General features: G+C 51.1%; 5 protein-coding genes across 24 annotated transcripts; 4 read left to right on the forward strand and 1 right to left on the reverse strand.

Moving 5' to 3' along the window:
- Positions 1–11,569: 11,569 nt before the first annotated feature.
- On the forward strand, positions 11,570–30,856 carry ADAMTS10 (ADAM metallopeptidase with thrombospondin type 1 motif 10). 4 transcript variants are annotated; one of them, XM_088792322.1, is made up of 26 exons: positions 11,577–11,843; positions 14,056–14,135; positions 15,414–15,600; positions 15,846–16,192; positions 16,546–16,702; positions 17,683–17,900; positions 19,557–19,640; positions 19,734–19,879; positions 20,300–20,343; positions 20,492–20,597; positions 20,685–20,831; positions 21,019–21,160; positions 23,988–24,095; positions 24,458–24,603; positions 24,695–24,758; positions 25,806–25,908; positions 26,100–26,284; positions 26,373–26,496; positions 27,263–27,343; positions 27,416–27,579; positions 27,667–27,793; positions 27,884–28,013; positions 28,401–28,605; positions 28,858–29,034; positions 29,138–29,297; positions 30,092–30,856. In XM_088792322.1, exons 3-26 carry the CDS (start codon positions 15,513–15,515, stop codon positions 30,199–30,201), a joined length of 3,363 nt encoding a protein of 1,120 aa, XP_088648448.1. In that variant the 5' UTR covers positions 11,577–11,843; positions 14,056–14,135; positions 15,414–15,512; the 3' UTR covers positions 30,202–30,856. The 4 variants fall into 4 exon arrangements, 3 of the variants coding, with proteins under 3 accessions (XP_088648448.1, XP_019567511.2, XP_088648449.1); XM_019711952.3 differs by having other exon boundaries at positions 11,578–11,843; positions 26,151–26,284; XM_088792323.1 differs by lacking the exon at positions 11,577–11,843 and adding an exon at positions 11,878–12,007.
- A 1,256-nt stretch (positions 30,857–32,112) lies between these two features.
- Positions 32,113–62,130, forward strand: MYO1F (myosin IF). 2 transcript variants are annotated; one of them, XM_019711932.3, is made up of 28 exons: positions 32,126–32,293; positions 40,631–40,768; positions 41,245–41,334; positions 41,427–41,521; positions 41,903–41,990; positions 42,101–42,190; positions 43,996–44,127; positions 44,272–44,406; positions 44,604–44,736; positions 44,930–45,126; positions 45,839–45,919; positions 46,042–46,128; positions 46,861–46,947; positions 47,345–47,512; positions 48,666–48,751; positions 50,906–50,987; positions 52,189–52,295; positions 52,738–52,836; positions 52,923–53,067; positions 57,282–57,396; positions 57,494–57,663; positions 58,363–58,508; positions 58,900–59,046; positions 59,253–59,401; positions 59,876–59,959; positions 60,528–60,723; positions 60,820–60,989; positions 61,680–62,130. In XM_019711932.3, exons 1-28 carry the CDS (start codon positions 32,291–32,293, stop codon positions 61,754–61,756), a joined length of 3,297 nt encoding a protein of 1,098 aa, XP_019567491.1. In that variant the 5' UTR covers positions 32,126–32,290; the 3' UTR covers positions 61,757–62,130. The 2 variants fall into 2 exon arrangements, with proteins under 2 accessions (XP_074193795.1, XP_019567491.1); XM_074337694.2 differs by lacking the exon at positions 60,528–60,723 and having other exon boundaries at positions 32,113–32,293.
- Positions 62,131–64,663: 2,533 nt separating this feature from the next.
- Positions 64,664–71,886, forward strand: ZNF414 (zinc finger protein 414). 3 transcript variants are annotated; one of them, XM_074337697.2, is made up of 8 exons: positions 64,667–64,903; positions 65,607–65,916; positions 66,227–66,334; positions 66,448–66,553; positions 67,038–67,381; positions 67,462–67,512; positions 67,926–68,105; positions 71,754–71,886. In XM_074337697.2, exons 1-8 carry the CDS (start codon positions 64,901–64,903, stop codon positions 71,840–71,842), a joined length of 1,191 nt encoding a protein of 396 aa, XP_074193798.2. In that variant the 5' UTR covers positions 64,667–64,900; the 3' UTR covers positions 71,843–71,886. The 3 variants fall into 3 exon arrangements, with proteins under 3 accessions (XP_019567493.3, XP_074193798.2, XP_019567494.3); XM_019711935.3 differs by lacking the exon at positions 71,754–71,886 and adding an exon at positions 68,199–68,378 and having other exon boundaries at positions 64,671–64,903; XM_019711934.3 differs by lacking the exon at positions 71,754–71,886 and having other exon boundaries at positions 64,664–64,903; positions 67,926–68,378.
- Positions 71,887–72,267: 381 nt separating this feature from the next.
- Positions 72,268–79,303, forward strand: PRAM1 (PML-RARA regulated adaptor molecule 1). Of its 2 annotated transcripts, none has more exons than XM_088792324.1 (11): positions 72,268–72,400; positions 72,778–72,875; positions 74,524–75,943; positions 76,028–76,094; positions 76,161–76,249; positions 78,163–78,217; positions 78,335–78,440; positions 78,590–78,752; positions 78,828–78,861; positions 78,947–78,981; positions 79,118–79,303. In XM_088792324.1, coding segments are annotated over exons 1-11 (2,106 nt in total). In that variant the 5' UTR covers positions 72,268–72,399; the 3' UTR covers positions 79,156–79,303. The 2 variants fall into 2 exon arrangements, with proteins under 2 accessions (XP_088648450.1, XP_088648451.1); XM_088792325.1 differs by having other exon boundaries at positions 76,173–76,249.
- Positions 79,304–80,416: 1,113 nt separating this feature from the next.
- HNRNPM (heterogeneous nuclear ribonucleoprotein M) lies at positions 80,417–117,577 on the reverse strand. 13 transcript variants are annotated; one of them, XM_019711922.3, is made up of 17 exons: positions 117,452–117,577; positions 110,087–110,256; positions 102,416–102,468; positions 101,488–101,495; positions 101,309–101,402; positions 100,198–100,236; positions 100,045–100,080; positions 99,183–99,336; positions 97,974–98,023; positions 97,082–97,142; positions 94,697–94,798; positions 93,350–93,394; positions 92,789–92,866; positions 85,953–86,006; positions 83,287–84,086; positions 82,549–82,600; positions 80,570–80,839 (listed from the first exon to the last, which is right to left on the reverse strand). In XM_019711922.3, the coding sequence occupies exons 1-17, from the start codon at positions 117,562–117,564 to the stop codon at positions 80,676–80,678; spliced, it is 2,073 nt and encodes a 690-aa protein (XP_019567481.1). In that variant the 5' UTR covers positions 117,565–117,577; the 3' UTR covers positions 80,570–80,675. The 13 variants fall into 13 exon arrangements, with proteins under 13 accessions (XP_074193802.1, XP_074193805.1, XP_074193800.1 ...); XM_088792332.1 differs by adding an exon at positions 89,618–89,716 and having other exon boundaries at positions 100,045–100,236; XM_019711917.3 differs by having other exon boundaries at positions 100,045–100,236.
- Between the last annotated feature and the right edge of the window lie 3,287 nt (positions 117,578–120,864).

Raw genomic sequence — 120,864 nt, forward strand, 5'->3', positions numbered from 1 at the left:
GAGTGTTTAACGGGGACAGAGTGTCAGTTTAGGAAGATGAGAAAGTTCTGGAGATGAATGTTGGGAATGGTTGCACAACATTGTAAATGTGCTTAATGCTACTGATCTGTATATGTAAAAACGGATTTTAATGATAAACTGTATGTTACATATTTTTACCACAAGAACCTGCCGTGGCTCCCTCCTGTCTGCCCCATTGAATGTGAGCTCCAGCCAGCTCGGCTCTCACCTTCCTTCCACACACCCCCACACGTTTATCCATGCTGGGCCCTCCACCCTTCTCCATCCCCCCACATCCACCATCCCTGCCTGCGGACTCACAGAGCTGCTCCCCTACAGAGAATTACGGCCAGACAGTGAGCTGGGGGCTTGTTCAGGGACAAGAGAAGAGGTAGAAGTTGCTAAGCTGGTCCGGGCCAGAAGCTGAGGCAGGAAACCATGCTCAGTGTAGTTCAAGAAGCTCTGCCCCATGGTGGCCACAGGTGCAGCTCTAGCAGCAAGAGGTGGGTGAGGCAGAGAGAGGGGCAGGGGCTGACCCTCGGAGTCCTGTCAAGAGCCCAAGGTCAAGGTGCCCCAGAGACATGTGTTTCCTCTGCAGTTCTCAGCTTTGCCCCAGCTTCCCTGTCTCGCTGTCAATAACAACAACAACAGTAATCATATTACCCACCCTGCAGAGCAGGCAGGCCCAGGGGCAGCCAGCCCTGCGTCTGCCCCCACTTCCTTGTGCCTTTCTAGACTGTGTCCGTCAGGGAACACAGGGATGAGGCTTGGAGTGAAATGTCCCCAGGGTTCCCACAGAGATGCTGGGAGAGGCCAGAGCGGGTGAACAGAAGGAGATGGAGGATAAAAGGCCAGGGGAAGGGGGGGCGCTGACATGCTGGAGGCAAAGCCCTGGCAGCTGGACGAGGGGAAGCCAGGCCAGCATTGCGTGTTTACTTTCAGAAGAGCAGGGCCAGTCTGCGGCCTCCCACTGTGACCCTGGACTCGGCCCTAGGGAGGATCAGATGTTTCTCTCCTGAGCTAATCTCTGGGCTGGGTCCCAGGGGACTCCACAGCCTTCCCAGAAGACACGCCCCTCTCTCCCCTCAGAACCCTCACAGATGAAGGGACACTATGGGTTCAGGAATCCTGCCTCCCGTCCCTTCTTATCCCCACAAGCCCAGCCCCCAGCTCTGCCTGGGCTGACCCTAAACAACCTCGTCCTGAGCTCCTAATTTTGCTGCCCAGAGTTTGCAACCCCACTGGGCCACCCCAGAGAGCAAGCCGTGGGACAGACGCCAGCCTTGTGGTCAGTGCCCAGGTCCTGGGAAGAAGAGGAAGAAAGCTTTGATGCTGGGCCTGGAGTCTGTGCCTGAAATTCCACCACTCAAGTTTCCCCTTTGGGTAAAGGCAGTGTTTCCTTTATCTGTTCCAGAAACCCCTAATACCCCACAAATGCTTCAGAAGGGAAAAATGTCAAGGGGGCAGATAAGTTCTGGAAAGCTGCACAAAGCACGTGCGCGTATGAAAGGTTCTGAGAAGACCTGCACTAACAACGCCATTCATCTTTGTTTAACCCCCACCCTTGGCCACAATCCCAGGGAACATACTCTGCACATCCAAGGCCCCAGTTAAATGCTCACTGTCAGAGCTCAGAGGGCAATGGGGGCAGTCAAGGTGCAGAGGGAGTGAATCCACTCAACTGGATCTGGAGGGAGAGGACGAGGGGGACACAAGCCAGGCCTGGGGGCCCTGCATGCCACCCTCAGTCAGGCACCAGAATGTCCCCAAGGCACTGGAAGGGGACTTGGCTCCTACAGATACCACCTTGCTCCTCACTCCAGCTCCTGACTCTCCAACCAAACTCCAGCCCTCAAATTCCCCCAGAACTATGATTGCTGCTCCTCAGCCCCCGCCGTGGCAGGGGCCACTGTGCCCATCACGGAGGCATCACAGGCATTGTCAGCCCACAAAATGCCATATGGTTATTTTACAAAGACAATGACAGGAGTTAGCCTTTCATATATATTCCTGACACCAGGACGGCAGACTGGTGTGGATTCGAATCACGGATCGCCAGTCAGCAGTGGCGTGGTCCTGGAGCAGCAAGTTCAACTCTCCAGGTCTCATCCAGAAAAGAGGGCCAGTGATGGCGTCCGTTGCTGGGTAATTGTGGGGATTCCATGAGATATAGAACCCGGGCCTGGCCTGCTTTGTGCCTCCTCTGCCCACAGACCTCCAGGGCTCCCACCTCCCTCAGGGTAAAAACCTAAGTCCTCCCCAGTGCCCACAAGGCCCTGCACGAACTGCCCCTGTCCCTTCCCAGCCCTCACCTCCCTCTTTCTCCCCCTACTCACTCTGCTCCAACTACACGGACCTCCTCACTGTTCCTTCAACAAACCACGCACAGTCAACCTCAGGGCCTTTGCAGTTGCTGTTCCCTCTGCCTGGACCTCTTTTTCCCCAGATCCCCTCACTTCAATCAAGTCTCTGTTCAAATGTCACCTCCTCCAAGAGGCCTTCCATGACCTCCCTCTTTAAAATAATCCCCTGGACTGGGTTGAATAGGTCTCCCCCAAAATTCCTGTCCACTGGAACCTGTGAATGGGACCTTATTTGGAAACAGGGTCCTTGCAGATGTAACCAAGTTCAGATCAGGTCCTAGTGGATTAAAGTGGGCACCAAGTAGAAGAGGGAAATTGGGCACAGGGAAACAGACACACAGGAAGAAAGACCTGTAACTATGGAGGCAGAGATTAAAGCGATGCATCTATAAGCCAAGGAGAGCCAAGGACTGCCGGCCACCACCAGAAGCTAGAAAGAGGCAGGCATGGAAGGATTTTTTCCCTGGAGCTTTCAGAGGGAGCGCAGCCCTGCTGATACCTCGATTTTGGACTTCTGGCCTCCTGCACTGTGATGGACTCATTTCTGTTGCTTTAAGTCACGCAGTTTGTGGTATTTTGTTGCAGCAGCCCTAGGAACTAATACACCCCCATCTTGTCTCTATCCCCCACCCAGCTTCTTTGTTTCGTCTCAGCACTTGTTACCACTTGAGGTACGGAGAGTGCCCAAAAAATGTATGCACATTTGAAGAAAGGAAAAAACTGTATTAAAATTTTAATACTCAATATATACCAAAAATAAAAGGTGAATACAAGTCACGTGTGACTTCTGCAATGACAAGAGGTGCTGAAAGTGGTTACCATCAGCGTCCAGACACTTCTGATTACAGCAAACTACTGCTTGAGCAACGCTGACCCAAGTGTCCACTTGTATCGCCGAGCATGCCATTTCAATTTCTTCGCACAGTACCGTGCGCCTCAAACTTATCACGAATGCGTGCAATTGTTAGGCGTGTTGCAGGTTCTGTTGCACACTCGTGCCTCCATTGTTGTTGTACTTCCACAGTGTTCTCAAATTTCAAATATCACTTCCAAATTGTCTTGCACTCCTGGAACGGCACCCTTGCTTCTGCCATTTTCTTTGTCCTGCCTGTCGCATGGTGACACTAGCATTCATTTGATTAACTGCCATCTTTTGAGTGAACGTCATACTACACATTGCTACCATGATTCAATTCAACTTTGAAAACTAATACATAGATAACGTCTCCTAAAATGTGTATACATTTTTTTGGCACCCCCGGTGTATACCGTTGATGCTCATTATTTGTGGATTCCGTAACTGCCAATTCACCTACTCACTAAAATGTATCTGTAATCCCAAAATCAATAGTGGTGGGACTTTCACGGTCACTCATGGCCGTGCACAGAGTGCCCCAGGCCACAGTCCCAGCTGAGGTCACCAAGGCACTGCTCTGCCTTCTGGCTTCAGCTCATGTACTGTAAGCCTCTGTCTCATTGGTTCAGTCTACAGTGCCACGCTTTTCACCTTTTTGTCCTTTTTGTTGGTGACTTGGCTGTTTAAAATGTCCCCCCCACCCCACCCCGCGTCCAGGGTGCCCAAGCACAAGAAGGCTGGGATGCACCTTACAGAGAAAATACATGTGACAGATGAGCTTTGCTCAGGCCTCAGGTATCATGATGTTGGCCGTGAGTTCAGTGCTAATGAATCGACAATGTATATGAAAAAAGGCGTCTTTCAACAGAAACACTCGTAACCCAAGGTTGTGTATCGATCAGTTGATAAAACTGTTGTGACCAGAGGCTGCCAGGAACCTAACCCTGGATCTCTCCTGGGAGGAGCGATTCACTAATTCAGTGTCCCAGCGACTTTATAGAACATAAGGACCTCGAATAACAAGCAGCAATGGTGTGTGTATTAAAAACAAATAGGGGGACATTTCTAGCCCGGAAGTCAAAGGAACCAGAGGGTCCACCCGGCTCAGGGAGGAGGCCAGACCACAAGGAGGTGGCAGGCTGGCCAGGCTGGGGGACTTCAGGCCGAGGGCTGGTTAAACACATGGTTCTGGGGGTCTGTCCAGCTAGGCTGCTCAGACACTTACAGTGTCACAGGCTACGTGTGATAGGACAGCGCACTAGCCTACATGAGCCTCTGAGTCCCCATCTGATAACGACTGTCAGTGGGGTGGGATTTAAAATATTCGCTCATGCTTGTCTTACCTGGGGGTTATCCAGTTATCAAGCCCCTTCTTTCATTAAAGCAAGAGCCGGTGCATGAGCTTCCACTGTCTTAGAGAGAAGCTGGACTGGCGTAAAGAAAAAAAAAAAGTCAGGATGATGACAGATTAACACTGTGGGCTGGGAGGGACGCAGCTCATCCAATGAACATGCCAGCACAGACAGAAGGTAACCTGGGATAAACCAGTGGTTCTCATCCAGCCGGTTCTGCCTTCATCCCAGGGGACACTGGACAGTGTCTGGAGATGTTTTTGGCTGTCAGGATTGGGGGGTGCTACTGGCATCTGGTGGGTAAAGGAGAGGGATTCTGCTCAAAACCCCGTAATGCACAGGACAGCCCCTCACAACCAAGGATTATCCGGCCCAAAATGTCAGTAGCACTAAGGTCAGAAGCCCTGAACCAGTCACCCACCACGCTGGAAATCCTGTCGACCATGGGCAGCACCATCACCACCATCACCATCATCATTTATTGTGCGCTTACTGTGCACCGGGTCCTAAATGCTTGATACACATTGGCCATTTTATCCTCGTAATGACCCCTTTGTAAGGAGGTTGCAATTATTGTCCCCATTTTCAGAGAGTTTAAGTAACTGGCCCAAGGTCACACCTGGTAGATGGCAAAGCCAGATTCCAACCCAAGCTGTCTGGCTTTTGATCCTTCTCTCTTCTCTTAACTCACCTCCTCAGGGAGTTAGGGAGGCATCCTGAATCCATTGCAATTTTGGTTTTTCCCTCCACCACTGAATGAGAGCTCAGAATAGAGGGTAAAATGGATTATAAACTACCAAATTCTGTTTCTCCCATGATCTATGGACCTCCCTGAGGGAGCATCGAGCCCCAGCATAGTGCTTACGGGACATTCTCCAGCTGTGGGTAAGCTGAGTGCTGCCATTCTGGTGTCAGAAGTGATCCTGTTTGGGTGTGGGGCGGCTGTGGTCTGGGTGGAGGTCAAACATGGGCTGGTTATTCCAAGGGAGAGTTCTGAAATCAGGGGACAAGGCAGCAGGAGACACATACTACCACCATCATCACTGTCACTGATAACAATGACAACAGTTCACACTAATTGAGCACTCACTCCCAAGAGCCTTGTGTCATCAATACTACCTGACATTCCCATTTTGCAGATGAGGAAACCGAGGCTCAGTGAGGCCAACTTATCTTCCTGGGCTGGGGCATTGTAACAACCAAAGATGTCTCCAGACATTGCCTAAGGTCCCATGGGGACCCTTAACCCGACAATTTGGGATGGAACAAGAAGTGATCAGGATGGAGAGGTCTGGCTGCTGCAGCCCCCAGAAGAGTCTGGAGCCTGAAACATGAGCCAGTAATAATAATCAGTGGTATGCAGTATGACTATGCACCAGGCACCCTAAGTCTATTCCTTCATTTCATCCTCACAAGGAACCTGTCACGAGCAGAACTGGAAGCACAGAGAAGTGGAGTGACTTGCCCAAGGTCACGCAGCTGGTAAGTGGCAGAGTCAGGATTTGAATCCAGGCTGCTACACACCAGAGTCTACACTTAAGGAACCATGTGTGCCCTCTCTGCCCAGTGGCCCTGCCAGGGCTGCATGAGTGAGGCTGTCAGTCAGGTGCAAAGTGGAGAAAGAAGCTCGAGATTGGTCACCAAAGAGCCTCCATGGATGGCACCTAAGGACCTTCCATCCCAGGAGTCTTGGATCCTAATGTCTTGGCCAGATTTTATTAGGCACCTGTTGTGTGCTTGATGTCCTGGCTGAGAAGAGAGTAACGAAGCTGGTGTGGCACTGTCTGCCTTCCTGCCGAGACTCTCTATGCCTGAGACACCATTGCAAGCCTCTCATCCAACAGCCAGGAGCTGAACACCTTATAAATGCCAATACTGGCATTTGCGTTTCACACCTGCACAAAATGAGGCTCAGAGAGGCCAAACAACTTGCCAGGGACACACAGCTGTTAAGCAGGAATCAGGAGGTTCCCCCTCCACCTCTCTCCAGGTGCCCCCCATCCTGGCCTCTCCTGGAGATCACCAGTATTTTGTTTCCAGATTCACAGCCCCGTTAAACCATCTCTATATGCAGGGTCTAGGACTAGAGTATGCATTGGCTTTCTCTAGAAGCTTCTCTGCTCCTTGGGGTCCAGGATACAGTCCAGATGGAGCCCAGCAGAAGACCAGGGACTGGGTGCCCATTGGGGTGTTGGTGTCCCCTAGACGGTGCCCCTCAGCTGATCCTCTGGAGCGGAAGCTGCACCTCTGAGGGTGTCCATCACATCTGCTTCCTTCTCTAGCTGTACCCCCCATCCCAGGCCCTTCGTGCCTCCTGGTCCTCTCCAAAAGCTCCCTGGCTCCCAGTTACCACTCTGGCCCCCTTGGCGGGACCCGGGCCACCCTGGAGAAGGCATCCAGATGGGTGCTCTCTCCAGGCATGACTTCCTGGGGAGTGGGGAGATGGCTGTTCAAGAAAACAAGCCACCTGGGGGTCTCTGGTTAAGGATGAAGAATCAGAACCCAAGAAGCCAACTTGGTCTCGCTGAAGTCAGACCCAGCCTCAGAGACCCTGCTCGCTCATTCCGACACACACACAGGCAAGATGTAAGGAGGTCACACTACACTAGGGTCTCTCATTCAGGGGTGAGGGGTATTTTATTCACTCTGCCAAATGCCTGGACACCTCTGGGGTGGCCATGGGATGGGATAAGAGCAGAAGGCCAGAGAGCAGCAGCCACTTACCTGGACGTGCTGGGAGCAGTGTGGAGGTCCAGGCAGAGAGGACAAGAAAGGCAGCCATGTTTGAAGTTTGTTTGTTTGTTTGTTTGTTTGTTTGTTTTGAAGTTTATGTCAAGATCACAAAGTGCTGGGCTCCGGGGTAATCGCCAGCCATGTGTGCTGGGAGTGGCAGAGGGGGCCGGCTGAACCGTGTCTGCCCTAGCAGCAGAGGGGAAACTGAGGCCAGCCTCAGCTCATCACTCTGAGGTTGAGTGATGTTCCCAACAGCAGCCCCAAAGCTGAAAAGGGGAGGGGAGGCCTGTGGGAGCCAGAATTGGGGGTGGGGGTGGGAGAGGGAATACAGGGTTCATCGAAAACTGAGGGGGAAGGTGGGAGGGTTGTGTTGCATTTGCCAGGTGGTATTTGGGGGTGATGTTTTTTCCTTTTCCCCATCTTTATTGAGATATGATTGGTATTTAACATTGTGCATGTTTAAGGTGTAGAAAATAGTGATTTGATACATGTATATACCGGGGGTGCCAAAAAAGCGTATACAAATGGACCCTGGTCAACGTTGCTCAAGCAGTAGTTCACCATCATCAGAAGTGTCTGCACGCTGATGGTAACCACTTTGAGCACCTCTTGTCATTGCAGAAGTCACATGTGACTTGTATTCATCTTTGGTATCAGTATATATTGAGAATTACAATTTAATACAGTTTTCCTTTCTTAAAATATATATACATTTTTTGGCACCCTCTGTATTGGGAAATGATCACCACAGTAGAGTCAGCTAATACCTCCACACCTCCCATAATTACCATCTCTTTTTTTGTGGTGAGAACACTTAAGATCTACTCTCTTAGCAACTTTCAAGTACACAATACAGAATTATTAACTATAATCACCGTGCTGTCCATTAGATCCCCAGGACTTACTCATCTTCTAACTGGAAGCTCACTCCCTTTGACCAATGTCTCCCCATTTCCCCTGCCCCCAGCCCCTAATAAACACCATTCTACTTAGATTCCACATATAAGTAAGATCATACAGTATTTGTTTTTCTTTGTCTGACTTGCCAGGCAGAGTTGGAGTAAATATTCGCTCCAGACACAAGAGGAATCCCAGAGGAAACTGACCACATACCCTTCACTCTCTTGCCTCTGCCTCTGCTGTGTCCTCAGCCTGACACTCCCTCCCTCACCTCTTCAACTGCCCAACTCCTATGCATCCCTCAGATCCCGTTAAATGTGGCTTCCTCTGGGAAGCCTTCCAGGACCCCTAAATTGGGATAGCTGGGGCTTTTGTCAGTTTCACCTGACCTTGGGCAGGTGCAGTTTATCTCAACGTTTAAGAGGACACCAACCCCATGGCTGGGGAAAGTATCTGACAGGTGGGCTGGAGATGGGGTCTCCAGCTCCTGGGAAAGTCCCCCAGCGCAATGATCCCAGGGCCCCAAGAGGATTCCCTCCCACCCTGAGGGATCTTCAGCCTCCAAACTCACCTGCCTTCCCCCATGGGTGGTCAGATAACGTGACCTTTACCTTGGTCGTTCTTTTCTAATTCTGCACTCCTAGCTGAGAAACCTTCAGTAAGTGATTCAGCGTCCCGTGCCTCGGTTTTCTCATTTGGGAAATGGCTATGATAATAGTGCCTATTTCATAGAGCTGATATAAATTTAAAACAGGATTCTAAGGGCTCCATCGTCCTCGTGGTTGTTCTTTACCCCCACCCCTACAGTCCAAGGACAACATAGGATTGCAGTGCGCCCTCCTGTGGCAGCGCCTAGTACTGCATCCTTCCAGGTGCATTTATTAATCACATCACTCCGATCTAAAGGTTTCAAGTTATCCCCCCACCCCCGCCAATTTTTTTTTTAATTCAATCCAAGCTGGTTTAAGTCAAAAGAGAACGCATTGGCCATAGGAGACTTTGAACTTGCTGTGCCCTCCTCCTAGATGCCCTCACCCTCTCTGCCTCCTTCTTGACATTCAAATCGCAAAGTAAATGCCACCTCTACAGGGAGCCTTTCGCTGGCTCCCGATGTATTCAATACCCAGCACCAACTGTGCGCCAGACCCTGTCCTAGGCACTAGACATACTGCTGTGGACCACGCAGGTGAAGACCTCTTCTCTCAGAGCTGACATTCTGGTGAGGCAGAGAACCTACAAAAATAAGTATTCCACAGAGTATGTCAGGTGATGACTTGTGCTGAGTAAAATAAACCAGGGAATGGGAGAGAAGGTGTGTGGGGTGTAATCTTGAAGGGGGGTGATGTTTGCGCTGAGACTTGAAGAACAAGATGGAGTCAGCCGTGGGGATATCAGAGGGAAGAGCATTCCAGGCAGAGGGAACAGCAAGGGCAAAGGCCCTGAGGCAGGACAGTGACCTCCAGCAGGACAGTAACCTCCGGAAGTTGGAGAATGTTGCTCCTGGCTGTGTCCCCAGTACCTGGATCAACACCTAGCACAAAATAGTGTTTAATAAAGATCGAATGAATGGAAGCCCAGCTATGGGCTTCAGGAACAGCATGCTGAAATGAAGGCCCTGGAGCCATTACCCTCCTCCACCTGGTGGCTTCATTCTTACAGGAGGCCAGTGTCTGCTGGCTAAGATGGGGACTCAGATTCAAGTGCTACTCAAGATGAAAACATCCATTTCCCAGGATTCCATGCAAAAGCCCCAACATGCCCATCCCCCAATCAATGGTGAGACCAGGAGATGGAAGGTGGGAGTGGCTCAGGGCCAAGTCTCATTCCCCACCCAGACTACACCAAGAGGGAAGAGGAGAACCCCAAAGGATATAGGGGCTATGGTATGGCAAGGAAGGGAAATGGATGCAAAGGGCCAGTTTCACAGAATAATTATAAGAGGTTTACAGCTAGTAAGGGGCAGAGTCTGGTGGCCACCCACTCAGACTAAGGACTGGTGGCTAGACCAGCCACTGGGCTGAAAGGTAGGCACTTCTATCATTAGTGCAGACAAAGAATGGAAGGACAGCCAACTCTTGGATAGAGAAAGAGGTCAATGCAAGCAGGTCAGATCAGGCTCCTAGTAAACCATCCATAATGGAGGACTGACTTGCAAAGGCCATAGACAGCTTATTGAGCCTGTTCCTCTTGGGGGCTCAAGAGGCCCTGGGGGCGGTGGGTAAGGAACATCCTGCCCCTCTGATCTGGCCTGGGGTGAGGATGGGGTGAAGGTGGAACTGCAAGCATGGGGGCTCCGGGAGGAGGATGGTATTACATGGAGTACCTGCTGTATGCATGAGTTCTGACCAGTCATTCCAAGTTCAGAACAAAGCAAATTTTTGCTGTTGAATGAACCCCTCTTCCAGTGGCCCTGTAATGGCTGTTATTACCCCCTTCTCCCCTTCCTCTCCACCCGTAGGGATGAGGAATCCAAGACTCAGAGAAGGCCAAAGGTAAGGTCTGGCCACGCTCTGCCTAGCTCCCTAGGGACCAGGCCTGGCAAATGTCTGAAATTGTGAGGTCCCTCCTCCTGGAGACCCAGTCCCTTTCCAGGCACCAGGGGGCCTGTGCAGCAGCTGCCCATGGGGGTTCCAATCTCACCTCTACCCTGACTGTCCAGGTCACCCCCATTCATGCCTTAGCTCCACATCTTTTGAACACTGACCCAAGGGTTTCCGTTTCCCCCCCAAAGGCCACCACCACTCCCACCCTTCCTCCCTCCCTGGAGCTTTCACTCTCCCCCTCTGTCCTCAGTTTCCTCTTCATTGAAATGGGACCAGACAGGCCCAGGGCAGGTTGAACCCCCAGAGGGGAGATCTGGGAGGGCAGGGCCAGTAGAGATTGATTCAGGCGGCAGGGGCACTGTGCCTGGCACACAGGAGGCGCCCAACAAACGCTTGTTTGAGGGAGGACTGGTTCTCAATAAATAACAGCTGTTGTCGAAGCTGTTGATGCTGGCGAGGGAGCAGGCTCTCCCCTCCCCCACCCCTTCACCCCTCCTCCGATTTCCCTGGAGCCCCATTCCTTCCCCTGACCCCCCCACCCAATTTGCCTCTTCCTCCAAAACCCCCTCCCCACCTTCTCCCCACTTTCCATTCGATCTTCTCCCTTCCCCAACCACCCGGTTCACCTCTTCCTCCAGGTCCCCTTACCCCCACCCAATTCTTCCTCCCTCCCATCCCCCATCTAGTCTTTCTCCCCTTCCCCACCCTCCCACCTTCTCCTCCCCCCAACCCCCGCCCATCATCCCCGCCCATTTCACTCCTCCTGTGCTATTCTCTCCCTCCCCCATCCTCACCCCCATTCTCCCCACCCCCACGGCGGGGCGCCAGGCCAGGCGGGGCGCCGGAGCTCCCGGGTCCCTGGCTCGGGTCCAGCCCGCGGCCCAGGCCGGGCGGCGGCAGCGGCGGGCGGGGTTCTGGCGGCGCGCGGTTTGGGGGTTTTTTTATAACCCTGGCCGGCGGCTCAGGAAGTGCCGTCCCCGCGCCCCCTCCCCCGGCCACGCCGCCGCGCTAGCTCCCTCCCTCCCTTCCTGCGCTGGCCGGCGAGACGGCGGCAGAGACGGGACTGAGGCCCGGGCGGGCTGGCGGCCGGCCGCGGGTAAAGGCGCCGGGGCTCGCGGGCCGGGCGGGGATGCGTGACTTCGGGGGATTTTGTGTGTCTGTTTTGGACGGGACGGCCGTGGCCATCGGATGTTGGACTGTCCCCCTGTGGGTGTTGTGTTGGTGTCCGATGTCCCAAAGCGTGTGCGACACTGAGTTCAAGTGAGTGCCTGGTGTGTGTGTGATGTGTGTGTGTGTGTGTGTGTGTGTGTGTGTGTGATGTGTGAGAGTGGACATCCACGTATGTGTAAATGCGTGTGCGTCTGCTTGTGTGAGTACGCATGAAAATGCCTATGAGTGTCTGGGTGTGTTTGAATGTGTGTGTGATTATGTGGGGGTGCTGTGTGCCTGCTTAAGTGTGAGTGTAAACCAGCATGTGTGCATAAAGTGTCTGCTGTGTGTGTCAATGTCTAGATGAGTGTGTGTCTCCAAACATCTGTGTGTTTGTCTTCGGGTGTGTCTGAGTGTAAAAAGTGTGTAAATGCCTGTGTGTCTGCGGTGTGTGTCAGGTTTGTGGGACTGAGTGACTGTCCCAGGTCTGGTGTGAGTGTGTGAATGAGTCTGTGTGTGTAGGCCTGGGTGTGTTTGTGTGTCTGTCTCTGGGTTGTCTGTGTATGTGTGTGAGTATGTGTGCACACAGGTCTGTATTGTGTGTAGTTGTGTGTCTCTGGGTACTGAGGGTAGGGGGGTCCTTTGTGGGTCTGCGTATCCAACTGTTGGTCCCCAGCTGCGCAGGTGTGGTCGCCCTGTTGCCAGTGTGTGTTTGTGTGTCTGGGTGTAGAAGTGGCACCGCCCACTTCCCCGGAGCTGGTCACAGAGGCCACAGCCCTCTTTCTCAGGGTGTCTCCAGCCCTGCTCAGCTCCCAGCCTTTAATTAGTGGCTGGTAGGGGGAGACCAGCAGGGCGGTAGGCCTGGCCTTTGTCTGCTGGCCAGGCAGGGTCTGCCTCCCGCCTGCCCGGCCAGATGTGCAGCGCCCGGAGCCGGTTGGCGGCCTGGGCTGGCGGGGCCTCTGCCTGGGCAGCCGCCGTCTTGGCCTCCACAGGGAGGCCCAGAGGCCCTGTCCCCCCAGCAGGCCCGGGAGGTCTGGGTGTGGAGCCACGGGTCCCTCCAGGATCCCTGGGAGGGGATGGAGCCTCTGTTTCCGGGCCTTTTCCTCTTGCATTTCCTCCTCCAGCTGCTGGCACCCTCCCCCAGGCTGGCCACCACCCTCGTGCCTTCTGGAAGGAGGGGCTGGGGGATTGGCCAGGCCTGGGTACACATACACAGCCACACAGGCACACACAGAGCCTCACGCAGGGTCACATGGACACACACATCACACACAGTCACATATACAGTTACACCCGTACACAGTCACATGCAGTCACACACATCACACACAGTAGATCCCCTGCTGACATCTGTTGCCCTGAGCCCGGCTCAGGCCCTGGAATCCGCTATCTCCCTCCAGCCTTATCTTTCCAGCCCCATGCCTACTGACCCTTTAGTGTCCCCCCAGGGCCCTGGGCATGTCACACCTCCCAGCTACCCCCACGGGCTGGGCCGCTGCCCCAGAATCTTTCCCTTGCCTTGCCCCAGCAGACACTTGTGTGTCCTCAGCCTCCAGACTGCCTCCTCCCATCCACATTCCCCTGCCCCCATCCACCTATGCTTGCTCCTTCAACACTGTCCCCCACACCCCACCAGATCTAGAAGCACAAGAGGGTTGCTGGGAGGAAGGGCCCAGCCTCAGAGGAAAGTGGTGAGGTTTGGAGGGGAGCAGGAGGAGAGACCCAAAGACGACATCCAGGACAAGAGCCACAGAGATACTTAGAGTGGAAGATTCTGCTCCAATGGGGAAAGGACAAGAGGGACAGGAGTGGGGGAGGGGACTTGCAGCCTGACTTGCAGTGAGAATGCTGCCACCTTGGCATGGGGGAGGGTGCACTGAGGCAGAAGGGGGGCCCAGGGGAGCCCACCCAGGAAGGACTTTGATCCCAGAGCTGGTCAAGTCCTCTGAGGATGGAATAGGGGAGAGGAGACAATAGGAGATGGGGGGGAAGCAGAAGAGGGCAGGGGGAGCTTCTGTTTTAGAGGGCGATCCTGGGAACAGAGAAAGGATGAAATCCAAGAGGAGGTTCACCAGGGCCAGAGAGAAGGGCAGTTTTCTCAGTGACCCCTGAACCCCAGATACAGCCCAGCTCCTCCTCACTGCCCTCTCCCTGTCCAGGCTCTGAAGAAGAGGCAGAGACCCAGAGAGGCTCACACACAGGGGTCCAACACTGCTCCACTAACGGAAGATCCCAAAAGGTAAAACAAAAAGTCCCAAGGGGTAAACATCAGCCCAGCTGAAGGGAGCAGTGGGGTCACAGACTGCCAGAAAGTGAGCTCCCCATCACTGGAGGGGTCCAAGCAGAAGCGGGAAACGTTGGCTTCTAAGTCAGTATCTTAGAGAAAACCTGGCTCCATCCCTCTGGAGCTGAACTGCCCTGTTTGGGGATCAACTCTCAGACTTGGCCAGGCTGCAAAGAAAACAAGACAGTGTGTGATTAAGGGGGAAATTGCACAGAGAAGGAGGGTGGAGACGGGAGGGGGGAGGAGGGTTTGGCACAGGGTGGTGGCCCAAAGTGGTGTCTCTGGCGGGCTGGCCTGGGGCAGATGCCTGAGGAAGCCTGAGGGAGAAGAAACAGGACTAAGGGCTGAGCTGGAAATGCAGGGTGAAGGAGATGTCCCGGGGACAGAGACCACCATGTAGGGATTTCCAGCTCCCCTGCAGGATGAATAGTATTACCCATGGCAGAGCATCCAAAGGCATGGCCCACCGGGATGGTGGGGGTGAGGTGGGAGGAACCCAACACTCGCCTCGGGTTTAATCTGGGTTGAAAATCCACACTGACCAGCCTTCAAGTGTGTCCCATGCTAGCTTCCCCTTGCTGGCCTCCTGCCCCCTCCACACAGGTCTTTGTGGTCCTGGGTCCCCACCAAGCTCCTCCCTACCCCCGGGCCTTTGATCATGCTATTCCACTGCCTGGTGCACCATCTCCTGTGTCTTCACATGATTGGTTTCTTGTCGTCCTTCACACCTCTACTTCAAAGCCTCCACATTATTTCTTTTAGAGAATGTGTCAGTCTGAACTACTCTCATTTATTCATCTCTTTACTTCTCTGTCCTCTGTCACTCCCAGGAGACTGAGCTCAAAGGGGTGGAGAGAGGACTATGTCCATATCATGCATATCATTACCCAATGAATGGATCCTTTCAGGGTTATTGGGAAATGAAATGAAATGAAATGAAATGAAATGAAATGAAATGAAATAAAATGGTGTGAAATTGTCAGGCTAGTAGTAGGTGCTCATGAAGCCAAGGTCCGTAAGTGTCCTACTAGTATAAGGAGGGTGGGCGGTGGGGACAGGGCTACTGGGTAAGGAAATGTATTCAGAATCTTCAAACCAGGGGAAGTGACTTGGGCATCCTTGAGGCTAGGAGTGAGGGACCACAGGTCCCCCTGTCAGCCTAGCAAGGGACCTTGGCAGTGATTGTGCAGGGTGGCAGGACCAGGCACCCCCGACCTAGTTCCTCCCTCCCAGGAGCCCAGTGATGCTGCTCAGGCTGTGAACAGGGAAGGCGGTGCTGTGGGGGCTGCCGGCAGCCAGGGCTGGGGAGAGACATGTGGACACGTGGCCTCTATGGCTCCCGCCTGCCAGATCCTCCGCTGGGCCCTCGCCCTGGGGCTGGGCCTTACGTTCGAGGTCACGCACGCCTTCCGGTCTCAAGGTAGGGGTTATCCAAGGGCGCTGGTGGGGAGGGAGCAAGGAAACAAGGAAGAGTCAGTGGGACTGGGATAGCAATCGTGGGGGTGGGGGCAGGGAAGGCCCTGGGATCAGTGAGTCCAGAGTCTTGTAGCCTGTGACCTGGATTCAGGGGCCAATGAGGCCAGCATCACCTGCCCTGCTGCCAAGCTGCCAGGACACAGGCGTCCTTCCCAGGGCCCACCCCAGGCCTCTGACCCTCACCCACAGATGAATTCCTGTCCAGTCTGGAGAGCTATGAGATCACCTACCCCACCCGAGTGGACGACAATGGGGCACTACTGGCCTTCTCACCCCCTGTCCCCCGGAGGCAGCGTCGGGGCACAGGGCCTGCAGCAGAGTCCCGCCTCTTCTACAAGGTGGCCGCACCCAGCACCCACTTCCTGCTGAACCTGACCCGCAGCCCCCGCCTTCTGGCAGGGCACGTCTCCGTGGAGTACTGGACACGGGAGGGCCTGGCCTGGCAGAGGGCCGCTAGGCCTCACTGCCTCTACGCTGGCCACCTGCAGGGCCAGGCTGGCAGCTCTCACGTGGCCATCAGCACCTGTGGGGGCCTGGTGAGCAGAAAGTTCTGGGAAGCAAGGGGAAACTACCTGTGAGTTTGGGAGTTAAGGAAAACACTTCTAAATATAAGTCAGAGAGGGATTCATAGGGGAAAATTTTAAAGCATTTCAAGCAAATCAAAAGGATTAGCTAATTTAGGGTGCAGCTAAAGCAGTACTTAGAGGAAAATGTATAGCCTTGGGTCAGCCTGAAAATTAACAAGATTAGAAATCTTAAGATATTAGAAAAGGAATAACAATCTAAACCCAGTAAGGTAGAAGGAATGAAATCATAAAGAGTTAGGGTCCTAAGGGTCCTGGGCACCAGGACCTGATCCAAGTTCTCTGTCCAACTCCCTACTCCCCAGCATGGCCTCATTGTGGCAGATGAGGAAGAATACTTGATTGAGCCCCTGCAAGGTGGGCCCAAGGGGGACCGGGGCCCAGAGGAAAGTGGCCCCCATGTGGTGTACAAGCGCTCCTCCCTGCGTCACCCCCACCTGGACACAGCCTGTGGAGTGAGAGGTACATCTGTCTCTGGGGATGGGCAATGGGGCTGCACAACATCTTTACCATGAGGTAGATAGAGGTAGGTAGCAGTGTCTCTCCATCCAGAAAGTCAGCAGGCAGCTACTTGAGGGGAGGAATGACATCAGTCAGACAGCAGGGTAGTGGGGCAAGGGTGTTCCATCCATCACTGCCATTGTCCAATGACCCAGTGGTAAGATAGGCAGCTGGACAGCCAGGCACATGCTCAGGTGTAAAAGTGTTCATCTCTAGGATTACAGTCTGACCAGTTAAACAGCAGGCAGGTTGTATAATGAGATACCAAGGGGTTGCACAATGAGGACAGGCAAAAGAAGGGCTCAGCCACTATTCAGAAGGTAAGATTCACAACCAGACTTACAGGAGGACAATCAGACATTTAGGGAATGAGAAAGAAAGAAAGCTAAACAACAACAAAATATTTACCAGAACAATCATACAGCTAGAAAACTAAAGCCTGTCCGGTAGAAATGCAGAGCACTGGGACATTCAGTGAGTTGTGTAACAAGAGTCTGGGTGTGGGACACTGGCAGACACACAACCACAATCGGTTGTACAAATAGAAAAGTAGATGGTATCGCTGTCGGGTGAGCAGTCAGACCATCAAAAGCAGTTAGTTCTATAGCCACACAGTTGTGCAGTACATTGACTAGAAAGTTCCATAGTTAGAAAGCCAAGAAGTAATACAAGCACACTGTTCTGGCAGTGAGTCAGGCTGCTACACACATGCATTCGGGTAATGGGATTCTCATGCTGTCGTGGGGTGCTGGGAGGCTGTTCAACCAATCTGTTTGGCTGTGGAGCAACCAGACACCTGAGTAATGGAGCATTTCTAGAACTAAACATCCTACAACCATAATACCCAAAGCAAAAGAACAAGGTGTTGGGCAGCTGGACCAGCAGACAGGGAGTTAAACCATAGCAGCAAGAAGCTGAATGACCAGAAATTCTCCATCCAGATGAGAAACCGTGGAAGGGGCGGCCTTGGTGGCTGCGCACCCTGAAGCCACCACCTGCCAGGCCCTTGGGCAATGAAACAGAGAGAGTCCAGCCGGGTCTGAAGCGCTCAGTCAGCCGAGAACGCTACGTGGAGACCCTGGTGGTGGCTGACAAGATGATGGTGGCCTACCATGGGCGCCGAGATGTGGAACAGTACGTGCTGGCCATCATGAACATTGTAAGTGCCTCCCCCTCCCTGGGCATAGAGCCCTGAGAACCTGGAGCCAGCCTCCAGAGGTCAAGAAAAGGGGTGTCACCGTCACACCTCCAATTCCTGTCTTGAGGCCAGAGAAACAGAACGGAGGGGGGACAGGGTGAGAAAAGACTGAGAAGAGGTAGCATGGCCCAGCGCTTAGGAGCATGGGTTCTGGAGCCAGATGGCCTTGGCTGAAAGCTCTGCCACTTTTCAGTTGTGTGCCCATGGACAAGTGACTTCACTTCTGTCTTGGTTTACTCATATGTAAAATGAGGATAATAATAGTACCCACTTCATAAGACTAAGGTGGATGCAGTGAATTTATAAAGCCTTAGAACAGCACTTGGTACACAGTAGGTGTTGTATAATTGTTTGCTATATAAACATAAGCATGCTGGGGCAGCCGGTTAGCTCAGTTGGTTAGAGTGTGGTGCTGTTAACAAGGCTGCTGGTATGATCCCCACATGGGCCACTGTGAGCTGCGCCCTCCACAACTAGATTGAAACAACTACTTGACTTGGAGCTGATGGGTCCCGGAAAAACACTTAAATTAATAAAAGTTAAAAAAAAAAAAAAAAAAACTTTAAAAAAAAAAAGCATTTCAGTTTGCAGGTACTTGTTGAGGTTTTCAGTACACACATGGGCACACATCTGTATGCATGCAGAGTTCTCGTTCAAGCACCTACCTGTAATTCGTACAGTTCACCTCATTGACCCACACTCGGATATACTCAGTGCTGATGCAACATCTCTATTAAGACTCTGGACCTCTCTGAGTGTCAGTACCCCCTCTGTAAAATGGGGTTATAATAGTACCTATAGCAGAGGGTGAGTTGGTGGCAGGCCAGATAGAGCACTAGGCACATGGTATGGGCTTGATGAGTCGTGCTCTTGTTTCAGTGAAGCAAAAAGGGAAAAGAAAAAGGTTAGCAGACAGACAGATGGCCCAGTATGTTGACATGACATCTAATTTGATTCCACTACTTTCTGCCCCAGCCCTGCATCCTTCCCTTAGGCTTTCGAAGTCCTAAAACCTGCCAGGGTTTCTGCGGGTTTCCACATGGGACAGTGATGTTCCAGGGCTCCAAGACCACTGCACTGTGTGGCCTCCATCATTTGTGCCCACTCACCCCTGGGCCACTTCCTCCTTCCCTCTGACCACTGTCTCCAGAGTTTCCTGCCCTCACACTTCTACCTTCCTGTGGCGATGCTCAAATTGGTACCTTCAGATAGCCACAGTATGAGACGCATCCCTCAGGCCACCTCTGGGCAGAGACACAAGGCAGCCAGGGAGTGGGCAGGAGAGGAATGGAGGATAAGACAGGCTAGCTGAGCAAGGGTGAGTCAGAAAGAAATATACGGTAAGCAACCAGTGCTTTGCAGGCAGGCTTACCTGGACTTGAATCCCACTTATGACACCTACCATCTGTGTTTACAACCTCTATGCAGCAGTTTGCTCATCTGTAAAATGGGAATGATAATAGTACCTACTCATGCAAAGATGTATGCAGCAGGCTTAGCCTGAGGCTGGGCATACAGTAGATACTTGATTAAAGTGAGCTATTGTCATTGTTCTCTTTCTGTTTTCTACTCTGGGCCCCTCTTAAGACTCCGTTTCTCTTGTTTCTTGGAGGTCAGGTTGCCAAACTTTTCCAGGACTCAAGTCTGGGAAACATCGTTAATATCCTGGTAACACGGCTCATCCTGCTCACGGAGGACCAGGTGTGGGGACCTCACCCCTTCCCCTGCACACCAACGCTGCCTGCCCTCCCCAGGGTGGCTGGCGCCCATGCACCTCACTCTGTCTGTTCTCAGCCCACTCTGGAGATCACCCACCATGCTGGGAAGTCCCTGGACAGCTTCTGTAAGTGGCAGAAATCCATCGTGAACCACAGTGGCCATGGCAATGCCATTCCAGAGAACGGTGTGGCCAACCATGACACAGCAGTGCTCATCACGCGGTGAGGGGTGGGGAGGGCTCCTGGATTTGGGCTGGGGGAACAAGTGGCCCAGGAGACCATCCAGATCCAAGCAGGGGATCGCCTGCTGGGAGATGAAGAGTCTGGGACTATTAAGCTGCCCCCTCAGGAGCCAGGGATGGGAGGGGCAGCTGGGAGCCTGAGAATGTGGGGAGGCGGGTATTGGGCCATTTGGGCGTTGATACACTCCTTCACTCATACTTTCCTTCATTCATTCAGTCAGCCAGTTTCACTCATGCACCCCAGCATCCCCAAGGCCATCTGGGGACAGAGCATGAGGCTTTGGGTGAGAGGCAGGTAGTGCCTCCCAAGCAGAACTTAATCCCAAGAAACGGGCATGGTGGCATCATCAGGGCTTAGGGAGGCAGCCCAGCCTCCTCATTGCCCCCTCTCCTCCCACAGCTATGACATCTGCATCTACAAGAATAAACCCTGCGGCACACTAGGTACCCACATCCCCTGGGTTTCAGGCACCTATGAAGGCAGTGGGCTGGGTGGCCCTGGCCCTCACAGGGGTGGGCACCTGGCAGGGTGGACAGGGCTGGCCAACACAGCCCTGAGCCCCCAGCCCCACCCCACGTGCCCGTTTCCCAGGTTTGGCCCCAGTGGGAGGGATGTGCGAGCGAGAGAGAAGCTGCAGCATCAATGAGGACATTGGCCTGGCCACGGCATTCACCATCGCCCATGAGATCGGACACACGTGAGGCCAGGGGACACAGGAAGTCAAGGCTGGGAGGGTCCGGGCAAGTTTCTTGGCACCCCACAGAGCCGACACTCCTCTCCTCAGGTTTGGCATGAACCACGATGGCGTGGGGAATAGCTGCGGGGCCCAGGGCCAGGACCCAGCAAAGCTCATGGCAGCCCACATTACCATGAAGACCAACCCATTTGTGTGGTCATCCTGCAGCCGCGACTACATCACCAGCTTTCTGGAGTGAGGACAGTCCCGCCTGTCCTTCCCAGAGGCTCACACTCATGTTGGTGGTGGGGTTGGGGGAGTCCTCTGGAAATCAGGGTTGTGTCTCCAGCAGGGCTGTTCCCTGGGACCTCTACCCATCCAGAGCCCCCGAGCTCTTGGCCTGAAGCCTCCCAGCATGACAGCTGCTTTTCTCCCACCATAGCTCAGGCCTGGGGCTCTGCCTGAACAACCGGCCCCCCAGACAGGACTTCGTGTACCCAACAGTGGCACCCGGCCAGGCCTACGACGCAGATGAGCAGTGCCGCTTCCAGCATGGAGTCAAATCGCGTCAGTGTAAATACGGGGTAGAGAGAGCCTTCCTGCTTTCCTTCCTGGGAGGGGAGGGGGCTGCAGGGACTGAGTGACTCCACATGGGCACCCCCACCCTGGGCAGTGGGGGTGGGAGAGCTGGGAAGGGGAATGAGCCCCATAGGTCCTGGAGGCACAGCGGGGCATGGGGTTATACAAATGTCACAAGCAATCAGATCGGGGACAAGAATGGTATCTCCTGGTTCTCCAGACCCGATTTGAAGCCTGGGCTGGGGAGAACCTGGAAGGCCACCTTCTGTCCAGCATATCAGGCCACCTGTTAGCTGTGGCAGGACTAAAGTCCCAACACCCCTAACTGAGCCATTTTTAACCAAACATCCAGACTTGGTGGAAATAATTCCCCTGGAAGAGAACCATCTTCCCCACTTGGCAAAGGACTGGACAGAGCCTTTCAGGGACGCCCTGTCTTCACTCCCCACATCCTCTACTGACTGGTTCACAAGATCTCTTGGCCCCAGTTCTTGGCTGGATGAACTCTCAGCCTCTTGATCACTCCCCAGGTTTTCCTGAGATTTAGACTCAGCTCCCAAAGCCCTATTTGTACATAGAGAAGCGAGTTGGGGGTCCCACTCTCAGCTTCCCCCAAGAAGCTGGAGGCCTGCTGGCTAAGCTGGGTCTGCCCCTCCCCTGCCCACCTCCCCCAATTCCCAAAACACGCTTCCCACCTCCTCACAGCTTCAGCCCTAGTAGCTGGACCCATTCCCAATCCTTCACACTTAAGACTCGGAAGTTTAGAATTTGCAAGGCCGTGTCCAAGATAAGGCTGCATTAACTCAAAACGGGGAGTAGGCAGCTGATAAAATGCCCTCAGTTCATTCCAGTGCAAGACAAGGGGACAAACCTTGGATCAATTGATATTTAATTGACATTCGTGTCTCCCCCACACCCTAACTTGACTGGTAACTACAGCACCCTCTAAATGAATTCCAAAAGAATCTGAAACGACCCTTGAGCCTCTGCTGTGTCCCAGGTATCTTAACAATGACGACTATGGCTGACATTTACTGAGCACTCACTATATGCTAAGTATATGATACATATTATCTCACTTAAGCGCTTGAGAATCCTATTATCCCCACATTACAGATGAAGAGACTGAGGCATAGGGAGGGAGCCTTGCCCAAAGTCACAATTCAAGAACATGGCAGAGCTGGGATTTTAAATCCAGGTCTTTCTATGACTCCAAATTTTATAAAGGGGTGTGGGAGGGGAGAAAGTGCCAGAATATCAAGCATGGACCAGTGCTAGCTGTTGTTGAATTGATTCTCCCTTTTATTTCCCCAAGGAACATGTTCCTGGCCCTCCTGGCAAAGGGGGGCATTGTTGACTACATGTAAATCGGTTAATATGTGTAAAGAGCTGGGCCTACCTAGTGCCTGGTCCAAAGATTGCTGTGGTCACTGTTACTCAATAATGGCATTTGTGCAAGCCCTTTTGTATCTACTCTGTCACATGCCTCTCAGCCTTTTATGTAGGCAAGGCCCATCTTGTAGATGAAGAAACTGAGACTCCGAGAGGGGAAATGTGTTGCAAGTGAGTGGTGGAGTTGAAACTCTAGTAGCCTAGACCCATCCATATATACCACAGTGCATCCTAGTGGAGAAAAGGAAAAGCAGGACAGGGGTTTGCAGTTCTCCTTACGAGGTGTCAGAAGTCGGGTTGGGGTGCATGATATTTATTTTTACAAATAGCCAGAACACAAGCTAAGTGAAGCCAGAAGACTAACCTAAGTTTTTAGAAGTATCCTCTGAAGGGGCAGAAGGCGGGAACTCTGGAGGATATTTGAGGAAGCGGGTCTGAGGACAACCCTCCAAACTTTTCATGTATGTGCACGTGTATCTCAGAGGTTGACCCAGAAAAGATCCCTTCCGACAGCCACTGAGTGGTCCAATCCCAAATATTCAAAGCTTGGAAGGATTAGGTTCAAAGAGATTACACATAATTATAAAAATGAGACAGAAGAATCCCCACTTCATAAGGAAAGACCCTGGGAGGTGGGGCAGGATGTAACTAGAGGGTCTAAGCTGAACCTGGTGCGCTCGACCACGGATATTAATCTGGACCTAAAGGGTCAGAGTGACATCCTGGGATTGGCATAAGACTTGCTGCCAGGTCTTGGCCCAGCCCAAGCAGGATTCAGACAGAAAGAAGGCAGGCTGATTTTTTCACTGAAGGAAGCCGAGGAATGTCCCACACAGATCCAGCCTGGCCTTGTCCTCTCCCAAACTCCCATTGATGAAAACTTTTGGGAATTTCCCCAGTTTGCATGAGGGGAACAAAGAGAACCATCTGCTGGGAAAAAAGTTAGAGACGGGGCCCTTGACCTGAGCCATCTTCCAAGCCTGATTTTTCAGAACAGCTCTTTCATGGACTGCTTTGCCCATCCCAAAAAATCCAGAATCCTTCCTCTGCATTCCTCAGCGTGTTCCACGTTTCCTTCTAGAAACTCAGGAGGTGCCCGGGACTGAACTGAAAAGGGGTTACATCATAGGATCTTCAGTCTAGGTTAGAATCCAGGCTGCCTTTTTGTAGCTGTGTGACTACTTGTCTGAGTCTTGGTTTTCTTGCAGTAAAATGGGGAATAGTGATGCCTAAGAGTTTTGGCACACGTTGGTGTTCAATAAATGCAGTGTACATATAGGCAGAGAGGAGGTCCCAGGCTATGCCCCTCTAGAGTATCGAAGAACATTCCTTGAGACTCAGGAAAGGAGCGTGGGGGCCCCGAGGGGGTAGTGAGCCAGCCGGTCGCCTGGGTCCTCCGGAGGGAGGAAGGCGAGCTTGAGCGGGCGCCTTGGCCCGCAGGAGGTCTGCAGCGAGCTGTGGTGTCTGAGCAAGAGCAACCGGTGCATCACCAACAGCATCCCGGCCGCCGAGGGCACGCTGTGCCAGACACACACCATCGACAAGGGGGTGAGCTCCAGCCAAGCCCTGGCCTTGGGCTACACCCACTTGTGCCGCGCCTCTAGTTCCAGGTCGGCTCTGGCCACGCCCCTGGCCGGAGGCCACACCTCCACCCCGTCTCTAGCCACGCCCACACGCTTGTCCTAGTACTAGCTTCACACCCTAGGTCGCAGCCAAGACCCTTCCTTGAAGAATGGCTCCCTTGTCACGCCCCCATATTACCTGACTGTATCCGGGTCCTCAAACCCGACCTCCGTCCTCCCACTTCCGCCCCATCCCGGGGGTGCCGAAATCTCCGGTGGGAGTGGAATGCAGAAATGAGCACCGAGGATCCGCCAAGCCGGGCTCACCCCTCCCCATCCTACCCTCAGTGGTGCTACAAGCGGGTGTGCGTCCCCTTCGGGTCACGACCGGAGGGAGTGGACGGGGCCTGGGGCCCGTGGACCCCGTGGGGCGACTGCAGCCGGACGTGTGGCGGCGGTGTGTCCTCCTCCAGCCGTCACTGCGACAGCCCCAGGTCAGTCTTCAGGACACCCTGCAAGGAGAGCTGGAGGGGCGCCCCCTACTCCCCCTGCCCGATCTCTCTCCTGTCCTCCCACTCTTTCCAGACCAACCATCGGGGGCAAGTACTGCCTAGGTGAGAGACGGCGGCATCGCTCTTGCAACACCGACGTGAGTTCCCACGGGACCCCAAGCCCGGTCCTTCGGAAAAAAGAGGCATAAATCAGCTTCCAAGGAGCCGGTGCCGGCTGCCTGCCTTCTCGGGAAGCTGCAACAGCCGCCCGCTCCCTTCCCTGCCCCGTTACACGTGCCCCACCCCCGCTTCCCCCTCGGCCGAGTTCCCACTCCCCGCACCTCCCCAGGGATCTGGCTCCTTACAACTCCTGCAGTGGAGGAGTCTCCCACCTGGAAATTGTTTCACACACACACACACACCCCGCTACAGCGCGCCCCTCCTCTTCCTTTCATAGCCCAATTTCTCCAAAGAGCTCCGCCCCTGCCCCAAACCTGTCACTGAGCTCCCAGTCACCAAACCCAGTAGCCACGTTTTCGGTCTCTGCTTGCGCCCTCTTCTGACCAGGGACCACGGCCTCCTGTCCAAAACTCCCGCCTGGCCTGCATCACCAACCTCCTGCACTCCCAGCCCCTCCTGGGCTGCACTTTCTCCTTTCCTCAGCTCTGCTGCTCTCTTTTTATATACTGGGCTTCCCTATGGCTGCGTCCTGTGTGTACACATCCAACAAGCATGAGGTTTACTGCAGTAGGGGGTGCTAAGAAGGGGGGTGAGTTTTTGAGTGAGGGGTGGGTTACCTAGCCCCCCATCTGGGAAAGGGAGCTCATGTGTGGGGAATCCACACGGCCCTCACACTCACAAAAGGGGCTGGGCACCTTCCCCAATTTGCCTTGCTCCTTTCTAGGCCTGCTCTCTCAAGAAAAGCCCCATGGTCTAAAACTAGAAACCCAAGTGTCATCCCCGGCTTGCACCCGACATCTAATGAGTCACCTAGTCCCATTTCTGATGCACCAGTCTCTCCAGCCCCACTGCGTGGACCTAACCCAGGCCACCATCCAATCCTTCGCAGCCTCCTCCCTGGTCTCCCAGCCTCCCTGCCTCCATCCTTATTCCTCCAACCCATCTCTGCTCTGAGCATTTGTTCTTTGCCCTAACTCCATCCCGGGACAGTTGGCCTCCCTCCCTTTCCCATCTCGTGCCCCCAGGACTGTCCCCCTGGCTCCCAGGACTTCAGGGAAATGCAGTGCTCCGAATTTGACAGTGTCCCCTTCCGTGGAAAATTCTACACATGGAAGACATACCGAGGAGGTGAGTAGGGGGCTCAAGAGGCCGTGGGAGTATCCAACAGAAGGTGGATATGGCATCACGGTCTGCCCTGAATCCTTCCCTCATCTGAGGAGCCAGCGTGCCAGACTGGATGCTGGGAACCCCCATTCCTTCGGCTCAGCCTGCCCATCCTTGGATCTGGGGTCTGTCCCTCTTCACCTCACCTCCCTCAGGGAGCAAGCAGGGAGCCCCAGAGCTAGGTCTGATGGGGCTGTGCCCCCCAGGGGGCGTGAAGGCCTGTTCGCTCACGTGCCTAGCAGAAGGTTTCAACTTCTACACGGAGAGGGCAGCGGCCGTGGTGGACGGGACACCCTGCCGCCCAGACACAGTGGACATTTGTGTCAGCGGAGAGTGCAAGGTGGAGGGGACTCCCAGAGAGAAGGGAGGGATGGGGAAGGTGGGGGATGGGCACCTCCCTGACACCCCACCACCTCTGCCCTCCCCAGCATGTGGGCTGCGACCGGGTCCTGGGCTCTGACCTGCGGGAGGACAAGTGCCGAGTCTGCGGGGGTGATGGCAGTGCCTGCGAAACCATCGAGGGGGTCTTCAACCCAGCCTTGCCTGGAACTGGTGAGCGGCCCTCACTTCCCTGTCACACTCAAGCTCAGCAAATCCTCAGACCCAGGGACCCACTCGTGTGTCGGGACCCCAAAAAGTTCTGGGGATCCAGCAGTGCCCCAGATCAGGGTCAGGAAATGGCTTTGGATAAATGTCAGTCTAAATGCCTAAACCTTGGCAATTAAGATGTCCAAGGGGGTGTGGACCCAAATCTCCCCTCCTCCATCCAGGGGGCCTCTTGCCCAAGTGTGGTTCAGGGGACAGTGTAGGAGTCCAGGGAGATAAACCAGGACTCACGGGGGGCACAAGTGGGCAGGGATGGAGTGTTCCCAGGGGCCTAGGTCGTAAGTGGTGAAGCCCACTGCAAACCCAACTCTTGATTGCTAAAAGTACGATGTCACCCTGCGTGAATCAGAGCCTCCATGGTACCGTCTCCTCTCTGCCCAGGACCAGCCCTGCTGCTTGTTAGGGGGTTAGGGGGTGGATCAGGCCACTTTGGTAGTGAGAGAGGCAGGAAAGTTAGGTTCAAATTCCAGCCCAGCTACTTTCTAGCTGTCAAACCTAGGTGAATAGCTTTGCTTCTCTGAGCCCCAGTTTTGTCATCTGTAAAATAGATGTGATAACACAACTACTTCCCTGGGCCGGAGCTGGGGGCACAGTGTGATGTCCCTGTAAGCTCTTGGTAGTGGTGAGCTGCTATCAGCCAGGAACAGGGATGAAGGAGGTAGGCAGGTGTGGGGGATGGGCTGAGTGGGTGACACCTAGCTCCCCTGTCCAGGGTACGAGGAAGTCATCTGGATCCCCAAAGGCTCTGTCCACATATTCATCCAGGACCTGAACCTCTCCCTCAGCCATCTGGGTGAGCTGGAAGTGGGGGATAAGGATTGGGCGTCAGCTTGGCTGGGATTCTGATCCGTGTGCTGTCCCCCAGGCCTGAAGGGGGACCAGGAGTCCCTGCTGCTGGAGGGACTTCCTGGGACCCCCCAGCCCCACCGCCTGCCCCTGGCTGGGACCACCTTTCAGCTTCGACCAGGGCCAAATCAGACACAGAGCCTAGAAGCACTGGGACCCATTAACACATCTCTCATCGTCATGGTAATGATGGGAGGAAGCTACAAGAGGACATTAGCATCCTTGTGGGGACTCTGAGCTTGACTTCCCTTTGATGCCCCCCCACCCCAGGTGCTGGCCCGGACAGAGCTGCCTGCCCTCCGCTACCGCTTCAACTCCCCCATTGCCCGCGATGCACTGCCCCCCTACTCCTGGCACTACGCACCCTGGACCAAGTGTTCGGCCCAGTGTGCGGGTGGTGAGGCCGGGGTGGGGCCAGGGGGTGGGCACTGGTCACCTGGGCTGGCCTGGGCTGGGCAGGGCTGAGCTGGCTCTCGACCGCCCCCAGGCAGCCAGGTACAGGCCGTGGAGTGTCGCAATCAGCTGGACAGCTCAACCGTGGCCCCCCACCACTGCAGTGCCCACAGCAAGCTCCCCAAGAGGCAGCGGGCCTGCAACACAGAGCCCTGTGCACCAGAGTGAGTGTCCACCAGGGTGCAGGGTCAGGGTGACAATTGCTACAATGACAGTACTGCTGAGATCAGAGGAGCAGGTTCTCCCAGGATTGGGGTGGTGGTGTTCGCCAAGGTGGGGTCAGGGCTGTCCTGGAATCTGAGTCAGGAGGATGGTGCTCCCTAGTCCAGTCCCGGTAGTCATCATTCCTTGGGGTGATGTACCTCCCTACCCCCAGTGTGGGTACAGGGAGATGATGTTCCAAGTGTGGGTTCAGGATGCCTCCTGCAGGAGGAACAGCCATCTCCTTGTCAGTTTCCAAGATGCTGGTTGCTGGGGAGGAGGAGGGTATGCTAGTGCCCCAGGGTCAAGATGCCCTGCCTGCATATGCTCAGTCCCCGCACCCCCCACAGCTGGGTTGTTGGGAACTGGTCACGCTGCAGCCGCAGCTGTGACGCAGGCGTGCGCAGCCGCTCCGTGGTGTGTCTGCGCCGCATGTCAGCCACCGAGGAGAAGACACTGGATGACAGCGCGTGCCCACAGCCACGCCCACCGGTCCTAGAGGCCTGCCAGGGCCCCGCCTGCCCGCCTGAGTGGGCCGCTCTTGACTGGTCCGAGGTCAGCCGCCCCTTCCCGCCTGTGCCCAACCCACTCCCTGTGCAGCGCCGGGCAAGGCCTGGGTGCTGGTTGCCCACTGAGTTACCCCTCCCCAGTCACAAGCCCCTCCCGGTAGCCCTAGTGGGCTACCCTGGACTGGTCCGAGGTTAGCTGGCCCTTCCTCTCCTCCCATTGGACCAGCATCCTCCCCATTCCCTGTGCACGCAGGGGTGGGGGTGCCCACTAAGCATAAAACGCCCCCTCCAACTGCAGTGCACCCCCAGCTGCGGGCCAGGCCTCCGCCACCGCGTAGTCCTTTGTAAGAGCGCCGACCACCGCGCCACACTGCCTCCCACGCACTGCCCACCCTCTGCCAAGCCGCCAGCTACCATGCGCTGCAACTTGCGCCGCTGTCCCCCTGCCCGCTGGGTGGCGGGTGAGTGGGGCGAGGTAGGTGGGCGCGCCCTGGGGGTGGGGCGGAGGCGGGGGTGGGGTGGGGGGGGACAGAGGCAGTTGGGTGGTGGCTTTGCTGTGATACCTCGATACCTCACAGTGCTCTGCGCAGTGCGGCCTCGGGCAGCAACAGCGTGCGGTGCGCTGCTCCAGCCACACCGGCCAGCCATCCCGCGAGTGCGCTGAGGCGCTGCGGCCACCCACCATGCAGCAGTGCGAGGCCAAGTGCAACAGCACGCCACCTGGGGATGGCCCCGAAGGTATGTGGGGCGGAAGGCTAAGGGACATCAGGAAGGCCCTGTCCAGAGGAAGCCACAGGAGAGCATGGGGGTCCTGCCCATTGGTAGACCTCCCAACTACTGAAATGCCTTTCCGTCTTCTCCAGGCCAGCCCCAATTTATTAAGTGCTACTGTGTGCCAAGCGTTTTAGGCACCTGATCCTTTTGGGGGCCCAAACTCGGGTCATTCCCCCAGCCGCTTCCATGACCTTTGATTTATTCATCTTCACCAGTATCATTACTTGCCTAATATTCGTTCTTCAAATCAGAATTTCTTAACCTCAGGCACTATTGACATTTTGTGCCACATGATTCTTTGTCGTGGGGCTGCCCTGGGCACAGTAAGATGTTTAGCAGCATCCCGGACCTCTACCCACCTGATGCCAATAGCACCTCTCCCAGTGGTGACAACCAAAAATGTCTCCAGACATTCGTCAAATCCCCCCCAAACATCGCAAGATGTCCCCTAGGGGGACAAAAATCACATCCCCTTGAGAACCACTGCCTTAAATAGAAAAAGTTTTCTACCTAAGTAAATTTATTTTCCATAGCAATAGAAAAATATTTCATAGCAATAGATTTACTTACTCCAGGCACAGGAACCAAACTGCCTGGGCTTACCTTCCACCTCTGTACCTTCGTTTTCTCATCTGTCAGGGTAAAAAATATATTAACTTGAGAGACTTCCCGCATTAGAGGGGTGAAATGAAATAATCCACGTGAAGCTCAAGGGAACTGAGACCTGATTCCCACCCCCCTTCTCCCGCCCTCTGCAGAGTGCAAGGATGTGAACAAGGTCGCCTACTGCCCCCTAGTGCTTAAATTTCAGTTCTGCAGCCGAGCCTATTTCCGCCAGATGTGCTGCAAAACCTGCCATGGCCGCTAGGGGGCTGCGGGCCCCCTGAGCCACAACTGGGCGCCGGCTTGTGGGGGACCCGGCCTGCAGCTGGCCAGCCTGAAGGAGCCTGCGAGGGCGGGAGCTGGGAGTGAAGGGTGAGATGGAGCCAAAAGTTATTTATTGGAAACCCCTGCAGGGCCCCTGGCTGGGAGATGGAGAGGAGCTGGCCACCCCAGGGCCCCTCCCCAGCCCCTCTCCTAATTCACAGAGTCCCTCCAGGATGGGTTGGAGGAGGGAACAACTGTTCGCCCTAGCGCCCTTTTCACCCACCCCTACGGAGTCCCCCCAACTCCCTCCACCTTTGATCGGAATATGTACTGTGAAGAGTGGGGGTGGGGAGGGTGTCAGTCAGCGCCCTGACCCCCAGCACTGCCCTAGCCCTCCACTCTGAGCTGGAGGGGGTCTATGTCCGCCATAGGGGAGGGGGATTAGCACCACCTCCCTGACACCCTCCCCCTGACCAGACCAGCTACCGGGGTGGGGCAGAGCTGGGAATATCCACCCCAACCTCTGCCCGGCCTGCCCCAGGGGGACCCGGATATCCAGGCCGCCCCCATCATGGTGCTACAGGCCCTGCCCTGGGGCCCACACACTCTTCGCCAGGAAGCCCTACATCAATAAAGTTCTATCTTGTGTAGATTTCCACACGCGTTGTGTGTTTCCCCACCCCAACAGCCCAGAAGGGGGCTTTTACCAATACAGATTAGAGTCCAGTGATTTTAGGACAAAAATACACTCCCGGAATTTCCTCAGTCTTCCCGCCATCCTCCTCCCATCTTGGGGCCTTCGCTTAAACTGTTCCCTTGGCCAGTTGTACCCTCCCCTTCCCTCTTCACCTGGTTAATTCCTACTCACCCCGCAGTCTCAGCACAAGGTCGCCTCCTCCAAGAACCCTCCCCTGATGTCCCCAACAAGTTGGGGGATCTCCTGCCTGCATATTCACTTTTAGTGCCGGGAGGCATTTGCTGAGGTTTGTAGGCACCAAGACAATTTGTTGAGTAAACTTGTACAAAAGACAGGGAGAAAGGGGGTTCTCTCCATATGTGGCCACAAGGGGGCAGGGTGTCCTGGCAACCCCTAGGCAGGATGCAGTGCAACAAGAATGTCCCCGTCCTCCAGCCTCCCTGCCAGGCTCTCCCAGCGTCTAGGTTTCTGCCTTGGCCACCTCCTCGCTGTGTGGCATGGGGAGGTGACAACCTTTCAAAACTGCCATTTACTCAGAAGACCAGTACGTGGCCTGCTGATCTCCCAAAGATCAGACTGTGGGCCCACACTTGATAGATCCTGTATGTGCTAGATGCTGCTGGGAGGGGCCACATCCCCGTTTTATGAGAAAAATGGGCGGACCCTGGAAGGAACAGAGCTGGGGGTCGTTCAATCCAGGTCTGACCTCCAAAGTCTGGGACCTTCCAGGTGTATCCAGCCCCTGGAACTGTTCACTTCTGCTGCCCTTTCTCTCTCTCTCTCTCTCTCTCTCTCTCTCTCTCTCTCTCTCTCTCTCTCTCTCTCTCTCTCTCTCTCTCTCACACACACACACACACACACACACACAGGACATTCTGAAGGAAGGACCGGCAGAGGCCGCTCCGGAAGCAGGTGTTTATTCAGGGATGCCCAGAGCAGATACATGTCTGAAATGGTTTTGATGAGACCTGAGCAGCCCAAATGCTTCCTGGGGTCACGCTGAAGAGTGGTCAGTCCTACAGCCAGCTGACCTGTGTGCTCCTTGTGGCAGCCTCTGTCCCCAAGGAACTGGAGAAGGGGCTTTCTGGGATCTGACAGCAGCTGCCGTCAATCCTTGACCTCTCTCTTCAGGCTCAGAGCCCCAAACAGCTCCCTCAGCCCTGCCAGCTGCTGGAGCTCTCTCCCCGCCCTCTGGGCCCAGCTTCCCTCCCCGGTAGCCGCGGGCCCCTCCCGCCAAAGGAAGTAAGAGGGGGGCTGTTGTAAGAGGAACTAGGGCTGGGAGTCTGGTGAAGGAGAAGGAGCAGGGCCATGCCCGAACCACCCCCCGGAGCTCCCTGAGCCTACACCCCTGCCACAACCCATTTGGGCAGGAACCCAGACGCCAACCCCCACCATGGTAAGTCCTTCCAGAGTGGGCCCTGAAGTGCAGGGGTGGGAAAACCAGCCGTGTAGAGGTGCCCTGGAGGCATCAGAAAGTGGTGTGATGGGAGAGGGGCACGGCACACCCTTTGGGGGTCCCTCAGCACAGCTCGGGTGCCCCCCAGCATCCATCACCAGGGACCAAGCTCCCCTATGATGGTGGACAGGATGCTAGAATGGTGATGGGGGTAGGGGGTTAAGGGTGGAACAGTAACTGGAAAACAGAAAGTGGCTCAGGGATCACACAGTGTCTGCAGGGACAGGGACACCCCTTTCTTGGGGCTTAAGAAATCCAATTTCTAGCCCAGCTTGGTCCCTCATCTCCCCTTGTGGCCTTGGGCAAGTCACCTCCCCTCTCTAGGGCTCGGTTCCCACATACGTCATATTTGAAAATCAGTCGAGATGTGCAAGGTGTTTTGGGGACCTCTCAGTTGGAACTTCAGAGGGTCTGTGGGTTCAGCCCTGCTGAGTCCACAGCTGGGAGGGGAAGCTGTGTCAAATGGGTGTTGGGGTACAGTGATGGTGTAGAGACAGCGTGCCTGTGCAGGTGGTGGGTGGTCTAGCTGTAGCAATCACAGAAGTGCACAGTGAGACACAGCATGTCCACACTACCACTGGTACCCCTCCATGTGGGGACAGAAGGGGAGACACTGCAGTCAAAGGCGTCACCGCCTGGTAAGGTTGAGTGCTAATGATGTCTGTGGTGACAGGGCAGGGAGACTCATGGTCATAGATTTAGACCCAGCAGCATCATGACACATTAAGAGAGCTTGGGCCAGCATAAAAGTCACTCCCACAGTTCATGCATCTGCAAGCCACTTCAGCTTTCATTTTTTGTCATTCTGTCAATGAAGGCATGTGGCTGGGACAGTCACAGAGCCAGTGGTGACAACTGCAGGGCTTCTGGCAGTCGCCGCAGGTGGCTGACCAGGGTGGAGACCGGGAGGCAGGGATTGTATTAGTCCAAGAGGGAACATCTTACTTCAGAAAGCTGATGATAAATTGGGCATCACTGACCCAAGGACCCACACCCGTCACTCACAGCCAAGCGACCAGCTAGAGCTCTGGGTTTGGGACAGGAACGCATCCACGAAGGAGCCACACCAGGAAGACTCAGGAGCTCCACTGGGCAGACTTTGATCAAAAGAACAGGAAATGATTTGCTACCTCAGAGAAAAGCAACCCCTCCCAAGGAAGCTGTGCGAAAAATGCTTAGTCAACGGTTTGCTTGACGCACGGGGTCTGGGAAGGGAGAAACTCAGCCCAGAGGACCACAGCAGAGTAAAAGAGTGGGACCCATTCAGGAGGCCCGTACCTCCGACGTCTTCCTGGAGGGTGACAGGTGCCAGGGCGAGTGTTGAAAGACTCAGCGAGACAATGTAAAGTGCTTCACAGAGCACGTATCGTGCACTCGGTACACAGTAGCTGCCATTGTTTGTGATGCTCATTCATGGCTGGAATTAGTGGTGGCAGCCTGTGAAAGTGACTCATTCTTGGTTGTTGAAGATGAGTTGCTGTTGAAAATTGGCTGTTGGGTCACTATTACCATTGGCGGCGATGATGTTGCTTTTGGTGGTTGCAAGTTGGTGGTAACTGGTTCTTGTGGGTGGACTGGCGGTAGTGATGGTTGCCACTGGTGCCAGCTAGTGATGAATATCAGTGCCTGGTGGCTGGTTGTTTTCAGCTGGAGCGTAGATCCATGGAATGATAGCAATTGGTGGTCACTGTTACTCAGAGTTGTGTGGCACTGGTAGTGTTTGCTGTTGGTTGTTCACTCTATTTTTGGTAACAATCTCTGGAGTAGTGGTGGCTGTTGGTTTTTTAAAGGGGTACTGTTGACCGCTGCTTCAGTGGTACTTGGTTATGAGTGCTTGTTGGTGGCGATATTGTTATGTAGTGGTTGTTGATGGCGGTTGGTTATTATGGGTTGCTGGTGCTCGTGATGATGGGTGGTGACGGTAGTGGGTGATGGGTAAGGACATTGCTGGTGGAATCGGTTGTTGTTTCTGTCTGATATTGGCTGAGGTGTTGCCACTGGGGTTATCAGCAGTTTCTGTTTGACTTTGGTGGCAGGGTGGGTGAAGGATGCAATTGGCTGTCTTCGGGTGGTGATGGTGGTGACATGAGTGTAATGGTGGTTGTTTTTAAAGCGCAGACATGAAATAGAGAGAACAGCAATGTAGCTGCTTGATCCAGGGGCAGTGGCCATGGGAAGGCTGGGGTCCAAGAGAGAATTAGGAGGAAGGGCTCTGGGAGGACAAGGGCCCCCACAGGTTGGAGAATGACCTCTGGCTAAGCTAAAAGAAAACTGAGGTCTTCCCCCAAAGGAGGGGGAGACCCTGGGAGCCTTTGGAGGTAAGAATGTTGTTTGCAAGGCCTAGGGCTGCGGGGTGTGGCACCAGGGGCACAACAGGGGGCCAAGGCAGGGCCAAGGGTGGGGGGCTGGCTCCAGCAGTCACAGCCGTCTTCACATCTCCTCCTGGCTGGCAACCACAGCTCACAGGACCCCAGCGAGGAAGGAAGTGGCTGTTTTGTTGCTCTCTCCAGCATGGGGCTGCTCATCACCACTCAGGGGCAGGGCGGCCAGAACAGTTGGGGCAAATTGCAAAAGCTCCCTGATCCAGCCCTTCCTCCTGGCCGGGTACCTGTGCCTGTGGGACTTGCCAACTTAAGGCAGCTACTGCTGCTGCTGGAGCAGCTGAGGAGAGCTAGCATGTCTGCTTCACATGCTTTGCCTCGTTGAATCTGCACAGCTGCCCTGGGAGGTCTGTGGCCCTCCATACTCTCATTTTCCAGATGAGAAAACTGAGACAGGAAGGTTAGGCAAGCCGCGATACAACCCAAAAGTGGCAGAGGATTTCAACTCAATGACTCCCAAGGTCACACTTTTAACAGCCACCTTGACCTACAACCTCCTCCTCCTCCTACAAGATGAGAGGCCACCCGGGGAGGGGGTGGTGTCCCCCACACCCCCACACACCCAAGACCTTCCTGACTCATGCCTCTTGCTGCCACCCCCGACTGCCTGGGATGTTCATGTTGCAAGGCCTGCCTCCTACAGGAAGTCCATACTGATCACCCCACCTCTCCTTAGCACTGTCTGATGTGGACCCACAGCCTCCCATGGGCAATTCACTTCACCCCCTTGGGGTACACTGAATTCCCCTAGGCCTGGATCCACCTACATCCATGCAGAGTAGAGGCTCAGAAAGTATGTTCACTACAGGGCTCCAAATGCCCCTACAGGAGCCATCACTTTGGTCACAAACAGCCCTTCCCTCCTCTGACACCAGGGAAGCCCCGCCTTCCATGCCCTCCGCGTCTCTGAAGAGCTGAAGTTAGAAGCTACCTTCCCCGTCCCACCTCAGCCCTCTCCAGCCCCTGACTGTCTTTCACAAGAGCCTAGCAGGTTGAGTCATACTTGGCTTGTGGTCAACTCTGACCACAACCTCTTCATTGAATCCCCACCCCCAAGTAAGGGACTTAGGAGCAAACAGTTTTCAGCTTGACCGATGGAGACTTGGGAGTCACAGAGAGAGGGATACCCATGACACAGGGCAGGAGGCAGTTCCATCCCAATGGTACTTCATTCATTTATTCATTCATTCATTCAACAAGCAAACGTATGTTGACCAGCTCCTATATCTGCTGTCATAGACTGATCATTTCCACTAAATGCTCTTGGGGGCCACCAGCTGCCATTTCCTGAAGCACCCCAGTGCATCTTTTCTCTATGCTAGGTCATTTACTTTTCTCAGCAAATCCATGAAGTTTATTATGGAATCCATTTTACAGATGGGGAAACTGAGGCTTGGAGAATTAAAGTGGCCTCCCAGGGTCACGTGGTCAGTCAGCTGTCAAGCCAGGCCTCACACCCAATTGGTCCCATGCCGAAATTCTTGAGTGTCCTCCCACACACTGTACCCACTTGAGCAAAGCCCTCTCTCTCACTACCACTAACTACCCGTGGATTTTAGGATGACGTGGAGCTGGGAGTGAATCTGGGGTCCCGGGTGCCTGGGGCAGAACACAGAGGGAGAGATGGCAAGGACTGCAAGAGGCAGAGGACCACTCAGCCGGGTGGGGGAAGTGGGGAGGGACAGGAAGAGGAACCAAGTCCTCGGGGCCAGGAGAGGCAGACACAGCCAGCCTGGAGGCCTCTGACCTCAGAGAAAGGAAGTGGCCTTGAGTGTCAGCTCTGCCTGAGGGGCCCAGGAACATGGAGACTGGCTGACCCCAAAGGGGAAACCCTGGACAGGACCCATCACGTCTCTGCCCCATGCTCATCTGACCCAAAGTACCAACCCCAACCACTTCTGACCAAGACTGGGCTGGGAGACAGATAGCCTCATGAGTCCTCCCCCAGGTCCTCCCTCCTGCTGTGTGACCTTGGGAAGGACCCCTAACCTCTCTCTGCCATAGTTTTCTCTTCCACAGAGTGAACCTCATCATAGTACTGACCTCAGTATGTACTGAGCGGATTAAATGAGGTGAATCACAGAAAAAGCTTAGACCAGAATCTGGCAGAGAATAAGTGCCCATGGGCTGTTAACTACTGGTGCTATTGTTGTAGTCAGTTACCATAGTTACTACCCACGGCCCTGCCCAGTGAGGTCTTCAGAGAGAGAATCCACTTCCTGTCCCTCCCAATAGCCCCCACCCTGACCATGAATGATGCCACTTTGCTCCTGAATTTCATGTCTTTTCTCACCAACACACTCAGGTCTCCCCATCTTGCAAACAGGAACCATGTTCCCCTGACCCTCCCCCCGCCCCCACAGCTTCTTTCTCTCTTCCCCTTCTCAGCCAGACTGTCCCAAAACATCCTCCATTTGTCTACATCCCCTGACCTCCCAATCTGACTTCTGGTCCTGAGGTCACCCCCACTCTCCGTAGGGGCCCTCTTTGTCTCCCATGAGCACAGATGATCTCCAGTAGCTTGGGGTGCAATAAATGGCTCCCTGCTTCTCCCAACGGACCCTTATTACCTGCAGGCCATCTCCCGTCCTGGCTGCCTCTGACCTCACAGCTGGCCCCCTGCTCAGCCTCTGTCATGGCACCCTCTCCAACCCTCCACAATACTGCTCCCACAACTTTGTCCTTCCCCCACCCTTCCCAGTGCATCCCAGGGTTCTTAGCACATCACACCCAGCACCCCATTCTTATCACAAACATTTTGATGGACCCCCTTAAAGCTCTGAAATGCAATTCACAGATATTGAAAAACACCGACTCCTACTGTTTCAAAAATAATTAATGGATCCCCTGCAATGCGGAGGAGAAAGTCATTTATAATGAAATGTGTACATAAATATGAAAGTGCTCATGCCAGTGGCCCAAGAATGGCCCCTGGAGCCACCAGCTGCTCACACCTAGACACAGGTGTGTCTCAGCAAGCTGACAGCCCCACGCACGAGTGGGGTGTTAGCCACGTGACCACCACAAGCAGCATGAACTTCCAAATGCTGAACAATTCTTAGCAAAATCTGAACAAAACTAAAATCTCCCTTGATACAAGATAGTCACATCCCTGAAAAACGCAATGGGTATCAACCGGGCAAAAAATACATAGATTTTCTGTTTATACACAAAATTGAATTTAGTTCTCAGTTCCAATTATTGATTATAAGCAGGTTTGTCACCTACAAGAATATCTGCTGGGCGGGATGGGGAGCTGCAAGCAGGATGATTACTTGAGTGAAAATTTGGCACCTGTGGCCCCCTTAAAATGCCAGGCATGTCCCCATCCCTGTGACAACCAAAAGTGCTCCCACAATTCCTAAATTGCACCCAAGGGCAGTACGGCCCTGCGGAGCACTCTCGAAGCTTCAGACAATCAAGTCCAAATTCCTCTGTTCGGCATTCGAGGCCCTTCAGGACCTGAGCCTGGTTGACTCCCTGCGCTCCATTCATTCATACACTACCTGGTTCCTCACTCCTTCATTCACGTGAGACTTGATGCCTTGTTGAGCCAGCCATGGCCTGGCCCCTGCCCTGGGGAGCTCACACACCAGATGTGTAGGATGTCCAAAACATGGATGGGGTTATGGTGGGGGACGCCCAGGGGATTGTGGGAGTCCAGAGGCAGCACCTGACCTGTCCTGGGGTCAGGGAGGTCTTCTCGAAGGACGCATCCCCTGAGTCAGGTCTTAAAGGATGGATTGGCGTTCACCAGGCAGGAAGGGTGTTCTGAGCAGAGGGCTCAGTGTCTGCAAAGGCTTAGCGGCACCTCAGGAAAATACTGACAGAGTTCTTCCCCAAGGCCTTAATTACCAGCACACAGTAGGTGCTCATGAATGTTTTGTGGAATGGATGGGTGGGAGGGCAATGGGAAGCCACATACAGGAGAAAAGCCACAGGGAGATCGGATGGGCCATATGAGAAACCCACTCTGACTACTCAGGCTGGAAGCAGTTGGAGGGGTTCCAGCCCTGACTCCCCCACACTCCCTCCTCTGTGTTCTGCCCTGCCTCAGTCACACCTCCGCTCCTCTGTGGGTGGTTCGCTCTGCCTGGTGCACCCTCTCTCCCTGCACTTTCTCAAAACCCTCTCAACTTTCAAGTCCTCTGGGTCATAGCCACTTGGGGGTATAGACACCAGAGCCTGACCTATGCTGCCAGATGGACCCAGACTCGAATCTCACTCACTCGAAAACAATATAGTTGTGTCCTTAGTCAAGTGTCAAGCCACTGCGCTTCCTGAGCCTCAGTTTCCCTCCCAGCTTACTCCCCACTGAGTTGCTATGCAGATTGCAGGTAACACGGGGCACTCCCTGCCCAGTGTCAGGAGTTTAGTGACTATTAGTTCTGTCACATGCCCCTCTGCCCAGGCCTGTTGTCACACAACAGCTGAGGTCGGGAAGGAGCCTCAGCCGCACACCCCATTTTGCTCCCCAGAGCGGCTCATCTTCACATCAGCCCTGGCAAGTGAGCCTTCCTCTCGTTTTATAGATGAGGCCGCGGCGGCCCATGGCGGTGTCAGGTCACCCAGCCAGGATGACAACACAGACCCGCCCCACCTCAGTGGGGCATGTGTAATGTCTGGGGGCATTTCTTGACAAAACCCCCCTCTGGTTGGCAGCATGTCCAGATTCTGAGCATGTACCTCCCCTTCTCAAGAACTTTCCATGGATCCCCAGTGCCCCCAGGAAAAGCTGTCTTCTCATTCATCTCTGTCCTCCAGTTGCCCACACTGACCCTCCTGTTTGACCCCTGCCAGAGTGCCTGCCCTCTGTCCAGCCTGCTTGTCTCCATTCCCTGGAATCTGCCTGGCAAACGCTGGTCGTCTTTGAAGATTTGACTGATTCCCAGCATCCTTTGCCCTTGGGGTCTTTCCTCTGAAGTTGTGTTTCTTTCTTCACCCTTCTCCCTTGTTCATTTGATTGGTCCTCCCTGCTAGGGCTGAGAAAGGACTCCATCCCAGCCCCAGCCCTCTAGGAGCTCCTGGTCTGGGGGTAAGAGGCTTCCTGGAGGAGGGACATGTCATGTGAGCATGAGTGCACCAGGCAGTGGAGCTCCAACCACCATCACTCTTCTGTTTGCTAGACTTTTCCACAGCAGGGGTGTACTGAACAGAGGCAGAGTGAGCCTGAGAGAGATAGTGTGCTTATATGTTTAAGGCACTAGATGAATTCAGTTGGGCTGAAAGGAGAAAACATTCTAGGAAGGCTTCCTGGAGGAGGAGTTTTTGTGGGGAGCCTGTTTCTGAGTCTCCTCCTTGGGGCCCTAAGGAAGGTGTCAACTGATGGAAAACAAGGAGGAAATAAGGGAAAGTGCTGGAGCTGGCACTGGGAAGAGCGAAGGCTCTGAGGATGGAGAAGATGGTGGCAGGGACAGCAGAAGGCTGTGGGAACTAAGGAGCAGCGTCACAGCTGGGCACAGCAGGTGGAGGTTACAGAAGGGCTCTGGGGATCTCAGAGGTCTGGGCTGGGAGGCATGACCAGGAGAGAGGAGGAGGGGAGGAGGAGGAAAGAGACCATCTTGAGGTGGAAGGGGTAGGCGTTGGGTCAAATGCCACTGAGAAGTCAAGGACTTGGCGTGGGCTTCAGTAGGGGGAAGGGAGTAGGGGAAGTGAGGAGCACAGAGGCTGAAACGGAAGTGGGAAGGAGGAGCTGTCATTCTATCTGGCCTCTTCCTGGGGGGCAGGGAGCCCAGACTGGACCTCACCCACCTCCCCTGGTGTCTCCGAGGTGGGGAAGGAGGTGAGACACAATCAGAAGCTGGAGATGGAAGTGAGCTGGGGTGGGGGAGGGGCACGCTGAGGCACCCCACCCCGTCCCCTGTCAGGGCTCACCACCCCCCACCCCCACCCCCAGGGCAGCAAGGAGCGCTTCCACTGGCAGAGCCACAATGTGAAACAGAGCGGTGTGGACGACATGGTGTTGCTGCCCCAGATCACTGAGGATGCCATCGTGAGCAACCTCCGCAAGCGCTTCATGGACGACTACATCTTTGTACCCTGGGCTGCGGGCGGGGCCGGCACATGAAGGAGGACAGAGGGATAGGAGGATGGCTGACCCAGGGAGGGAAGGATGGCGGGTGGATGAACACAGGAAAGGATGCCACAGGGACCTCAGCACAGAAGGGACATGCAGAGGCCTGAGCCAAACAATGGCGGATGGGATGGGCAGTGAGAGCACTGGGTAGTAGGACAGGGGACAGATAGAGTGACAGCAGGGCTCTCCTTTGGGGTGGCTGTGGGCCCTACTGCTCCCTCTTCCCCGGGGGTAGCTCAGCCATAACTCTCCCATTCCCCCCATTCCGGACCCAGTCCTGATTTTTCTGAAGATTCCCAGAACACATCTGAGTAGCTCCATCCCTTGCTCTGAACAGTGGGGCTCTAGGAGGCCCTGGGGGAGCAGGATGAGGGGACGGGCCTGTGAGGGACAGAGTATGCTAGGACACTGCATGGCCCTTAACCACCCGCCAGACCTACATCGGCTCCGTGCTCATCTCCATAAATCCCTTCAAGCAGATGCCCTACTTCACTGACCGTGAGGTCGACCTGTACCAGGGCGCGGTGAGGCCAGGGCCCATGGGGGGTGGGGGGGCGGCACTGTCCCCAGGACCCCAGCCTCTAGCCCTAGTCTGACACATGCCTTCCCCCACCAGGCCCAGTACGAGAATCCCCCACACATCTATGCCCTCACGGACAATATGTATCGGAACATGCTCATCGACTGTGAGAACCAATGTGTCATTATCAGGTACGACAGCGGCCCCAGACCATCATGCCCAGGCCCTGATCAAACAGCATCACCGCCCCAAGGAGACTGATGTGGAACAGCTTCCTGACCTTAACAGAGCCTGGCTGTCCCTCTCTGCCCCCAGCCTGGCTTTACTCCCCTTGTCACCATCTGACCCATAATCGATTTTATTTAGTCATTCTGTTACTGTCCATCTGTTCTCTAAATGTCAGTTCCAGGAGGGCAGGGATTTGTATGTCTTGTTCACTATTGTATCTCCAGTGCCTAGAATAGTGCCTGGCACCCAGTAGGGAATGAATGAATGAATGAACAATCAGGAACTAAAAAGGGCACTTCCCCTACCCCTGGCCATTGATCATTCCTTCTCTCACGCATTCTCAGTGGAGAGAGTGGAGCTGGGAAGACGGTGGCAGCCAAATACATCATGGGTTACATCTCCAAAGTGTCTGGAGGGGGCGAGAAGGTCCAGGTGAGGCAAAAACAGAAAGAAGGCCTGGTTTTCCTCCCACGCCATGGGGTTTCATCCCCCCACACATGCCCAACCTGACCTCTTCCCACCCCACCTGCTTCTGCCCCCAGCATGTGAAGGATATCATCCTGCAATCAAACCCACTGCTCGAGGCCTTCGGCAACGCCAAGACCGTGCGCAACAACAATTCCAGTCGCTTTGTGAGTCAATAGCCCTGCTTTGGAGCAACCTCTCCCTCCACATTGACTTTCACACACACACACACACACACACACACACACACACACACATTTCCCAAGAACACAGGAAATACCTGCTCCTGAATGGGAGACTCATTTCCTGCTTATGGTCCATCTGAAAAAGAGCCCCCCACTGGCTGAATTGTGGAGGCTATGGCATGTTTGTGTCACATTCTTAAATACTCCCCTAGCTGCCATCATGTCACATCTGTTCCTAATCACATTTCAGGTCCAATTTATTCCTTCTTTCTTTCAAAAAATAGTTCTTAGGCTACTCTTTGTGTCAGGTGCCATGCTGGGCCTAATGGAAGACAAAAGAGGTAGACAGATCTGGGTTTATGGTCTGGTTCTGTCACTAGATATGTAGCTTGGACAGAAAAACAATTAACTTGAGGCTCCTGTTTTCTCATCCATAAAATGGGGATGATATTAAAATCCATCTCATAGACCTCCACAATTTCAGAACAATGCCTGTGTGTGGAAATGACTTAAATCCCAAGTACTAATAAGATTTTTTAATTTCCCAACATATTATTATATTTTTACTTTCTAATATATTTTATCACATAATTATACTTTAAGTGTTTTACTCACTATTTTATTACAAATTTCAAATACACAGAAAAATTGGGAAATAGTACAATAAACTCCTGTGTGCCCGTCTCCTAGATTCTGTCATTACCGTTTCACTACACTTGCTTTATTGTATCTCTATCCATTTTTTGGATGCACAACAAAGCAAGCTGCAGACACCATCCCCATCCTCCCAAACACTTCAACATGCAAATCATTATAGTCCATCATCATACATTTACAGTTCTTTTCTTTCTTTTAAAGTTTGCATACAGAAAAATACATAAATCTAAAGTGGACCATTCACTGAGTTTGGAAAAATGCATACGCTGTGCAACCCAAACCCCAATCTATATACAGAACATCACCATCTCTCCAGAAAGTTCCCTTCTGTTCCTTTCTATTCAATTTCTACTCCCACCCTACCCTAGAAGCAACCATTCCTCTGGGTTTTTTCACCTAGATTCGTTTCAGCTGTTCTAGAACTTCATAGAAAAATGGAATCACACAGTATGTTTTCAAACTACTGATACACACAAAAACATGGATGAACCTCAAAAACGTATAATTACATTTTATCTTATATAGTTTATTGTACAATAGAATAAGTATATGTCATATATTACAGGTGTCTGTGTAATATGATGATATAACTTGTATTGCTATTAGATGGAAGTAGCAGAAAGGAGAAGTAAAGAGGTCTGTCTGCCGTCTAACCTCCAGGCAGAGCAGAACCCAGATGGTGTCAGACACCAAAGAAGGGGCTTGTGGGACCCTTGCTCTGGGCTCAGGGACAACATGTGGGAGACACTCAGGATCAGTGGAACCAGTAATATCCCATAAATACGTGGAAGCATCTATGTTGTGGTGGAGAGACTGGGAAACTGGTCAATAAACGGTGAAACTTCTGTGTGCCAGGCACAGGACTGGATGCCCCAAGTGAGGGCTTGAAGCATCAGAGAGGAAGAAAAGGGCATTCTTGGCCCAGGACAGAGCTTAGGGAAAAATGGAGAGGAGAAAAGGAGCTGCTGAAAAGAACAAGCAGCCCATAAGTGGGAAGTGGGGAGAGGAAAGCAAGTTGAAGTCCATGGGTAAGAAGGCGAAAGAGACCAGGCTCATCAGACCCAGCCCCGACGCTTCCCCCACCTGCACCGCTGGAGTCCTGGGCGCTGACATGGTTCTGTCGGGTTCAGGGCAAGTACTTTGAGATTCAGTTCAGCCGCGGCGGGGAGCCAGATGGGGGTAAGATCTCTAACTTCCTGCTGGAGAAATCCCGCGTGGTCATGCAGAATGAAAACGAGAGGAACTTCCACATCTACTACCAGGTGCGTGGACGGGGGAGCCCCTCCTGCAGTCCGGGGTAGACAGTGGGAGGGTCCATGTCCGGGAACCCACGACAGTGAGGACTGGGGCACCACAGGGCCTGTGCCAGTCCAGTGCCAGATCCATGAGCGTCACTCACCCTCCAGCTGCTGGAAGGGGCCTCCCAGGAGCAGCGACAGAACCTGGGACTCATGACCCCCGACTACTATTACTACCTCAACCAATCGGATACCTACAAGGTGGATGGCACTGATGACAGGAGTGAGTTCAGCGAGACCCTGGTGAGCACCCCCTGCCACTCCAGCCCTGCCAACCTCATTACAAATCAGGAAACGGAGACCTGGAGAGGGGCAGGGACATGGCCACGGTCACACAGCCAGCGGTGTCCTGACTCTCTGCGTCCCCAGAAGCCGGATCCCAGGGGCCAGGGTGGAGGTCGGGATCAGTGGCACAGGCTCTGTCCCCACTGTGCCCACAGAGCGCCATGCAGGTCATTGGGATCCCGCCTAACGTCCAGCAGCTGGTCCTGCAGCTTGTGGCGGGGATCCTACACTTGGGAAACATCAGCTTCTGCGAAGACGGGAACTACGCCCGGGTGGAGAGTGTGGACCGTGAGTGTGGGTGCTGGGGAGGGCAGGGTGCAGGCGTGTGCATGTGTGAACTATTTCCTCCTAGTTCAGCCCCCGGAGGATGAGAACCCACGAGGGCTATTTTGGTGTCACTGGGCAAAATAGGAAGAGACAGCAGCACTGAAAGAGGCTTAAGAGCCTGGCCTGACTGGCTGCCCCTTTCCCTGCCCGGCAGTCCTGGCCTTTCCTGCCTACCTGCTGGGCATCGACAGTGGGCGGCTGCAGGAGAAGCTGACCAGCCGAAAGATGGACAGCCGCTGGGGTGGGCGCAGCGAGTCCATCGACGTGACCCTCAATGTGGAGCAGGCGACCTACACCCGCGATGCCCTAGCCAAGGGGCTCTACTCCCGTCTCTTCGACTTCCTCGTGGAGGCAAGTGGGGCAGGACCAGGGGTGGGACAGGCCATCTGGGACCAGCCAAGTAGGGGAGGCAGGCGTGACTGTCACAAGCTCACCGATTCCTGGCTGTGGGAGGCATCAGGCAGGGGCAGGAGTGATCACATGGAAAGCTGAGGGGCTCCCTTTGGCTGTGGCTTAGAGCCCAGGAAGGAGGCGGCTGGGGCTGTTGGAGCCGTCAAGCCTGGACTGGGACGGCACTGTGGCGATGGAGAGGGGTGGGTGCACTTGAGAGCCAAGAAGAGGACTTTCAGGAGGACAAAGTGACGGACTGGATGGGGGCAGATGGCAATGGCATAATGGCATGTGTCAAGGTCAAGAATGATGACAACAGTCGCTAATATTACGTAACACCTAGTGTGTGCCTGTTACTGTTGTAACTGTTTTACATGTGTCGATTTATGCAACTTTTCGGAAAAGCCCTACAAGACAGTTGCTATTATTAACCCATTTTAAAGATGAGAAAATAGAGAGGCAGAGTGGTTAAGGGGCAGAGCTGGCTCCCCGGGCAGGGACCCGGATGCTCTAAGACCTGGGGTCCTCATGTGGGTGCCTGAAGGTGGTATGCACAGAGCTGCAGAAGGCAGGAGACAAACTGGTGTGAGGGGACATAGCCTGGCAACGTGGCTAAGCGCATATCAAGGAATGGCAGGCTGGCACTCACCTCCTGGCTCCATGCACATCACAGGCCATCAACCGAGCTATGCAGAAGCCCCAGGAAGAGTACAGTATTGGCGTGCTTGACATCTACGGCTTCGAGATATTCCAGGTACGGTCTCTGCTCCCCAGCTCACATGCTGTCCCTCCCTATGCCCCCTGGGGTGTCCCAGTGGCCCCAGCAGCCCCCAGCATCAGCCCACTGAAGGAAGCACCCTTTTCCTCCCTCGGCAGAAAAACGGCTTTGAGCAGTTCTGCATCAACTTTGTCAATGAGAAGCTACAGCAGATCTTCATCGAACTCACCCTGAAGGCGGAGCAGGTGTGCAGGGCAGCCAAGTGGCCAGGGACATGGGACATGAAGGTCACTGAGCAACCAGGGGACAACCAGCCCCCCATTCCCAACTCTCTCTGCTGACCCATCCAGGTCCACCATGAGATTTCCTTCGGAAGAGGTTTTCTACCTGTAAAACTTTGACAAGCTCTGGGGAATAAGCTCTTTGTTCATTCCTTCACAATTACTTACCGAATCCCTGCTGTGTGCCAGGCCTTGTCTGCGGTGCTGGGAGACCGCCATGAACAGCCCAGACAGAAATCCCCAACGCTTTCATTCTACCCGTCCTGCAGAAGCAGAGCCTCAGCCAAGGATTCAGGGCAAAGACCAGGAGGGGAGGGAGGGAGTGAGGGAGGGACTTGTGAAAAGAGCTTCAATAGGGTGTGTGAACGAGCCAGTGGGGCTCAGTTCTGCTGGGCCTCAGGGAAACTGCAGAGCAGCCCTTGGGGTTGGCCCACTGAGGAGCCCGGGTATTTATCCGCCAGTTTCTGTCTGTCTGTGCTCAAGGGCTGCTGGGGTTGGCATTCCAGCCTTCCCCACACAGGGCAATGGGCTTTGTCACTGGAGACAGTCCTAATGATGAGATTGTGGGAGAAATATGGAAGGGGGTGAACACCTGCCCCACTTCCTTCACCCATGCTTGTGGAGCACACATTCTAGAAATGCGCACACCTTTGCCCAGATACCCACCCCCATTTCTGCCCCCTTTGCCTCCCCTAGGAGGAGTATGTACAGGAGGGCATCCGCTGGACCCCCATCGAGTACTTCAACAACAAAATCGTCTGTGACCTCATCGAAAACAAGCTGGTGAGGGCCGGGCCAGCATTGAGGGAGGGTCTCGCTAGGCCCCAGAGCTGAGCCTGGGAGACCTGGGAGGTGCTACTGGCCCCTATGGGCCCTTCTCAACCCAGGAGCACTGACGTATCTCTTCAGCCATCTCACCCACTCACTCTGTCCACCTGCTCACCTTTCACTTATTCACTCAACAAACATTCCCCCGGCCAGCCTGCTCAGGGCCAGAGGGGTCAATGCTAACAGATCCCCCACCAAGCCTGCCAGTCTGGGGCAGGGCAAGAGGCGTGGATCCCTTATGGGACACAGGGAGATTCCACAGCAGCCCCCCCACACACACCTGGACCCCCACCCCCTCCACTCCCACCCTGATGAAGCTCTTTGTGCTGCTGCCACCTCCCCGTGCTCGCAGAGCCCCCCAGGCATCATGAGCGTCCTGGACGACGTGTGCGCCACCATGCACGCCACGGGCGGTGGCGCCGACCAGACGCTGCTGCAGAAGCTGCAGGGGGCCGTGGGCACCCACGAGCACTTCAACAGCTGGAGCGCTGGCTTTGTCATCCACCACTATGCTGGCAAGGTGCGCTGCGCCCCTCGCCCTGCCGCCGGGTGGCACCCAGGGGCACCCCCTCACAGACCCTGGGTGCTCCAGGCTGCAGCTTCCCAACTTCCTAATGGAAGGAGCCCTTGGGTATCCCCAGCCAGGGCTGCAGAATTTCACCCATCCCCTTCTCCAGCCCTATCCCAACTGACCAGAAACAGACCCCACCCACTGACCCCATAAACTGGCCTGGGCCCCCCACCGTGCCTTCAGCCAGAGCTGCAGAAACCCACTGGTCCCTAATCAAGGCCACAGCTCCTCCTACTAACAGGACAGCTCCCACTTACAGGACAGAAACTCCCTCCAATTGACCCCAAATTGGGCAGCAGACTCCCAAACCCCAATCAGAACTGTAAGCCCCACTAACCCCCAGACCCAGGACACAGCCCACCACTTTCTGACCCCAACTTGGAGGCCCCAGGCCCCTGCTGTAAGCTACCACCCTCCATAACAGGCTAGAGCCCCTATAGACCCCTCCCCAAGGCTACAGAAATCCACTGGCTTCCGACCCTGGCCACAGTCTGCCTCCCCAATTGTCAGGACTGCAGCATCTGCCACTGACCTTCACATGGGTGGCAGAGGTGAGGGCTTCCTATAGCCCACCAGTCCCTAAAATGGGCTGAAGCCCCTGTGTTCCCTGAGCCAGGGAATACCCACAGCCAAGACGATGGAGAGCCCCCATGGGGTAGCAGACCCAGCCCAGAGGCCTGGCTCAAGTCCCCCAGGGTCTCCAGCCACTGCTGTAACCCTCCCCCGACACAGCCCCCCATACCCCCAATTGGCCAGAACACACATGCTCAATCTGACCTTTTGATGCCTAAGCAAGTAGCAGAAACCCCACCCCAGGGAACCCTGCCCTGGCTCCAGCCCACCCCCTAATCTGGACTGTAATCCCCACCTCCCTTCACCTCTGACTCAGACTGTAGCCCCCACTTTCGAATTTCAATTTGAGCATCAGACTTCCAGGGTCCCCAGAACAAAGATGCTGCTGTCCCTTGCCCCCTATTCTGAACCATAGATACTGTCCCCCATCCTCTCACCCCAGAGCAGGACCCCTGACCACCTGGGTTGTAAGCCTCCCTACCTACCCAAGCCTCAGCCCCACACACCCCCTAATGTCACCTTCCTCCAGGTCTCCTATGACGTCAGTGGCTTCTGTGAGAGGAACCGGGATGTTCTCTTTTCCGACCTCATAGAGATGATGCAGACCAGTGAGCAGTGAGTGGTCCCAGATGTGGGGACATCTGGGTAGAACCACCCCATGGGAATGGGGGAGGCCCAGGGACCACCCTATCTTCCCCAGAGCTCCCATCACACCACAGACTTTGTGGGGTGGCTGTGTGACCAGGACAGTATTTCCAGTGACTGGTTCTGATTAAACAGTAACCCTTTGGTCTTTATGGCCCTTCCAGCGGCCCGGCTAGAAACCCATGCAGGGTATGGACAGTTTCCCTTTTTACGCAGTGAAAACATCACGCTCTACACTTTTCTGTATGAACACATATGGATCCATCTCCCTGATCACAGCTGCATACCAGGTCCTGTCCATCTTTTTGGCTTTACACCTCAAAATTTTATTCCAGCTCTGCTGTGGACCAGGCACCATTTGAACTTGTGGGGGTGGGCGGCTAAACAAGTCAGAGATCACAGGTGCTCTCATTGAGTTGAAAGCCCAGTGGGGAGACAGACACTGAACTAGAAAAAAGGCAAATAGAAGCGAGCATCAGGTGAATAGTCATAAGACGGTGGTTCTGAAAGGGCTGCAAGTGTGGTTCCTGGACCACCCATTTGGGCATCCTCTGAGCTGGTTACAAATGCAGAGTCTCATGCTCCACCCCAGACAGACAGAATCAAAATCTACATTCTAACAAGATCCCCGCCCCCACCTCCCAGGGTCCCCGGTGCACATTAAAGTTTGAGACTCACTGATCTAGAGCAGCGCTGTCCAATATATTCCACATCCAACAGATTCAAGCTACACATGTAATTTTTAAAAAACAGCCTTATTCAGGTACCATTGATATATCAGTAAATGCACCCCATGTAAGAAGTGATTTTTAGTACAGAGACCACAATCCAGAACATTCTCATCACCCCAAAAAGATCCCTCATGCCAAATTGCAGTTAATCCCCATGCCCGTCACCTGTATGATTTTGAATTTTCTAGTAAGCATGCTTAAAAAGTAAAAAGGTGAACAGGTGAAACAGGTGACATTTTAAAATGTCTTCTTTAACTCACTATACCCAAAATATCATCATCTCAACATGCAATCAATATTTAAAAATTACTAATGAAATATTTTTCATTTGCTTTTTCCGTACTGCATATTCTTTGAAATCCAGTATATATTTTAACACTTACAGTACATCTCAGCTTGGACAGGCCGAGTTTCAAGGGCCTCAATAACCACGTGTGACCACTGGCCACCATGTTGGAAAGCACAGAGCTGTGGTTCTCAGAGTGGGGTCCCTGGACCAGCAGCATCAACATCCCCTGGGAACTTGTCAGAATTTATGGGGAGCCAACCCAAATAGGGCAAGGCCATCTGTGTTCGACAAACTCTCCTGGTGATTCTGGGGCCCTCTGAAGTCTGAGAACCACTGGGACTCATGTTGTGAAGAAAAACTAAATTGATAAAGGGATAGAGAGTAGGGAGGGCACCATTCTTTTTTTTTTTTTTTTTTACTTTAATCTTTTAATTATGATAAAATACACATAATATAACATTTACCTTTTCACTTTAAGTTGTACAATTCAGTGGCATTAAGTACATCCACAGTGTTGCACCACCATCACCACCATCTAGTTCCAGAACTTTTCATTCCCCCAAATGGATACTCTGTATCTATTAAATAGTGCACTCATTCTGTGTTGCAGTGAACAGGGAAGATCTCATTGAGGAGATGAGGAAGGGAGCCATGATATACCAAAGTGGATTTAATGGATTCCCTGTTGCTGGACACTTAGGTTATGCCCATATTTGACTATCACAAACAAGGCTTCAGCAGCAAGCATCCTTCTCCATATTTCTTTGCATATTCATGTCAGCCTGTGCATGTAAGATGGTTCCCACAAGGGGACCTGCCCCTTTTGCCCAAGATACTGCATCACTGGATATATTTTCCTACTTAATTTAACTTTTTGCTATTTTACTTGCTACCCAAGCCATGTGTGGTCATGGAAGAAGAAGTAACAGGGCAAATAATCAAGGAACTAAAAAGGATGAAATCAACCCTCTCCAGTTCTCACCATCTCACCCTCCACACTCAAGAACTATAACTGTGCAGTCAGGCACCTAGGCAGCCCCACCTCTGGGAGAGGGCACCCCAAGGTCCAGCTGCACCTCCAACCCCTTTTCTCCCCTTGCCTAGAGCCTTCTTCCGGATGCTGTTCCCCGAGAAGCTGGATGTAGACAAGAAGGGCCGCCCCAGCACCGCCGGCTCCAAGATCAAGGTAGACCGGGGGCAGGGAAGGAGGAGCTGGGCACAGGGAGGGCTGGCTCTGTTTCTCTCTTCATTCCAGTGTCTATCACTCCCCCATCCCAGGCCCTCTGCCCCTGTCTCTGGCACCCTCTGTCCAGCAGGGTCTTCTACCAGCTCTGGGGTTAGGGAGCTTGGACCAGCTTCCTCAATGGCCCCCTAACTCCCTAAATCCAGAAGTGAATCATCATCCTAATAATGTTTTTGGTCTTTTGGTCACTGTTTTAATTGTGGTAAACTATACATAAAATTTACCGTCTTAACCATTTGTAAGTGCACATTCAGTGTGGCATTAAGTCCACTCACAATGTTGTGCAACCATCCATCTCTAGAGCTTCCTCATCTTCCCAAACTGACACTCTGTCCCCATTAAACACTCACTCCCCTCCCCCATCCCCTGGCACCACCATCTACTTCCTGTCTCTATGAATCTGACTCCTCTAGGGACCTCCTGTGAGTGGAATCACACAGTATTTGTCCTTCTGTGTCTGGCTTATTTCACTGAGCATCATGTCCTCTGGGTTCATTCATGGTGCAGCGTGTGTCAGAATGTCCTTCCTTTTTAAGGCTGAGTAATATTCCATTATGTGGATGGACCACTTCTTATTTATCCATTCATCTGTCAATGAACACTTTGGTTGTTTCCACTTTTTAGTTATTGTGAAAAGTGTTGCTATGAAAATGAATGCCCCATCCTTGCAATATTTTAATAACCATGTATTGAGCACTTGTCAGTGCTGGCAGCAAACACAGGGCAGTTTACACATGTGGGACGAGTTCCACCTGGCAGGGGGAGAGACCGAGGCTCAGAGAGGTGTAGTCACTGGCCCAGAACACACAGCAGAGCCACGATCAACACTGGAGTCTCTCCTGGCCCTCCTCCCAATCCCCCCCACCTGGAATGATTTCCTGTCTCATCTCCCCTGAGGGACTAAGACAGATAGCTCAGGGCTGGCCAGCCTCAGGCACACACCCGAGATTCCCTACTTCCAAAGTACTGGTCCCTGAAGGACAGGTAGGAGTGTTCTGAGGCCTGTGTTCTCCCAAGAGCTCAGTTACTCCATCAACAAACATTTGCCAGCCCCACCCCACCTCCTGGCAGATCCAGGGTGGGAGGAGAGAGGGGCCAGAGATCTGATCTGTGCACCCCCACCCCACCTTCTCCTCCACCTCAGAAACAAGCCAACGACCTGGTGGCCACGCTGAAGAAGTGCACGCCCCACTACATCCGCTGCATCAAACCCAACGAGACCAAGAGGCCCCGCGACTGGGAAGAGAGCAGGTGACCCCCCAGCCCGCTCTGGCAACTGGCTGGGCCAGTCTACACTGCTTGTCCCCAGACTGACCCTCCTTTGGAACCCTGCTGGGGGTGCACGACCCATCATAGGACTAACCCAGGCTGACCCCTAGGACCAGAACAAAGCCCCTCAGGGCCTCAGGGTTATACCCAGAACTGATCAAGCCAACTCCAGGGCCCAGGGATGACCCCCGACTGACTGGAGGATGACCCCCGGGACTAGCACAGTCTCCCTCACAATCCCCAGACCCCAGGACCCACCCTACATGTGACCCTGACCACAGAACAAACAGACTCCTTCCCCAGAACCCAGGCCCACACCCCACAGAGCTGACACCCTGGGAACAGCGCTGCACCCCCGCCCCAGACTGCAGCCAGCAGAGCCCCTCCCACTCCTGGGCCAGTGCTCAGGCTGCCTTCCCCACAGGGTCAAGCATCAGGTGGAGTACCTGGGCCTGAAGGAGAACATCAGGGTGCGCAGGGCGGGCTTCGCCTACCGCCGCCAGTTCAGCAAGTTCCTGCAGAGGTGAGGCACCCTGCCACCCCGGGCCCTGACCGCCCCTGCAGAACAACCGCCAGCTGCTCAAACCCTCCCAAACCCTCTCTCTCCAGGTACGCCATTCTGACCCCCCAGACGTGGCCGCAGTGGCACGGGGACGAGCGTCAGGGGGTCCAGCACCTGCTGCGGGCAGTCAACATGGAGCCAGACCAGTACCAGATGGGGAGCACCAAGGTCTTCGTCAAGAACCCCGAGTCGGTAAGCGTGTGTGAGAGCCCGGCAGACAGGCACGGGTTCAGGTCCTGCTCTCAGGCCACGGTGTGACATGGGGCACATGTCCTCACCCCTGCAAGCCTGTGTCTCCCTTTGGAGAGGAGAGTAATAATAGCCGCCCTGCAGGACTGGAGTGCGGATTAGACAAAACAGGAAGTCCACTGTGTAGTGCCTGGTACATAGTAGGTGATCAGAAAAACCTAAAATAGTTGGACAGTCCTTGGTGGCCAGGAAGCAGTTGGAGGAACACATGGCCACCTATGGTGACAAGCCCCTTGGAAGGAATAAGGACTCACGGCTTATCTAGAATGTGTTTTCGTCCCTTGTTTCCTTTCTTCCTTTTCCTTCCTTCATGTCCTTCTTCCTTTCCTTTCTCCCATCCTGTTTTCTCTTTCCTTTTCTTCCTTCATTCCTTCAGTCACGGACACATTCAGTCCCTGAGCCTAAGACTCGTATCAAAGTGGCAGTTTTCTTATTCCGAGCCCAGCCCGAGCCCTGACATATCCAAGACAAACCTCATTCCACATTCTCCGACCTAGAACAATCCCTCCAGCGCTACCATCAGCGCTGAGCCTTTTAGCAAAAGGCTGGAAGCACCAGCGATGTCATGCTGCCTCTGCTTTCAGGGACAAAACAAAGCCACAAGGTCAATGTCGACCATGCCCCAGGATGTCAGATACAGAATGGTGACTGTAGTTAGCAATGCTGGATTGTATACTTGAAAGGTGCCAAGAGATCGTCCACGTCCTCACCACACAAAAGAAACGGGAACTGTGTGAGGTGACGGAGGTAGTGGTGATCATTTTGCACTATATATGTGTCAAATCAACTCTTGTACACTTGAAACTTACGTACTGTTATACGTCAATTATCTCTCAATAAAGCAGTGGGGGGGGATCTTTTAAAAAGCAACAATGATAAAAAGAACAACAAAAAAAAACAGGGCAAGGAACCCCCTAAGGGCCTGCCTGTCCACCTGCTTCTACCATGTTTCCCCAAAAATAAGACCTAACCGGAAAATAAGCCCTAGCATGATTTTTAACATAAGCCCTGATGCGTGGAGCAAAAATGAATATAAGATCCGGTCTTATTTTCGGGGAAACACGTATGTGAGGTTGGAAAGTAAAGAGGGAGGTGATAGTCTCAATGAGCTGCCCTAGTTCACCAGACTCCCAGGTGAATCCTAGGTTCCCCAGCCCAGGATAAGCTGGAGCCGTGGGGAAAGGTGTGCTGGGGATGGGGCCGGGGCCAGCTGGATGCCACCTCACTGGCATAATCATGGTGCCCTCTTTTGGCACCTCAGGGACTTCATGAAGACAACAAGGAGACTGTTGAGATGATTCTCGACATCACTGTAACTTACAGGTAGCTGTTCTCTCACCGAACCAAAAACATAACACAGAGGCATGGAGACTAGAGATTTCACAGCTACAAAAACAGTCTGTCTTGGGAGGTTGGGAATCCTTGTCCCCAAAATTTGTCTGCATCTATCTCCTAGATCTTTTCCCTGTGCATGCATTTTGCTCGAGAAATTAAAACAGTCTGGAATCGCATTCAAAGTAGATATCGTTACTGATAGAAACTTATCATGAACCAAAATTGTCCATGGCTATGACTACACCTGAAACAATTCAATTTGTAACAGATAAGGAAAAACGGAAAGAGGGATGGGAAGAAAAACAGGAGGATGGGCAGGAGAGAGAAAGAGAATCAATCCATCTTGCCAATTACTGGCAGACTGTAAAATCTGATTCTGAAAGAAACAGATAATAATTGACACTGGAAAAAAAAACAGAGAAAATAAAGTTAGCTTTGGCTAAGACTATAGAAGGTAAAATCAAATTTTGACCAAAATTGCAGTCTGCACATTTGGAGGTGGGGAAGATGAACTGGCTGAAAATAATGAAAGTCACAAAACTAAAAGTTTGGTGGGAAATTTTTATAAGGAAAAAACCTGAAAATTTGCACAGGAAAAAAGGTGATTCTGATGAGAATAATATTAGTAAAATGAAAACAGTTTAACTGTGCTATATGAAAACTTGATCCAGGAATTAAATAAACCTAATGGGGTCGCAGCCTTTCTCAATCATAAATGCACTTATGGTGAGATGATTGTCAGTTGGATTTTGTTTCTTGTAAATATGGACATAAATATCCTTGAATGTGTTATATACCTGCTGGTCTTCACTGCCCATCACCCCAGGTGTGTTAGTTTCCTATGGCTGCTGTAACAAAGTGCCACAAACTGGATGGCTTAACCCAACAGAAATTTATTTTCTCACGTTTCTGGAGGGTAGAAATCCTAAATCAGGGTGTCATGAGGCCACACTCCCTCTGAGGGCTCCAGGAAAGAATCCTTCCCTGCCTCTCCCTAACTTCTGGTGGTAGCCGACAATCCTTGGCACTCCTTGGTTTGTAGACGCATCTCTGCCTCTGTCATCACGTGGACTTCTCTGCTGTGTGTCTGGGTCCAAATTCCCCTCTTCTTAAAGGACACCAGTCATATTGGATTTAGAGCCACCCTATTCCAGTATAATCTCATTTTAACATGATTATATCTGAAAAGACCCTATTTCCAGATGAGGTCACATTCACAGGTTCCAGGTGGACATGAATTGACATGGGGGGGTGCTATTGAAGCCAGTCCACCAGGATAAACACAGATTTGGGTCTTATCTCACTCACCTCCCACCCCGTACTTAGCACACCTACCTTTGCCTTCCATAGCATGAAGGAGATGCATTTTGAACTCTGCAGACAGGAAGGCCCATTTCTGAAACTGAAAAGGAATCCTCTTCACTGGGCAGAAATTACAAGGTTGGGGACACTTGTCCCATCTGCCCTGAACAGCTAAGGGGGAAGAGGGTTCCTGATTGACTGGCCCATTCCCAGTTCTGCAGGCTGGTCTCCCTTTATTCATACCTGTCCCCCTCAGCAAACCACAGAACGCACTCACATGCCCTCTAGACACCCTATAGGAGGCATTACTCAGACACACTTTGCACACAGACCCACCAACCATAGACTATCAGAGAAACAAAAGAATACATACGTAAATCACTGTATTCCCTGCAACCTATGAAACTGCAATGTTGGTTTTTTTCTTCCTGGTGAGAAGACTCCCCACCTTTTGTGAACAATTATAAACACCCACAGCTTTAAAAATCCTCCAAGCTATATTTCTAAAACTGCATCCGAACCCAGTATCTGCAGAATCCTTCTAGTCCTTGCAGGAGACCCTGGGTTTCTGGGAGACGTCAACCACGTCAACAAAGAGGGCGCCCAGGCTTTGGGCAGTGATGTGAGATTTGAGTATTTGAGAAATCCCTCTGTGTAAAGGGTTCATTTTCTAAATAAAGCCCAATTTTATTTTCAATAATATTTCCCATCTTCACTGATTGAAAATTGTGTCCCTTTTATTACTGCATTTCGGTTTGAATTAGGATGTTTCCCAGCCATTTGTCCTATTCCAATAGATTGTTCTAGTCTTTGACCACCACCACATTGGTTTTTTGCTGTAGGTTTATAACTTTTCATATCCAATGGGTTCTTCTCCTTAATATGTTCACCTGCTATTATTCCAAATAAACAGACATCTTTCACAGCATTTCCACTATGACTTGGTCTGATATAGTTTATTTCCTAAGACCCCTCTGGGCCAAGACTCTTAAAACTCAAAAATATGCTTTCTGCAAAAACCTCCTTTTCAGGAATGCCAGGTACGGCTGTGCAGGTTGTACACTGAACAACCACATGGTCACCAGTCACATCACAGTCCTATACATCAGATGTTCATATTTACAGTATCTTGTTGGTTTTCTAAAATGCACATTGATTCACATTTCTAACATCTCTGAAATCAGGGTGCACCTCATGTGAAAGGCATGAATTTAATTAGCAGTGTGAGAAACCATGATGTTATATTGTTTCTGGCAAGACCACACAGCTGGTAACAGGCAGAGCTGGGATTTGAACCCAGCAAGACCCACAGTTATAATTTAATGCGGGGCTTGTGCTACATATTAGGAGAAAACCCTGCATCCAGTCACTTGGAGGAAGAAGAAATTTTTGCGAACTACAGTGTGATAGCATGTGTGCAGGCGCCCGTGAGCATGAGCATGTGGACGGGGTGGGCTCAGGGGAAACGAGACTGTGGCCCTGGGAGATGCCAGGACCCACCGCCCCTCCCTCTCGCCCAGCTCTTCCTTCTGGAGGAGATGCGAGAGCGCAAGTTCGATGGCTTTGCCCGCACCATCCAGAAGGCCTGGCGGCGCCATGTAGCAGTCCGGAAGTATGAGGAGATGCGGGAGGAAGGTGAGAGGCTACAGATGGGAGGCTCAGGGTGGAGGGAAATGGACCTGGAAGAGCCACACCACAACCTCTGCCTCCAACCAACCCTGTGTCCCCACAGCTTCCAATATCCTGCTGAATAAGAAGGAGCGGAGACGGAATAGCATCAATCGGAACTTTGTCGGAGACTACCTGGGGCTGGAGGAGCGGCCGGAGCTGCGTCAGTTCCTGGCCAAGAGGGAGCGTGTGGACTTCGCTGACTCAGTCACCAAGTACGACCGCCGCTTCAAGGTGAGGCACTAGCAAGTGGGTACATCCGGGACCCTGGCACCCCCATCACAGGTATATTCTCACCTGGCCTGGACACAACTGCCCACAGGTATATATTCACCTAGCCTAGATACACCTGTTCCATCACAGGTACACCCTCACCTGGACGGGGCACACCTGCCCACAGGTATATGTTCAATTAATGCAAATACATCTGCCCATCAAATATGCGCTTACATAGCCCGGACACACCTGTCCATCATGTATCGTCACCTGGCCAGACACCTCTGTCCACAATTACACACTCACCTCACCCAGAACACCTGACTACAGGGCCACCCTAACTTATCCTGGACACACCTATCCATTAGGTACACCCTCACCAAGTCTGTATAGACCTGTCAATTAAACATACCATCACCTGGCCCAGATACACAAGTGCACAGGTACTGTCTTCTGGCCTGGGCACCCATGTCTAGCAGGTATACCTTCACCTATCCTGTACCCATTCACTGCCCCAGACACCCCTTTCTAGCTAATATGCTCTTACTTAACCTGTTATTTTTTATATATCATAACCACTTGTCTACCTTCCCATGGAGGGACACCTTCACCTGACCTCCCAGCACCACCCCTATGCCTAGGGTTGGTCCCTCGGGACCAGGCTGCCCATGCCCAGGGCTCCTGACATCAGCCTCTCTGGTACTGCATCCTTCACAGCCCATCAAGAGGGACTTGATCCTGACACCCAGGTGTGTGTATGTGATCGGGCGAGAGAAGGTGAAGAAGGGACCTGAGAAGGGCCAGGTGCATGAAGTCCTGAAGAAGAAGCTGGAGATCCAGGCCCTGCGAGGAGTTTCCCTCAGGTGAGGCCAGGCACCAACCTGCTCCACAGTCACCTTTGCCTGCCCCCTTGTCATCCTCAGCTGTCCTCATACTTGTTACACCATCTGTAACCCCGACCATCTTACCTGCTGCTATACCTATACTTCTCTTTGCCCTACCTGTCACCTTCACCTGCCCCCCACACTCATGATCCTTACTTGCCAACAGCACCTATCTCCTCACCTGACTTCTCACCTGACCCTTCTCTATTACCGCCTTCCCCAGCTCCTTGCCACTTTTTCCGCTTGCCCCCACCTGTGTAACTCCTTACTTGCCCCTTACCTGACCTTCCCTGGTTGCATCTCACATGTCAATCCTTCTACCACCCTCACCTGTCAACTCTCACCTGCCTTTCCTCCGCCCTGCCCCCAGCACGCGGCAGGACGACTTCTTCATCCTCCAAGAAGACGCGACCGACAGCTTCCTGGAAAGCATCTTCAAGACCGAGTTCGTCAGCCTCCTGTGCAAGCGCTTCGAGGAGGCAGCGCGGAGGCCCCTGCCACTCACCTTCAGTGACACGTACGCCCCCCACCACCACCACCATCCTCGAGCTGGTCTAGGCACAGCAGTCCCTCTCCCACCCCACGGACCGGTTGAACTCCCCCACTGCCCCGTCACCCACCAGTGCCAAGCCGGGAAAGGATGGAATGGGGAAGTAACACCCCGCCCCCCACCCCCGCCGTTTGGGAAGCAGGTGCCCTTACAGCTTCCCGCTCTCCCCACAGACTACAGTTCCGGGTGAAAAAGGAGGGCTGGGGCGGAGGTGGCACCCGCACCGTCACCTTCTCCCGTGGCTCCGGCGACGTGGCGGTGCTCAAGGCTAGCGGCCGGACACTCACCGTTAGCATGGGTGACGGTCTGCCGAAAAGCTCCAGTAAGTCTGTGCAGAACCCGGGGCGGAGCCAAAGAGGCGGGGCCAGCGAGGGGATCAATCAATGCTGAGGGGCGGAGCCAGTGAGGTTGGCCAAGAGAGGGTGAGGGCCCTGAAGGGGTACGTCTAGAGAGACTTAGAGGAGGTATCCATGGAGAGGGCCGGGCCTGCGAGCTGACCAATGACTGGGCGAGAAATGCGGAGGGGGCGTAGCCAAAGTCTGCCTGTGAGTTAATGAATGGGGGCAAGCCTTGCAGTGGGCGGGCCCAGAAAATGAGAGGTGGGTCCTGGGGGGCGGGACCAATCACTGGGCGGAGCCAGTGTTCTAGTAACTAAGGGGCGGTACTGATGGGAGAGCCAGTGAGCCTAAGACGACCGGATCTGGGGCGGAGCCAGAGTGGACTGGACTTGAGGGCGGGGCCTGGTCCGGTCTGGCCACCACTCAAATCTCTGTATCCTTTCCGCTTTCCTTTTCAGAGCCTACACGGAAAGGATTGGCCCAGGGAAAACCTCGAAGGTCGCCCTATGCCCCTTCCCGGGCAGCTCCAGGGCCCCCCAGAGGTGAGGAGACGCCCCCCACTAAGTGTCTTCCCTTGCCTCTTGTGGGCTCCATAACCTAAGCCAGACCTCTTGTCAAAAGGATTTAACAAGCAGAGTTGACCACTCTCTTCTCTGTCCCTTTCCATACCTCCCTGTCTCCCACAGAATAAAGGCTAAGCTTAGTTTGGTATTCAAAGCCCTTCAGAATTCAACCCTAGCTAACCACTGACCTCTTCTCTCCTCCCATCTTACACTCCTGTCAGGCAAGCTACATCATATTTACCAAACTTACCAAATTTGTTCTTACCCCCAGGCCTTTGCTAGGGCTGTTTGCTCTGCCTATCTCCCAAATTTCTACTTCACTTGAGCTCCTATTTATCCTCCAAGACCTATCCATAAAAGCCCTCCTACAGAAGGAGATGGGGGAAAATCTTACTGCTGTAGAACCTCTCTCTTGTCCGTTTTGGCCCATGGGTCCCTTCCTCTGGCCCAGTCATTATATTGGATTGAGAGTGTGGCTGCCTCCTCCCTCAGACTGGAAACTTGGGCATCACCCTGATAAATGCCCGTATCCTTGCTCCAACCACAGGTCTAGACCGTAATGGGGTGCCCCCCTCTGCCAGAGGGGGCCCCCTGCCCCTGGAGATCACATCTGGAGGGGGCTCCCAGCGGCCTCCCCGAGGCCCTCCGTCCTCAGCCTTGAGGGCCAGCAGACGCCCCCGGGCACAGCACCCCTCGGAGCACAACACAGAATTCCTCAACGTGCCAGATCAGGGCGTGGCTGGGTAGGTGGGGTGGCAGGGCAGCCCCAGGAGGTGGGCAGGTAATTGGAGGAGTATCTTGGGCTCTGACAAGCGCACCCCCCCCCCCCGTGCCCACAGCATGCAGAGGAAGCGCAGCGTGGGGCAGCGGCCTGTGCCAGGTGTGGGCCGACCCAAGCCCCAGCCACGGACGCATGGCCCGCGGTGCCGGGCACTGTACCAGTACGTGGGCCAAGACGTGGATGAGCTGAGCTTCAATGTGAATGAAGTCATCGAAATCCTCATGGAAGGTATGTGTGCCAGGACAGAGGTAGGAGGTGTCAGAACCCTGACATAGCCAGGCAGCCCCCACCCACCGCATACTCCTCCCACTGGAGAACAGAGGTGGCCAGCTAGCTCCCAGTCCCCGACAGAGATACCCTTTTCTGAGCCAGTGGATGCATAGGCTAGAGGCCTTTGTCTGGAGGTCACCTAAGCCACATGAGAGCCTGACCTCACTGCATCACATCCAGTACCCCAGCCTCATTTTTGTCACCTGTCAAACACAGGGCTAAAAGCAGAACCTCAGAGACCCCTTGTGAGTAGGAAATGGGCCATGTATGGATGGCCCAGACCATCTCCTATCTTAGTCCCCTGGGCTGCTCCAGAGGGGCCTTGGACTCAACAGCACCCTCTGCAGGTGGGTTGGGGAACCCCATGAGGTCATTCCTGGGTGCACTATGGGGATTGCAGGGAAGGGGCCTGTAGGAGATGATGAAGAAAGAGTGCAAGTGAATGGTCTAGAAAATGACAGAGTGTGAGCCAGTGACAAGAAAAAACCATGTGTGTGTCCCTCCCTCCCTTCCTTCCATCTGTCACTCTCTTTTCAATCTCTGCCTTACGCCAGGCCAGTGGAAGTACGTAAGACTGACACTGAGCCAGCGTGAAGGTTTTCTCCCAGGTGGACTGGGTACTGCCTCACACTCTCTTCTCTCCGACAGATGCCTCGGGCTGGTGGAAAGGCCGGTTGCATGGCCAGGAGGGCCTCTTCCCAGGAAACTATGTGGAGAAGATATGAGTGGGGGTACCCACAACTCTGTCCTCGCACCTGCCAGGGAGCCAGGCCTTGCTAGAGGGGGTCTCGTTTCCCTTGCCTGCATTGGCCAGAAGGTCCAGTCCTGTGGCCTCCAGCCCAGCCCAACCCTGGCCCTGGGTGGGTCTGGTAGTCACCACTGTAGCCACCCTGGACCCTGGCTTCCCCCTTGTCACACCAGTTTTCCCCTGCGTCACACAGGGCTAACAGCATAGCCTACCTCCCAGCTGCCTTGTGAGTATAAAATGAGTTGTGTCCTGTCAGCAAAGTGCGGGGCACAGTCCGGGGGGCCTTGACAAGCATGATCTCTCTCCTTCTCTCTTCACTGAGAATAAACGTTTGCTGGGTGGAAGTGTGAACTAACTGAGTGCCAACCTTCTCAGAACCTTGTGACGTAGGAGCAGCAAATGCCCCATTTTACAAGTGGAAAAATTAAGGCTCAGGGGTTGAGTCACTTGCCTAAGATTCTACAGAGCCAAGTCTTGAAAAGCTTGAGTTGGTCTCACATGCCATCTTCTAGAAGCTGCATCCCAGCTTTTTTGCAGAAAATGGTCCAGTGGGTCCTGATAGATCTGAATCTGCAGCCCCCACACCCATCCAGTACCCAAATGGACCCTGAGGAATGAGGCAGTTCCCACACGCCCCCCTACCCCCCACCCCATGTCCGTGCCTTCTTAGCCCTCATTCGTCTAGAATCAGGACAGGGCCCTGGATTTCTGCACTTATAATCATGAGTGAAGGGGTCAGCCTGGCTACTGGTCTCCCCAGCTGTCAGACCCCATGCAGGAGTCTGAGCCTTCTGAGTACTCCATGCAGGGGCAGCTGGAACCGGCTGGGAGTCCTGCCATGGTCTGGTTCTAAGGATCCTGGCTTACCAGACGGACACCACCTCTGTGCTCAGCCCCTCAGAGAGCAGCCAGTCTGGGAAAGTGGTAGGGTCAGAACTGAGCCAGAGAAGGGACAGGGGCTGACTGGCCAGCTGAGCCTCCTGCAGGGAAGCTGATCTAGGGAAGCTGAGTGTGGCTGGAAAAATATCCCAAGGTTGCAACTGGGTTTCAACAGCCCTTTTGTTAGTGAATTGTTATACAAAAGCATTTAGCCAGTCCCTTGAATGTCCCTGGTTCTCTCCATGTCTGACTTTCTAACTCTACTACCCAACCACCATTGTGTGCATCCCTCACTGCAAGACTTAAATGTAAGGACAGATGGCAGGGAGGACAACTGACATGAGCCACTGACCTCATCAGCTGGGCATTTCCTGGTGCTGAAGAGGAAATCAGGGCTTCCCTCTCCCTTCTCTGCCCTCGAACTCACTGCCCCTCCTCCTGGCACTTTGAGGTACAGCGCCATGACCCCACTACTGTGGCAGGCACAAGATATGTAGGAGGTAGGGCCTTCTAGATAGGATGGATAGATGAGGTTTGGGTGGGGTGCTGGGTATGGAGAATGGAGTGGGCTTGACATTCTAACAGATAGCTTCTCACATCTAGGTTACAGCATCTGCGAACCTCAGTCAGCTTAGCCCCACCCACTCAGCCCCACATCCTGTTGACTCAAAAAATTTCTTAAGTCAGGCCCTTCCTCGGATCCCTGTCCCGTCTGAAAATGGGCCAGATTGCACCAACCTCCCCTGCATACACACACACACACACACACACACACACACACACACACCTCCATCCTGCATCAAAATGATGTTTTTAAGAGTTTTTAACTGTATTAAAGATAAAAAAAGATTTTGTAATTAAAACTGCAGAAAAATGTGAAAAATCTGTCTCTCCCTCACTTGAAAATCCCTGTTCCTCTCCCCAATTTGTAATGGTATTAAAAATGCCATTTCTCCTTCTAATGGTATTCTCTGCACAGAAAAGCACATAGATACCAAAAAAAAAAAAAAAAGCACATACGTACATCTTATGTACTCAGATGGGAAAAATACATTGCACATAAAGTCTACAATTGCCTAGAACTCAACATATACCTTTTGGATGGTTAAATAATGTATTATAGAGATCTGAGATCAAAGATCCACTTCACAGTCCTTCAATAGCCCATCTTCCAAACGACAGCCGGGGATCAGATGGTGTACCATCCTCCAGCTGAAAATGCATTAGTGTCTAGAATAGAAACCACACTCCTCTCCAGTTCACAAGGCTCTGCACGACCTTCCCTGCACCATATTCACTTTCTGATCTCCACACCCTGCCTCCGCTCTGCTCCAGCAGCTCCTGCCAGCTCTCCTCACTGTTCCTTGAAAGAGACAAGCTTGTCCCCACCTCAGGGCATTTGCACCTGCTATCCACTTTCCAGAGTGCTCTGGCCCCATGACCTTCCACTGACTCACTTCTACCAGCTCAGAAGTCACCTCACTGAGAGGCTTCCTTGACCATCACTATCTTTTTTTTTCTTTGTAGCACTTAACCTCAGACCGTTTTCTGCATTTGTTGTCTGTTCATCCATTTTAAAATGGGAGCAGCCTCTGAGGGCAGGGACGTTTGTCTGTACTGTTTATCTCTGGGTCCCCAGAAACTAACACAGTAGGCTGGACAGGTGACTCATTCCATGCCAGTACACCCAATGCCATCCTCCTGGAAACACACTTTTCCTGACTGACAGTTTACCTTGCTTTCTGCCCCTGGCTATAACAACAGACCCACTCCAACTTCAGAACTAAGTGCACTGAAAAGTTTGACGACCATTGCCAATTTCTTTCCAAAAAGGCTGCCCACTCAACACCTCTTCAAAAAGTAGAACCGCTGTTTATCGCTTTTGGAGTCTGGTGACAGGACAGGAGGCAATGAAAATACCCATTTTGCAGACGAAAACACAGGCCAGGAAAGATTTTAATCCCGGATCTCAGCGTACAGACTCTGTTAAAGGTGCACCCTAGGATTGCCCTCGGCTCGCAACTCTGCCCCCAGGGTCTGCTTTGGGGTCCAGGGGGACTCCAGTTCTCAGACCCCGCCCCTCGCGGAGCGCATTGCGCAGGTCCCGCCCCCACTCTCGCGAGAGCGGAAAGGCGGAAAATGGCGCCGGCGTGATCGCGAGTCCGCGGCCGTCCAGGGAGTCGTCGCAGCTTCAGCGAGAGCCGTCGGAGCCGCGGGAACAAGAGGCTGAACCGGGCCGAGGATGGTGAGCGCGGTGCCACGGGGACTGGCGGGGAGCAACCCGGTCTCACACACACACACACACACACACACACACACACCCTCCAGTCGACCCCGCCCCCACATCCGGGCACTCGTCCACCGCTAGCTGTCACTCGGCGAGCGCCCTACCCCCTACTTCCGGGCCCGGCTTCGACTGGGCCACGCCCACAGGGCCCGGGCTCCGCCCCTGATTCTTGTACAACCAGGCCCCCAGCACCTCCAAGTTCTGCACGGCTCGCGCCCGGCGGGTATATGTATCTCCGCCCTCAAACAATCCGCATGGCCACTTCTGGCCCCTCCAATATCTTCCCAGCCGCGACTTGTTCAGAGCCCCGCCTTCATGGTCTTTGTCCTGTCCACTCTAGGCCACGCCCTTTCCGCGTAGAGGGCCTCCCACCTTCCCAAGTTGGGTAGGAGGGGATGCTGCTTTCTTAAGAGCCTTCCTGACAGATGCCACCTTCTACATTTGGGACACCGCCCAACTCCCTGCCTGGGGATGGAGACAGGAGTCAGGAGCCCAATCCACATTCACCCCCTGACCTCTCTTAATGGTGCCTCCTTGGGGTGGGGGCTGACTGGATGATGTCTCGACCCAATGGTCTTGCGGGGGTGGGAGGGGTCCTCTGGCTGGCCCCAGCAGACACTGGGCCCAGAGGGGTTGGTTCTCCTCACCTTTCTTCCACCAGGAGGAGGAACCCTCGGGACCCGGCCCGGACATGCCGGCCACTGCAGAGCCCAGCTCCAGTGAGACTGACAAAGAAGTATTGTCCCCGGTTGTGGCTGCTACAGCCACCTCCGCCATGGCGGAGGAGCCAGGTCCTGACCGGGCAATCACACCCCCAGTGTGGGAACGTGGAGGGCCTAGCGGGGCCCAGCAGGGTGCCTCCCCAGTCCCAGACAGTGACCAGCCTGGCCCTGGACCCAGTCTTGGCCTGACAAGCACAGTCTCCGGGACCAGTGAGGACCTGCGGCCTCCTAGACGACGCCCACTACCAGGTGACCTGTGATGGAGCCTTGGGTGGAGTCACAGGCCCTGGAACAATAGGAGTGAGAAGTGCAGAGTATCTCCAAACTTGGGCCTTATCTAGAGGGAATCACCAAGTGTGTGCCAGGCTGTGGCTACAGTGATGAGCCAGGCCAGCTCAGCCCCTGCCCTCTGGCAGCTCAGTCTGGTGGAGGAGACAGAGTAAAGGCCCCAATAGGAAATCATAGGGTAATTCCAGCCTCGTATATACCTTTCTGGGGCAGAGCCCTGGACAGCGTGGGTGGGGAAGGGGCAGGTGACCTGGCTGTGTGCATCCTACAGGAAAGCAGATACCCTGCTCCAGCCCTGGCTGCTGCCTCAGTTTCCCCAGCATTCGCGACCTGGCACAGCATCTGCGTACCCACTGCCCACCCACACAGTCCCTGGAAGGTAGGGCCAGGGTAGGTGGTGGGAGGCAGGTTAGGGTGGGAGGCAGGCAGAGCCCCCAGGCTGACCTTGGCCACCCCACTCCACTCCTCTGTCCTCCAACCCTGCCTTGCCAGGCAAACTCTTCCGCTGTTCCGCCATGAGCTGCACGGAGACCTTCCCCAGCATGCAGGAATTGGTGACACACGGCAAGCTTCACTACAAACCCAATCGCTACTTCAAGTGAGACCCTGACCACCCCAACTTCCTATGGTGCTTAGTGACCAGGAAGCTCCGCCCACCTCTGGTGTGATAGGCAGTATTTGGGTACCAGGCCTTTCCCCATCCTAGTCAGGGGTTGGGTCTGGATGTGGGTGTGGCCTCGGGCAAGCCCTGCCCTTACCTGCCCAGGAAGAGAGACTAGTACCAGGAGTATGTCCCAGGGACACGGAAGGGGTGGGGCTTACGTGGGTGTGGCTCCGCTCAATCTCTTTACCTCCCACGAGGAAAACACCACCTCAGTCAAAATTGAGACTTCTTCCTCGTTTTCCCAGGGCTCCGACCCGGAGGGGTTCGGAAGGGTCGTGGCCACAGTAGGGGGATGCTTAGGGCAAGCTCCTCCCCGGGCTCCGTTATCACGCTCGCGGGGCGGGTCCCCAGGCGGCATCGGATAGGCCCCTCCATCGTCCCCCAGAAGACCCAGCCCAGCCCTGTGCCTGCCCCCCAGGTGTGAAAACTGCCTACTGCGCTTCCGCACGCACCGCTCGCTCTTCAAGCATCTGCATGTTTGCGCCGAGCATGCGCAGAGCCCAGCCCCGCCGCCACCCCCCGCCCTCGACAAGGAACCACTCGCGCTCGAGCGCCCCCCGGAGTCCGACCCCACGTCGGCACCGGGCCTGCAGTTCCCGCTGCTCGAGCCTTTCACGACCCCCACCCCTGCCCCCACCGGGCCCTTCCTGCCCTACTTGAACCCCGCGCCCTTTGGCCTAAGCCCCCCACGCCTGCGCCCCTTCCTGGCCACCGCTCCCGGGCCGCCTGCCTCCAGCGCCGCCGTGTGGAAAAAGAGCCAAGGTGAGTGTGATGGCTGGAGCGCCAGAAGGGTGGACTGGGCTCGTTCCGATTTCTGACCTTGACCCGCCCATATACCGCAGGTGCAGGCGGCAGCCCGCGAAGACCCCAGGGCGGCTCCGACGCGCCCTCAGGTGCGTGCAGGTGATCACCAGGGCGGGATGGAGGGGTTTCTGTCCTTCGCCCTGCCGGGCCCAGGAAATACTGGGAGGCAGCAGTGCCAGCCCCGAAATACAGGATTTTGCCTTAAAAACTACCGGCCCTCGTGCCTTCATCTGCGCCGGCGTTTCCGTGTAAAGCTCGCGCCGGGTTCACGAGTCCCTCCCCCTGCGGTGGTTCCGGGGACGGGATGCGGAGAAGTCAAGTTCAATGCCCCCAGTTCTGGGGGCGTGGGGGACGGATTAGCCAGACCAGATCCTCGGCGCCCGGGAACTGATGGGGAGGTGGGGAACGGTCCGAGCCGCCCTCGCCCATGTCCACCGTCCTCACGAGTGGACGGGTCCTTCGGGCAGGGGCCGGGGACTGATGGGATCCCGCCTGCTCGCAGGGCACGCGGCCCCGAGCCGCATCGTGTGGGAGCATACGCGGGGCCGCTACTCATGCATGCAGTGCGCCTTCTCCACGGCCTCGCGGCCCGCCATGACCCTGCACCTGGAGGACCACCGCCCCGGCGCCCCCGCGGCCCCGGCGTCCGGGCAGCCGCGCCCCGACCCCGACGCGCGGGCGGGTAAGGCCAGGGAGCTCGCGGGTGGGGAGGGCGGGGTCCACGAGGTGAGGGGCGGGGCCGAGGCTCAGGTGCCCCCTCCTCTGCCCCACCCAGACCCGGCCCCACTTGCACCCAAGGTGTCGCCGCTGCTGTCAAAGGGGGAGTGCCCAGGTTTCTCGCCGCTCTGAACCCCGCCGCTTAGGGGGTGGGCCGTGAAATGTGGGTAGTTTTGTAATTTAGGGATGCCTGAGATGGATGGGGTGGGAGACAATAAAAAGAGGCGCGCTGATCTGACCTGTGCTGTGTGGGTCCCTTGCCCTCTGATGTGCAGCAGGGCTCCTCTAGCAGTCCTGGACGCTGCCCCCTTGGGAGGGGGCAGGCCTCCCCTCACTGCCCACCTGTGTCCCCCTCCCCTGTCACCTCGACACTGGGACCCAGGTCTCCAGCTCAGTACACCAGTGCCCACTGTCCTGTGCCACCACTTCCAGAAGCCAGATGGGATGGAGGTTTCCAGTTTTATTTTAAGTCCTAGAAACATGGAAGATCAGGCTGGGAGGCTGGTCCTGAGAAAGTTCTGGGACTGGCCCAGTTGGAGCCCCCCAGGTCCTGAGGCCAATGCTGCTTCGTAGAGAGGTGAGGGGTGGTGGGGCAGCCCCACCAAAAGGCAGTGCCAGGGTCCCCAGGGCTGGAACTCAGCCTTCGTCCATGTCCTCCCTCACTTCTCCTCCTGCCCTGGCTCTGACAAGAAGGGTGGGTCAAGGTCAAGCCTGGACATCTTCCCTCCTTTGTACTCCTCCATCTTGGTCCTCCTCTTCCCTTCCTTCATGGGAAGTCAGACCTGGGCCAGGATTCAAACTCAGGTGCCACACTGCTGTGTCAGCCCTGCTGTCACCAGAATCTGGCAGGCGAAGCCTCCTAGATATGGAAGTCCCATGTGTTGGCAGCCACCCCTCAGACTGGTCTTACCTCCGGCATCTTGCTCCCTTCCAGCCCCGTGGTCCTCTAACCCAGGCCTCAGCCCTCTCCCCTTCCTTAGGCACTCAGAGCAATCCCTCCTGCCCTTCCTGCAAGTGTGAACACGCCTAGAAATGGGTCTCTTCTGATGGTGCCCCTCCCCTGCCTAGTACCCTTCAATGGCTTCCCACAGCTATATGGATGAAGATCCTGTTCTCCTAGTAGCCCACAAGGCCCCATTTGAACCTCCCTTTCCCCTCCCCTTTCTCCAACACAGACATCCTATGAGCAAGCACCTGAGCAGGAGCACTTCAGGAGCACCTCCAGCCCCTTGCTGAGGTGGTTGTCACTCAGTACCAGCTGTGGGGCCACATGGGCCATCAGGGGGTGGGGTTCCAGGGCCTCCTGAGCTCCCCCTCTCTCAGCCAGAAGCCTTGGAACCATGACTATGATGCTGGGGACGACTCGGCCTTCCTGCATCTCACTTTCCTAGTCCTTAAAGTGGGTGTCATGATGCTCACCCCTGGAGTCCTTGTGAGGATTCAAGGGGGACTGGGCCGGGCTTGGGAAATGTTGCAAATGATTCACATCCCTCTGGTCACCAAGCCCGTGGCTTCCTGGGCCTTCTCAAGAACATGGGGAGAAGGTGGGGCAGGGTCAAGGGGCTTATTTTAGACAGAGAAGATGAGGCTATGAGGGTAAGTGACAGCCCTGACTAGCCAGGCCCAGTTCCAAGTCACCAGCTCGTTGCACACCACCCAGGAGAAAACCCAGGCAGCTGGGCCCCAAGGGCACCTTTCCCTTTTCCCACACTCCCAAGGCCACTAGCTGTCCCTGGGGAATCCAGCCCTAGTCCCAGGCTTTCCTGGATCTCCAGGGACAAGCCTTAGTGGGACCCTTCCCCCAGGTCCCCAACCCATCTCCAGGATACCAGGTTCCCCCAACCCCTAAGTCCCTCATTCCTTCCCCATTAAGTCCCTCATTCAGCCACCCGCAAATCCAGGCAGTGCCACTTCCCAGTCTATCAGGACCTTTCCAGAGAGACCCAGAGTCAACATCTTGGTCCAGGTACACCCCTACCTCATCACTCATGTAGATGCAACCACCCCTCCCATGAGTATAAAGGGTCCAAAGCCCCCACTGCCCTCTGGAGCCACCTGAAACTCTGCCCTGAGGCCTAGGGAGCGAGATCACTACCTGTCCTGGGCACCCTGTTCACTCCAGAAACACCTCCCTCATCCCCTCCCAACTCACATCCAGCCTTGTCTGCTCGCTTGGGAAGTATTACTGCTCCCAGTGTCCCTTCTAGGCTCCCGCAGCTCCTGCCCTCCCTCTAACCAAGCTATAACCCCACAGAGGTTCTCCCCCCACCCCCCAACTTGAGGATGCCGGCAAGCGAGTCCTCGGAGGGCCCCGGCTTGCCCAGCAGAGGGCGCCCAGGAGTGTCTGAGGGAGAATGAGGGGCCGCGCACAGCTGCCCCAACCCGGGCAGGTGGTCCAGAGACTGCAGGTTCCTGTTGAACGGGTTGAGCGTCTCCAGGCGGCTTAAATCCACGTGAGACCGGCCAGGTGGTCGTCCACCTGGCATCGTCCGGCACCAGCTCCGTCACTGGCGAGTGCCGGCTGGGTTACCCTCACCCAGGACTGGGAGAGGGGAAGTGAAAGCTCCTGACACGGGTCCGAGCACCCCATCCCTGGCTCCCGACTTCACGCGCGGGCGGTGGCCCTGGGATCAGCCGCCCACGTGCTTAGTCCTCCGAGCGCTCAGAACACACGTGGCTGCCCCGGCCGCTGACACTCCGCCCCAGCCCTACCCCCAGGATTAGGGCAATCGAGTGCACTGCCCCCGGCTCTTGAGCTGGGATCCCGCGCGCCAGCTTCGGCTTCGCACATGCGATGGAAATCCCGGCGGGCCCCCTCCCTGACCCACACAGTTCTACACACTCGCCCCAACGCACCTCCCCCCACACACACACACACACACATACACAGACACCCTCAAGTCACCAAGGCAGACCCTCGCCGGCTGTCACTTCTCATGGTTTCTGGTACTGCAGCTTCTAGTATAGCGCTCTGTCGGTGTTCACGGCCTGTGTCTGGGAAGGTGCCAAACACAAACGGGAGTGGAGGGGCACACGCGCCCCTGGGGGCCTTGCTGGCAGGCTCTCCACCAGGGAGGGACCCTCCAAACTCCGAGTTCCGGGCTGTGGGTTTCCACCAGGAGTGGCTTGCCTGGAGCCTGCCTGGAGAGTCACTCATTCAGTCCTTCAGCTTCCCTTAACTGAGCAAAGACTGTATGCTCTGGGCAATCAGTCATCCCTCGTTCTTTCATTCTGTGTTCCCCTCACTCACCAAACACTGGGACGGTCAGTCAGCCCGTCACCAGCCTGAGGTGGCTGCTCTCGGAGACCCCGAGAGGACCCAGACATCATGCCTGGCTTCCTGGGGCCCTTGCTTGGAAGGGGACCCACATCTGGAAATGTGACTCAGGATGCACGTCTGTCTGTGCAGGGCTGGATGTACAGAAGCTCCAGAATTCTCAGGCTGTGCTCTTAAAGCAGATACACAAACAAGCACTCGTTTCCGACTGTGCTGCCTGAGGCCTTCATGGCAGGGCAGGCAAAAAGAAGGGCTCCTGCTGGGAATTTAAGTCCTCAAAACAAAAGAGCCTTCTTCTGGATCTTTCTGAAAACTTCTATGTCCTTGCAACTCCAGGTGTGATCCTCAGATCAACATCGGCAGCACCTGGGACGTGGCAGCCTAAGCGGTCTCACCACGGACCAAAGGCAGAGTCTCCACTTTAACAACGGGGAATGAGGGTGACCGATGGGCACCAGTGCTTCTCAGCCTAGCTGCATATTAGAATCACCCCACAAGTGTCTAAGAAACCCTCTGGCTCAGGACACACCCCAGACCAACTAAGAATCTCCGGAGCTTGTCTCTGTAAACTCTTCAAGCAGTCCCAATGAGTGGCTAAACTAAAGATCGGGACTCTGTACTCTCCCATCTATGCACCGAGGTCACTGACCTGTGGAACCTTATCTGGCTGGGCCTCATCCTAATGGTGCTAGTCTTACCCACTACCTTCACCCCCTTTTCTCTGGTCTCTCACCTATCTCGATTTTCCTCCCATCCTCTGTCCACTGGGAACCTGGAGTGTCCACGGACCCCGTCCCTCCTCAGGGACCAAGGCCTTGGATACTACCCACCCACCCAACCTCAAATCTGCCATCCCAGTGGGCCATCTGCTCAGCCGCAGCCATCCATGGTGCCATGTGACATCTGCCCCTGCAACAGGGAAGTCCTGCTCAGAGCTGGCAATCAGACCGCAGAGAAGTGTTGAAATGAGGAAGGCAGATGAAGTAAGTCACAGAAGGGCCTCACCCATCACTCAGCAGACTCCTGGGTCTCCCGCCAAGAGAAACAGACCATGCCCTTCCACCCCATGGAGACCCCGGCTGGAGCTGGCCTTGGCCTGCATCTAGTGGCAGGAGGTCCTCGGCCTGGCACAAGGTCCTCCCTGGAGCCCCGAGGTTAGCAGGGCATATGGTGGGAGTGAGGGGGACAGCAGAGAGCCAAGAAACCAGTGACAGTGTTGTGACTGTGCTGCCCTCCGATGCCCAGAGCAGGGAGACAGCAGCAGGCAGGTGAGGAACTCTAGAAGTGCCCAACAGGATCTGGGGACAGGCCGGTGACTGTCCCCGCCTCCTTTCCTTCCTCCTCTGCCCTGCCCACCCAGTGGGGCCTGTGGAGCAGAAGCCACTGTCACTTCCTGAAGGCAGCAGCCTCAGCTCAGGTCCCACTCGCCCTGTGGCCCATCATCTGCCTGCAGCCATGGTGAGTGAGTCCCCAAGCCCTGGGAGAGCCCCCACTGGCTAGAGAAAATTGGGGGGCACATTCCAAGAATAGAGCAGAGAAGGGGCTAGGAAAGGCATCTGGGGAATGGGAAAGACACACACAAAGGTCCAGGGGTGGGAAGCAGCCAGGACACACCTCCGGGACAGTCAGGGCTCCAAGGGGCCTGTGGCCCGGGCTGAGATTGCAACTATAAAAGGGGACAGGTGGCACTGCTCAGACAACTCCCTTCCCCCCAGGTCAGCATGAACAGAAACCTGGTAACAGACGACCAGGGTGAGTGAGCGCATGGGCTTCCTGTGGGTGACAAAGTGGGTCAGGCACCTCACCCAGCCAGTCACCCCGGTGTGACCTTCTGGCCCTGCGGGCCATCTGGGAGCCCTTGCCCTGACTCACCGGGTAGGGAGGCTTTTTCACAGACACATTTCAGACCCCAGGCAGGAATCGCAGTCTTTTCTCACATTCTCTGGATGGGAGAGTGAGGCAGAGGCAGGGAAAGAGGACGTGGTCCTGCCCTTCCCCTCCCTCCCCATCTCCTTGATCCCGGGTAAAACCAGGCTTAGGGGCCTGCAGCAGGGCCACCTCTGGGGAATTTGTCATCAGAGCAGGCCTGTCCTACTTTGTGCATCTGCTTGTGTCTGACTGGTGGTGCAGGTTGGTGGCCACAGTACATAGGACAGACTGCGTGTGCCACAGATGGCGCGTGGTACGTGTGCCTAACCGTGCCCAAGCTTGGGGGCATGCCTGCCAGTCCTCGTGGCCATTGTCAACTGAGCATCCCTGACTATCAGCCTGTCTGTGACTGAGAGAGACTGTGCCCACATCTGCCCCAGGCCCCCGAGTATCTCTGCATCTACCTCTGAGAGTCTGTGACAGTCAGACTGGATGTGGCTGAGTATACACTTCACTGTGCCTTCTACCGTTTCCCTGAAAATAAGACCGGGTCTTATATTAATTTTTGCTCCAAAAGACGCATTAGGGCTTATTTTCAGAGGCTGTCATATTTTTTCATGTACAACAATCTACATGTATTCAAATAATCATGTCGTCTTCTTCTGTAACATCGGCATAACGTACTAAATGCGTCCGTCTGGCTGATGATCTTAACTGGGGCTTATTTTCGGGGTAGGTCTTATTTTCGGGGAAACACGGTATGTTATGTATTTCAACAAATATTTACTGAGCACCTACTGTATGCCAGGCACTGGGAGAATAGCAATGAATGAGCAAAGTCACTGCCCACATATTTAAAAAACAATGTAAGTGAAATAAATATGACACATGGTGCCAGGTACTAAGAGAAAAATGTAGGCTGGGGAATCGGGGTTAACAGGCTTCCTCTGGCTGCTGTGGGGGGACTGACCAGAGATGGAGGGTGGACAGGAGTCCAGGGAGGGAGCAAATGGATGGTGCCTCCGGAGGGTGAGTGCTGCAGTCAGAAGTGGTTGAATTCCGGATGTATTAGAACAGAAGGGACTGGGGACATGGGGGATGGGGTGGGGGGGATGAGCGGGAGAAAGAATAAGAGGGAAGGAGCGGTGTGTCTGTGACCATGTCCTTGTGTCCCCATGTCCATCTCTCCACCACCTGTGTGTACCAGTCCCTGCCTGACTAGTTCTGTGTCTCCTAGGGAAGCCATCAGGACTTCCGGAGCCTTCAAGCAAAGTTCCAGGCCTCTCAGCCAGAGACCAGCGAACTCCCTCTAAAATCCCCTAAGCCCGAGTTCAAGAAACTCCTCAAGAAGTTTCCGCAGCCTGAGCTAAGCGAGCACTCCAAGAAGCCCCCGCAGCCCGAGTTCAGTGTCATGCCCAGGAAGCCCCCGCAGTCTGAGTTCAGTGATCTCCATAAGAAGCCCCCGCAGCCCGAGTTCAGTGCAGTGCCCAAGAAGCCCCTGCAGCGTGAGTTCACTGACCTGCTCAAGAAACCCCCGCAGCCTGATTTCATTGACCTCCACAAGAAACCCCCACAGCCCGAGTTCACTGACCTGCCCAAGAAGCCCTCCAAACCTGAGTTCAGTGAACGCTTCAAGAAGCCCCCACAGCTCGAGGCCACTCCGTTCCCCAGAAAGCCCCCACAGCCTGAGGTGGGTGAGGCCCCTCAGAAGGCTTCACAGCCCGAGCCAAGTGCACTTGCACAGAAGTCCCCGCAGCCTGAGCTCAGCAACCCTACCAGCTCCCCCACAGAACCCAAATTCAGTACATTCCCTAGGAAATCCTGGCAGCCTGAGCCCAACGAGGCCACCCCGAAGCCTGAGTTCAGTACCTTCCCAAGGAAGCCCCCACAGCCTGAGTTCAGTGTGCTCCCCAGAAAGCCCCAGCAGCTTCAGGTCGGTAGCCTCCCTAAGAAGTCCCTGCCACAGCCCGAGTTCAGCGAGGTCCCTCAGATGTCCCCCCAGAAGCCTGAGCCCAGTGAGCCCCACCCCCACTCCTCACAGCCCAACTTCAGTGCCTTTCCTAAAAAGACCCCACCACCTCAGCTGAGTGACCTCCTGAAGAAGCCCCTGCAGCCTGAGTCTGCTGACCTCCCCAGGACATCCTCGGAGCCTGAAGTCCATGTGTTTCCCAAGAGGCCCTGGCAATCTGAATTCAAAGCGCTCTCTAAGAAGCCCCCGAAGCCTGAGCTGGGTGGCCTCCCCCGGACCACCTCAGAGCCTGAGGTCAGCCTGCTCCCCAGGAAGTTTCTGCAGCCAGAAGGCCAGGGGCCCTTCCGCAAGTTCTCACAGCCCGAGCCCAACGCTCTGCCCAAAAAGCCCCTGCAGGCGGAGTTCCTTGGGGACCGCTCTAGAAAGCCTCCACTGCCTGGCTCGGTTTCGGAGAGCTCACTGCCCACCGCCATTGAGGGCTCCAGCCCCAGGTTCAGAACCAGGCAGCAGAGGTCAGGAGCGCTCACTCACAGTGGAGGGTCAAGACTGGGCCTCAAACCCAGACACCCACCCCAGCGGAGGCCTCTACCCCCAGCCAGCAGCCTGGGCCCCCCTCCAGCCAAGCCCCCGCTGCCCCCGGGCCTCAGGGATGTCGAGAGCTTTCAGAGAGACTCAGCAGGAGCCACAGGTGGGTCAGGGCAGCCAAGGCTGGAAGGAGGGGCAGAGGCTCCCCGGCCACGCGTGCCTCCCTCCCACCCTCATCTCTCCACAGCTCTGCGGAGGACCCACTCTGCTGCTGGAATCCACTTCCAGGCCCCACAGCCTAAGGACATGGCGCAGTGAGTGTGGGGAGTGAGGGGACACAGGCACACACAGGTCATGGGGCTGAAAGGCCCTCATCTCAGGTATCCTTGCAGGGACCCGGACGAGATCTATGAGATGTACGATGACGTGGCACCCTCAGACGATTCCAGATCCAGCCTCAAGGGCAGAGGTTTGTTGGCGGCGGGGCTGGACCTAGCCAGACCAGGCACCTGGGACACATGTGTTGCAAGGGCATTTTCTGCCATGCTGCTGGTGTGAGGCCCAGCAGCGCCTGGGAGAGAGCAGAGGGGAGGAGGGGCTTTTCAGAAAGGTCACACCAGCTCCTCGTGGGCAGGACAGTGTAAGGAAGGGCAGTATGGGGGCCAACAGCCAGTGGGCATGATGTGGCCGGGGCAGTGGAAGAATCAGGTAAAAAGCGGCAAGAGGACTTAGCGGTGTATTACGCAGGGGTAAGGGAGTGAGAGCTTGATACTGATGAAGCCTGTTTGGAGGCTTGAGCCTGGATGCAGAGTGGAGCCATCCCTGAGTTGGGGACAGTGACAGGTTGTGTTGGAGGTGCCTGGAACTTGGAAAGGCATGGGCTGGACACAGAGTGCGGCCCTGGCACCTCTCTGTGTGTCCTGGGGTTCCAAAGGACCCTTCTCTCCCTTCTTCCAAGTCTCTGCTCCTGGAGAGCAGGATGCTGGCCTAACAGGCTAGTGCCTCCAGCCCAGCTCCAGGGTTAATGCCTTCACCAACCTCGTGAAAAACGAAGATGGGTTCCACGCAAGCACTTTACTGAATCTACCCAGCCCCTTCGCCCCCCCAAGGCAACGTCATGCCCCCTTTACAGATGTGCAAGCGTGAGGACCCGAGAAGTGCCCTCCCCCAGCTTACACAGCCAGTACAGGGGAGCCCAGGACCTCTGCCCCCAGACTGCTTCCCCGCCCTGGCTTTGAAGGGCCTCCTGCAGGGGAACTCTCAGGGGTGTCTTTAGGATGCTACCTCTCCCTCCCCATTAACACCCCCCCACCCAGGTCTGCTGCCTCTGTGGCTGCTTCTCCTGAGCTTTCCCCAGGGGCTGCTTGCAACAGCCCTCTGTTAGCACAGAACTTCCTGACAGGGCCCCTCCTGCTTCCGCTCCAGTGAGGCTGTGTGGCTCAGCTCTGGGGGGCCACTGTTGGGGACGTGGACCCTGGAAGGGAATGCCCGGGGCATGCTGTGCTGCGGTGGCTTGTAGGGGTCCTGGGGTGCCCATGTCAAGGCTGCTTCCAGCTGGGTGACCATCTGCCCTGGGTGGCCTCTGGGAGAGGTGGGAGCAGCCGGGGGAGTATGCTGGGTGGGACCCTGGATGGCACTACTGTCTGAGCACCAGACCGAGAAGGCTAGAGGCAAGCTCAGCATCTGAAGGGTGAGAGCACCACACAAATACCCCTCAGTGGGCTGTCAGACGCTTGGAGTCATTCATAGGACAGCAAAACCTGGGGGGGCCTGGGGTTCTAGCACCTTCACTCACCTGTTCATAAGACGCTCACTGTAAGCCATCCCCATAGTTGGTCACTTGCCAGGAAGCCAGCCTCACCCTGGGAGACCCCTCCCAGTCCAGTCTCATCATCAGCCTGTCAAAGAACCTGCCCCATGAGCCCCTTCTCAGAGGCTGACTTGGTTTGCCTCCAGGAAATGCTTTTGCCTTACTTTTGATCCAAATTTTATTAGTTCCCAGAACCCAACCTGCTCTAGGTGCCAGCCGTAAAATAGTGTCAAAAGCATGCAAATAAATCCTGCCTCTCTACCACTTACCAGCTGGGTGACCTTGGGCAGGTTACTTTACCTCTCAGAGCCTTATTTCCTCATCAGCAAGCTGGGAATAACAATCTTGTCATGAAGAAGGCTGTTGTGAGGGTTGAATTAACGTGAAGTTTCTGCCATGCCTAGCGTGGGGAGAGGATGGAGAGGTGGGCCGGGCAGGGGTTAGGAGGGTGCCTGGCCAGAATGGGGGGATCCTGAGAACTGACAGAGAAGGTCCACTCAAGACCAAGCCACCAGGGTTGACAGGCCGAGCCCACGGACCCTGCCCTAACTCGGTGTTCTGACTGCCCCCAGATCAAGTGCCACCCACCCAGCAACCCCCCAGGAAGTCACAAGAGCTTGAACTCAGGTACCGCAGGGCAAAGGGGGGTGGAACAAGGAGGAGCTGAGCTCTGGGAGGGCGGTGGAAGGGGACCCCTGAGGAGTACATCTTGCTCATGACCAACCAATTCCTTGGGGAGCTCAGGAAGGAGAAGGCCCCCCAGCCACAGTTGCTGCCCACGGACCCGAAGGTCCTGAAGCAGATCCGGAAGGCAGAGAAAGCCGAGAGGGAGTTCCGGAAGAAGTTCAAGGTGCGGACACCAAGCTAAGCAAGAGCCTTGGGAGGGCTGGGCTCAACCCAGCTGACCAAGGCCCCACCAATTCCATCCTCAGAAGCGGGGGCTTGTGGGGGGGTGGGCTCAGCACCAGCCAAAGGTCTAACATGTCCCTCCCTCCCCAGTTTGAGGGGGAGATTGTGATTCACACCAGGATGATGATCGACCCCAATGCCAAGACGCGTCGGGGGGGCGGCAAGCACCTGGGAATCCGGCGCGGGGAGATCCTGGAGGTGATCGAGTTCACCAACCAGGAGGAGATGCTGTGCAGGAACACCAAGGGCAAGTGTGAGTAAGCCGGCCGGGGGCCTGGGGAGACGGGTCCCCACAGCAGGCTGACCACCAGTCCCTCTCTCTTTGCAGATGGCTACGTGCCTAGGATAGCGCTGCTACCCCTGTGAGTGCTGCCCTGCTGCAGGGGGGTGGGGGATGGTCAGTGGGCCTGGGTACTCCTTTGCTGACACAAATGTGCTCCCCACCAGGGAAACGGAGGTGTACGACGACGTTGGCTTCTGGGGTATGTAGACACTCTGGGCAGGTTGGAAGGGATCACAGTGCCTTGGGAGGGAGTAAGCCCCCACCCCACTCCCCTGGGGGCTGCTTGGTATCTGCTTCTGGGGAGAGCATCACTGGAAGTCACCCTTCCTCTGCAGACCCTCTGGAGAGCCAACCATTCCCCAGAGGACGATAAGGCCCGAGGGTGTGGGGACCCGGGAGAATACGCCAGCCTAGCCACCTACTAATCCAGGAGTCCTGGACCCCAGCTTGGAGGTCACAGAATTGCCAAGGCTCATGCCTGACCACGAACATGGACCACATAAAGTCCCTCTTTAAAGTGATCCCCGCTTCTTGTCTGTTCTTTCCCTCCTCATCAGCGCACACAGTGGAGCCATGATCAAACACTCAGGGTTCTGTGGGGTCAACCCCCTCCTTCGTGGTCCCATCCCTCAGGATAAAGGCCAGGAAGTGTGGCAGGGAGAAGATGGCAGGGAACTGGTACCTTGCTAGACTTCAAGGTGGGAGTCCCTGTGATTGAACCTGTCAGCTGCCAGCCACGAGGGAGGGAGGACGGGCAGGGGATGTCCCACAATCGGCAGCCCTCCACATGCAGACAGGACAAAGCAGCAGCTGCTGCTCCGTACAGGCTGCAAACAGCAGTCCAGCCCAAGTGGACCTATGTATGTCACATCTTGGTAGTGATGGTGGTGGGGTGACCCAGTTCTGACAGTGCCCAGGTATCAAGTTCAGCCTGAAACTCTACAGGACTAAATATGCTCAGAAACCTGCACTCTTCTGGGTCTCTTTTAGCAAAGAAAAGCTGCTATGGACTGAACATTTGTGTCACCCTCTGCCACAATTCCTATATTGGAAACCTAAGGCCCAATTTGAGATTAGCTCATGAGGGCAGAGCCCTTGTGAATGGAATTAGGGCCCCTGTAGCCCCCAGAGAACTCCCTCCTCACCTCCCACCAAGTGAGGTTACTGCTAAAAGGTGCTCTCTACAGGCCAGCAGGCTCTCACCAGACATCTGCCAGCACCTTGAGCTTGGACTTGCCAGCCTCCAGGCCGAGAAATCTGTGTTGTTTATAACCCACTCCGCTTCTGGTACTTTTGCTACAGCTGCCAGAGCAGACTAAGACAAAAGCGGAACTGGAAATGGACCTGATGCATGATGCAGTGCCTGCGCCACTCATCAATGGCACAGGAGGGACACAGGACAGCTTTCCTGACTGCTAACAGCCAAGGGCTTCATTACAGCACAAGGGCATTAAAACCCACTCCGGGCTCGGTTTCCATAAACAATTTTCCTTAAGTGGCGGGGCTGACAGACAAGCAAGAATGGAGATGAGACCCCTAGTGGTCACAGCTCCTCAGGTACAAAGACCGAGTGACTACAGCTCCCCAAATCTGGGGTGTTGGACCCACAACACACACACACAAAAGCAAGCAGCTTTCAGGAACTGGTATTTATTATCAAAGTCATATTCGATGTCAACAAGATGCCACAACTACAAAAAAAATTGCGCACATTGCAATCTCAATGCAAACAGTCAAATGGAACCCCAGTCATTAAAAAAGTAATTCAAATTACCCCAAAAAGCAACTGAATTTTTTAAACATCTTTATACATCCAGCCAACAAATTAAAATGGTTAACAAGAAAAAATACAAATTCAGAGATCTGGTATCGATGTTTAAAAAAGGCAACTGCTTAAGCATTTCTATCGATTCGAACATCAATCTCTCGGCCACTCAGCTTCATCCCATTCATCATCCGGCAGGCCCTCTCAGCCACCTCTGGCGACTCAAACTTAACCACACCGCACCCCTTGGACTTCCCATTCTCCATCTTGATGTCGGCATACAGCACGTGGCCTGGGCACAGGGAGGGAAGAAGAGACCATAATTCATCAGGCAAACCAGAGCGCAGCCTCAGGCTGGGCTCCACTCGGCCCAAATCACCTGTTGAATTTCAGATGAAGAGTCAAAAGGGAGCGTGGCCCCTGGGCCTGGCGCATGAGCACAGTGACCGGGACTCACCTACTACAGCCCTCGACCCCACTGCCATTCTTTAGCCAACAGGACAACAATCTGACTGGTCCCGTGATAAGTCTTCCTGGCAGTTTCAAATGCACGCCTTTGTACTCAGGAGAGTTGGGGGGTGGCGCGCGAGAGGCTGACTTTACAGGCCAATTTTAGAGGCTCTGTTTCCAATACAGCACACCGCCACCACTTATACAAGGCCGTCACAATACGACGGACACTTCTGCACTGTCCAATATAAGCTGCGTTAATAATGAACAAGCAGGTTTCTTCCCAGGTTCATTCAAGCTCCGATTAAGCATCCAGCTATGTGTCACACACCATGGAAGCAAGTGCACAGGATAAGAGACCCAGCAACACAGGGCTCCACTTCCGTGACTGCCACGAACAGGACAATGCAGCCGGGGTGAGGGGCCCACAATTCTACAGCCATTAACTCTGAGGGAGGGTCAACGTCCTGGAGGGCTTCTCACGGGGAAGTCCTGAAACAGCTTAAGTTCACCAGGGCAAGACTTGCTGGTAACAGCTCTCAACAGAGCCAGCCCTTCTGGAGAGCAGCACGTCCAACTCAGGGTGCAGAGAAAGGAGGGAGATGAAACAGAAAGGGACCAAGTAGTACAGGGGCTTCTGAGCTTGGACTTTCTCTTGTCGGCTGAGGGCCACCTCCAGGCACCTGGGGCAGGGGGAGTTGCATGCTCCAAACCTGACGTTTAGGAATATAGACTACAATGTGGAAACTTAGGAGTGGGGACAGAGGGCAAGAAGGCAGGCTATGGCTCAACATCAGACCCAAGAGAAGGACCAGGAGAAGCAGCCATCATGGTGAAATCTGAGCCATTACTGAAACAGGAAATGAGAACACGAGGAAGCCTTGACCCAGCAAGCCTCCCACCTGACACAGTGAAATGAACAGAAGTGGTGCGGGTGAGGGGGGCGGGGTTCACCTGGAGACAACTTCACTTCCTTTTGGCCACAAAGTGAGCCTTTCAGAATGGTTGCCTGGTGTGCCAGGAAACCACAATCAGAGACCCTCAGCCTCATCCACACACAAGCTACGGCAAGCCCAGAGCCTGCAAAGCCTCTCCCATGGGATCTGGCTGGGTGAATGCACTTTGAGGCACAACCCAAGGGTGCTATGGTGGAAAGCAACCTTGTCTCGGTGGTATTCATTTTATTTTGCTTTGTCACTTAGAAGCCATGTGACCTTCGGAATGTGACTTGGCCTGACTCATCTATAAAATGGGGACAACGCTACCTCCTTTCAAAAACTGTAAAAGGAGAAAACCAGATACAGATGAAATGAGAACACAGATAATAAGTGCCTGACACATAACAGGAAACTCAACCACCTGCTTAAATATATGAATAGGCAGGAAAATGGCGAGTCCCACCCCACCCGTCTTCCAGAGTCCTGGAAAACTGCAGTGAAGACTAGGATGGAAGCCTCACTGCGCGACTCCAATGCATCACCAGTGGGCTAAGACTGCTGAAGCCACAGCATATGGAAGGAAGCACCTAGACAGCCTTTCTCGAACACTTACCACATTCGTTGAATTTGTCCTTTAGCATCTTCCATGTAAAATCAAATGGGAGCTAAGGGGTAAAAAAGAACAGACTGATGAGTGATTCAACAAAATCCTAATGCATACACATCACCACTGTCTGAGGGCGACTTAAAGGGTTCCTTACTGCAGAGAAAGTGGCTGACCTTCAAACTAAGACTGCAACAAAACAAGTCCATCTGGAATGAGGTTCTAAACTAGCACACCAAGTTCACTCCCTTGTGGCTTTATCTGTCCGTGGGAGGATCATACAGAGAGCAGAATGCACAGCGGCCTGTGGTTCAGCCCTCGGAACCACTGAATAGCAGCTAAAGGCAGTCATTTTGGTAGTTAATTCAGACACAGCCATTTTTTCCTCTGAATCGTCATGCCAAGGTTCAGCGGCTCTTCCAGCCGAGAGATCAGGAAATGAGTTCCTCAGCTCACTCACGGTCTGTCCCATCTAGTAGTCAGGGCAGCCCAGGGGGTTCCCAGCCCACTATTCTTTCTATATGGAGTGTCGTAAGCACTCACATTCCCTCCTCATCCTCCCAGCACCAAACTTTGGGGGCAGCAGCAAGGTGGTCTTGCATGCTGCTCAGCTCCCCTTCTGAGGGCACCGTCTCTGACTCTGACCTGCCACCATTCTGTCCTGCTGACTTCCTGACCCGCAAACCACCCCCCCACCCACCCCCCCGCCTCACACCACCACTGAGGCGTTCCCGAAAAGCCACTTACGTTTCTCACAAATATCTGGCAGGCCTTCCTGGCCACCCCGGGAGCATGGCCTCCGGCTCCACCAAAGGAACCTGCGAAGCTTCCTCCGAAGTTGCCACGCTCCATCTCGATGGCGCGGTCAAAGCTGGCACCGCCACCACCACCCATAGCCAGGCCCATGCGCTCAATGCCAACGCCCAGGGCCGGGCCCATGGCAGGACCCATGCGCTCCAGACTGTTGGCGCCCATGCGCTCCAGGCCCATACGCTCCAGGCTGTTGGCGCCCATGCGCTCCAGGCCCATTCGCTCCAGGTTGTTGGCGCCCATGCGCTCCAGGCCGGTGGCCATGCGATCCATCACAGGGCCCATGCGCTCTAGGCCAGCCCCCATGCCTGCGGGCACCATGCGCTCCATGCCCAGGCCCATACGCTCGATGGCAGGGCCCATGCGCTCCACACCAGAGCCCATGCGCTCAATGGTCTGGCCTACACGGTCGATGGGCGCAGCCATGCGCTCCAGGCCAAAGCCCATGCCGGCACCCATGCGATCCACGCCAGACCCGATGCGCTCCATGGTCTGGCCCATGCGCTCGATGCTGGAGGCCATGTGGTCGAGGCCCAGCGGGCCCATGCGCTCGATGCCGGAGCCCATGCGCTCGGAGCCCATGCGGTCCATGACCAGGCCCATGCGCTCGATCTCAGAGCCCACGCGCTCCATGCCGTGGCCCAGGCCTGCGCCCATGCGCTCCATGCCAGCACCCCCAATGCGGTCAATGCCAGGGCCCATCCTCTCGATCCCGGGGACACTGCCTCCACCTCCACCTGAAACAGGGACATAAGACACAGGCAGATGTCAGGGGCTGTGCAAAGAGAGTGACCTGAGTACTTCACAAGCTCAACCACAGTTCTGAAACTAAGAACCACGATAATTTACCATCAGAACCACGCCCCCCACCCCAAATGTTGACAGCTGTTAAAACTGGGTAGTGAGTACATCATTCTTCCTACTTCTGTACCATGATTGAAATTTCCATAATAAAAATTTAAAAGGGAAAACCCAATCCTGGAGGGCTTGTGTCAACAATGTTCTCTGTGTCACTAGTGCTAGTATTTGTGACAACTTTTATGAGCCATGGCTGTCAATTCCTGAGAACTCTGCAGTTTCCCCACCACCGGACACTGAGAAATGCTCTTAAGGGGGAGGCTCGGAAATCCCACCCTCAGATCACCCGGTATAATGGATTACATGGTGACAATACAAAATCACTCACCACTTTATCCTCTCCCAACTTGTCCCTTTAAGATGCCCTGCTGGTGGCTAGGCTGACTGCCATTTCATTAGCATCTCCAGGGTATAGAGAAACTATTATATAGCTACGTAATCAGTAAGTGATACAGAAAAGCAACACCAGCACCAACATAGATCCTGCGTATAAAGGAACAGGCGGCCCCTTCCAGGGGAACTGCCAACTGACCTGTATGTTAACTTTGCTGGCATTGGAGGAAAAGGAGTCGACGGCACCCGAGTGGACTCTGGAAGAGGCCGAGGACACCCGTCCCTCACTGCCACAGTTCAGCGGGACATATGCTGGCAGGTCAGCAGTGCAGTGACCCCATGAGGCCACCGTCCACTCCTTTTCCACATGCTGAGCAGGAGGGGCCCTCACTCCAGCTTCACCACACCACCACCATCTGCCTCTGGAAATGGGAGTTGAAGCTGCAGCCCAGTCCAAGATGCAAATTTAAGAGGAAACTCAGCAGTTTCTATAACTGATTCTATAACTGACCAACATTGTGACCTGGCATGAGTCACTGCCCTTCTCTGTGCCTATTTCCTTAGGTGAATTAACAGCATACCAAGTGGCAAAATACAGGCACCATTTTAAGACTATTAGACTTTCAGATCAGAAATTTCTCAGAAACTGTAAAAAAGGTAAGAAACTCTGAGAGGGGAGGTTGCATGCCCCAGAGCATCCAAAATGAGGCTGACCACCCGTTTCAGACATCAACAGCAGCAGAGAACTAGGAAGAAACGGTGCCCACAAGGATTTCTAGAATCAGCCCACCACAGAAAGAGTCAGCAAGGGAGTCACCAAGGAAATGCTAAAATGCTCAGAGCCATGAGGACAAACTGGGCTGAAAAAAGTACATTTACTTTTAAGCACCCATTTTAAAGTCTATTAATGAAAGGATATATTCCGAAATCCTTATAGCATTCAACACTGGGCAGATATTTACTTTCCTCATAATTTTCTGAGTTTTTATGAGTACATGTATATATTTTAGTAAGCATTTATTACATGTTAGGTGGCATATTTTTATAATCGAGTAAAATATTTACCTTTAGGAATTTACAATTTTATAGTATTGAAAACAAGAAAGCCCCCAAATTATGTGGACACATTACATTAATGACAATGGCTAACAGCTTACATAGTAGCACTTATATGCAGTAACTCATTTACTCTTCACAAAGGCCCTATGAGGTAGGTACTATTATATCCCCATTTTACAGTATAAAAAACAGGTTCAGTAACTTGCCAAAACGTCACACAGCTACAGGCAGAAGCTGGTTCCCACCCCAGGCAGTCTATTTTAGAGCCCATGCTTTTCACCACTACACTCTACTATCCCCGGTAATAACAGCCTATTCTAAAAATCAAAACAGCAAAACTAAGCGTTTCCTACCTCCTCCCTGCTTTGCAATGATCTCTCCTCTCTTCAGTGCATTACTTAGGATTTCTAAGGAAATCAGGAAGAAAAAAAAATTAGCCAAATTTCTCTATGGTAATAGAAATGTGTTTATTACAGCTTCCAGAGTAGGAATATTACTAATTAAAAATCTTAAAAGAAAAGGGAGGGGGTGAGAAATACACACACAGACAAGATCATGTTCCGGGAAAACCGTAACCGTAGCAGAGCCCTTGATGATGAGTCACGACGCAAGGAGCCCACGTCGCTCCGCAGTCTGAGGCCCAGTTGGTAGGGCCACCTGGGAATGCGCCCAGCAGAGCTGGGAGCCACTGTGCATCCATGAACTGAATTTGGAAAGTCAGACAAGAACGGGGCCAGTGGCAGTTTTTCTAAAGCTGCTCCAGAGCCTCAGTACTCACAGACTAAAGCCTGCACTCACCCTCCCAGAGCCAATCAACACCTCGCCGTTATCCCTCAGCCAACTGAAGGTGTAGCTACACTTCAGCCCAAACCGTGCAAACAGCAGCAACAGCCTGCAGTGCTGGGAATACGACCCAGTTCCCAAGCCGTGCACAGAAGGCCTTCAGCAAGCTTCGCTGACCAGCCCCGCCTGCAAGGAGCTGGGGGTGACAGTGACTAAGTGACACATGAAGCCTCAGGAAAATAAATACCCAATGCACTCAGCTGTCCAAAACGGAAAACACTGCTGCTTGCTTGCCAATGGTTCACCCAACCTCTTCAGAGCTTGTCTAATACTAACATTAGTGATAGCTTTTCAAAGTTTCTCCTCAGTCTCTCATTACGTAGAAGAACGTTGTACCCACTCCCATGTATCTGGTCCTGAGGTGGACTCAGCAACATGAACATTCACAGGGCACAGCTTGTATTACGACCATGACCGCAAAGAGCTTAAACCCCACCCCACAGCTGATTCTAGTACTGCAACTGCCTGCAAAAGGAAGGAGGTAAGAAAGTAGACCAAGAAGCAATAGACCTTCAGCCCGCAAGCCAGTGCAGGGCTTATTCTTCCATGACACCTATAATCCTGACCACCAGGCCAAGGCTCGTTTTCCTAAAACAGTGCTTAGGACAAACCATTCCCGCCAAAGCCTTGATAAGTATTTGCAGGCCTCCCTGTTGACTCCTAACTTGAATTTGCTCTTCCCACCCTGGCAGCCCCTCACCTCCAAGCCGCTGCACCTGACGCTGAGAGCTCTGCCAGCACACCCGCTAGGTACCTATGCTGAACCATCTCGGCACTAACCTGTCCAGCTTAAGCCTCTCCTGCTCTCCGAGCACCACGCTTCTATTAGCCAGCTAGGTAGGGCAGTGTTCTTTCAAATCTGAACACAGAGAAAACCCTCTCCTTTGTGTGGTGCTCACAGAGCTGCCAAGGGCCTGGGACCCAACACCTCTACTGGCTCCCTTCCTAGGCCCCTGTGATGTGCTCACTTGAGCCACTCGCAGCTGCACCATGTCCTTCAACGTCAAGGACCACATATTTATCTATGTCCCTGCAGCAAGTAGTTGTTTGCCCAAAGTGCAAAGATCCATTGCCTTGACAGGAGAGAGGGGGCACTGAGTAAGGAAGCACTACAAAAAAGTAGGATCTAACTCAACTGTCAAGTAAACAACACAGAAAATAAGATGAAGACAGAATCTGGAAAACCAATCCAGGTAACTACTCTAAAAACCTGACACACATTTCATTTGGTACAAAGACCTCTATACCAACTTGGGTCTGATGACAAATAGCAGCAGGGAAATCCAGAAATCCTTTGCTCTTGCCCATGGTCACTTTGGGACTTTAGGACAGACAGACAAGTCTCAATCAGACAGAAGGTGCCAAAGTAGCAAGAGAAAGCAAGGGCGGCAGATGATGTTTTCCTCCAGGCCAGGACAGGATGAGTTTCCTGTTGCCACATGAAGTAACCTCACTAGATCCTGTGCCACTGCAGGACCTGGGACAAGGCCAGCAGCCTCATCACAGAGGTGAGAGGTTCCAGAGTGGCAAAGGATTGAGGGCTCAGAGCAGGAAAAAGTGCCCGTGGGAGCAGTCACGTGCCACATTTTTCTTCTCACTATAGATATCCATAAATTGGTATTTGCAGCCAAATGACAATATTTTAAAATAATTTCTTAAATGTTCTACCATTTTAAGACAAAAACAATGCCAATCATGGCAATGAGGAACTTTTAACTGACCCAGTCACAGACAGATTATCAACTCACCCCCAAATTCTAAAGCTTTGGAACAATCTAGAATAAAGCTAAAGTCATATCAAGTAGATACAGAAAAAAAAAAGATGCAAGGAAGTCATTCAAGTTCTCTAACCACAGTCAGAGAAAAAGCGAAACAAAAAAAGTGTCTCCACCAACAGTGACTACTCTGAGGGCAACAATTCCTAATAGTTCTGGATCTTCAGGAAGAACACAAAGTACATGGGGTCCTGGAGACAATGTGCAGAACTAAGAATTCCATTTCACTGATGAGCTGAATGACAACTCTTTCTAGGGCTTTCATAAATTCTAAGCATGCAGCTTAACTCATACAAACTAAACACAAAAAGCTTCAAGTCGTCACACCAGGCGCAAGGTGTCCTATGAAGACAGAAGCTGAGGGCCAGCCCGGTGGCTCAGGTGGTTGGTTGGAGCTCCGTGCTCCTAACGCCAAAGGCTGCCAGTTCGATTCCCACATGGACCAGTGCCAGATGGCTCAGTTGGTTGGAGAATGGGCTCTCAACCACAAGGTTGCCGGTTCGACTCCTACCCACAAGGGATAGTGGGCTGCGCCCCCTGCAACTAACAATGGCGACTGGACCTGGAGCTGAGCTGCGCCCTCCACAACTAAGATTGAAAGGACAACAACTTGACTTGGAAAAAAGGCCTGGAAGTACACACTATTCCCCAATAAAGTCCTGTTTCCCTTCCCCAGTAGGAAAAAAAAAAAAAAGACAGAAGCTTAGCACTCTTGAGGCTGTAACCTAGCAGTCTCTTATCTGCACAGGATGAGAAGCAGGTGGAGATTGGGGGGCGGAATCCAAGCTCTGAATCGCCTTTGAAAGAAACAAACTTCTTATAGCCCAGAAATGGACTCTCTCCTTGCAACACACTAATGAAGGAGAATTAAGCTAAAAGTCTCAGAAAAACCTAAACTCAAAGCGGGAAACATGCCCATGTAAAAGTAAAGAAGAAACTGCTCTGCAATCACCTAAAACTGAAAAAATGTTTCTCTGCATTTCAAACAGGCCCCATACTCATCCTCTAGCTCTCCTTCAAAGGCATCAACCAGCAAGCACACGACACCCTCTTGCTGACAGAACAGCACCCTGGACTTAGAAGACTCAAACCCTCACCGGGCAGGGCCCTGACACTCTCTACCAGGACCAGAAAGCCAGTACCATTAATGCAGCAGCTTCTACTCCCACAGCCAGCAAACACCTATATGAGAAAAGAAGCCATCTGAAAAGACTTGAAAAGTGGCGCTATGGAGATCAATAAAAAAATTCAAGGACCAGAAGTTTTTATCTAGCTCCAGAGAAAACACAATTTTTAAAAAGCCTAAGACAAACCACCAGACTTGCCTAAGAAAGAACCCTGACATCAGGGTGAGCCTGCACCCCCGGGGGGCGGACCCCGCCCGCAAGGGGCCTTCTTACCCATTCCTCTGCCAAGGGGCTCTCCAAAGCTTCGAGACATTCCCATCTCGTTTCTGGCAAAGTCTCTCTCAAATCCTCCACCCATGCCACGCTCCATCTCTGTGGAAAAAAACATTACCCTAGGCCTTTCCAGGAACACCAATGTATTTTAGACATAAAACACTATACACACAACAACCGCCACCAAGTCCACGTTTAGTTTTTCTATAGGAAACCAACATCCATCCTTTATGCCTTAAAAAGAAGTCACCTCAAGTGAATCCCTGAAAACAACCTACCTTTAGCCCATTAAGGACTCACAACTTCCATTACAGCCACACCATCGCACACCAAGCAGTAACTGGGGGGGCTGCAGTGCACACTGAGTCAAAGGCAGGCTGCCCGAGAACCTGCTTAGGTACCAACAACAGCAGGCACCATTTCTGGGGCACCCCACGAACCCTGCTCTGCCAAGGGCTTTCCCTGCTCTGTTGTCATGGACTCCTACAACCAGCCTGCACACCTCTATTACCCTTCACCACCACAGCCCCCTTACAAAGACACTGAGGCTCAAATGACTTAACTTGACCAAGGTGACATGCCTGGTCAGGGGCAAGGCAAAGGTCGGAACCTAAATCCAATGCAAAAGCCTATGTTCTAATACACAAGCACAGCCATCTGAGTACAGAAATAAGCCGCGGGTAACACTTCTCTACGGACACCTGGAGTGCTTTTGTCTCCATACTGCAGTTTGGGTAACATTTTTTTCTATGCTGACAGGAGTATTTATTTTTTACAGTGTCTTTTAAAAACAAAGTTCCTAGCTTCAGTGGGGAAAAGCCCTGTCACAGATGTTGCTTGCTTGAGAAAGCCTTTCATGACTCATTACTACCTCTCTCCTTATACATTCAGCTAAAGCAAGACTTAAAATGCGTTATCACACTTTGTCTCCTTCCTATATTGAGAGGTCCTTGAAAATACCTAGTTTATTAACCTTGCTCCTAAGAAATGCCAGGTGAACAGGTGCTATATAATGAACACCTTTTATTGCACAACTACAAAAAACTGGTTCTAGCCCTACACCTTCAATGAAGTAAAAAGTCTATCAGACACACGGAAGCAGGCTAGCATTATGAATTAATAAGGAAATGCAGCAGATGTTGGCATATTCATAGTTTCAATCAACCCAACCAAATCCCCTAGGTTGGTGACGTGCTATCTGCTGGGAATATAGGTAACTGTGTGAGCCTGTGTCTGGTGGACAGAACAGAAATCCCAGAGCAGCACCCACCCCTCTTCAAATAGGAAAGTCATATGCAGGCATTGGCAAGGCATCAGAACTCATCTCTGAGTTCAGGGAACCCTGCGTGTACTCCAATGTACTACCCACAAGAGAGTATTTTCACTGTTAAGTATTGCACCAAATCAGTCATTATTTAGTATGTGACGGTGTTTTAATTACAAAATATTTTACATCCATTCTGTCAAGATTTGACCTCTACTGGTTGACTGGTCCTGAGAACCTGATTAATTTCTATCAGTCTAATGTTGTCAGCGCCTGTCACCATGATATATGCACTACAGTCATCAACTAAACATTAAATTAAACCTGAATCACCTTTATCAATTGTTTTCCAATGATTAAAACTTTCCTCAGACCAGCACTGAAGGGCTCTTAAGCTGATTCCACCCAAATCTCAGAACGCAGCTCAAGTGTGAAGTCTCTGTTCTCTATTGTTGAGAATGGAGAAGGACTCTGAGTATCTGTATCTCAGGACATCTCAGAACTAACATTTTTACTGTGACTCTTCATGAGAATAAGCACTTTGAACCTTTCACCACCAGACTCAGAACAGTACCTACTGCGTTCCAGCGGCCAGGTCACCAAGGACTTGGTCCACGTTGCCCGGCACAGCCCCCACCCAGTTCTCACCTGCTTCCAAATCACATCAGTGCACTTGGGCAACAGTCCAAATCTTTCTAATGACTCACCTGCTCTGAGTAAACACTCTTTCAAGCCAGATTTCCCCCAACTCTCATTTTTTATTATAAATCCCACTCACAGGCAAGCCTCAGAGTACACTGGCCACACAGACCTTTGTCCCTTCATTCCTAACTCACGGGAGGACCTTCCTACATCTTTTTCCATCATCTAGAACAAGGCACCCCGTGAAGAAGAGCACTTTATTCCGCAGAGTATCTCCTTCCAGTTGACAGTTGATGTCTATCTTGCTAAGGTTCTTGCTTGCTCTATACGCTCTTCCCATCAAAGAAAGGTTTAAACCCAAATCCTTAATGACTTCCCATTCCAGGGAAGTTTCTACAGCCGTATTCCCAAAGGTGGGGTCAAAGACTCCACCAACATCCAGAGGATTTCAGAAAGACAGACTCAGGGCACACTCAATAGCCCTGCTGGGGAGGGGGTGCTGACGCCAGTGCTAGAGTCAATCCTACAAGGCAGGATCACAGCACAGTAAGAGCCAGGCCCATATCCCACCATTACTAGCTATGTGCCCTGAGGCAAGTCACTCTCTGGGCCTCAGTTTCTAATGAAATGGGGATAACAGTACCTACACATCATGTGCTATCTTGCAAGGACTAAATGAAATAATACATTGTTATCATTATAATATTACTATTCTTCTGTTAAGAGGTTGGAGGAGTTGTAAGAGTTGAACAACAGTACACGAAAATTTCCATTATGTAAATGCTAAATGAATGCCTCTGCTTACAATTCCAGAGTCATCAAAGCAGATGATCAGAACTCAACAGTCCAGCACTCCAGGGAAAACATGAACTTCATCAAAAATTCCAAGGAAACTAATCCCTTACACTTGGAGACCTTTTTAAAGTGTGCAAAGCATAACCACAGACATCTACATGATACTTGCTCGTGCTAGAGGACGTAAGAAAGCTTTAAAATTTTACTGGACAATTACTGAGGAAGATTCAGAACACAGGACATTTCAAGAGTTTAGTGACTAAGAGAATGAACTTGTCTAGCTTATAAAATACAGACTTAGGCTTTTACCATGTAACACTTAAGGCAATTCGAAGCCATCTGATTCAATAGAAAAGTGAAAGGGGAGAAATGTTTATTAAAAATGGGTCTGCTGCCTAAAGGTCACCCGAGAGTGAAGAGAGAGCAAAGGGTAAGTTTAAGTGCAAGCAGGAAGGCAACACTAGTCTTACCGTTTATTCTGCCCATGTTCATCCCAGATCCAAACCGACCCATGTTTTCCATACCGCCACCAAAGGGTCCCTCCATGCCTGAAAGAGAAGTCGGATTTCAGCACCATTCCAACGAGACTGCTTAGACTGATCAGGAAAAGAACAGTTTTCACAAGTTTCACCTTGGGCATCTTCTATTTTCTGCCAGGAACTTACCAAGTTTAAGGATTTGGGGGGTCGGCAGGGAGAATGCTAGTGCCCTTGTTTAAAAATCAGCATCCTCAAAAAGGTGCTCTGATCCAACCCCCTCTATGACTAGACAAGCAAAGAGGCCCAGAGAGATGGAATGATTTGCCCAAGGTCACAGAGCTAGTTAGTGAGAAAGCCAGAGCCGAAAGCCAGAGCCAAAAGCCAAGACACCCACTGGAAGGACTGACAGGTAAAGGTAATTTCGAGACTCAAACTTTTTGGAAACAAAAGTGAGAATTTCATGCAGGGTTTAAGAGGAGAAAAAGGGTTGAAAAAAAGAGAGAAGCCATACCTAAAAGTGATTACATTTGTACTTCATTTTAAATTTCTTACCTCCCATTTTATTTATTCCAAATCCTATGCCTTCCATTCCCATTCCTTAAAAAGAAAAAGTCAATGCAAACTAAATTATGTCAAAGCAGTAATGTTTGAACTTAAAAAAACACAAGAAATTCCAAACCAGCAAATGAACAAAAAATATACATTTATGAATATATTTTAATTGGCAAGAAAAAGTGGGGGAGGAGGGGAGACCCTCTACCATTTCAACTGTCAAACTATCAATTCCAAGAAAACCATTTAAGCCTTTAATAATCACCATGGGACTCAAAATTCTGTAGGGTCCACACAGTTTTACTAAATGACCAAGGCGGACAGTTTTAAACATGAAATATAATTACAAGGTACAGAGTAGAGAACATTCACTTTTTAGAAGCTTACTCTTAGGGAACAGAAATGGATTTTAAAATCCCACTGAAAGGTAAAATTCTAAGTAAAAAGCAATTCCTAAAAACAGTGAGGTTTCCCTCCCTGCCACACCAGCCTGTCCTCTTTAAGTGTCAGGTGAGGGGGTGAGGGCGGGTCAGACTGGCAGAGCCATTCGAGGCCCAGGACGCTGAGGTCAGCCCCAGTTTACACTGGGAAGAGACAAGACACATACAGAACTGACAGTAGGAGGGCTAAGGGGCACTCTTCTTGGAATTCAAAGGATTTCAAGAAAGGCCTTAAATCGGAAGTCATAAAAATGAATTATTTAATAGTATAGAAATGCCTCACTGCACAGAAATAAAAATGCTAAACAGCAAAGTTTAAAGTTTATTCTACATGTCAAAGCTTTCATTCATTAGCTGTTTCTTGTCTTCTTGAACAAAAACAACACTGTGCATCATTTGCCCTGTGGCCTACAGCAGCTATGCAGTCATGCAATGAGGCGCACCGTGTCGTTTTGCATCCATCAATGCCCCTACCGCTGAAGCTATGTCAACACCAGCCCTGAGCCCAAGGGGGTCTGAGTAATAGACTGTGGCAGTGCTGTGGTCCCATGGTCAGGAGACTTACAGTCTCTGTCACTAACTGATAGTGTGACCTTGAGCAAGACCAACTCTCTGGCTTGCCTCCTTTTTTTGGATGGCTCAACTATCTCAGCTCAGGATGATAAAATGCAAAGGTATAATGGCTTTAGAAAAAAAGATTCAAGTCGGGAAATACGTATACAAAATACTGCCTTTATCAAAATGAACCAAAGATTAATAAAGAGCGACTTTTGTCCCAATTACATCTTTATTCCACTTGAACTACTCAATGTCCAATTAGCCCAGCTAATAATTTTCATTACTATAGAACTGTAGTAACTTTTAACTTCCCCAGAAATGCCCAATCGAGGCACACTGTAATTCTCACCTGCGGGCCCTATGTTTCCCATGCCAATGCCTTTATTCAGGTGATTGGCATCAATAGGCTGCCCTCCTGGTCCTAACCCCATGCCAATACCACCAAGTCCATCTGAAAGGAAAAGAGAAAGTCAGAAGTGCAGATTCCACTTACTTACAATAGACCTGACCCTCAAAAGCGAAAGAGTCTGTGTTTACTGTGCCACAGCTGTCTCAGTCATTCCCATCTACCCACCTCCACCAACAAAACAGAGGCTACTCCTAACACTGGTACATTTGGGAGCTCTCCCGTTTAAGGCACAACTTTTTATATGCAATTACAGACTGAAGTTTGTAACACGTATAAAGCACGGGCAACTAAAAATCAGTTCACTTGAAAGTTACAGAGAACAACTATGGACAACTCACACAATAAAAGTCATGAGCGTCTAGCTATTTCCCTAAATCGTAACTGAGAAATTTTTTATCTAAAAAAGCAAGTCAAGACATCAAGTGGTAAGCAGCACAAATATGCCCACCCACCCCTTAACATGGTAGCCCAAAAGACTTTTCTTATGAAAAAACAATGTTATAAGCCAGCCAATATACTGAGCATACACTACTCTCTCTGTTGCAAGCGGTTTTAATAACAATGAAGCTAGTGGATTCACAGAACCTATCTTCTACCCAGAAAGCTTCCTAAATCTCAATGGATACCCCAGCCCACCCCCAACTCCATGTTCCACAAACAAACAGGGACGCCAGAATAGAATGGTATCAAATTGCCAAGGCCTGAGACAGTGTTAACATACTTGTAACGCTCTGGGTGACCATGGTCTGAGGCTTCAAGCAAGACCAGGCGAGACTTTTTAAAATGGGAGAAAAGTTCATTAAAAAAAACCTGAGAGCTGTTCCCAGGTATTTAGTCTGATTAACAACCCTGCTTATAAATTGCACAGAAACAGCAGCAAGAGATCACCAACGTTACTGCTCCCCAAAGCACTGAAGACTTTCAAGTCAACCCTCTGAAATGTGCTCTGCGACCAAAAGCTATGGATAATGGGCTCCCTGGGGCCCAGTGTGTGCCTGCCAAGGTTACCAAGCAGCCCGCACCCTGGCTCCTCTAGGCAAGAAAGTCAACAAGAGCCATCACCGTGAACTTGAGTGGTCACTGCTAACTGATCATACCAATTATAAGGAAATGTAGTCCTTCGCTAAATCATGTTAACTCTCAACTGGCAAGCCATCTCCTGTTCTTGTAACCATCAACTTCCCTTCAAAATTTGTCTCTATTATGCTTCTAGAACTCTAAATTGCAAAGGCACTCAAGAAATAGTTTTCTACTCTTTGAGGGCTTGGCCACAGGCTTAATTCACTGCTCCAGACCAGAGGCACTGGCTGGCCCTCCAAACAGCCCTGCCCCAACGGCCTCACGTGATGACAAATCCTCCCCACCAGAGCACAAGCAGGTCCCAGCCCCTGTGGGCTTTTCAGGTGGAGTGCCTGGGACGTCACTAATATGCCCCCTTTCCATCTACGAGGTGACCTATCAACTAGCCTTCCCTGTCTCAGGGCAGATTTTCACCTGGATGTTGCAAATAACCCTATATAAAATTTGTGATGGCTGTATTTCACATACCGTAAGCTTCACCCATTTAAAGTGTACAGCTCAGTGATTTTTAGTATATTCAGTTATGCAACCATCACCACCATCTAATTCCAGAACATTTTCATCACCCCAAAATGAAACTCCCTCCCCATTAGCAGTCACTCTCCACTTACCCCTCTCCCCAGCTCCTGGCAACCACTAATCTATCTACGGATTCTCCTGTTCTGGACATTTCCTATAGATGGAATCAAAGCTCATCCATGCTGTAACATGTATTGGTACTTCATTCTTTCTATGGCTAAGTTCCACTGTATGGCTTTACCACATTGTATTTATCCACTCATTGGCTGAAATCATGCTATGAACATCCGGGTATGAGTTTCTGTGAGGTTGTAAGCTATTAGTTCTCTCGGAGTATACCTAGGAGTGGAAGTGCTGGGCCATCTGGTGATACCCAATCTCTTCTGGACCCAAGTGCAGCCTGGCTTTAATTCCCTTTGCAGTTTTGAGTTCTTCCTTCCCCAGGAGGACACCCTCAAAATGCAATTACATCCTGAGCAGCCTGCCTCACTGCAAAGTAGTCCTAACAATCCTTAAGAAGTTGTGAATCTCTCTGTTCTTCTTCCACGCTGGAAAAATCCATAGGGGATTAAAAAACAAAAAACAAAACATCACCCTTTGAACCTTTCCCTCAAGAATGGTCAAGAGAATTACAGAATAACATGGCCCGGAGTTCAGGGGTAATTATAGTTTTCTGGTTAGTATAAACAAATTCTAAATCTCAGCCATAATAATTGAAATACTCACGGGGAAGCTGTTGAGGACGTTCAGGAGGGAAAAAATCTCCCTTTGGTAAGGCCCTCTCATCCTGAAAGAGAAAGTGAACAAACCTCAGTGTTCATAGCAACACTGTTTGCAACAGAAAAGATGGAAACAATCCCCAACAAAGGACTGTTGGATATATTATGCTACATCCTTGCCACAGAACACCAAGCAAGTATCAAAAGGAATATGGGAAGAGTTCTTGCCACCTTTTGTGTAAAGGGGGAAGGATTAAATATACTCATGTATGTACTGTGGGCGGTGGGCAGGACCTGGGCATGAAGCAAGAGCAAGACTCTCACACTATCTTGTTCATGCTTTTGAGTCATGTGAAGCAATTATCTATTATAAAAACAAAAACAAAAGAACAAATGTTTCAAGTAACTAAAAATCCTTTTACAGTCCTTTTCTTCCAGAATGTGCTAACTCGATTGCCCTCAGCACATTCCAGTCATGCTTGTATTAACCATTATCCTTGGCAGAGCCTACAGCAGGGCTGATGTTCACACTGAAGGGCTTCAACAGAACTTTAAAGGCTGTGTGAACCAGACTTAATTAGGTTCACAACAGATATGATGCTAACTAAATATGCTGACAATTGGAAACCCATATATATAACCAGTCTTTGAAATAGATCGCTTGCTCAAGCAGGATACTCAACTGACCTCCTGACCATGCCAATCAGTCAACTGTGCAAAGAAAAATATACCTGAAGCAAGAGCTGCATGAGCACAAAGTTCTTTCTGTCATAAATTTGCTCAATGTACGGCACCCTATTTAACTTAGACTGATCCATAAACAATGGCTATGTGTACACTCTTAACAACCCCATGTATTTGAGTATGTTATGGAGAAAGAGATCCTCCTACTAACTTACCATTTTCACGTGCATGGGTCTATCAAATAGCAGTTGGCCATTAAACATAGCTGATATTACAATTAAGGCTATTTCTTACAATTCTAAAAATATGCACAGCAGAAGAGAATCACGTAAGAGAAAAATAACCCAACTGCTACCAGTCCCTGCGTGGTGAATTTATGAGCAATTCTGATTCCTCATGACACTTTCAAGTATGTGTTTCTACTCAGCAGAAAAGGAACAATAAATAAAGCTCAAGGGGGGGAGAGGTAAACCTCAGCGTATTCCTTAAGCGTGGCGCTTCATTCACACCACCTTACACTTCTCGCCAAACCATCCTCTTGAGCACTGGCATCAGTTTTCTGTACGTGTCCAATGGGCCAGGTATCCTACACTTTTTTTTTTCACTTTTACTTTAAGTGTGTTTTTCCAGGACCCATCCACTCCAAGTCAAGTAGTTGTTTCAAGCTAGTTGTGGAGGGCGCAGCTCACAGTGGCCCATGCGGGGATCGGACAGGCAACCCTGGTGTTACGAGCATCACGCTCTAACCAACTGAGCTAACCGGCTGTCCTGTCCTACCATTTTTGTAGTAGTACAATGTTTTCTGGGTAAGATACTTGGTGACAGTACTGCTGGAGTTTAGTGACTGTGTTCCTGGGTGGTATTCTCCACTATGACTACAAAGATGTCACTACACGGTAAGCAGCCTAAGGGTCAGAGAGAAGTGCTTCTTCCAGAATGATTCACTGGAGAGAGGGGGCCCTGAAAAGACTTATATACGAAATAAGCGAATTTCTCTCCAGTGGCACATTCTTTGGATTACCCCTTCAAACCAGACTCCTCTAAAAAGAAAAAACACTGGGAAAGATCACGCGTGGGAATGTGGCTTTTTGCTAATCAGCCCTTCCACCGTGTTTCCCCAAAAATAAGACCTATCCGGAAAATAAGCCCTAGCATGATTTTTCCCCTGAACATAAGCCCTAATGCGTCTTTTGGAGCAAATCTTAATATAAGACCTGGTCTTATTTTCAGGGAAACACGGTATCTACACAAGACTGAATTAATTCCATCCTAGAGAACTTTCAAATTCCACAGTAATGCTTTCCCTCTAGTCACTCAGGAAATAGTAATACACAAGGAAACCACTTCCCCACACATACTTATATTAATAATACAACATTTAGGCCAAACCGTTCACCAAGAGTGGAATTCCAATAAAAGGATACATATAGCTTGCACAGCTTCAATGGACTGTTCAAAAGTAACAGTGCCTATTCCACGACTTTTCCCATCTTTATCTTCTAGAATGTCTGCTCGGACCACCACACCAGCCATACTAAAAACTTCCTTCAGTTTCTTCCAGCCAACTTTATAATCCAGCTAATCAAGAGACAGGGAAGAAAAATCTCAATGCAGACATCTTAAGAAAAACAGTATTTTTATTACATGAACACAACATGCCTTGGTTGGAAATTGGCATTAGAAGATAATATGTCACAAAAACTTATCGACTACAGTGGAATTTTTCAAATAGGATGAAATCTGGCCTTAACTGCTATTTACTGCCTCTTTCCTCTGGAAGAACAGCTTAAGTCACCTCATGCATGTCAAATTAATGCTTCTTTTTTAACACTAAAAAAAAAATTGTTCCCCAGCTAAGGTTTATTATCATCCTCCCCAACCAACTCACTTTCTTTTAAAAATATTTCCCTTTACAAATGACAAAGGCATTGTCATTCATCCCAGACACAAAAGGGAAGTGTCAGTACACAATCTCTGCTAACTTTTTTACCCTGCACCTAAATAAACCTACCCAAGAATGCAGCTGCCACTTTTGTAAACAGCAGCAAAACGCAGTAAACAGGGTCCCAATGGGACCACAGTCAAGCCTGTGATTTATGACTGCGTGGTCATCAGGGAACAAAGCCCAACCAACCCCAAGGCTGATTTTTAAAAATAGATCAAAAAGATAACATAACCCTCTCTAAAGCTTTTCTTCTCAAACAGAAGAACTACTTTTATAACACGCTGACAAGGAGGTTTCATCAAGTTGATTTTCTACTTACGACACTGTTTCATTTTACTTACATTTGCTACAAAGACTGTGCTTCCAAGTCTTCCAGCCTGTAATGCATGGATAATCTCATTTGGGATGTTAGGGTTATTTAGGATACTGGGTGGGATAGTAATCATTCCTGGGCCACCTGGTCCCATACCCATCCCACCAGTCGTAGCCATCACCTTTTGCATTGCTCTCCTGGCATGTTCACCATCAGGATCCTAAAACAAGCACAAAAGCGTTACATCTAACTGACCCAGAGACAACTAAAACCATGCTCGGAGTGATAGTCCCAAAACTTCAGAAATTGAAAGGTTGTTTGGAAAGCATTTTTCAAAATCTGTAATAAGAAATTCAAATGAACTCAACCACTAGGCCAGGAAGAATCCCAGCCAAAGGAATGAAGAAGAAAGAAAAGGGTGTAAAATTTAGCTCTCAATTGAACTAAGTAAAAAAAGGGAGGAGGATGGAGGACATTAGTTGACATAATATAGAGCTTCTAGATTGAAATAAGATCTACACGTGCTTGGCATGGCTGGATCTTATTAATTCAATGGAGGTTCTGTAATTCCTGCAAACCCCATCAGTGATTTTTCAGTTTGAAAACACAGTTCTAGATCACCAAGGTACTCTCCATCCTTCATGTTATTCAGGCATCTGACTCGTGTGTAAAGTCTGGACAGGTTTGTGAAGCTCTGGTATTGACACTATGCCTAAACTCTATGCCCTTTCGTGTATCATCTTCAACACACAAGAGACCTTAAACTCTACCATACTTTCTACTCTGAGCTCTGAATATACTGATTTTCCTCCAAGAAGTAAAAATAAGTCAAGGAGGGAGTGAATCGTCAAAACAACCTCCCCCTTCCTGGAAAAAGAGAAGGTATTTGAGATTTGAATTAGATATAAAAAGAGGATTTGAGTAATGACAAACTCAAACAAACAAACAAAAAAAAGGCAGGGCAAGAAAAGGGGTCAAACTGGGTAAAACTGTACGTATAGAACCCACTAAAAAAACCAACAGAAAACCACAGGCTCAGTATGAATGCCTCTGAGAAAATCGAGGCAGGGTGGTCACAGACCAATCACAGACATTAGGAAGGCAGGCGGCAGTGGCTCAGGGAGTGCTCATTCTTACAGGATGACTACTGAAGCCTGTGATGACCCTCTTCATCAAAAAACAGGTTAGTCTGCACTGTAAAACGTAGTCCAGGACTATTTTTGTCTTTTCCTAACTCCGAATAGGACAACTCAACAATTACAAACGATATCCACAGGGTTTCAAGAGCTTACTTCTTTGACTTTCAGTGGTCTTCCACTCAGACTATGCTTGTTTAGAACTTCAGCAGCTTTTTTCATGCTCTCTTCCATCTTGAATTCAACAACGCTATGAAGAGTCAAAAGGAAATGAGTGAAACCAGTCCTACAACTTAGAAGGCTCAAATGCCAATAAGTAACTAGACAATACTTACGCACATCCCTTTGGAAGAAGCCACAGACCAATCAGAAGAGCAAGGAAAGGGGGGAAAAAAAGACAAGAAAAAAATAGTAAATATCAATGACAGTTATAAAATAAAAATGATGTATGTAATAAAAGTTGTAGTTTTTTTTTAAATCAACCCTTCTAAGGGGAAACTGGCAGAAGTAAGCGTCTCGCCTAGCCGTCCTTGTTAAAAGCTGGGCTCCTTATCTCCTGTTCCCGCACATTACCAGCATTGCACTATAGCTGCTGAAGTTATAATAAGCAGACCTAAATTCAGATTCTCCGAGAAATCACACAAACTTTAGATCTGCTTCCTTCTGTACTCAATCAATTCCTTATCATACTCCTCCTAAATCCATCCCTTCCATAAATTAAGCTCATCCTTTTGATTATTCTAAGCCATTCTATTGCACGACAGAAAATAGTTTATTGTCTCTTTAAGCTAGGCCAATTTTAAACGTTCAGGTTTTAAATATTTGTTTTACAATTTACTGGCACAAAGGCAACTTTTCGGAATCTTTGGTTCACACCACTTTCAAATTCAGCAAACAACCAAGAGTAACATTTTCTAGACAAGAACACACGTTTTACATTAATATACCACCGCTAAAATTCCATGCATAATTCACACACAGCCAATTCCTCTGTTAACAAAGAGACAATGCTGCTATTGGTCCCCCGTTATCCAAATTGGGCATCCAAACAGAATACCAAAAAGCTCTTTGGCCAGCCATTTGGAAAAGCGGGACTCCCGTTTGCAAATCCCCTCCCACCCCACTCGAATGTTTGGCAAAATCAAACATGGCTACTATAACATGAGCACTCACTGCCTTCCTGATTTCATTCGATTCCACGCCACCATACAGTTACATTTTTCATGTAGTAAATCCACAGAAGAAATTCTCTCAGACACTTACCCTTGACTTTCCTTCAGCGTCCATTAAGAGCTCCACGTATGTTACCTCACCAACTACAAATCAGTTTCCAGACGACACATAAACCAAGGGAGAAAAGCCAAGAAAACAATGGGAATTTAGAACAATCATCAGCAACCTTGTATGGAGCCTCTGCCTTATAAGAAAGCCCAGAAACACTCCATATACTCTAAAACCACCGAACTAGGCATTACAGGTGTGCAGTAAAAGTAGGTGAAACTTGTTAACAATATGTCCTTGATTTTCCTCCCACCACAAACAAGCTATTTCCACAGATTTCCATATCAATTTCTCTGTCTGGACTCTCCTTCGTAACTAGAGGCAATCCAAATCTATAGGAAAGAGGTCTGCGTGATTCACTTTTGGGGGGAAGAAAACAGTTTTATAACACACTTATTGGTGAAAGCAGGTAAACAGCACACCAATTGCAATGCCACTGAGCTGAGCTCAAACGCTAAATCAAGGATATGTATTAGTTCAAAGACGCTCACACTGGCGAGCTCCATGGTGTGCAACCTGCGTCACAACACTGGGCTTGCACTAAGGAGGGTCACAGGCTTGGTTTAATGCTCCGTTGCATCTTAAAATTCCGAACCATTTTTTAACAATGGGACCCCACGTTTTCATTCTGCACTGGGCCCCCAAATTCTGTACACACAGCACTAGGCCCCACAACTGTCAGAAGCAGACTGTTTGAACATCCTATCAGAAAACCAGAGCAGCATCTGGATTCTGACTAACCCAGGCTTTATTCTTGAGGCTTTCTCAACCTCCCCATTAAAGGACACAGATAAATGCAAATTTAGAGTTCAATTTGCATCTGAACAGCTAAACAGACTCATGTAATCCTGATTACACAAAGGGGGGGAAAAGCAAAGCACTTCAAAAGATTCCACAGATTTTCCTCAAGGTTTGGATTGCCAATTCATGACCACCATGATCAGATGTTAGAACCCATCAAGACAACCACCAAAATAGCTGCTGAACTTGAAGATGGCACACAGAAAACTAAGCAGTTTCTCCAAAGTCAAGAAAAGGGCTTTTGTTCTCAGAAATATCCTTTTTTTTAAGGATTATTTTGATGATGATAAAGCCTTCTCCGATTCAGTTTTCAAGTTTTTGTTTAGCAATACAAGGGTTAAAATAACCCTTTTAATGACCTAACAAGCCATGCCTATTTTAACTCTTTTGTTCAAAGGATATTAACATTACTGAGGATTTTTAATTATAAGGAAAGATTTAAATGTAAGATAAAATTATTTTTAAGCAAAATTAATAATTTGAAAGGCATATTCATTAGTAACGGACTTTGCATGGCAGTTGAAAACAAGAAGGCCAAGTGTTCAAAGTGTAGGCTACAGCTTCGCCTCCCTTGCCCTTTCCTGAAATGTTAACCAAACCGGCCCTCTGCACAAAACAGGAAGGACACACAATCAGTGCAGAGATGAAGAAAGGAAATAGGAGGGACTGGTACAGTTTAACTTGTGCAGTAGGTACTTCTGTGGGGCAAACTGAAAAATGATCACAAAGGATAGTCACACAGATTGGCTTTATTTTACCTGTACAAAAGTAAAGCAATTCCAAAAAAGTTGTGGCCATTCCTGAAGCCATGTTAAGAGCCATTTATTTCAAAAACAGCAGCCATTTGAGGACCAACAGTCCTTGTTTCCATTTTGATGGAAGTAGTGTCAAGACAGTGAAGAGAAACCCCAAGTTTATTTGCTACGAGCCTGTGACTGTGACCACTGCCTTGAAAATAAAAGAATCACAATATCTACCTCAAGGACAGCTGTAACAATGTTGTTAAAATTCAAATACTGTTGGACAAATACATATGGACAGTTTCTAGTCTGTGCCCATAAAGACACTTCATCAAAAAACTGTCATTGTAACCTAGAAACCAAGCAAGTCCCAACCAAACTTTTCTCCATGGTCATAACCATTTTAACAAAAAGCCAGTTTTAGAAATTAGGACTTTTCACACTTAACATTCTAGTGATGGCACACACCCGACTTCAGTTCTCTGCACTAAAAATTTGCTTTAAATATTCCCTCTTTTTTTTCCCCAAACGGTACAGTTTAGTAAAAACAAAAAACTACATTAAAGTAACCCTCCAGCCTTAGTTTAGCCACAGGTGAAGGTGATCGCTGGGCTCTAGCATGAGCAATGCTGTTCCCAGGGTCATCAATAATAGCCATGGTCTTTATAAATTCACAACATTCCCCTCTGGACCCTGAGACCACAGCAGTCCGGTACTAAGCAAATCAGCGTCACAGATCTGCAACAGTAGCTAATTCATACTTCCCTACAGGAAGCTAATGATAAAGCCTTCAAAAGACCACTTCTCTTTTAGATCTACATATTAAATTAAGCAAGATCTGCTTAGTAGTCAGTACAACTACCAACAAAAACTCTGAAGGCAAAATTTGCCATAGAACTATGCAGACTCTGGTCACATTCAATGAAATGAAGTTTAAAAGAGCCAATCAACCAGAGCAGATCACAGTTAGGACTGAGAGGCTGAATTCACAAATTGGCAGCAGCCAACAATGTCACAGAAATGAATTCTCAGGTGTTAATGAAAATTACTGCTGCTCCTCTTCCCTTTGGAATATGGATGGACTCCCAAGATGAGGCTATTGAGAAAAATTCTATTCCAGCTAAACATCAAAATATCAACATAATAAAACTGAAAAATCTAATGCCAAATGTTATCACCTACCTTTTAAAAAAATGCTACAACTCATTTTTAAGCAACATTCAGGTGATTAAAAATATTGCCTGAAGAATAAAACACATCATGAGGATAAGTAGATGAGCAACCCAAGAATAATTTAGGTAGTCATTGGAGCTACTCTGATTTAACACTTCTGCACCTATTTTTTCCCACAAAGCGTATTTGTTTGTGTTGTCATTTACTGTTCGAGTCGGAATGGACCAAAAAATGGAGTACAGAAGCCAAAGCTTCACTGAAAAGAATTCATATGTGAAAAGGCCTCTAATTTTAAACATTGGGACTCGTAAGTAGGACACGCTAGCAAACATTTTCACTTTAATGGAGGGGTGCATAGAATACATGCATACTTGAATTTAGAAAGGCTTGTTTCTTTAATATGTAGGAAACTTGAAATCTGGCAAAATAATTACCGTATTTTGCCGTGTATAATACACCCTTTTTGCCCAAATTCGTGAGGGAAAAATAAGGCAAGTGTGCGCTTTACATATGGGTACTAATTCCGTATCTACATAAATGTTTTTAATTCTTATGAATTAATGCTTATGAATTAAAAGTGTAACTCTAGAAATCAATAATAATATCCATATGCAAAATAACACCCAGGAATGGGATCCTCGGTTTTGTTGAACTTCCCACGAACTTGCAAATTTACCAGTATGTAGCCTTCTAGGATGCGTAAATGTAAATGTCGTAAATTCGTTACCCGTAGGTAAAATTTCTTGTACCTTGTATCTGTTCTTGCGTTTTTTAATTATTTGTTACCTAAAATTTAAAATTTAAAAATTAAACGCTAAAATTCCTTTGTAATACAAAAAACAAGTACTTAAATGTAAACAGATAAAAATTTGAATTAAAAAATTAAAACAAAAGATTTTTTCCCCTGAAAGTTTGGGCCAAAAACATGGGTGTGCATTATACACAGCACTATACAATAATCTACACAGTGACTTCATTTATGGACAAGTTAGAAAACGACTGAGCCCATTCTTGCTCCTGACTGTAGCAACAGCAGAAGCGCACCACCAACTAACTAGACCAAAGACCACCAAGTAAACCAGGCAGGCTGCGCTGTTGGGGTTCAACCCAAGTACCCACAGATATGAATGCTTTAGTGTAACAGGACTTTCCAAAATGCAGGCTGAATTTCCAACAGAGGCAAACCTGAAGGAGCCAGATAAGACTGCGTGGGGTTTTTCTGAAATTAAAAATAAAGTTCTGGTCCACAGACACACAGTGAACATTATCCCCCAGAGCCACCAGGAACTTCCTGTGACTCCACGTGCCCTCCGGGCCTTGGATTTTTGTCAGCTGAAATTTGAAATTTACTTAAAGTGATGCATTAAGTTAAAACAGAAGGATTAAGTGCTTAAAGAAATCTTTGCTTACACAAGTTAAACTGACTACTGCTAAACTTGGCATTGAAGAGGACACTCCAGCACTGACCTTCCTTTCTTCCTCCAACTGTGCTGTTTCCCCACTGTAGCTCGCTGCTGCCTGGGGTACAGCTGCCCCACCGGTTCCCTGGCTCCCCAGTGAGGCCAGAATCAACAGCCTGGCGCAGCTTTCCGCACCCACACAGGACCTCCCAGTACTGCAGCACAACACTGAGTGCAAAATGCTCCAAATCACCCTTTGCTCACAGAAATCTTACTTTTTAGCCCAGTCCTTACGGAGAAAGTCTTTAAGATGTTCAGTGATAAAAATTAGGTGGCTGTTAGACGGTTAAGTCACTTTCAAACCTGGTTTGGCAATCGCCCAATTTCATATTACACTGGCTCTCAATTTTTTTTTCAATCCAGCAACAACTGGGTGTTCAGAGCAGCTATTTGTTCCATGTAATACCGCCATTAAAAAATAAGCACAGTCAAAAGGAAGGACAACAGAAACCTTTCCCTTGTCCCAGCAGAACACTTAGAGCAGGAAGGGGAAAGTTCAGGGAAAGAGAGCATTCAATTCTAAGAGCTGTGAAAACTGTTTAATCCATGTCCCTGACAGATATGATAGGGGTGGACGGGTGAGCAAAAAAGCAGCCCGCCTCAGAACACAACAAAGGTCTCAATACATTGTTTCTCTTTAAAATCAGCAATGCTGATTTCGTGAAAATGCCACCAAAAAGCTGGGCACCAAACAAGCTTTGTGATCCCATCTACAGGAAAAGGCCAGGTTTGGAAAAATGACCAGTTCACATAATATATAAATTATTACTAGGATCTCCCAGAATGCTGTTAAACACTAAAATTAAAGACAAAGACTATATATAAATATACACTTGATGTCCAAGGAGGGGGTAAAAGATTGGGAATTAGGGAGTGGTACGTAAGGAAATCTCAGGCAAGATTAATCAGCCTTAGAAAAGCTCCTGTCATGCCATCTCAAAGCTACTACTTTAATTCTGAGAGGTGACAGTGCTGCAATGACGTAACATTTTCAGATCTTTAAGCTGAGGACAACTAATTCTAGCTCCACTAGTTTTCTGAAACAGGATGATCTCATCAGGGATCGACTCTTAAGATACAGAGAGATAAAGAGGTTGGATCATGACAGCCCAAATCTTTGCTTTGTCCACTCCAGAGATTATCTTGAGACTCATGCTTTTAGGGTGGCCTCTATCTGCAATTTTTTTCCTGCACAATAACAAGTCTTCAAAAACCTAAAACTTATTTGCAACAGGTTTCAAGTAACTGTTTCAATTTCAATCAGATTTCAAATAACCATTTAAAACCTATTCTTGGTATACCAGGATATGAATAAAAATATATTCTGAAAACCTAAAGAATAAGAACATTTCTTAAGGAGTCATAGGTATATAAACAGTAATTTTCTTTAGACTTTACATACTAAATACAAACATTACCATAAATAAAGACTACCTTTCTCATAAATCCCTTTACCCACAATCCAATATGGCTAATAATTTAATTAAACAGAAAATAGTTAATTTAACCTGTACAGGGGAGCTCTAAACAAGAACATTTTAAGATTTGTTAAAAATAACTGATTTACTGCACACCTGTAATTCTAAATTACACCACCAAAAATACACTGAAAGGGCTGAGCCAGGGCATTCATAGCAGTATGCCAGGGGAATATGAGAACCAGTTTGGAAGTATCCGAATAAACCACCAGGCTGGCTCCACGATTAATACAGTGCAAAATAGGAAATTGAGGTGAACTGCTTCTACATCCAGAAACGTCATGGCTGCGGCTGCTACCAGCTTTAAGGCTTCCAAAACTGAAATTACTGAATGGTTAAGCAGTGAAAATGTCACCTACTTTATCCATCATGTCCCAAAACTGGTTCACACACTCCTAAAAATGAAAAAATAATTTGGCCTACAATCTCTTACAAAATTCTAACATTGCATTTTCAAAGCCACATTCCTGGTTCTTGGAACTACTATACCTTATTATCAATGGAAGTATCCATTCAGTGGTTCAACCAAATCACAAGAACACAAATTTGGGGATTATTCCAAAAACTAATTCAAATGAGACCCAACTGTGCTGTACAGAAATTCTAAGCTTGTATTGAAGCAGCAGTCCCAAAAACCAAGAACACTGCATCTGGGATGCCACATGACACGCCCTTCAGACAAAAAGAAGAAACTTCACTCTTGCCCTAAGAGCATTGGCAGGAATGATTTGGCTGATCAAGGCAAGAAAACAAATCTCACACCAAAACGTTTTTCCATCCGTGTTATCTGGAGAAATACTACATGGGAGCAGCATACATGACTGTACAGAGCGGTTCACGGTGCCTAGTGCTTCTGGAATGTCATGGTTGAATCAAGTGATGGGACAATGATGGCAGCGGGCCATTCATATTTTCAAAACCCAATGCTGGGAGCACCAGTACACATACCAAAATGGCCTATATCCAAGTGGCACCTCTGTCCGTCACTGAAATGTTAATCATTTGACAAATCAAGCTCAAATCTCTTTTCATTATGAATGCTCCAGAAAACCAATACCTTTCAGTCCTTCAAAAAAGACTCCATTTAAGGGTAATTTGAGTCTAGGTTTCCCTTGGGGGTGGGGGTGAAGGGAGACCTCGAGGCATTAGACAAATTGTTCTCTATCAAGTTTTGTCTAAACCAGGGCTGAGCAATCTCTTTAGCCCTGAGTGCCACCAGCAGGGCCAAGAATCAGGAAAGAAAGGAAGACAGAAGAAGCAGAACAAGAGTGTGGAAAGAGAAGACACACCGGGTGTGCACAGGAGTGTGAGGCAGAGACCATGGGGGCAACCAACCTCCTCGGACCTCCTGGTGGCAGCAGAGCTTCAGCTGTTTTCCCTGCCCTAGGCCAGAATTTGGACACCTGGGCTGTGACTACTGTGCGCCTGAAGGCACCGCAGTGCACAGCAGATGCCTTATTTTGAGCTCTGCACTTGCCAATCTAAGTGTTTTTACCCAGGGGAGAAAAAGCCTAACAGTTTAAACACAAGCTAATGTTTTATAATTTAGAATCTGAGTAGCACAAGTACCAGATACCAAATTTTAACCCCAGGAAGACATCCACAAAATTTAAACAAACTACCTTGCCACCAGCATTAAAAAGCTTTAAAAAATAATTTTAAAAAAGCGAGAAAAGGAAAAACCTCTCCCACCTAATATGAAAAATTCCGAAAATTTCCTGAACACAAAGGCTCCCCTCAAGCTGAAGTGAAGTCCTATTAGCCATATAAAGCCAGTAAAATCATTTGTAGGCCAAAGGACCACACAAACCACCCTGTTTGACACACAGGTGCATGACCACAAAAAAAATGGGGAGGGAGGAACTTAACTCTCAAGCCGGGACAGAACACATGCTCTACCCAGAAAAGCTTCCAATGACAAAAAATAACCAAGGAATTAGCCACAGAAAAGATGACACACCAACCTTCTTACCCTAATCAACCACCAGTACCATTCATTACCTTTTTCTTTAACCAGGTCTTTAAGTGACTGCCATTTCACATCAAAAGGTATGTTTGTAATGAAGGCTCTGTATCTTTTGGTTGGATTGGCATATGGCTCAAAGCGATTGCCTCCTCTTTTTATGTTTTTCTCCTTCCTCTTCTCATTCTGAGTAGGTCGTTCTCCTTCACTGAATTCAAAAGAGGTAAAAAAAAAAAAAGGGGGGGGGCGGTCCATATATTAGTACAGTATTTGATCTGCCAGGTTTACAATTCCACACAAAGTTACACATAACACAAGCCTAACATTGATTTTGATGAGACATTCAAAGTAAAGTGTTCCATACAGCAGCAAGTTGCAGTAGTGCACTCCTTAGACCCACCTATCAAGAAACCACTCCCAAGAAGAGGGTGCTCTCCTAGGCCTTCACACACTTCTATGGGGCTGTAACAAGAGCTGGGACTCAGGGCCAATTCCCTACCTGAGGTGCTTTAATTCCAAAATAGAAACAGTAAAAGATTTACAAGATTTCATGGAACAGAAATGAGGTGGTGCACATAGGCCCAACCAATTTAGCGCCACAAATAAAAGTGCCTTTTGTTGTGTAAAAAAAAATTTGTTTTAAGTGGGAATGTAAAATGCAACTGTTACAAAAAAATGTGGCAGTTACTCAAAAAGTTAAAACATAATTACCATGTGACCCAGCAATTACACTCTTAGGTATATACCCCAAAGAACTGAAAGCAAGGACTCAGGTACTTGTACAACAGAGCTTTATTTGTAGTAGCCAAAAGGCAGAAACAACCCAAGTGTCCACCAAGAGATGAATGGATTAAACAAAATGTGGTATACACAAGAATATTATTCAATCATAAAAAGAAATGAAGTGCTCATACATGCACAACACAGATGAGCTTTGAAAACATTATGCTATGGTTAAGTGAAATAAGCCAGCCAGAGAGAAAGAATTGAGGTTACTTACCAGGAACTGGGGGGAGAGGGAAATAGGGAGCTATTGTTTAGTGTGTACAGTTTCTGTTTGGAATGATTTAAAAATCTCTGAAAATGGAGAGTGGAAGTGGTATAATGTACAACATTGTACTTAATGCACTGAATTATACACTTAAAATGGTTAAAATGATAACTTACATATATTTTACAATTAAAAAAAAATTTAAGGGAAAGAAATCATTCTCAATACATCCCTACTACGTTAAACTAAGAAAACACCAAGTCTGAGCAACCCTGGAAGGTAAAAGACAGCTTGCAAACAATCCCACCTTCGGCAAAGAAGGGTGGTACTTTTTTGGCATGGCCTTTCTTGTAATACTTTCTACCTTGGTGTGTTAGATGTCTCCATACAATAACACTTCATTTCTAAGCTCTATACATACAAATTTGGCTTTGAGTGGAACACGAAAAAAGCTTCGTAAGAAATGCAGACTTCCAAAGCACAGAACCAGACATCAGGCTGGAAGCCCAGGCAGTAGCCCAGGGACAACAAGGCCGTACACCCATGCGGTGCCCAAATGAGGCTGTTCCTCGTCGAGTTCAGTCCCTTTTGACTACAGGCAGACACGTGTAAGTGCCAACCAGGAACAACCAGGGAGCCACAGGAAGTTCCTCTTAGGGCATCGAGTCCTGCACCTTCTGCTTCGTGAGCCCTGTTCTTTCCACCAGTGAGAATCCTGAGACTCCCAAACGCAGAGGCTTTGTGATCCATAATGCAAACCAGGCTGGGGGGTGGGGGGCGGGGAGTCAAGACTATATGAAGTATTGATGATTTACAAAACTACTTATTTAATTAAAGGGCTGATCTTTATTCTAGGAGAGTCTTCCTTGTATGGGGGGGTAGTGTTCAAACATTGGATGGTAGCTAGAGGACCTTCTCTTAACATACTTACTTGGAAAAATTGTAAAGTTAGCAACTTTTTGTAGTCCCCTAAATTTTTTTTTTACTACTCCCTCATATCCCAGTACAAAGGTGCCAAGTGGTAACCCATCCTAGGCAAAACTAAGGAAAGCAGCTTCCTCCATGATCTGAATTATACCGACATGCAATAGACTTCCTTCACGTAAGGTGACAGATGTGGGAGGTATGGCCACTTGAGTCCTCAGATTCCTAGAACTCTTTACCATCTACCCAGGTTCACAACAGAACCTCCTCAGGCTGGCTGCACACCACAAACAGATCTGTCACACAGGCCAAGTGTCTACTCCACATGAAAGTCCTGCACCCAAATCTCCAGACAGACTATTGACCAAATGCTTACTCTTGGCATGTGAGGAGGCAAGTGTTAGTAAAAATTCCTGAACTGTAGATATAATCTACATTTCACGGACCTACACAGGGTCTGTGGATAGAAATGAATTTTAATATAACTGGTTTCTTTTGAAACTCAAATATTCTAAGATTAACATTTAAAAAACATCGTGACACAGGGTCCACGACACAGTAATAGTTCTAGTCTGTGTTTTCAGACGGCTGTCAGCTCACCTATTAGTTACAAAATGTATAAATCACTAATTACAGTTAAAGCAGGTAACAAAGCACCTAGATTCTTCAGTATTCTCATGGCTAAGAATAAACTACCCAATTTAACCACAGAAGCTGGTATTTGGTTTGGAGTTAATCCACATCACAGGGCTTGCCACTGAGAAAGCAGCTCATATGGATTATTCCCAAGGTGTGAACACAGCACAAAATCCTCACTCTGAGGAGTTTCCTCATAAGTAAAAGGTGTTAGAACGATCTTTTTGTCACTTCCAGCTTCTTAATAAACTGACCTCTTCTTATTTCTAACAACCACCATAAACTCTATTCTTGACAGAATTGGGGAGAACCACTCCTAAAGATATCTCACTCAAGAAAGATATTCAAGTATAGATGATGTGACAGTTTAAGAATGGTATCCTGAAAAGTCCATTTTTAAATGTCCAACCCAATTTTCTCCCCATCTTCAGGATAAAATTAGTTAAGTAGTCTTCTGTAGCCCTAAAATGTATGTTAGCACTTAACTCTAAAAGCCTTTCAGAAGTATATTTTTTATAGGCAGATTATAATTTGGCAACATTGATAAATACCCCAAATTTAGATTATAGACATTAAAACATGGTAAAGACACTTACCATGACCCAGTCACCCACAGCTACCTACCCAAGAGAAAATAAAGCATATATCCACACAAAAACTTATACTTAAACATTCATAGCAACATTATTTGTAATATCTCAAAACAGGAAATCTAAACGTCCACTAACAGATAAATGAATAAACGAATTGTAGTATATCCATACACTGAAATACTACTCAACAAAAAGTGATAAACTACCACAGATAAATCTCAAATTATACTCAAAGAAACCAGACAAATAAAGGCATATATATGGTATGATTCCATCCTATAAAACGTATTTGAAAAAAATCTAATCTAACAAATTAATCTGTAGCAGAGTTTCTCCACCTCAGCACCGACGCCTTGGGCCAGATAATCCTGTTATGGGGCTGCCCTGTGCACTGCAGGCTGTTTAGCAGCATCTCTGATCGCTATCCAAGAGATGCCAGCAGCAACCTCATCCCTCAGTCTTGAAGGCGAAGATCAAAAATGTCTCCAAGACACCCTGATGCATACTGATAGAAAGCAGACCCTAGGTTCCCAGGCGTGGGGGAAGGGAGGACTCAGAGGATCACAAAGTGGTGCAACAAAGTTTCCAGGGGTTATGGATATATATTTATTATCTTGATTCAGTGAGGACTTCATATACTGATACTTACCAAATTCTAAATTTGCCAGCAGTTTATTGTGCCAGTTCTACAACATTGTTTTTTAAAGTTTCTTCTCATGTTTGTTCATTCCAAACCCAGTAACTTGACTTTTAACCATAAAGTAACAAATGTGTAATCTTTCAAAGAAACATACTGGGAAGCCACAGCAAGTGACCTACCTAGGCCAGCTTAATTCGCCTTGCTAACCGGCTCTCAATTCCCAACTGCCAATGATTCTGATTCCATATGATCTGGCACCCAATCATCCACGTTAAGGTCTAAATAGAACCCATATAACCAAATGTTTTTCTGACATTCTATCAACCTATTTCATAATACATCAATAAAGAAAAGCCTAAAATATCTGAAAGTACCTTCCAAGTCATTAAAATAAGATTAATTATATTTAATATGGTTTGGAATCGTTTCACTGACTTTGTTCTTTGAAAATTGATAATTTGTCACATCACTGTTCTTTCACACTAGAATTATACTGTACATAAAGATCACAACTTAAAAAAAAAAAGAAAAAGAGTGCCTACTCCACAATGTAGAGTGCCACCTCTACATTCACTGTGTAAAACTGAATCCCTACCCTCTTAGGCCTCCATGGCATTCCCATATATAATAATCTCATTACTTTCAGAGATTTTCAATCAAGAGTGCACTCTGAAATGGCAACCCCAATCCCCTAAAATCTTGAACACATTTCCTGAGGGTAAAGATTCTCCAACCCTGCCCCCAATCCCCTTGAGAACCATCCCTTACATAAAATGATTCTTCACAGAAATCCTTTCAATCCTGAGCTCCTCTAATGCATTTAAGATGTGGGGAGCACTATTCATAGCACTATTCCAGCTCCAGGTCCACCACTTAATTAGCCACGTGACTCAAGCTCTTCCTCTCTGGTTCTCTACCAGCAAAACCAGCAAAACCTGTGTCCATGGTAGCTCACAAGGCTGATCAACAAACAGCCTAACAAAACAGTAGCTTGGTAAATGTTAAGTGCAATGTTTAAGGTGACTAAGGTAGTAGGGTCCCATATCAAGCCTAAACCCCAAGCACCATCTCTTTGCTAGGCCCCAGTTCCTTCACCTGTAAAAGGTTACTATCCACACTTACAGGTTTAAAGCAGAGACTCAGCACACTGACTGGCGGTGATATAGTTTCCTACCAATAATTTTTTTGAGGGAAGCAGGGAGGTGGTTCCTAGCCTTCTACCATTGCATATACTGATTAGGCTTTAAAACACCCTCAACTAGAGCAGTGGCTGAGGAAACCTAGGCATTATACTCATTACAGACTATGGAAGGAGCAATTCAGCTTTCAACTAACTGTAAGACTGCAAAATGGTAACGGAAGAACCCACCTGAGGACCCTGAAAAGAAAACAAACAACCTAATCTTTGCGGACTCTATCTCTTTGCTTAACTACCATGAATAAAATCAAAGAGCAAAGTGAAAGCAAAGAGCTGACAGCATGCATTTGAACAACCCAGAGCCCGCTATTCTAATCCTGAGCTCACAATCTAATGTGCCTCAAAAATTCTTTTTATCAAATATACAATCCCTTTTTAAATTATGGGGCGTGCGCGCACACACACACACACACACACAGTAGCTCTCAAATCACTGCGAAGCACAGAGAACCTGGTTTAAATAATACATTTCAAATGACTGTTTAGTAAGAGGTTACCAGGGTGGTGTTGTGGAAGCAGCAAAGGCCTTGGAGTCAAGATGGCCTTCCCTAGACTCTTTGGGTCAATTACCTTAACTGGAGTTTTCTCAACTGTTAAAAAAATTTTTTTTTCTCCGTTGCAAAACAGTTAACACTAACATTACCATCCTGGTAATCTACAGTAAATATAAATTTTTATTTTTAATAGTCCACATGCTATGTTTGTCAAATAAATCAGTCATAAAATGATTTAAGAAACTAAACAGTGGAAAATGGGAAATTTGCTAAAGTACCCCAAATGCTACATAATCCATAACTAATTCAACTTCTCACCTACCACAGTTCTAGCAGCTCCAACCTGTGAATAACTACTTTGAAATAAAAAATACAGGAAATAAATGTATTGTAAAGGCCTCCAAATATGGCCCTCAGAAGTCCAGCTAGGCTCCCCCCTAAACAGATGATGTAAAAAGTCTAAAATGAACACATCCCTCCAGAGTTTTCAATAGTAAAGTGTTGGGAACATTTCCAGAATGCCTTTCTCTTGATTCCTGAGGATGAGGAACCATGGTATTTTGTTCCTCCCCACCCAAGGAAAAGTTTAACAGCACAGTAGCTAGTAATTAGTGAGTGCTCATTAACATTGCTTTAACTACATTCACTTTTAATCTCCACAAACTATAGTTAAGCACATTAAAAATTTGTTGGAAGGCAAATTCGTAAGAGACAATGTATAACTAAGGTAACAAGGACCCGGAAAGGGGGGAAAATGGGAAGTTATTGGTTAATGGCTACAATTTATTTGGGGTGTGAAAAAGTTCTGGACATGGACAGTGGTGATGTTTGCACAACACTGTGAATGCACTTAATGACACTTAATCATACATTAAAAATGGTTAAAAGTGTAAATTTTATGTTACCGCAATTTTTAAAAACTTTTAGGAAATCAAATGTGTGCCCAGCCTTCCCCTCTCCTCCCCCACAGCTGCTGGTCAGAGCCAAAACGTTTCTTTCAGGTGACTGTAATCAAAATGGGGTTTCACAGGGACACAAGATGATGCTTTAAGGAAATTTTTAAAATGAAGGATCCGAGACAGAGCCTCAAGCAGGCCTCGAAAAGTGACGGAATTTGGAAGTGGGTGGCCAGCTGAAGGATGGAAAATCTTCCCCTAGAACACGGAAGAGAATGTTTTCTTTTTTCCCCCCCCCTACTGTTTCTAAGGGTGCACACAGAGCAGCAGGCCCGATCTCTCCATAAATAACTACTGCGCACCTGGGGAGGAAGTGAGGGACGCAGCGAGGGACTTGAGCCAGGGCCAGAGCGTGGGGCGAGGGGCGGTCCCGACCGAGGCACTTCTCGCGGGGCGGGAGAGGGGAGCGGCGCGCGCCGGAGGGGGAGGGGAAGAGAAGGCCCCCGGAGCCGGCCTCCCGGTCCCTACCTATATCTCCGCCACCCGCCTCCGCTACCGTTTACCATGGTCGACCACGAGCCAAGCTCTGCGCGCGCACTCTCCTCCCCCCACTTTAGGGATCGGGAAACTGAGACGCCGAGCACTGGAGGGATTGGAGGGAGATATGAAACCACGCGCCCAAGGTCACCCGACAAGCGAGCGGGCCGCAGACTCTGGGACTCGCCCGCTCCCGGCCGGGTCCGCGCCATCATCCCCGCGCGCAAAGACTAGACCCGAGACCGCGGACCCGGCCTTCAGGGGCCGGAAGAATAGACGCCCGAGGCCTAGGAGAAAGGAGTAATCCTTGAGGCGCTCCCGAGACTGCCAGGCTTCATTCCTCACGCCTTGTCCGCCCCCACCCGCGGCAGGCCCCGCGGGGAAGGCCTGGGCCCAGGCTCGGCTCAGGGGAGGCAGCCAACAGACTTAACGGAGCCACCGCCAACTGCCGTGTAAAGTGCCCGACCCGAAACAAGGAGCCATGGAATACTCACCCTTTCGGGCCCGGAGCCCCGTTGCCGCTCGGCGCGCCCGGCGCGCCGCTCTCCCCCTCCATTTTGGGCTCCGTCGCCGCCACCTCGGCCGCCGCTTCGACCCCTGCCGCCATTTTCTCCGCGTCTGGCTTTGTGTGAGGGAGCGGGCTGCACGGCGCTGCGCCTGCGCGCTCACGTGATCCAGAGCGACCAGTAACGCCTGCGCGCGCCGCGGCTGGCTCCCGCCTAGTCCCCTCCCGCCCCGGGCCACGCCCCTGCTCCGGGCCATGCCCCCGCCGCGCGCATGCGCGGACCCTCAGCTGTTATTCATTCATTCCCGCGACAAACTCGTTAGACGTCTACTGGATACTCCACCCGCTCTCGAGGTCTGGGAGCAGGCGTCATCTCCCCACCCCCCACCTGGACCTAGTCACTTCCTTCTTTTCGTAATCAGCTGGAGCAGAGGGGCAGCGAAATTTGTGTTTACTAGAATATAAAGGAATTAGCCAGGCAAGGGCAGAATACCGATGGGCCAGACTAAGACTGGTGTGCAAAATGCTGTCTCTAAGCAAGTATCATCCTGCACCACGAATATCTGGGCACTGTCCAGCCTTTCCACCACGCTGGGAGCTCCTGGGTGTAGAGCCCATGGCCTAAGCCTTTCTCACGAAACCCATCAACCAACCGCCAAACAGCATAGCTGAGGACTTAGTATGTATTCATACTCATCGTTTATCCAGGGAATGAACAAGCCAGAAGCCAAATGTGATGGGAAAAATGAACTACAGGCCAGCAGATCCCATTAGCCACAACTGGAGCTTCCTTCTGCCTGACCCTGGGTCCCTCTGCCCTGAGGGCTTGTCCCTGCCCCCAAACTGGTTTTCAGGGCTGTTACAGGCAGAGCCCAGAGAAAAGGCCAGAGCCTAGGGGTAGGGGTGCTTTCAGAGGCTTCAGGCTTCCTTCCCCAGCAGCCCATCTCTCTGGTGTCTCTGGAACTTTGAAATGCTTCACTGAATCTTATAGAAGTTGCCACCAACCTCTCCCAAGGCTAACAAAGGGAAATGCTTTTGTTTTGTTTTTTCCACCTCTCTCACAGAATGACTACATTCCACCAGTCTCTGGAGAACTACCTCACCTGCCACACTCCCAGCTGCTTAATTCTGCCTGGTGATTCTGACTTACAGAATAAATTCATCAGGTAGCCCAACATGACAGGAGGCTATACCCCACCCTCTCTTTCCATTTCCATTCCCATATATGTCCCAAACTACCTGTCTCACAGAATTCCCTTCTCTGGCCCATCTTCAAGTCCCTCCTCCTCCCATACCTCTTCCTGAAATCTCTACTCAAATCCATTGTGCACAGCAACTCTTCTGCCATGGCCACGCTGGGATCTGTTTACCTCCACCTCACTCCCCCTTAGATTTCTACACTGGAGGGGCCCCTGGGGCAGAAGAAGCCTCATAAACCTCTGAATTTCCTTGCCCAGCAGTGTTCAGAGATGGTGGAAGAGACTACAGCAGTCTGTCAGAATCAGGGAGAAGAGTCCCATTGCAAAGCATCAGGGACAAGAAGCCACCTCTCTGATCCTTTCTCCCACAATGGGTGTGACTGGAGATTTCAAACAAGCCAGGCCCTGGCTGAGGAGACAAACTCTCCCAGGCTGAGCTCCTGCAAGCTGGAGACTTGACCCAATACTGCCCAGATTCCTGGGTTTTACCATCTTCAGAACTATTACTTACTTTATACTTTCCTTTGACACACCTTGTTTTTCCTTTTAAAAGTACGTTTTAAAATTGTGCTTTACATCACAGCCCATGTTGAAAACTTGCTATAAATAGCTTATTGTAAAAACTAAATAGAGGGCCAGCCTGGTGGCTCAGGCGGTTAGAGCTCCATGCTCCTAACTCCAAAGGATGCTGGTTCGATTCCCACATGGGCCAGTGGACTCTCAACCACAAGGTTGCCAGCTCAATTCCTCGAGTCCTGCAAGGGATGGTGGGCAGCGCCCCCTGCAACTAAGATTGAACACGGCACCTTGAGCTGAGCTGCCGCTGAGCTCCTGGATGGCTCAGTTGGTTGAAGCTCGTCCTCTCAACCCACAAGGTTGCCAGTTCGACTCCCGCAAGGGATGGCGGGCTGTGCCCCCTACAACTAGAAACGGCAACTGGACCTGGAGCTGAGCTGCGCCCTCCACAACTAAGACTGAAAGGACAACAACTTAACTTGGAAAAAAGGCCTGGAAGTACACACTGTTCCCCAATAAAGTCCTGTTCCCCTTCCCCAACAACAAACTAAGTAAGAGGATGATGCTATTAAAGTATAAATTCAGTCGTGCATGCTGCCGAAGTCTCTGAGCCTAAGACTTGCTCTCCTTGCTAAGGTTAGGGGTCATTAAAGACAGCCTTAGCACCAAGCTACAACTTTCTCCTCTGGACATAATTGAAAATATTAGAAGAGACCTGAAAAGGAAACAGCTTTTTCGTTTCATTTTCTCGTTTCATGATGGCTTATCCTGGGGCCTCTCTGCCTCATCTCCAGGGGCACCACACTCCAAAGATGGCCTGAGAGAGGTAGGTGCTAGGCCTGGGGTAAAGTGAGCAGCTACAGAGGTGAGAAGGGTGTAACCCCGTGTTTCTGCAGACCACCAGATGCCTAAAAGCCCTGCTTGTCTCACTGCCTCTCTCCTACCCCTCTGCCTCTCAATCACACTGCTACAGCACCGACGTCTGTCATGCTGCTCCCTCTATGGGCCGTGCAGGTTCCAACCCCTAGGTCTTTCTCTTTGCTGTTCCTTCCACTCCGCAGCCAAGCTGGCCGGCCTCTCCTTGCCCTTCTAGTCTGGTGTAAAAAGGGTTTTTCTTCCTCTGTGGGTGAGCCACAGACCACACCGGGATTCATGTAGAAAACAATAGAGCGTGCCAGACACTGCTAGGCCCATCGGGGATGTGTGACCTTGGGTGAGCGACCCCACTGCTCTGAGCCTCATTTGCTCATCTGCTAAAGGGATTAATAAGGGAACCCCAGAACCCAGTTGTCAGAGCTGCTCTGAGTATTAAATGTGGCCCGATGCAGAGAGCTCCCAAACGTCAAAGACTCAGAAAATGCTCAAAAAGTGGCTGCTGTTATTAGCATGACCATTCACCTTCTTTCCTGAGTCCTCCTAGAAGGGGAAGCACAAAGCTCAGCACTAGGGCCACGCAGACCTGTGATCTGTCCCAACTCCACTTCTTAGAGCTGTGGGACCTTAGACAGAGGCTTCCCAACTCTGGGCCTCAGTCTTCTCATCTGCAAAGTGGAGGTCACAGCCATTCCTCCCACCAAGGATGGTGGTGAGAGTCGGACGAAGCCTGTGAAGGCTCCAAGCTGAGCCCCATCCCGGGAGACCCTTAGTAAGTGTGGACATCAGTTATTAATAAGTGTCAAGGGCCCAG

The sequence above is a fragment of the Rhinolophus sinicus genome, chromosome 15 (assembly GCF_057876585.1).
Source record: "Rhinolophus sinicus isolate RSI-liver-muscle chromosome 15, RSI-T2T, whole genome shotgun sequence".
In the NCBI taxonomy this organism is placed as follows: domain Eukaryota; kingdom Metazoa; phylum Chordata; class Mammalia; order Chiroptera; family Rhinolophidae; genus Rhinolophus; species Rhinolophus sinicus.

Excerpts from the sequence above, each read along its gene's own strand:
- ADAMTS10 (XM_088792322.1), top strand. The coding sequence starts at position 15,513 with ATGGCTCCCGCCTGCCAGATCCTCCGCTGGGCCCTCGCCCTGGGGCTG. Across the intron at positions 16,703-17,682 it reads CACAGCCTGTGGAGTGAGAG|ATGAGAAACCGTGGAAGGGG; the intron begins GTACATCTGTCT and ends TTCTCCATCCAG. Across the intron at positions 24,759-25,805 it reads ATCGCTCTTGCAACACCGAC|GACTGTCCCCCTGGCTCCCA; the intron begins GTGAGTTCCCAC and ends TCGTGCCCCCAG.
- MYO1F (XM_019711932.3), top strand. Across the intron at positions 41,991-42,100 it reads GAGGGGGCGAGAAGGTCCAG|CATGTGAAGGATATCATCCT; the intron begins GTGAGGCAAAAA and ends TTCTGCCCCCAG. Across the intron at positions 59,402-59,875 it reads CGGTCTGCCGAAAAGCTCCA|AGCCTACACGGAAAGGATTG; the intron begins GTAAGTCTGTGC and ends TTTCCTTTTCAG.
- ZNF414 (XM_019711934.3), top strand. Across the intron at positions 66,554-67,037 it reads AAACCCAATCGCTACTTCAA|GTGTGAAAACTGCCTACTGC; the intron begins GTGAGACCCTGA and ends CCTGCCCCCCAG. Across the intron at positions 67,513-67,925 it reads CGGCTCCGACGCGCCCTCAG|GGCACGCGGCCCCGAGCCGC; the intron begins GTGCGTGCAGGT and ends GCCTGCTCGCAG.
- PRAM1 (XM_088792324.1), top strand. Across the intron at positions 76,250-78,162 it reads ATCCAGCCTCAAGGGCAGAG|ATCAAGTGCCACCCACCCAG; the intron begins GTTTGTTGGCGG and ends GACTGCCCCCAG. Across the intron at positions 78,982-79,117 it reads CGACGACGTTGGCTTCTGGG|ACCCTCTGGAGAGCCAACCA; the intron begins GTATGTAGACAC and ends CTTCCTCTGCAG.
- HNRNPM (XM_088792332.1), bottom strand. The coding sequence starts at position 117,564 with ATGGCGGCAGGGGTCGAAGCGGCGGCCGAGGTGGCGGCGACGGAGCCC. Across the intron at positions 102,469-110,086 it reads AGACCTGGTTAAAGAAAAAG|TTGGTGAGGTAACATACGTG; the intron begins GTAATGAATGGT and ends ACTGATTTGTAG. Across the intron at positions 99,337-100,044 it reads GCACAGTCTTTGTAGCAAAT|CTGGATTATAAAGTTGGCTG; the intron begins GTAAGTAAAATG and ends TCTCTTGATTAG.